This window comes from Nyctibius grandis, chromosome 8 (assembly GCF_013368605.1).
Source record: "Nyctibius grandis isolate bNycGra1 chromosome 8, bNycGra1.pri, whole genome shotgun sequence".
Taxonomy (NCBI): Eukaryota; Metazoa; Chordata; class Aves; order Nyctibiiformes; family Nyctibiidae; genus Nyctibius; species Nyctibius grandis.
In genome coordinates this window covers 15,982,444-16,126,622 of record NC_090665.1, presented here as the reverse complement: position 1 = coordinate 16,126,622, position 144,179 = coordinate 15,982,444, and positions in this window count along the sequence as shown.

Here is a 144,179-nt window from a genome sequence, read left to right as displayed (position 1 = left end):
TATTATTCCCCTATTTCTTAGCTAGTGCTGAACCCAAAAGCATCTTCCTTTGCTTCCTGACAGAGTCAGGCTGTAAGCTGGACTGTTCCAGGCTTTTTGGTTTCTTCTCCAGCTTACACCTCCATTCAAACAACCCCGAAGTGTGGGCCCCAGCTGAAAAGGTCATGGCTCTTGGTGACCTATGCTTTGTTTTAGAAATTGGTTGAACTTGTATCCTCCTGCTCTTCTTGGGAGATGTTTTTTTTTCTGAATAAGTGTCCAGCGGTGTGAATATACTCAGAGCCCGTGTGGTGGGTTGACCTTGGGCTGCAGCCAGACCCCAACCAGCTCACACTGTTTTTCCCCGCAGTCCTCACTGGTGTTTCACCCTTCCTTATGTACGCTTCCCCAGAGGTGCCAGGTCCCCCACCACCACCCCGTGGTGGCAGGGCAGGGCCACCCCACCCCAACGTTCCCAGTGCTCACCACTCAGTAGTCAGTCTTTATTGATAAAGTGCTATCGTATATTTGAATATCAAAGTTATCCCAGCAACAGCTTCTTCCTCGTTGCTGTTGGTGTCTTGCTGACTGGCAAGCCCCAGAGCTGAATAATGGGGGTGGGCAGAGTGGGACATGGCTCCCCATTGCTGGTGGTGCTGCACAGGTGCTCCAGGACTCAGGAGAGGTGGCGACAAACCACTGTCCAGCAGAGAAAGGAGTTGGAAGGAGATGGGAAATCTACAGGTAGAGCCAGTTTATGCTTTTTGGAGAGTAGGCCTCAGCCCTGCATAGCAGTAAATAGTTGTAACATGAGGGAACGTGGGCCTTATCTCAAAATACTGTGAAAGAAGGAACAAACAACACTCTGTACAGCAGCAAGGCTGATGTTTAGCTTATCAGGGGCTTTTGTCTCCTGGCTGATGGTTTCTAGAATTGTTCTTTTTCATGCACGGCATCCTTTTGAACCTGAAGTTTTAAACTTTTATTTAGATAATGGATATAGAATCATAGAATCATAGAATGGTTTGGGTTGGAAGGGACCTTAAAGATCATATAGTTCCAACCCCCCTGCCACGGGCAGGGACACCTTTCCTCTAGACCAGGTTGCTCAAAGCCTCGTCCAACCTGGCATTAAACACTCTCAGGGAGGGGGCAGCCACAACTTCTCTGGGCAACCTGTTCCAGTGTCTCACCACCCTTACTAGCCAGGTGCTGTCTATTACATCTCTTGGATATCATTAGCTCTTCTCTTTTCAGTAGGAGGGTTTTAAATCCTCCAGGATAAAAAAGAAAGTGTTTGGCAGGAAAAGTTTTCCAAGGCTTCTGAAGACTCTCCGGGTCAGAGACCACATGGGGATTGGGCCTCGTTCTGGTTAGTTTGGGGTTTAGTATTTAATCTTTTAAAAGTCTTTGATAGTTGCTGATGTTCAAGCTGGTGGCTATGTATGGAATGTATACCAAAGCACTACTCTGTATAAGGTGGTGTTGAATTGTTTGTCATGTACTTCTAAAATAAACGTCCATTTAGAGTGACCTATTTCTGACATGCTTCATCTGACATAAGGAGCACCTTCTTTCTTTCCAGTAAGCAGGTCACTTTGAGGTGTTCCTAATGATAGGAATAAATAATTTTTGAATATAAAGCAGTTTCTTTTTCATCTGGGGCTTTGATCTAGAAATACATGGAGACAGTGGACTGGTTCAGATTCCAGGATAAATGCTTCTTATGCCTCCCAGGAACTGGTTTACTTTTGACCTCCCCAAAACACTTCAGGTTTTGGCTTCTGACAGACATTCTGTCATAGGTAAGGAAGACTCCTTGATACAAATACCCTAGGCATTGTACTGAATGATAAACCAGTAATAATTTGTCACACAATGTGCATAATGACTGGCTATTTGCTTCTGAAGGACCACTATAGGTGGTAGTCAGTGGGTCAGCCCCTGCGTGCTGACCTCGGAGGCTTCCATATCTGGCAATATGTGTTAAAATGTGTACTCTGGTTTATTAAGCAGGGAGAATGACCTAAGTACAGTCAGTTCCACATAACTGACATGACTTAACTGGTGAAAACTGATTGCTCCCTCTTGTTATAAAATAGAAATATACTAAGTAAAGCAATAGGAATGTTGCCAGTGTTTGGTGGTGAATGATTCAGCATCATTATCTTCGTAATAATGTGTCTGGAATAGCTTGGATTATATCAAATGTGTTTACATTATTACTTTGGCATTTAATGATCAAAATTTGTGCTTTATTTGCTGCTAGTTTGCTAGAGCTTCTTGATATAAAATGGGATACAAGGGCTCTTGGCTGCAGGTCGTCAAGCAAGTGACTTGCAGCGTAGGCCCTCTGAACAGTGTGCTCAAAGGGAATGTGTGGTAGCACGAGGCATCTCCAACTCATCCCAACCCCCCTTGACTCTTCTAGCTGTGAACAGGTCATGTCTTCCAGACTGAGAAATGCTCCAAGTTAGTGCCTGGGTCTACCCTAAAAGGTCTGAGAGATCTCAAAGTTCATCATCAGTAGACTGAATTGGTCTGAAACTTTGATTCAGTTTTTTGTAGTCAGCATTTAGGTATATGTTTTTACTTATCCGAGTTGCTTTAACCTAGAAAGTATGCTTATGCTTTGTCATGTTTGGCCATCCTGAGGTTTTATTTGGTGGTCTCATACATGCGATAGTGCACCTCTGTTGTAATCAAACAGTGCAACTCAGGCATGCAGTTTTCTGCTCAGTATTTTCTTATTCAGTGAAAAGGTTTGTGCAATGGTCCCCCACTCAAACCTGAGCAAATCTGTTAATCAGTTGGAAAACTTCAGATACTACTGTGAGAGCTGTAGTGTGCCTCTGAGGTTTGGATCAGACCTCTGATCCAAATGATGTGATGTGGCATCCAGAGCTGGAGCTGCTGCGTTTGCACCCTGTGGCTACGAGAATCCTGTGGAGGCATAGATTTGTTGTTGTTTTTGTTTTTTTTTTTTTTCCTGTTTGGAAGTTGATGGGAGCTGGGTCCAGAAAAAGCTCCCCTCTTTCAAAGGCTCCTGCTGACTTCTGTCTCAGTAGGTTCCCTATAGTTGCAGTAGTAAAGCTTTTTCTCCTTAGGCATCAAGAATTGCGTGCCCTCTTGATTCAGCTTTAATTTGCAGTAAGAGAAACATTGGGCACAGGCTTGATATTCTTGTTCCCATACTAAGACAAAAAGTGGTGGGTTTTTTGCAGTTGCTATACTTGGGAAATGATTTTATTCAGTTCTTCTTTAAACAACTCCATTTACCCTTTCTTTTTACTACCACTTGACTCAGAGTTACATTTCCAAACACTGCAAATGCTTGACAATTAGTGTCTAATTAGCACAATCTAAGAAGTTCTGCAGTTTTGGATCTCTTCTAGACTTGTTCTACTATCCAGTCCAAAAGCTTATTGAAATGCTTGTGGTGAGATGATATTGCAGTGAGCATCAGAGGCATAGTCCTTGACCCTGCTTTCACTCGTCAACAGTTCTTAATACTGTTCAATATTCTGTATGAATGAGAATAAGCTTGTGAAGTTTTGCAGGGTGGATGGGTTAATGGATCAATATTGACCTTTGCCATTATAACTGCAATTAAAGCTGCATATGAGCTGAAATGAGGGTAGCAGTTTCAGCACAAATGGAGAGGGTGGGGGGAGTTGCAGGAAGATGTTTTAATCTAACAGTATTTTATGCCATTTTGGATGTCTCTGAAAATGTCACAGAACTGGGAATAAAGATGTATGGAGAATGCAATGAGGACGTGAATTGTTTGAAATCAAATCATTGGTGTTTGTTTTGTGTTTTTCCTTGTCAGTGCAAAACCTCTTAGCAGTGAGTTTGAGCTATCTTCATTAAAAAACAGCTATGAATTCATCTGATGTTTGTTTTTACTCGATTTCTCTCACTGCACTTGCTGTGTGGTTTGGATGGAGAAAGGATATTTAGCTCAAGGAGATCTTGCAAACAGCAGGCAGACTGGGCTAACAGCATAGCACTGTTTGTTGTGGGCCACAGCAGTGTAGCCAAAATGTGCTCAGTCCCTGCCAGCACGCATCCTTCAGGAGCAGGCTTCACCTGCCAGCGTGACAGCCTTTGAACACCCTTTGGCTGTGCTTTCACATCTTGTGTGACCGCTGTTAAAAGTGGCCTGGCACTTCTGAGTCATGAGGAGGGAATCTTTGTCTTCAGCAGGTAGGAAATGTAGTTATTAAAATATGACCTCTTGGGCAGCTGGAAAGTGGAGGCTCCCAGCATCATCAGAGGCTTCTGATTTTTTTTGTTGTGTTTACTATTCTGATTTAAGCTCATATCTATGCCATCTATTGTTTTGGTGGTGGGTTTTTTTTTTTAGGAGACAAGGGCAGCAGTATGTAAAGGAGGGGAAAAAAATCAGTTTCACATAGCTTGTATTAATACAGCGTGAACATGAGAACCAAGAACAAGAGGGGGGGGAAAAAAAGGGGGTCTGTGGGAAGGGCTCAAGGACAGTCAATCCACTTCAGAATACCTTGTTTTCAAAAAAAAACAAAATTAAAAAAAAGGCTTTTTTACTGTTTACCAAATCCCCAACCCTGCATTCAAACAGGAATGTACATTTGCAGGTGGCTTTAACCCTAGTCCTCTTTACCTGCTGTTCTCACAGCTATGTTTTGTTATGAAATACAGAAATATTTGAGGGTCTACTTTAAGAAGCAAGAGGAGACACCAAATAGCTGAAGTCTCCTATAATTTTGGCCAGCTTTGGTTGTAAACTCAAGAATGTTATGTTTACAGCTGAAGAAAGGGAAAGGGAAAGACTCATTAATTCCCACATCTTGTCCTGACAAAGTATTAGTGGTAGAAAGGATTAAGTGAAATGGGAAAGTGAGAATGAAAAACTTTAAAGGAAATTTAAAAGTAGCCAGGAGGCATTAAGTGAATGGATTGAGAACAGCACAATTTTCTCATTCAATAGTGCCAGATTTTGCTACCCTTACTATATTAGTATTTTAACTCTGCAAAGAGTTAAAAGCCCTCTCAAAGCTCTCCCCTACTCATGATGGGAGAACTACTTCCAGCACTGAAGTATGAGTTTTTAATTTGTCCACAGATGTTTGTATGTGTGGAAACAAAGCAAACGTACTTTCCAGGTCGGGCTACATAGTATTCCCTTCTACAGAAAAAAATTCCTTTTTGACCAAGACTGGAAATGAATGGGATGCTACAGATACATGTCTTGTCTCTGGCACTCCTGCCAGCTGGATGGCCAACGCCATGCTGCATAACAGTGAGAAGAAATCCGAAAGGGCCACCCCAACGTATCTGGGAGAAACAAGTAGTATTGATCTGTTCTGTGGGAACGCTAAACTTGCACTGAACAGAAAAATCTCATTAAAGCTCCCCAAGATGACCTTTGCTGCTATTGTTGGGGTTTTTTAAAACATTTTCTATACAACTATTTTCTTTAGATTAAATGGCTTCAATTGTAGCAGGATCAATGCAGCTATCTGGAGACTTACTTTTCGTAAATAAAATAATTGTAATACAGCAAACAAAACCTACTTGCCATGCTATCTAGTGAAAAGCAGGGCAGAATCTTTAATTTGTTCTGAAGTGTTGAAAATCTATAACGTTAGCTCTTTGGGTGATTCTTCTCTCCCTCCTGTGCTGGAGCACGTTCTCAATGTGGCAAATAATCTTGCCAAAGATGCTTTACATTTTTTTAAAAAAGCTAATTCGTATGTTTGAAAGTGACTGTAGTAGAAGTGGTACTGCAGCCATTACTACATGTCACCTCGATTTAAACTAATCTGGATTAGACCCTTTCTCTTTCATTCTCTTGAGTTGTTATAGAGGTTATATAAATCATGTATACTTTATGACGTCTTTAGGCTGCTGCAAGTAACATTAAAACAAATACAATAGTTATTGTCTCCTTCCCTTTTTAGATTCCATATATAGATGTTTATCTGTCTCTCAGTAGATATCCAACTGTGATTTAGTCTTAGGTGTTGGTTAATGGTTTGGTCCTAAACTGTTTCTGAAAATGAAAGTTTGGGTTGAGTTTGATAATATATCACAGGAGTAATAACTTCTGGTTGCACTGCTTTTTACCTGAAGAGCTTAAAGTACTTTGGAAATGTATTGTAGTATTGTGTAGGGAACTTTATGAAACTCATGGCCTTTAAAACCATGTATACAGGCAAGTCCTGTTGTGGAAGACTATTCAGAAAGGAGACCCTCTCCACTCCTGTACTTAAGCTGTGGGAGTGAAGCTCCCTCAGGGCAGAAGCTGTCTTTGGACCAAGTTTAACAGTGATAAGCAGTGCCAAGCAACTTGCATCACTTCAATTTATCTTTTTGTTCCTCAGTTTGCCTGGTATGCAGACATACCTGTACAAATGCAATCTGCCAGGTTTTGCTTCTTGAGTTAAAGAAAGCATTAGTAGTGATTCAGCATCCAGAAGAAGGGTGGTTTGATTCCAGAGCTAGCATAACAGAGGACCTGTTCTCTTCTGAACCATCACATCTGAAAAAAAAGAAAGGAATAAGGAAAGATCAAGGCTTTCTTGTTTCATCTGGTTTCATATTTCTGTGAATACAGCAAGCTTCTGGTAGTATAATCCCTTAGACCATCACTTCTACTTGACAGCAGCTAATTGCTCACATTTTTGTCAACTTTCTGACCTTTAAATGGTGCCACTTTTGACAGCTCATGAAAATGGTGACTGCTTTTAGAGGAACTAAGAAGAAACAAGGCATGCATTTCCACTTTAATTAGCATCTGTAGTGCATTAATGACAATCATGTTGTCAGAAAACTTTTACACACTTGTAAGGCTGTCATGATGGGCAGTTGTTGTTCCTTGTCATCTCCCTTTCTTTTTCCTATCCGTAAAAGTGAAGTGCCCCCACGGGTAATGTGACTTGGTGCACAATGCAGATGTGTTTTCAATAGAATGCTGCTAGTGAGGGGAAAATCACTGTGTAATGTACTGCTAGAGTGCATGTGGAGAGAAAGCAATGGGGACAGAAGGCTGTGTGACAATCCCTATGTTGTGGTAACCTCCGTAGGTTGCATGGTGTGTCTGAGCATCTCCTGCTCCGCATGGGTAGTGACTGACTTGCTAGATAACCTGGAAAAACAACTTCTGAAGGCAGGAGAGAGCCACGTGTTTCAGGTTTCTGTGCTAGATTCCATCTGAAAGACCTGAGCACGCACAGTAGGGCCAACTCTGACCCGTGCTGTAGGTCTGGCCTTACCGCAGAGTGACAGCTCGTGGAGTTGAGATGTGGGTCTTGCATCCTGCCCCGTCCCAAACAAGGAAGCAGGTTGGAGCCAATGATTGCTGACAGAACTGTTTGCTTGTGTTGTTTCACAGACCTCCTCAAATGTCAGGGCTCAGTTTCTGTTGTGTGACTACATGGGTACTTGTCACATCTTCGGGGGCGGGTGGCGGGAGGGAGAGGAGGGGGAAACTGCAGGGGGAAATGGTGGTGAGGATGTATGTGCCACCAGAATAATTCACCGAGCTTGTAAGTTAACTCTTTGGTGTTGCCACTGGCAAAAGACAGCTTCTGGGAGCAGGCTGTGAAGCATGTTAAATCACCTGTTTTCCCCTTATTTAGTGTAATGCTTGCCTGTAAATTTAGATTTAAACTTATACACACACCTTTCATGTCTGCCTTTTCTAGTTCATGGATTGAAGCCCCAGCACCCAGTAAAGTGCTCTTACAGGGTTCTCTCTACTATATTTGTACAATTCTTCTGAGACCAGTCATTGTTTCTCTCAAAGAAGCTTTATTTAAAGTTAAGATCACTGAGGAAAAAGGAAATACACGGGAAAGTGTAAGTGTGTATTTCAAGATATCATAAGCTTGACTTTGCTCTAAGACTCTTACTAGCAGGTTATTGAAAAAATAGAATATAAAGAATAAATGTTGGCTGTATTTTTGGGATTTTTTTTTTTTAGCAAAGATTCTTTTCTGACCCACTTTAGATGCAGTTTGTCCTGTGTCTGTCTTATACTCTCTTTTAATATTTAGTTGTGGTCATGTTACATGAAGCTATACAGAATAGCTAGCAGAATCGCAACCCTGGACTTCAGGAGGGCCAACTTTGGCCTTTTCAAGCAATTGCTAGGGGAAATCCCATGGGACAGGGTACTAGAAGGTAAGGGGGCCCAAGATAGTTGATTAGCATTCAAGGACTGCTTCTTCCGAGCTCAAGACCAGAGCATCCCAACAAGTAGGAAGTCAAGGAAGGGTACCAGGAGACCTGCATGGTTAAACAGGGAACTGCTGGGCAAACTCAAGTGGAAGAAGAGGGTGTACAGATCATGGAAGGAGGGGCTGGCCACTTGGGAGGAATATAAGTCTGTTGTCAGAGGATGTAGGCAGGCAACTAGGAAAGCTAAGGCCTCCTTGGAATTAAACCTTGCAAGAGAGGTCAAGGACAACAGAAAGGGCTTCTTCAAATACATTGCAGGTAAAGCCAACACTAGAGGCAATGTAGGCCCACTGATGAATGAGGTGGGGGCCCTGGAGACAGAGGATAAAAAGAAGGCGGAGTTACTGAATGCCTTCTTTGCCTCTGTCTATACTGTTGGAGGCTGTCCTGAGGAGCCCCGGACCCCTGAGGCCTCAGAAGAAGTCAGGATAGAGGAGGAATCTGTCTTGGTTGATGAGGGCTGGGTCAGGGACCAATTAAGCAATCTGGACGTCCATAAATCCATGGGGCCTGATGGGATGCACCCGTGGGTGCTGAGGGAGCTGGCGGAAGTCATCGCTAGGCCACTCTCCATCATCTTTACTAAGTCGTGGGCAATGGGAGAGGTGCCTGAGGACTGGAGGAAAGCGAATGTCACTCCAGTCTTCAAAAAGGGCAAGAAGGAGGACCTGGGTAACTATAGACCGGTCAGCCTCACCTCCATCCCCGGAAAGGTGATGGAACAATTTGTCCTTGGTGCTGTCTTTAGACACATCAAGGATAGGGGGATCATTAGGGGCACTCAGCATGGCTTCACCAAGGGGAAGTCATGCTCAACCAACTTGATAGCCTTTTATGAGGATGTTACCCGGTGGATAGATGATGGTAAAGCTGTGGATGTGGTCTATCTCGATTTCAGTAAAGCGTTTGACACGGTCTCCCACAGCATCCTCGCAGCTAAACTGGGGAAGTGTGATCTGGATGATCGGGTAGTGAGGTGGATTGTGAACTGGCTGAAGGAAAGAAGCCAGAGAGTGGTGGTCAATGGGACAGAGTCCAGTTGGAGGCCTGTGTCTAGCGGAGTCCCGCAAGGGTCGGTTCTGGGACCAGTACTATTCAATATATTCATTAATGACTTGGATGAGGGATTAGAGTGCACTGTCAGCAAGTTCGCTGATGACACAAAACTGGGAGGAGTGGCTGACGCACCGGAAGGCTGCGCAGCCATTCAGAGAGACCTGGACAGGCTGGAGAGTTGGGCGGGGAGAAATTTAATGAAATATAACAAGGGCAAGTGTAGAGTCCTGCATCTGGGCAAGAACAACCCCATGTACCAGTACAAGTTGGGGACAGAGCTGTTGGAGACCAGCGTAGGGGAAAGGGACCTGGGGGTCCTAGTGGACAACAGGATGACCATGAGCCAGCAGTGTGCCCTTGTGGCCAAGAAGGCCAGTGACATCTTGGGGTGTATTAGAAGGGGTGTGGTCAGCAGGTCGAGAGAGGTTCTCCTCCCCCTCTACTCTGCCCTGGTGAGGCCGCATCTGGAGTATTGTGTCCAGTTCTGGGCCCCTCAGTTCAAGAAGGACAGGGAACTGCTCGAGAGAGTCCAGCGCAGAGCCACGAAGATGATTAAGGGAGTGGAACATCTCCCTTATGAGGAGAGGCTGAGGGAGCTGGGTCTCTTTAGCTTGGAGGAGACTGAGGGGTGACCTCATTAATGTTTATAAATATGTAAAGGGCAAGAGTCAAGAGGATGGAGCCAGGCTCTTCTCAGTGACATCCCTTGACAGGACAAGGGGCAATGGGTGCAAGCTGGAACATAGGAGGTTCCACTTAAATATGAGGAAAAACTTCTTTACGGTGAGGGTGACTGAACACTGGAACAGGCTGCCCAGAGAGGTTGTGGAATCTCCTTCTCTGGAGACATTCAAAACCCGCCTGGACGCGTTCCTGTGTGATATGGTCTAGGCAATCCTGCCCCGGCAGGGGGATTGGACTAGATGATCTTTCGAGGTCCCTTCCAATCCCTAACATTCTGTGATTCTGTGAAGCAGACTTCTTGCAGTTCCTAGGGGAACTACTATTTACTGTCCTTATCCTATATATATATATATATATATATATATATATATATATATATATATATATATGTTTGTTTCAAAAGTTATTATTAGCTGAACTCTTTACTGTCAAAGTAGGTCAATCAAGTCACTGAGCTCTCGTATTATATTCATAAAACCTTTGTACTAGATGAGTAACCTTGAATTGGTGAGTGCATGACTTGAACTGCTCAGAAAGGTTTACTTTCTTAAAATTTCATTCATTCTCTGTTTTCATTGACTTAAGCATATAAATACTAATATTTGTAGACCTTTGAATAGTCAATACATAGTGATAAACTTAACAGTACAGAGAAGTAGTAAAATGACACAGCTAATGTCACAAACATTCAACCTTTGTAACAGCAAAACCAAGACCCTTCTAGGAGAGAGGGGTCGGACGGTGCTGCTTTAGGCATGCTTTTGGTACAAGTAACATGGGTTCTTCTAGCCACCTTCTGAGTTTCTCCTGTCTGTCTTTTATAGAAAGCAAAGGTCTGACCCTTCAATTACAGATAAGTGCACCCTTTCCACTTTTCAGAGACATGTAAAAGAAAGAAATGTGCCATATTTGATCTTGGGTTTTGCTGGGTTTTGTTGTTTAAGTATCTAAAATATTTTGAAGTTAAAAATACATTTACATAAATGAAAGACCTCCAAATAAAAAGTGTCAGGATTTCATTGATTTGTTATAAATCCTGAAAATAAGTTCTTTAGTTACAAACCATGAATATCTTTAGAGCAGTTCACATGTTCATAATACCTCTCCTAGTAAAATATTGACTGTAATTGGAGCATGAAATTTTAAGAAATTGTCTTTTTCACCCTGTTCTGCACCTTCTGATACAATTCTCTGAGAAGCACCCTGTAGCTGGATGGCTTATTCTGTAACCTACTTGACCAAGATCTCACAAAGGCACGATTTCCTACCTCTCGGCTCTGTACCTTAGAGTTCAGACCTGCAAGGGGGGCACGCAGAACTTAACCTTGAAGATACAACATTGAAATTTTATTTGTTAATGCATTCTAATAGTCCAATCTAAGTACTTGTACAACCTGAATAGGATGAGTTGGTTGCTTCATTTTGATGAACATTTAGGGAAAAATGCATTGCCCCCTCCCCTGCCCACAGCTCTGTAGGGTTTTACTGCTTATTTTCCTTTGCTCATTATGTATGTGGCCTTTAATGTAAGTGAAAAGAATGAGACCACTTATTACAAAGAATAGCCTGATAAGTTTACATACAATTTTAAAAGGCTAAAAAACCTTTTCTTTAAAAAAATATGCTGAGCACTACATGCAAGTAGTAATTCTTACCTTTCATGCAGAATTCTGTATAAGGCTGTTAACAACATCACATGTTTGTAGGCAAATACTTTTTTTGTTTTTCATGGGAGGCAAAAGAAATATTGAAAATACTGAGCTGAATGTGATGTATTTTTTTAGGAAAAGTGTGTTGACCTGTTGGCACTGCCATGGTCTGCTCTGGCAAGTGTGACCGTGTTGTGGAGCTGCAAGCTGTTTATGCTGGGCTCGATGTGCCTTTTGAGAGTGTGGACAGCAGTTCTCCTTTCTGTAAAAGAAGCATGCCCAGCTTGAATTATAGGGAAAATGGCTTGCTTTAAAAATGATAATGTCCAGAATTATGTCTGAAGACTCTAGAAGAAGAAAACATTTAGCTACCTCTGACAGTATAGTTTACTGAGGTTTAGACACATGTTTAAATACTACTGAATCAGGCCCTCAATTATTTTTCAGGCTGGTAAGTATTTTTTTTTAATTTATTTTTTAAGTGGATTTCAGAAATGTATTCTCAATGAAAGAAGATAGCAATAGGGCACACCACGACAAAACCAGACTTCAGCTCTGTTTTTGAGATGCTTTCACCAGTTCCAGTCTGTCTCTGCATGGGGCCAGAATCCTGCAGTGTAGATGTTTGCCCAATCTGTTGCTTGCATCTTTTTTTAGATGCTGCTTTCCAGGATACAGTCCCCTATTCTGAATTCCTTTACCAAATGTCTGATCTTGTGCTTGTCTGTGAATAGCTTTGACTTGCCAGCTAAGCTGGTTTGCTTTTATGGCTATCCCACCCCTCTCAGTATTTAGGACTGCTCCAGCTGCTCAGTCATTACAAGTTTTATTAGCAGTGACTTTCTATTTATTTCCAGCTCATTGTTGTTTGTTACTTTTTGATTTTTTTATACTCTAAAAAAAAAAACTGGTCTGGTTAAAGAATGGCTTAAAATTTGCAGATTATGTGTCTTGGAGACACAATAACAAACATTGAAGATGGAGCACCTGTGCAGATCAATCTAGCTAGATTTGGGGTTTACATCAAGGAAAAAGCTTATCTTCTGACTGTAGTAATTTCTCTCTCTGTGAACTCTACTCTCAATGGTGGTGGGAGGGGATGAAACCCCCATTTATGTGCAAGAGAAATAGTTTAGTTTATCCCTGAGCACATGATTCCTTGTAGTCTCCTGCTGTAGTCCAGCAAAATCACAGCATGTGAGCCAAAGGACGCTCCCTGAATATTTACCAAAGGTTATCTGCATCTGGGAGATACCAGATGTGTGCTTTCTTATCTTAGAGGGTCATGGACTTGAAAGTTTCTTGTTCTGGGGTTTGCAATGCAAGGGGAATGAGTTCCTGTATATAATGACAGGATTGAAAGGTTCTTAAAACCTTAACTGCTTCAGTGCCTTAAGGATGTAAAGAATGCGCCCAATAAAAGTTACCCCACCGTGACCCCTTAGTTTCACTGGATTTTCTCGCTCTCTTCTGGAATGTTTCTTGCTTAATAATATGTCTCTACACACAAGGGATCACTCTGCAAAGGCGCATGCTACAGGCACTGAAATACAGAATAAAGGTTTTATTTTTCATTCTCTTCTGCAAGGAGAGAGTGGAAAACATGATATTTTTCTCTTGCAAGAGTAATCCTTTGGTACCCAGTGAATCATCCTTTGCATTTTTCTCCCTCTTTCCTTTCTTGATTCTAGGAAAAATTCCCATAATTGCGAAATCCTTGGTGGCTGTAATCAATATATCATCTTCAGTAGGCAGTGCTTGGTTAGTAGGAATTCTAGACCATAATTAAAGTCAGTAGAGAGCATTGATAGGTGCGAGACATCCATTGTTTGTCTTGTCTCAGGATGGTGCGTTTTAAAAATTGAATTGTGAGCTCTTCTCAGGGAGGCTGAGCCTCCAGGCAGGGGTATATGATTGCAAGAAATGATTTACAGATCTACCAAATACTTGTGCACAGCCAAGTGCAATTATCAAGATGGTTCATGTTACTCTAAATCTGCTAGTATTTTGACATGTCTCTACAAATATTTGTGTGAGCAATGGATAAACATAGTAAGTCTGTTACTTTGTTGCACTTTGAAGCTTGTCTAGCTCCATTCATTTAAAAGATTGCCCTTTCTTTGCATTTTATATATGTCTGTATCTGCAAATGTTAATTAACATTCTAGTTTGTGGATTTCAGAAACTTGACTTTAAATCTCTGTTTTTTGCCTGGATGGGACAAATCCTTTTAGTTTTACGTCTTATATTCATGTGCGAATGGGATAAGGCCCTCTATATGGTGTGTTTTTTTCTTTTCCTCTGATTGCCAGAGCAGTATCTGTTTAGAAGGACATAATAGAAGTAATTCTTACTGAAGTGGCTTGGTGGGCAAATGGTGTGTAAGTAGGCCAAGGTGACAGTATAAAAATGTGCAGTTCAAAAACTGCTTGCAAACTAAAAATTCTTTTGTGTTCTGAGATTACAACTGCATGTTGTCTCTGTGTGGTCTTTTTATTTCAAAATATTGGAGAATTCTTTCCATTACAGTGTGCACCCAGAGATAAGCAGAGTTACCTTTCAAAAGGCCAACAGGTACCTCACTGTGACTAGAGGCAATGGACTTATTTCCAGTTCTGAATTTGTAGAGGTAACAGATATCTAATAACCATCTCTTAACAATGGCGGCTCTGTGGTTGTAAGAAACTTGGCGGACAATTAATGATGAATTAACTCTGCTGCTTTTATTTCTCTCTTTGATAAATAACTATGGGCAGATAACGATTCCTTCAAATGGATTTGCTGTTCATTTTCTCTTAAAGCCTTTTCTTCACTGTGGCTATATTAAGCTTTGCCTCTGTTGTTGCCATATCCCTATTAGCAAAAGCTCTAGTAGAGAAGAGCATTGTATTTGCAAGAACAATTACTGCTTAGCCCAATAACGTTAGTTCACAGGCTTTGTAGACTGATGTACGTTGTAGTGGCAAAAGCGTTGCCATGGCAGTGTAGGTTGTGTTTGGAGGCTTTGCATTCTTACAATTATACCAGAAAATTGTTGTGCCTTAACACCATGTCCTATGGCTCCCTTCTCATTTAGGGACTCCTGTAGTCCCTTCCTTCATATTTGCGGTCTTCCACCCATCTCCCCTTTTCTCTCTTGGCAAGCTTTCCCAGACTCCTCTATATCAGTAAATATAGCTTTGATTTCACTCTGTCACACAGCATAATATTGTGCATGCAGATTGTGCTAGCTGAAATGGTTGCAACTATTTCTCATCCTGGTGGTATATTGCTCCTGTTTGGCTGCATCTGAACTTGCAATATGACAGATGCAAAACTCAAAAATAATTTCTGTTTTAAATCTGCTAGCCTAAATACAAATGAAGAATCCTGTGGACCACTAAAATTAGGAGATTTTCAGATATATTCTAGTATTTTTCCTCCTTTAGGGGAAAAAAAAATGAAAACAGAGCAGGGAGAAAAGCAAATTCTGCCTTTCTATTTGATATGATTCTATCATGTTAACTGGGAACAGCTGTAATGGATCAGAGTCCCATTGCTCTACTACTGTGCAGGCAGAAAGAAGTAGAAATGTGTAGAAGAGGATTTATTTCAAGGAAGCTCCTCTGAAAAAGGCATACAGTAGATAGACTGCATCTGAAAATGGGTCACCACTGTTGCCTTAAATGACAGGGGTATATCTCTTATTTTTATTCATTCAGACCAGTCACTGAATTCCTTTTGTTTAAAGCTGACAGACATTGGCTTTGCCATTTATTGTCATGAGCCAATAGGACAGAGCACCAATCCCCAAAAGTGTCCCTCCTCGAGCTCACCAAACTTCTGTTGTAGTAGACGTGTGGCAGTGCCCAGAGAAGGCTCTTTAACTGTATGATAGGAACTAATGACACGGAGAGATATTAAATGTCTGCTAGTGCCTTGACATGGAGTAAATTGGAGTGAAGGTGGTGAAATTAGAGGGTTAATCTGTAATATACATCCTCTGGCAATGTTGTATGTGCCTGTAATTCAGGTTTCTGTGCTGTCCCTAATAGTAGATGCAGAATTGTAAAAGATTACTTTTTCTTTCTTTGTGCCAGGGAGTCCAGCCTGTTTTCATGAAGGGATCTGCAATTGCTTTTGGCTGTGTTAAGAAACTGAATTGCAGATAGTGGAAAGGTTTTTGTCTGTCTCTTAAAAGACAAATGTACTGACATGGCAGAACGGCTTCATCTGAGCATCTTGTGCATAAGATTAATGACAAAACCAAAACAGAGTCATGTGATATGGGCAGAATTGATCTCCCATTCAGAGGAAAACAGTCATATGAACACAAGACAAAGTACAGGGCATCATTAGGCAGTTGTGTTGGTTGAAATAGTATTTAATTTAGTACCATGGAAATCTTAAGCAGCTTTTGCCTTTCCCACTGTAAAGGCCTACAGAAATCGCGGTGCGGCTGTGACAAGTGTTACTGATTATGCATCATTTGTTAATAAGAAAATAGGATCTAGACGCATATCTAGATTTGGTTGGATTTTGGAAAAGTTAATGGTCTGCAAAGAGCTAGACAATAATTTCTGTGCTAATTAACAAGGTTAATGGCAGAGGATATGGAATACATAGAGGTGACTGAAAACAAGCTTAGACTTCCAGGCATCACTAAGGAAGAGAGAACATTGAAGTATGGGAGAAAAGTCAGAAAAGGGAATGTTGACAGAAGGGCTGAGGATGGGGGAATAGGGCAGAAAAAAAATTTTTTCTGAGGAGGAGAGTGAGCTTTGGGAGGCTTTGTTAGATCACCACACATTTCTTGTTCCTCCTGACTCTTCTTTTTTTTTATTTGTTTGCTTTTGTGATTGTTTTTTTTTTTTGTTGATTTACCTTCACAAAGCTATTGCTTTTGGTTCCAAATCAGAAATTCAAGCTGAGCTTTAACAAATGTACCCAAAATATTTTGGTGCATAACTATACAAACTGAAGCATATAATGTGATTGTTGGTCTCTGTAGTTCCGTGATCAAATGTGGATATAAATCCTTCTGCATTTTTTTAACAGTTGATGCCAATGGTATAACTTTTTTGTTTGCTTTACTTACCTCTGTTCTTGTGCAATTACTTTATAGAATGTGAAGGAAAATGCAGAATACAAAGTAGTTCTGACTTTTTTTTTTTAATGAGCTGCATCTAACTACATTTAACTAACTGCATTCAGATCTGGAAACTTAAAAGTTTATCTCTAATTCTACTCCATATTTCCCAATGGCAGAGAATTGTATCAACACTGTACAAACTGTGTTGTTATAATTAGCACTGGAGTGTACCAGTGTGTTTAAACAGTGGTGTGGAAGGACCACTTTACAGAAGATACCCCAATTAGTACTCTTCCTTAAAAGTTAATGTTGAGAAATGAACGAAGATGATAAATCAGCAAGCGATCTTCAGAGCGGTAATGACACTTGTAGTAGTTTTCAGCTTTATGGAATATGAATCAGCAGCCTGCAGGCAAATATCTCGAGGTAGGCCCACCACCAATCACCTCGGCTAAACAAACTGCCAATATCCACTCTGCACAAATATGTTTTTCAGGCAAAGAATCTATTGCTTTTTTCCTTATTCATGTAGCTCCCATTAATGTCAAAGGGAACTATGTGTTTGCGAGAAGAAAATGGGTCCCCCGAGGGTGTCAAGTATTGTAGGGTAATGTTCTTCTGTTACGTTTTATGCACTGCTTATTTTTATGAGTTGTTGTAATTGTTTAGTGTATATGATTGCTTTAGGGCCTGCTGTCAGGTGTGGAATCACTGCATAAAAAGGGCTTGTGAATGAAATATTGAGAATACAGAAAAGCAACCTCATCCTTTTAATGTCAACAAAGCAAATATACAATATTCGGAATAGGAACTTACATAAGGAGCAGCAGAAGCTAAGAGCCACTTGAGAACTGTGGAAATGCATGGTCCTAACTGACCAATTAACGCCTCCAGTTATTGACATTTCAGTAATTCATTAAGGTCTGTATCTGTTCTGAAACAACTGGTCTGCTGGGAGGAGAGCTTATGAAGGCAGCATTGATTAAATACACTGAACCTGAGAGACCAGATTAGTGGTCATATTTCTAATTTGTAAATCAAATACGTTTACAATGTAAACAACTTCTTTATTCTTGTTTTTGAGGAAACCTTTTGACATGAACTTGCAAGTGCTGTTACCTGAGCTAACACGAGTGTTCCAAAGTAATTGTGAACCTTTTGTCTTGGTTTATACCATCAGTCAGTGAAACTTAGATATTCCTTGGCAATGATCAAATGACTTTTTTTTTTTTTTTAGCTGTAATAATCGGGCCTTTTCTTGATACAAGCAATTTGTGTTACTACCACTACCACTATTTCAAAACTGATGGATGGATTTCTTTGATGCTGTTGGCTGAGTAGAGCCACTGTAAACAGTGAAAACACAACTTGAGTAAGAGTTGTTCTGAAGGTGAATTAAGGATGGATAAAGTTGACAACTCTTAACTTTTATTAAGAAAGCTTTCTATAAACCCAGAAATTCAGAGAATTTTTACATGAGTGAAAGGATAGTTTAAGCTTCACAGGGTAGGGGTCCCTTGTTTCCTGGAACTTCAGTGCTTTTCTACATTTCTGTTCACCATCAAGATTAAAAGTTGTTACCAGGACTGAAATCCTCTTCCAACGTTGTTTCACAGAGCTGTAGCAATGGCTATGGTTGTTCTCTGCATGAGGATTTTTGTTAAGTAGAAGAATAATAATTGCCTTGTCTCCTGTGCTTCTGCTTGATAGCAGTTATCTTTGGTGCAAACCTGCTCATTTGGAGTTTAGTCCACTCAAGTGAGTGGTTCTACTGGGTAAATAATGCATTAGCAGAAAAACCCTAAATAATGGAAGTAACTCTTTTTATTAACATAAAATTTTCTAGCCAGTGCTTGGCTATGGGAGTTAACTTAGCATCACCATGTCTGATTAGGGTCAAGTGAGGAATGATAAACTAAGTCTGAAGACAAGTTCAGTCTGTGGATCAGATTTGTGGTTCATGATTGATGTGGATTATTGCCAGAGTATGGGGACAACCTGTTTGTTACATGCTTACTTATATACCCAGTTTTGGACTCTTTTCTGATATGTAACCTGTGTTACAGCTCTAAATAAAATTCAACCCTCTGACATATTCCTGAAGCAGCTTTTTCAGAACTTTCTTCCACATTGGGAAAGCATAAACCATACTGTGGTGATGCTTTTTATCTACTTCTGATATGTTCTTCACAAAAGCCGGCACTGGTTACTTCAATACTGCTGTTTTTAATCATAAAATCAGTTCTTTTTCCCTGGAAAATGCATTATTTCCCTTTGTCTTTCAAGTGGATCTCTGATACCGTAACTAGGTTACCAAATTGGCACAATAGGCAAGACAGCTGGCTGGCTGAGTCTGTGTATCTGGCAAGACAGTACTGCAGGTGCAGGAATAAAATACTTGTTTGCAAGAACAATTTTCTGTGGCTGACTTCATGTCCTTGAACTTCTTGCAAACAGCAGATATTTTTCTTCTCATTGCACAGCTGAAGACTAGAATTATATTAATCCACTTATCCCTAACTTTCTACTACAGAAATTGATTCTATCAGAAGTCATTTTTCTTATGTTCCCTTTCATACCAAACTGCTTTCCTATTTCTCCTCAGTAATGCAGGAAATGCTTGGATTGCAGGTGATCTTGTGAATTAGTTTTAGATCAGTTTATTACTTCAGTGACCTCTGGAGTTCGTCACAATGGTGCTTTCCAATGTTTCATTCAAAATAGTATTCCGTAAAAATCAAATTATGTTCAAGCCTAGCTTTGGAGAACAGGAATAGAAAATGCAAAAGGGGTACGTGAGAGTAATTTTTTCAGCAGAAACTTCAAAACAAGTTTCCAGCTTGAGAGAAATGCATTTTAAATATTTTTAAATGCATTGGCTTGTTTTTTAATTTGAGTATTCCATATTCAGGTATACTAATTTCTTGTATTGCCATTGACCTGGCCTTAGCGTGTGAAAGCTGATCTTTCTAATTTTGAATTAATGCAAACACTTGAGGCTTAGGTTTACTAGCACAGCTGTTACCTGTACAGGAGGAAGGAGGGTCACTGTACTGTGGGGTGGTTCTGGCAGTCTCAGGAGAGCATGTGGCCCTGGAGCTCCAGGAAAAGCAGCGTCTCCTTGAACGGTGAGCGTGGGCTGTGGTGTGAGCCTGGGCTGAGCTGTCCTGGAGAAGGCTGAGAGGACACTGGTCACACTGCCAAAGGGCACTGGCCTTGTTCAGCCTTGCTCTGCAAAGTCTTCCAAGGCTGATGACTAGGCACAAGCAAAAATACAGCAAGAGGTGGATTAAGGTGGAAAAAGTAGAGACAGTTTACCAACTATATTTCAGTGTGTCAGCTTGTCTTATGGTACTTAGTTTGACTTTGTCATTTTTAAAGTCCAAGACTGGAAAGTTTTGGCCTACCTCTTCCTCCTGGCCACAGGATTTTTTTACTAAATTTTAAGAGGATTTGAGTTAGCTTGGTCCAAAGCAGTTCTGAAACTGTTACTCAGTGGTACTTCTTAAGAATCAGACTTCTGTCATTTTGGGGTACAGGTTAACATATTTCTGGCATTTGCAGAAAATCATTAGTTCATTTTTCTAGTATGTTTGCTGGGACATCTTTCCTTTGTACGTTGTTTACCAAAAGAATCAACCTATTCTAGCAGTTTGTTTGGAAATGTGCTTTTGTCTTGAAACGCAAGAGGAACTTTAATTTTTGAATGTCTTTAGCATGGTGTGTACTTATGGTGGATAAGACATTCTAAAAATGCAGGGTGAAAATGGTTACAAGATCCAGGTTTCACTTCTGGGCTGGTGCACTAAGATTTTTTCCAGTTACTTTTCAGCTCCAACCGTCAGTTGATCAGGAAAAGAAATATCTAAATAGTCCATTTGAGCTCTATGGGTTTGTATTAAAGTACATATTAAAGAAAGATGGGTATGATGGAGCAGGGAATCATTTTAAGTAAAATTATATAGAGCCAAGCAAGTATATGCACAGAAAAGCAAAGACAGCCTGACGCTGACTAATGAAGTTTGTAAGCAGTGTTTAAGTGATCTGTGTATAGTAGCTGGTCCCTAGAAGCACCCATGTAATCCCCAGATCTTAAATAAGCTGAATTTTCTAGCTCTGGTTTAGTTCTCTATACATGAACTCTGCTCTCTCTCCACTGCTTCATCCCCCTGGTGTTCTACTAAATAAATCAGGTCATCTCCCACTTTGTATCTTTCCTTGCTTTTGTTAAACATGTCCCAGAGTGAGATTTGTGGGGTTGTTTTGGTTTTTTGATTGGTTGGTTGGGTTATTTTTGGTTTTTTGTATGAGGAAGGAGGAAAGAGGACTGATGAAATATACGCTTATCAAAACTCTTAAAGCACAGAGTGAAATATTAAGGGCTGGTATGTTTGCCAATGACATGAGTTTTATGATTATGTAATTTTACTAAATTCAAAGGGAATGGAATGCAAGTCAGCAGGGTTATAACACTGTAAAACCACTGTTGGGGTACGATAATCAAAACCTAATGTCTTTCTCGGTGGATTTATTTCTCCTTTCTGTGTTGTCAAGAGAAGGAAGGATGTGACCTATATGAATCGGTGTCTTTACAGGCTTAAAAAATGGAAAGAAGAGGGGGAAGGCAAACTATGGGTGGTTGCCAGTACTTGTAAACTTTCTCTTGTTTGTGAACTTGCTATACGACAGCCTGAAACCTTGAGGACCGATTTAAATTTGTTCTTCAAGGCAATTGTAGCTAGTGATACCTGGGGGCCATTGTATTTTAAGGCAGACCAAGTCCTTGTAAAATCAAAACTTCTAAGTTATAAGTCACACATACAACTCTTGTATGCAAGCCCTTCAACAATCTTATGAAAAGCTTTTCAAGTCAACAGCTTTGACTGTGCCTCCATCAACATGTGTGTAGTACTTTAAATTCCAGGCTTGACTATTTTTTTTTATTTCAGTCTTGAAAGACTGAGCACACCAAATTCTGAGGATGCAGTTTGCCTCTGTCGCCTGCCTGCCCAGACCTGACTAAAATGACTGGACTGGCAGAAAACTGTCCAGTGAGAAAATTGCTGTTTAATGAATCAAATTGGCTTGGCAAAAGGGTTAATTCCAGAGTGAGTGCAGTGTGGCTGGAAGGAAGGAAGAGGGTACCCCTTCAGTGTCAGTGAACTATTAGATGGCCTCAACTGTCTTGTGCAACATCTCCCTTCCTGGAGAACAGCTACAGTTGAGTCTCAAGAAGTCTGCTTGAAGCCCCACTGCCCAAGTGGAGAATACAGGATCCCATGCTGCTGTGTACTCGCTCTCTTCAGGCCTGAGAGTCAGCCTTCTTTAGGAACTCAGAGTGATGAGTTTGAAATTATCTACTGAAGAGCCACAAACTTGAGCTGCTTTGGGGCAAGGGGAATGGAGTTTTAAATCCATCAGGTTCACCCCAAGTAATGTTTTATCTAGTTACTGTGTAAACAAAATGTAGTGGTCTTAAATGCTTGCCAGTGGGAATTTAATAGAGACTCTTACAGCATACAGATTACTGTAATAATGGTACTAGAACTTGATTACCCTTTGAAAAAAAAGGTACTGCAGAACTTTTCAGATCATGCTATGGAATATAGTAAAAACTGAACTATACCTGTCAAATGAGCAAATAATGTATTGCAGTGTATATTACACTTTCTTTACTTGTATTTTCTCACTTTCTACCGTATTTTGGATTTCTCTGTGGGTCTAACAACCATTAGTGCTAATTAAAACCTTGTAATAGTGGTTTTATGTAAATGAAATTGGCATTTCATGTGGTGAATTTGACTTGCAACATATGTCACTCTCTCTGCCTGTTCCCCCTTTTGGAGGAAGGCATATAAAATGTGTGATATCTTCTGTTTCAAGGCTGATGGCTTTTAAGGACCCTTTGGTTGTACAGTTTTTCTTATACTGAACGTCATTCACATAATCCTGCATAGCGTTGTGTCCGCATAGAGATAGGTTATTAAAATTCTAGTCCAAGAGTGTTTTTGTATGAACTGTGTGATTTCAAAGTGGGGTTGAATCTTAGAGGGTTTTTTTTGCCTTAGATGTTTGTGTATTGATCACATGGCTACCTAAATGCCGTTTCAATATTACGCTGTTTGAAGCTTACTCTTGCAACTTTTATGTAGAAAATAGTATTTCTCTTGGCATTTCTGAATCATCAGAAATGTTGGCTACTATTAGTGTGGCTGTAAGTGGATTTGTCTCTATTGTAGGTATCTTTGTATAGGAGGAAAATGCCATTGTTTTTAGACTGTATTTGAAACGCACCCCTTATGTAAAGAAAGGGGAGGGAGGAACCCACCCAAAGGAATCTGTTAATCTGTTCTGGTGACTTATAAAAATCCTTCCTCCCCACTTAAAAGCTACAATATAGTTACAGTCACCCAACCAAGTGGCCCCTTCATGCATGCACACTAAATTCCTTCCCAAACATGCAACAAAAAGAAAGGAAAAATACTGTTCCATGGTTTAAGCTGAACTCTATTCAAGATAGCGATACTTTCTCTGGCTTGGGAAGTCTGTAAGCTCCAGACTGCTATTATGTGAGATGGAGAAACTTGACAAGGCAATACTCTCATGAGTGTGGGTCTGAATATATTTATTGCCATTTCTATGGAACTTTTGTCTTTCAAACAGGGAGGAAGATACTGAGATTGTGGAGAATGTTGTTTTCTGAAACACTTCAAAGAGCTGGAGCTGTGTATTTCGTTGCTCAAATGTGCTGTGTGTGCATGAATCAATAGTTCAGATTGTGTCAGGCGAGTCTAATTTAGGTCTACCATTCTTGACAATGTCACTTTAACAATAACTTGGGCTTGATCTTTCTGTGAGATATTTGAAAATATAAACTGTGTGGGAACTGTAGCTGTTTTTTCTCCAGCATCTGAAAAGGGTCACAAGTTTGGAAGAATATCTTGCTCTGCTTCTGCTGGCTGTTGTCATTCATTTCTGTGACCTGAGAAAAGGAAAATTAAACAAAATTTCAGACATGGTTTCCATTATGAATGGAAGATGAAGCTAGAATTATTTCTTTAAACCTGTTTCTAGACCTATGCACTACACTTTGTTTTTTTGAGAGATGGCTGCACTGAACATGCCAGTTGAGATATCACATGTGCATTTAGGATCACCAGGATGGGTTGTGTTGTCCCTAATGTTCATGTCTATGGGGACTTAATCTGATCCCACATGTAAAAATATTTAACACCTTCTGCATTTAGAAACAGGTATTGAAAAGCAGATTTTCATTTATTGGTACACTGCTTTGATTAAGGACACTACCTCTGTGGATTTCTTCCTCCCCAGATTTTTTTATCTAAAGCTCTGAAATACATACTTTGTTTGCAAGCTGTGTCATAAATTGTGCATTTATTACTTTTGTCTCAAGTCTTATTCGTTTTATAATACAGTGATAACAGATTTCTCACTGTTTCTCTATTAGGTCCTAAGCACACAGCTGGTGCATTTATTATCACGATATCTCGGCATGCATGTTATTTAGCAAACATTTATGACTTATAAGGATGCCAGATATTCCAGTGCAATCTGTTACCGAGGCTTATCTTGTGTGTTTCGTCCTAGACTGAAGCGGGCGGAAGGGATAAGGGTGAGTGGGAAGTCCCAACACTCAAGCAGTAATTACAGGGGTGGTGCTTTGAACACCTCTAGCACTTTCTGAAGTGGTAAATGCTCAGCTTTCTCTAAGTATTAATGGAATTTAGGTAACCAAATTAATTGCTGTGCCTTGCCTGCTCTACTATTGGTCATATCCAAGGATGTATCATGCTTGGAGAATCATAGAATGGTTTGGGTTGGAAAGGACCTTAAAGATAATCTAGTTCCAACTCCCCTGCCATGGGCAGGGACACCTTCCACTAGACCAGATTGCTCAAAGCCCCATCCAGCTTGGCCTTACTTATGAATGCTTATTTTTGAATGCTTATTTATGGATTTCTCTTTGCCAGTACAATGTGTGTTCTCCTGTTTCATTGTTAAATACCCAAGACTGGAGTCTTGTTGATATTCAGCAAATATCTTATTTCCTCAGTCTGTGTATGTGTACATGGGCTAGGCTAGGCAATACATGTTCTGAGACTCTGTAAGAGGAAAAACTTTGTACAGATATTACTTATTCAGATGTGAACCACTAGTTAAAAATTTTTTGATGGCTCTGGGTTGTTACAGAAATACAAAAAATAAATATATTTACACCAAAAAATAAATGGTGGTGTAAGTAAATTCTTTACTTACAAAGAATATGTGCAAAATTGTGTTCTTTCCCTGAACATAGTGGAAGGAAAGCAACAGTAGGGCTGTCCTTCCTTGGATATCCCTGAATTTTACCTCTTCAGTGATTTTTTTTTTTTTTTTTTTTTTTTTTTTTGGTAGGAGATTGTTCTAATGCAGGTATTCTTTTGGTATATCTTAAACTTGAGGTAGGTAACTTATAGGTAGAAATAAATTGGTAGAGGTAAGCAATTAGAATAAAACTGTGTAAGTCACATGAGACCTTAATACCTGTTTGCACTTTTCAAGGCATTTGCACAGTTTAAATTAGGTATACAGTGCAACGAATGAAAAATTTTGGGGTTTTTTTTTTACACTTTTTTTTATTGATATAAAAGACTCTACACAGTGCAGGGCAAAAAGTCGCTCCAATGAATAGGAGCTCTAGCAAACTGTTTAATGCCTAGTTTTCCTCTTGCCAACAGTGAAGAAGAGATGAGGTTTTGTAAGAGTGACTGTGTACGTGTGTTTTGTCTACCGATATCAGTTAGGGAGCTGGTGATTGCTGCAGTCCAGATCCCATGTACTGTACAGTGAGGTCCCCTGCAGCTTCCCCCTTCCTCCCAGGGGCTCACTCATCCTTTCTTGCACTTTCCACCACTTTCTATGTTTTCCTTCCTCAGCTGGGGTGCAGTGAGGGAGTACCAGGAAGCTGTGCAAGTGATTCATGCTAAGCAGTCAGCGCTACAGGTGAAGCAATAGCTCAGGAATAATCTATTCATTAGCACTTTTTAAGGCTAGAGTGGAAGATGTTATATTAATGCGTCCTCGCAGTGTGTTTTTGAATGTCCTTAAAAATACTCCGTTTGTGCAAATACGTTACCTTGTCATGTTTAATCAGTTGCCTGCGATCATTGGACCAATATTATTAGGGTTTTTTGTTCTATTTGTGTTAATAATAAAATTAGCAATTAAGACTAGCTGAAAAAAATAGCAGTTGTTTCTGTTAGAATTATCATGTGATTTTTAGGAATTCTAGTGGAAAATATTGTCATGCTATAAAAGATAGTCAATAAGAGAAGCTATGCATGGTTATTGATACATTGTATGTATGCAGAGACAGAGAGCAACTTCCCTCTTATATTTTTTAATGGTCTGTGAAGTTACTATGCTCTAAATGCCTCTGTTACAACATGAATTTACGCACTTAATATAGTTACATTAGAGCACAGACCCATTTCTTGAGTTATTAAATTATAAAATAAATTCACTTGTCATGTTTCCTATTTTCATGAAGACCAGGATTACTCTCTAAAGTAGATGCTTTACAGTAAGTTACAAGAAATCTGTCTTTAACTTCCTTATTCCTTTATTGAGTTCTTTGGATAGATTGTTCCTTCTGTAGTTTGTAATAGACTAAAACATAGTTGTTATGATCCTTTACAGTGTCTGAAAATAGTTCAGTTCTGGTGAAGAGGCAGCTGAAAACAGCTTGTTGTAAGTTGTAGCTCCTTATTGGGAAGGGAGGGCTCTGATCACCTACATAAGGTGGCTGATGGGTCAAGCCTGTCTTGAGAGTTTACACTCCTCTCAGATCTGAGCTTCCTTGCTCTGCTTTCTATGAGGTATTGCAGACTACTCTGTATGAATCTAAAAATGTGTCAAATCCAGTCCAATATACTCAGTTATTAAATGTCTCTTTGGCTATTCTACATCAGCGTGGAACTGAGGTGGTGAAGTATCTCATGGACTGTTGGCATTTAGCCCATGCTTTGAAAGCAAGCTTAATGTATTGGTGTTAATTTATAAATTATCAGATATGAAGTTGCATAGGTGCTTCACCAGGCTGTTGGGAGGTAACTAGTAGTTAATGGGAAAAGGATCAGGTATTGCTTTCATTGGCCCATGCTTAGGTCCCATTTGGGCTGGTTCTCCCTAGAAAGACCAGTGATCCTTCTGTGCCAGTGCTGTTTGGGTCCTGTGCCCAAGGGACTAGAATGATCTTCCTCACCCTAATTTTCTCAGCATTGAAAATTGAATCAAAGTTTTGATGTTTGAATGAAGATTGTACAACGAATTTCAACAGGAAAAATATAAAGAATAATTAATCATTCTTTAACTCTTTAGCCAGTCTGCTGCTTCTGTAGTTATTGCCATGCAGTCTCAGATCATCTGGGGCAGCTGCTCTCTGGCTCAGCATTATAAGGCTCTGGTAATGCTTATTCATTGCTTTTCATCAGAAGCTGTGTATTGCTCTATGGTTATGTGGGAACTGATGAAGAGGCTTCTATCCTATACTGTGTCTTCCAAGGGAAGGCTGCTTTATCCACCTCCTAGCCTCCATTTGGACAAATCAAGATATACGCTCAGTATAGAGATGTATGCAAGAAAAATTAATTGCTTTTAATATATAAAGAAGAGATCTGGTTTTATTGGAACATTCTAACAGTGCCTGTAACTCTACATTGTGTGAATATATGAACCTTCATGACAAAATGAAGATGGATACAGAGGGTAATAGCTCTCAGCCTCTCTGTTTTATTATAGTTGCAGCTGTAATATCAACAAGCAAATATCTGCAAATGATAAAATAAAAATTATGATATGCTGACCAAAGTCTGAACCACACTATCGCATCTGTGATTTATCTTCTAGCAGTCTAAATCGGTTTTTGCATCTTTTCAGTGCCCTTCTTGCAATCACATTTGTGACAGTCTAATAACCTAGTCTTTATATAATTGCAGGTGAGTCCACCTGTTCTTTTCTTCCTGGTCTTCTGTATCTTACTGTCTCTCAGCAGGCAGAGCAAGAATGGAAATTCTTGCTCTTTTTAGGTCTCTAACAATATATATTCTTCTGACAAATTAGTGTGTCTGGAATTTTAAACCTTCTAAATATACAAGTACATTCACATAATTAGTAAAGAGTATTATGACTAGAAAAAACTGGAAGAAAATATTTAAATTGGATCTGTTTTTATATGAGATTATACATCAAATTTCAATAGAAAAAGCGAGAGTAATTATTCAACTGTTGTCTGACTTTTCTGTTCAAAATTGCATTATTTTTCTTACATACCAGCTATACCATTTAAAGTCTGATGATACTTAGGTCTATCAAGAAAAAAGATATTATCAAACAGCCATTCTGTATATCTTTCTACAATATTTATTCATAGCTTTGTAAAACAATAGGAAAGCTTGGCAGAAAAACAGCGTTTTCCAAGAGTCTGGCAGTTAATATTTGGCTACATCATTGAGTACCATATGAAATATTAATTACAATTGCAGTTTACTCTGTGATTGCTAATACAAGTTTAATTGTTGAAGGAGAAACCTTCCATGTGAATCTCACTTTAATAATTTTATTTAATTTTATTTCCTTTTCCAAATAGGATTTTTAAATTCTATTCTGAAAAATTGTGATGTGTCAGAAAGCTCTCTGCTCTTGTCACTAAATCTCCACAACGGTTTGTACAGAATCTCTTCATTAGCCTTGACATGGAGAGAAACAGTTTCAACCTTTTTAATAATTTAGCTGATGCTTTTTTTCCTCACAGCATTCAAAAAAAAACCCCAAATCATCTGACACTTTAAAAGCAAATTCAGTATTCCAGGGGAAGGAAGCTTGACACTTGCTGCAGAGTGAGATGTTCTCAACCCTGAAGTCAGACTGGAAATAGACAAATACAAATGCAAATTTCTTCATCTTCTCTGAATTGAGGGGGAGGAAATTCCTCTGGTCTCATTTGGCAGCAACACTTACAAAGCTGGATTGTAGTTCTCACGTGGTATAGACCCACTCTTGAGAACAATGAGATGGCAGTTGCCAGCTTTTTTTACTTGGCTGTTCTTATGATCTTGCTTTGTATTGCCTTAAGTCACCGGACTCCTTTCATGGCAGGAATTTCAGTACTGAGTGTGAGCAACTTGTTTGTTTGGTTATTTTTTTTTTCATGCTCCTCCCCTCTACTTCTGTCCTTTGTAAATCCTGATCCTGTGAGCGTGCCAGCGTGCCAGCTTCCTCAGCAGGTGGCCCTGAAGAGCTTGGTCGGCTGTGGACAACCTCATCTGTAAGTGTAATTGGGCCACAGCTGGGGTGAGGGCTGAACTGCTCGGAGGTCTCAAGGCTGGTCACAATAAGGAGCAGAACTGGGAGGACTGTAGGCTTAGAAATCCAGGAGCCTCTGCCTGGGCAAGGTTTTGAGGATCTAGTTTTGGATGTGGTGTATCTTCATGAGTAGTAGGGCTAAGGATGAGGGGTATGACTAAAGTATTTTTTGAGTGTAGCCCTTCTTGGCTACTTGTAGTGAGAAAGGTCCCTCTTACTGGGTGACTAAAAAAGTACCTTTTAAAAATCCAGAGGTAGAACCACTGTCAAAACTTGGATTCCTGGTAAAATGTTTCTAATGCTGCCTAATTCACTGATATCTGTCATACTTCTTTTTTACTATTAGGAGCTGGCTTTCAGTGGCTATGTTGTTGTATTCATTAATTGTAAAAAAGCTAGTTGAAATGCTACACTTCCTAAATTGAATTTACACTTACACCAGTCTTCTAAAATGATTTCTAATTGTTTTTAAATGGCTGTGATCTGGGTTCATTAAACAGACTGTATTTTCTGTGTCTAAAAAACATTTTGGGTATTTAGTTTTTGTGAAAACCTGCTTCTGCCACTGAGACGCATATCATACTCTCACAGATACATAATCAGTAAAACAGAAATTCTGAGCCCTATTCCAAATTTCCCTCCACGCTTTTCAATATTTATTCAGTCATTAGCCATGCCCATGCACTTATTGATCTTCAGTCTACAGCTAATTTTTTGGTGCAGTATAACTTGGCTACGCAGATGGTTTTGGTAGTTTCAAATAGGCAATTCTTTTATTGTCTTTATAAGCATGAGGGAACAGGATAGGCTTCCACTAAACAGAAGCTTTTTTCTTTTTATGACACTGGTATTTCATCATGGTCAGTAAAGTTTATCCTGGATTTCTGCCTGGCTGTTGCATTGCTTTACTACCAGCAAGCCATGGTCTTGGACGCCTGGCTTGGTGCTGCTCAGAAGAGATGTATTTCTCGCGTTCCTATCTCGCTCTACTTTTTTCCTTTATGTTTTATGATCTCTGTTGCAGAGATAGGGCGAGTAGAATTTTTATGGCCTGAAAAAGATGATTCAGCTAGAAAGTGTCTTAAACGCTGAAGAGAAGAAACTACGTGATGTCTCTTTCAAGCTGTGGGCTAGATGCATTGGGCGTATATGTGGTGTTGAGAAATTTGTTATTGCTCGGTACTATACACTGCTCTGTGCTCCTGCAGTAATGTGTTAAGGCAGAAAGACTGCTAATGAATTCTGGTAAGAGCATAGAGAAGGGTACTTTTCTGACAGGATACCTTGCTTCCTTAACAAATACTTCATGATTTCAAAGCATAGATGTTTAGAGTAAGTTGTTGATGTTTCTCAGAACATCTGGTTTCTAATAAAAGCAGGATCGTTTGTTATTTCTCTGTTTTTGATGTGCCACAGCTTTCTCTAGATTTCTGTCCCGGGCACTGGGAATTCCAGTGCCACTCCAAGCAAAGTAGTAAGCCTGCAGGTAACATGGTAATTACAACAATTGAAAGGTGTAGCATCATTTGGAAGATTACATAAAAGTTCATTATTCCTAGGCATGTACATGAGCACAGCAATGACCTCCTTTAGCCACACCTTGCTCTCAGGTGGGGTGACTTAGCCTAACCTGCTCAGGACAGTGATATAGCACAGAACAACTTTGGTCTGTGCTCCTGTGCGGGCTGGCGCTGATTCACCATCTGCTCTTGCTCAAGCCAGTTCTTTTGGCTCATGCTGATGCTGCCACAGACTAGCACAGTAAAGGAGCATTCTGGGGCGGGTTTCGTTGCATTTAGGCAAAGGCAGGTCTCTGAAATAAACCCCTGTTCTCACTATACCTAGCAATAAAAGTATTCAATGAAGGTATTTCAATCCAGATAAATGTTTCTGCTGGTCTGGTGCCAGTGTTTTCATTTTGAAGTGGCTTAGTGTATCTTGGGCAGGGCTCATTTCCCAGCTGGGTGACTAGATGTTAAAGCAATGGTGACCCTTCTCAGCAGTGGGTGCGATGGGTATTAATGTGAAATGAAGGGATGAAATGACAATTGCACGCTCATTGAGAACTGGAGTATTGGATACGTCCTTGCATGGTACGTTTTCCAGCTAATGCTGGGGTCAATTTGAAGAACTGACTAACTTTCCTATGTTGAAGATAGGAGCTTATTTATGCCTTATGGTCCTCCTATACATGCATACATGTGAGTTCTTTGTGTTCGTGTAAACTGTGTTTACGACATTGTTTTCATGTGCTCATAATATAAGCGGCTGTTGCTGTCCTGGATGTGAATTGCCTCAGAAATGGCTGAGGTAGTAATTTTGAATGCTTTATGCAACTTCTTAAAGAAAATCTAAGAAAATACTTAAGTATTTCACTTTTCAGTGCTACAAAGTTGGTACATTCTTTAATATTATTGAAAAACAATGCAGTTTTTCATGGTAAAAATGGTTCTGAAAATTAAAAGAAAATAAGAACAAAAATGGTGCACATGAGGGTGAGTTAGATGCACTGTTGGGGAGAGGATGAGGGCAATATGTGAATAGAAAGAATTTGGAAAATTTTGTAACACTAACTCATTCTCATCACACGACAGTTATTTGAGAAATCTCATCTTTATCAAACCAAGCTGATTATGAAGGGAACTGTTAGCTCTCCTTTTAGTATTTCTATTATTCCCTTGTCTCCTCGATACTTCATACCCAGTGCTCCTTCCAGGTACCTGACTTCCTATCCTACTTGCTTTGAGCCTGGACAGGTTGCTAGGGAGCTCATTAAAGCTGTGGTGGAAAAAGAGAAGGTTGTGAACACTAATCAAACTGCTCTTTCTTGTATTGTCTTTCCCCCTTTTTGCAAAGTCTTTATAAATTCAGGTTTATACAAAATTATGTGCAGTGTGATGTGGTTGGATGGAGCATATGCTGAGCAATAGGTCCCGTTCAGCTCAACAGGCTGTGCCTATAAATCAGGAGATATACTGTAATGTTTATCCTACCTGAATTGGCATCAGCTGGTCTTTGTTCTGCAACTGAGTCATAAAGTGCCATTTCAGGCATGGGCAGAACAGACTGTGAGTGCAGCATAACTTGTCGGGGGTGGGTGCAGGAGAGTTATTTTATGCTTTGAGGCTAATCACCTGGAAACAGTAGTTATTGTCAAATTGCAGCATTTTTCTTCTTAAATGCTGACATGAAATAAAATTTATAAAATATGGTTTTGTATAATCTCTGCGTACTGTCTTCAACCTACTGGGAGAGGGAGGGGTACGTTTAATTATTTCAGAGTGCAATTTCCTTTGTAAATGCATCCAAATCTGGTTCCTGCTTGGGAGGCAGATCATGGCAGAGGATTTTCTGATGCTGGTTCTGGGTGTTTTCCATTTTCACAGATTTAGCTGAATTTTACGTATGACTGTGCAGATACGCAGCCTTTGGAGTGATTGGATTCTGAGCCCAGAACGATTAATCTAACACAAACAGTCTTATGGCCAAAGATCCTTCACAGATCTGTGATTGTGCATTGAAAAAAGGAGTTACTTTGGGTGCCTGCTTTTTATTTCTCTAAAACAAAGAGATTTGAGGAAAAAAGTAGACTTGTGACTTGTGTTCAGAAAACAATGAAAGTTGGCTTCAATCTTTGATATTCTCATTACTAGAAGCTGAACTTCCATTTAATATCTGTCCTTATACACTGTATATGATGAAACTGGAAAATATATTTCAGGAGAAGTTGTGGTCGAGAGAGATGTCAGATAGTGCAATTTAAAGAAAAATTGTATTGCAAATCTATTGGAGCATTAAACAGAGCTGTTAGAATCTTTTTGCCCAAGGCTGATAATGACTGACTCATGTCAGTAACCACCAAAATTTTGGCATCTAACTGTGGCACCTAATTTAGGAGCATTTGCTAAATCAGTAGAGAATGGTAGGTGCTTTCAGAGGCTCTTCAGATCTTCTGGTAACTGAAGCACACTCTGCAGATGCTCATCTTCCTCCACTGATCATAGAGGAGGATAAGGATGTTTGTCCTTAGGGGAGTGTGCTATGGTCCCATTCTTCCCTGCTCTTCCTCTGTGTTAGCAGTGCTAGAAGGAGCAAAGCATGATATGCATAATGGCTTTCATTGCATTTGGAAGTTATGGAAAGAAGACCCAGGCTAACTTTAAATTATAAATGAAAAAGTCAGACTGTCAGTTTGGAAACATCTTTATTTGCAAAATCGTAGTTTTCTTTGCATATGTGAGTAAGAAATGAATAGAATAAGGCTAGGGTGGTTTTTTTTGTTTTTTAGGTTTTGTTTTTTTAACATGCATTTTAACATTATTTAGACTTCTCTGGAAGCCTTGTCAATACTTTTAAGACCTCTGCACTTAGTAGTCATAGCCAGGATGGATCTGATTACTGACTTGTCAAGCCAAAAATGGTACTCAGTTTATCTTGTTCTGGATGTCATACTGATAATTCCTGCTTCATTCACTCTCACATCTGCCTATTGCACACCTGATTTTTTTAACTTCTTGTAAATGCACATCTCATTGTTCATGTAAATTTGTTTGCTTTCTCATTCCTCTATTAATTCTCCGTAGCAATTAATTAAGCAAGATGGTACTATGAAGACTCCAGGATGAGCAGAGTTAGACTGTAAAATGTAGTTTTTAAGTATATTGGGAACAAATGAAATCCTAATTACTATTTTGCGGTCAAACATGATAAAACTGTTGATAGTAGTATAGGAGACAGTTTATAGAATACAAACATTTCTGATCTGAAGGAGGGGGGAAAGCACACTATATACAATTATATATTCTTAGCATATGGCAGTAACAAAGTTCACTCAAGTTAGGTGAATGACTGACTCAAGATACTGAATTGCAGCTGCTGAAGTTCAGTTCTCTTCATATTAGCAGATGCAGATAACAGGTATCCAAGGGATTTAGAGAATCACCAAAGGAGTCCTCTGGAACTGAATGTTCATGGTGGTGTGGGGTGTGTGTGGTGTTTTTTTTTCGTTGTTGGTGGGTTTTTTTGTGTGCGTGGGTTTCTTTTCCCCAGAGCTCCTGGGGCAATAGATTTTTGGAGTTCTAGAAGATTGTTGTTCCCCCAGTATTTTACAAGGGTAAACAGGATGATCTACCTGAATGTTAGAATCAGCCAGTATGGCTGTGGAAATAATGAGCTATCTAATGTGGTCCTTGATGAACACAGTTAAGAGGGATATAGATCTGAGACTATTAGCATGACTTTTTGACGGACAATAGTGTCAAACTGTAAGATATTATCACTCAATTTCAAGTTTGGTAAATTGATTAAAAATAGTATTAAAATAAGATAGAGCATAGACATAGGGGATTTTTAACACTGACTGTAACACAATTAAACAGAAGAGTAAATAATGCAAAACTAACTAGGCTTGCATTATGTGAATAAGTAGCATTTTATGGTAATCTCAAAATGTAATTTTAAGTAGGAAGTGATTATTGTACTTGACTACTTCTAGATTCTAGAAAATATTGGTCTCAGTGGTTTGGAGCAAGAGTAAAATTAGTGTTTAATCTTTACTTACATTTACAGATGATCTCTGGAAAAATTAGAGATTACTAAGTAAACAACACAGGTCCTAGCCATTCTGTATCATTTGGGCAGCTGAATTCAGGCAACCACACATCCTCATTGCAGGCTTTCAGTGTGGTCATGCTCCAATAGAAGTTAAACATTTGAGGAAGGGAACTGAGTTTTGGGAAATAAAGTTATGAAAAAAAAGCAAGAGGATGATGATGGCTAATTAACAATTTATGATCTCTCAGGGTGAAATTGCCCTGAAAACCCTAATTCCCTTAGATTTATAAAAAGGGAACTATTTAGTAGCAGCAGTTTTTGTTTGACATTGGTATGAGGGCTATTGGGATTATCTTAATCTGAGTCCTGAATGTAAGCAGGAAGCTGGAAAATTGGTCAAGATTCATAAAAAATGATTCAACAATCAAATATACATTTAGAGTGAATGAGTCCTACCTATTTATCTTAAGGGGCTGCTTAAGGTGTTTATTTAGTTTTGTGGGACAAGTGTTTTGGTCAGATTTGAAATGAAGTTACCACTCTTTTTTTTTTTTTAACGATATAATCAAGCTTCAATTTGATACTATTACTGTTCTGTAAAAATTGCTTTCAAGAGCAAAGCGACAAGCAAAAATCATGCATTTATTTCAAGTAACAAGTCTGCTTTTCTTCAGGAAAATGGGCATAGAAATTCTGGAAGAAATGGCAGCAATAGATAAACCATATCCATGTAATTTGTTGGAGCCAATAATGATGCATTATCACAAATCTACTTTTCAGCTGTGTCATTCAATACCTATGGTATTTATTGCTTCATTAATGAAGAATGAGAAGAGCACACTAAAAAAAAAATCATTCACTAAAATTAAGGCAATGAATCCAGAAAAATGGCTAAGTGATTCTTGTTATGAAACTTTACTAATTAAAATAAAAGCTTCATGATAGCTGTGTTTTGCTGAATGTAACCAATCAGTGGCAGTGTTCCCAGCTCAGATGTGAATACAGCCTACGGAAACTAATTGACTAAATTGTTTTGGCCTTGCCAGAGCCTAAATGCTGTCATGTTTGTCTAGCAGAAAAGAAAAAGCTCTTCTGTTTTGTGCAAACTGTGGCACATTATATATGATAAACAAGATGATGTAGAGTTTTCAGCTTTTTCACAGTGGTGAAGAATGTCACCACTTCAATGAACATCAAGCTGTCTTGGTTTTAGTTTTAAATAATCCATGAAAGTAAAATTTTATTACTGTTTAAATTTTCCCATTGTTGTTTGCCATTTAAGTTGATTAAATGAATAATGGCAAAATGTGTTTAACTTAAAAAAATTTCCTATTTAAACTTATGGCAGAATGTATAATCCCTGTTGTATTAGTTGTACTCTTAAACATTTTCGTGATGAAGCATCCAGTTTATTTGTAGTTACACAAATATTCGCAGTAGGGAAAATCTTTCTATAAATTATTCTGCAAACAAAATCCTATCCCACAGTTAGATGCTCATAAATGGACTGAAAATCATATTGATGCAAAGAAAAGGCACAAAGACTATGCTTCATTGGGCTCTTGCTTAAGCTTTTTACCTCCTGAGGACCACAAGCCATGAACTGGCCCTTTGAATGGAAGGATAATTTAATTTATTCTCAAGAAGTCAAAATGTAAATTAAAGACTAAATTCTGTTCCCAGTTATGGCAATAAATGTAATGCTGGTAGTGAGCCACGATCAAAATCATGTATTGAAAAAACTGTATTGTGGAAAACAGTAGTGGCATTACCCGTCCTTCTCCTGCAGGAAGAGGAGGATCTTATTGCCCATGAAAGATGGGGGGGAAATGTGTTCCATGTAAGTTGTTATTCATTGAACTTCCTTTTGAAAATCTAAAAATCATAAAAAAAAGAGTTTACCCAAGAGACTGCATAGTGAGCATAAGAAAAACTAGAACTAAGTCATTAATTTTCAGCAGGTCATTAAAAAACCAAAAATTCTGCTCCAAACAAGAGCAAAGGATGGTGAAAATGCTTTTTTTGGGGACTAGGAACATGACCATTTAAATCAGCACGAATGTACACGAATGTCCCTGCCTATGGCAGGGGGTTGGAACTAGATGATCTTTAAGGTCCCTTCCAGCCCAAACCATTCTATGATTCTACACCATTTATACAGATTCCTAAGCAACATTGTAAATGAGCTGCCAGCTTGTTTTCTGGTATGAAATTTGAAAATGTACTCTCTGTAGTTTTCAAGCTGATCAATATGAATGTGGCAATCAGTCTCTCGCCTTTGTATTCCAAAGTTATTCCTAATCAAGTTTTCATTAAAAAAAAAAAAAAGCCAAATCCAAAATAAAACTGCCTGAAGATAAAAAGCAAAGCACCTTTGTTAAACATCTTATACATCACTGCACTAGAGTTATTTTGTTAAAGAATTAAATCTGTTTCTGCCAAATGATTCAATCAGCTGAGTGGATATTTTGTATTACCATGGAAATGAAATGGTAAAGTGCAATTGTCAGGTTTAAAACATCGAATACACAATATTGATGGTTTTTTCTTTCGTTCACTTTCTCATTTCTTACTAATTAATTTCCTGATTAAAATCTGAGTGATAATCTTGATTTGTATTCAAGGTAGCATGCTAACATAAAAAGCAGAACCATAGAGGTGAAATAGATCATTGTTTAAAGTTGTACAAAGTTGGTTGTTTTCTTTGTATTTCATTATTCTGGTGAAATGGGAATCATTTATTTTACTTTGTGTTTGTCATGACTCAAAGACAGAACGCTAATTTTTCTGGGCTGCAAATATTTCATATTAAGAGCAGAAACACCAACTAACTGCTTTCAGGGCTGTAGTTACTGATAATGGAAAGAAAAAGTGTTTAGATTTGAATATTAAATCATCCTCCACATACACAGTTTCTGGCTTTCTCCACTTTTTGGCTTAGTGACTGCAATGAAATTTTAAAATATGACTACTTGCCTTTAGGCAAAGGAACATCTGCTGGGTACTTGGTGCTTTTCTAGACCAAGGCATTTAGCTATTATCTCCAGGTTTCACTGTTGGTAGTAATTATCTGCATTTAGATCTGCCTCTAAAATGAGTCAGTTCCTCTTTTCATTCCATATCCACTGCTTTATATAAAAAGTAGTGTAGCTTCACTATGGTCTCTCTTATCTGACATTCCATTTATATAGCTTTTTATTTGGTTGTTGCAGTGGCTGGCTTCCAACTGAGATTCAGTTAAATTTTATACTTGGTCTGGGTACTCTGCTTTTTTTTTTTCCCCTCTCAAGACACAGTTCATAATTCCTTACTTCTCTCATTTTATAACAAAACAAAAAAACCCCTAACTACAAGGCTAGGGGAAGTAAACAAATCAAGTCCATTTTTCATGGAGTTGAGTATAGATTTGCCTGTTGATTCTCCAACATCCCCTTTTTATCCTTCTTGAGCTTGTATTATTCTAGGCATTTGGAGCTGGTAAAGGAGAGGCTCCTAGGAATGTTGCTGTAGATCTCAGAACAGAAAGGAGGGAGGTAATCCTCCTGACTAGTCCGACAGACAATCTCACTCCTCAACACAGACAGGCTGTATTCAGTGATGGTCTCTTTAGCTTTAAACCTCTCACAGGTTAAAATATATAATGGCATACAAAAAAAGGGACATGAATCACAAATACATAAGTTATTGTTTTCCTGTCCTATAAACAAAGAGACCTTATTTCTCAAGTTGTATCACTGAAAAAAAAAGTATGAAATAAAACTATCTTTGCATCAGGAAAGGGACAGCAGTTCCAGCTCTCCCAAGAAGCTATTCAGGGTATAGCAGGGCTTTACGTGATAATATTCTGCCCACACCAGAACCAAGTAAATGACAAGATAGATGTGGTTTTATACTTTTGCAATTACAATTCTCTCAAACATCAGACAAAATATTTTCAGGCTATGGGGAATGAAATGAATTTACCAGCTGTGTAACAGGATTTTTCTTGATGTAGAATTGAACTGTACCCCACAGTCATGCAATTCACCTGTCATAGGCGTATACTACTTTCATTCCTTAAGTTCTTATTTCCTGGAATTGCTTTCACAGTGTGAATTTTACTGGAACTGTGTCATTCACTGAGCCCTTACTTTTCAACACAGTAGTTAACAAAAAAAAAAACCAAACCAAACAAAAAAACCCAATAAAACAAAGAAAACCCAAACACCCCAGAAAAAACACCAACAAAAAAAAACAAAACTGGAAGAGGAGAAGCCAAATCAATGCTGAGAAGTAGGGATACCATATCAGTCATCTTTTATGAAAGAGGCTTTCTTGTGTGCTTTAGTTTGGGGTTTTTGGGGGGTTTGTTTTTTGCTGGTTTTTTTGTTTGTTTGTTTGGGGTTTTTTTTTTAAAAAAAAAAAGGGAGGGGAGGAAATTGTTATGACTGTGTGTTCACATGGAACTTAGATCTTTAAGCCAGTTGCATCTGAACATCACTTAGTTGCTTTTGCATTTGCCTAACACGTTAGTGGTGTGTTAGTTCACAGTAGTTTGTAGCAGTTTTGAAATCTTTGTTGACCTTGAGTCAATTCCAGCTGCTGTCCGTGGTGGCTTGGGGGGCAGGGTGATGGAATCTGGTGGGTTAGAGCTGGAGTCTGTTTGTTGGCTAAATAACAGCCCAGAAGTTGAGGAGAGTGTTTCCAGTTTCAGTTCTTGTTGCAGATCAGTGTGATTTGCGTTGTTTGTACAACTGCAAATTTCTGTTTAGCAGCTTGCTTTGCAAAAAGCCTAATGTAATATTCAGTAATATAATTAACATGAGTTTCCTTTAGTTTCAGGCAATCATTCATGTGGCTAATAATTACATTAAAAAGGGGTAACTTTTCACAGCCATCTTGGCTGAAATGTAGATACTAGGAATACCTCGGCCTCCCCCACCTCTGCTGACCTAGAGGTCTGGGGAATTAACTTCGGGCAGCTCTTGGCTCTGAATTGCTTTTAGCTTATAGGCAAGTTACGTAGCCTTCCCCCTCCTCAAGCACTGTGTTTGAAATACACTGAGGTCACTGGTGTCCTGCATTGAAAAGAACTATTTTATGAGAAAAGCTAGTTAAAGTGATATTATGCAGTTTCATAGATCTAGATAAGGATTGGCATCTTTTTCAACTGACTAGTCGATTCTGAAAGCATTAGGTAAAGTCACTTATGTGACTTTTATTTAAATCCTTCTAAAGACAGCTGTCCTTAACCATGTTTTCTGTTGCAAGGAGACTGATAGTGTGGCCTTTGTATGACCTTGGGGTTTAATAAGCTGTACATTATAGCATTGTTACTTAATAAGTTAATGGTACCTTGATCAAGTTAGATAAATGGATTGGAACAATGCTGTATTCAATTAATTTTCATTTTTGACTAATTAGTATTGCTACTAATGCCTGTTATTCAAGACATGTTTTTGTGTTGTGATATCTTATTCATTTCTAACAGGAAGGCTAGATCTTTCCAGACTCAAATGCATTTATTATACTGAGTGTAACCACATTTAAACTTGTTAATTGGTGGCACTAGGCATGTATTTTTTACACACAATGCTTGTCTAATCTGTACCCTGCTAGTAGTTGCAGGGAAGATTTACATCAGCCTGGTGAGTCTGACAGTGTAGGTGTCCTGCATCAACTTCTCCGTGAGGTCAAGGGAGCTCACAGGGAACGGACTCAAGGGGATGGGAAGAAAGGAATTTCTTACGATTTGTTTGAGTTGTTGCTCTGTCTAGCTTTTCGCTATTTGCTAGACCACAAGAAATCCAGGAAAATTTCATTCCTTTTTGTCTTATCTTTGTGACCACTTTTAAGAGCATCTGATATTAATCACGTTTTACAAAACCCCAATAAGGTGCTATTGCTCTGGAGCCTCAAATCCCTGCTAGAGACAGAGTCCAGTCAAGAATCCTCTTCGTTGTTCCTATTTAATTCCATAGAGACAGGAAAAAATTGTGCCATTCTGTTAGAGATGGGTGGAGAAATCTAATTCCATTTCATAGAGAATTTCAGTGTGTCAAAATCTGGTTTCTTTCTGGTCTGGAATGAGAATCAAGCACTTTGAAATCATTTTGGCTTGGGATGGTGCATCTAACAAGCAGCAGGACAAGAAGTGAAGGAGCTTAGGTGCTAGTGTCTTCACGCTGGCACAAAGTTGGAGCCAGAAAAAGGTCTTTGGTCTGTAACAGAGCTCAGGACATGAAGAGTTTGCTGCTAAAAGGTAGTCCAAGTCCTGTGCTTCTCATTACGTTGCTGATGGACCGCTGAAGAGCAGAGAGCCGAGACAGCTCAGGCTCTGGAGAGGCTGCTGCAGCTGGCTGCTGGGCAGGCAGGCAAGCTGGCAGCAAACCCAGTGGGTTTTGAAGCCTTCCTGTCAGTCAGGCAGTTTTCACTGGAGCTCTGCCCTAGGTCTCTTCAAGATATTAAAATTATGAACTCTTAGTGAAATGTTTTATTTTCAATATAGGCACGTTATTCTTTGAGAAATTTTAAAATACAGTATCTTCTCAGATGAGGAAAACTGAAAATGACATCAATGAAATGTCAACCTGATACATAGCTTAGTGTGAATTACAGTAATTTTCTTGCTTATAAATGCAAAAATGGCAAGCGATTTCTTTGATGTGGTGTTTGATCTGATGAGTGGTCTTAGTCTCACAATAAAGCAACTTTCTCTGCCAATAAAGGATTTATTCAGTTTTTTTCATATGGTTGCTACCAGACAATGACAAGAAGTGAGTGGGAGGAACTAATAAGAAAAGACCAATTTGTACCATCTGTTCCAGAAATGTAAGCTGATGTGATACCGTAAAGGGGAAAGCCAAACACGTCTGAAATGGTGATCAATGGCTATTTTACATTCGTGTTAAAATCATCATTCTCTTTATACTAGTTCTAGTAGTAACAAATATTTTATAATAGTTAAAGAAACTATACCTTTACTAGATTTTGCATTGCCTAAATGGCTGACATGGCGGTTTGGCTCTGTATGTAGTGCAACTTATGTGGAGAACTCTAGTGTCTATTTCAAATATTTTTAATTATAGCAGTGTAGGATCGTCAGTTCCTGGTAATGTCAATTGGTACTGTGCTTGAACAATACTATTTGTATGTCGATATGCTGTGATATACCAACATAAGATCTAGGAGTGCCAGAATACTCTGAAGCATCCATAAGGTCTATTGGCAATCAGTGGTTTTTTTAGTTTGCAAAATAAGGTTACAACCTGTAATCCAATCAGTCTTTCTGGTGCTATGGACTTTTGCAAATTTTAAAGACTGTCTGGTCTGTTATGGTTAAGGCAGAGATCACGTGATTTTTATTTGCTGCGATCTTCCAGAGCATTTACAGTAGTCTTAGGAAATGCTGTCATAAATCATGCTTGAACCATGACCCTGTTCTCGGCTGTTGAGATGCATGGTCTGTGGTCTTTTCAGAGCACATTTATTACAACTGTGTAAAGAATCTTCTAAATTCTTCAGTGTGGAACGATTAGGTTGTACACAAAAGTTCAGTTAACCAAGTCTAATAACTGTAATATGGAGTTTTCATTGTGAAAATGTGGTGGTTTTAGCTGTTTTGGCATCATACAGAATATTAAAATATACAAATAATAGAAATATAGGGCTGTACTTGAAGGTTAGTAAGTCAGTTTGAGCCTCTCATCCTTATTGAAGGTAGTGTGAAATATATGGGCATTGGACCTGTTATTACATCTCAATATGAAATTTCATGAAAATGCCAGAACTTATTCTAATAGATAAAGTGCTAATTTCTGTTGAAGAAAGACTTCCTAGAGTCATATGTGAGGAATTAATTTCTACTTGTTGAACAGATGACAGTGTTGTAATTATTGAAGCTGGTCTATTAATTGTTCTTCCTCTCTGCATAGGTTAATACTGAAGTTAATTACAACTTTCATTCCAGAGGCAACTTTTCATTGTAATGAATTGAGATTTAATTTGCAAATTTAGAAATGTAAAACATTGCCTGGGCTAGAGACCAGGCAAATATGGATACGATACACTGTATTTTAAGTGCCAATTGATTTTTTAAAAATTTTTTTTTACCCTGATGAAAAGCAATTTTCCCTCATTTTACTTTTGCTGAAGACATGATTTGACTAAATGTTAATGTGCCTGAGCCTCCTTTAGATCACATCAATTTAGTTTTAATAGTTCTTGTGAAACATCTTGTGAAGTTGGATGCCCCAGTGACTCTGAGATAATTTGAACTTTTCATCATGGAGTACCTGAACTTGCTCCTTGTAGCAGGCCCATTCCTTTCTTTCTTCCTCCCTTCCCCTAAATGATTACAACAGGACTGGGTACTGGAGGAGAAGTTCTGCCATTGCCCCATTATTTGAGCACAGCTGGAGAGTGTGGAGGAAAGAGGTATAACGTGAATCAGATCTGCCTGACTCAGCGTTTCGGGCTAGTGCATAAAAGTTAGGAGGTACAACGTTGTGCCAACACAGCGCTTCTCGTAAACATCTCGAACAGACATTACCAGAGAGCTTATTACTATTTCACGGGTGGCTCTACTTAGATAATTTACACCTCTCACTGTAGGTCTTTAGATATTTGCAAAGAATGTCAGAACTACAACAGGGCCTGTCATACAGTTGACAGCATTTTTTTCTTTAAAAGAAATGCACGCTATGGCAAAACCTGAAGCAAAAAGTCACTGATGACAAGTGCTTTTTATTTTAATAATAATAAAGGTCTGACACAACAACAAAACATCTTTTACAATTCTCCTTAGAATTTTGATCTTGTCTGCTTTAAACGATGAATAGAAACTGTGACGGAGAAGATACTTGTGAGAAAAAAACAAAACACCACACCAAAAACCAGAGACTGGAGACACTGAGGGGTACTCAGCATGCCTTTTTATATTGGCATATTTTGCAACTCAGTCCTGTATGTGTTTGACATGTAGGGAACTCTGTTGGAAGTGTGAATCAGCTGGTGAGACCTATGTGGTTTTGCAGGGTGTCAAAATGGTTGAGAGAGTCTGAAGACATCAGTGTTACCCCACCACTGGATATAGCGTTCCTGCAGCAGCGCTCTGTAGGCTTTTTTGTGTAAACTCAGTCCTCAGAAACCCAGATGTTTTTAAGAGTTGAGGGCAATTAGGTAACTTCCGAAGCTGGGACTTAAGAGTGAAGACAAATATCCTCATACAGACCTAGTGGAAGGGGTTTATGAAACCATCTATAGTTAGTCTCCAGCTGTGAAGCAGTAATGGTTTCCACAGTGCATCACCTCTGGGGTCACTTAGACAAATCTGATCTCTTTTGCATGTAAACAGGTACAGGAGGGCTTAATGGTCACTCTGGCTGTGGGAAAGCAGCAATAACTCTACAATTTTGTGTTTTCTCTCTGTAGCTTTTGTCCTTATCCTCTGAAGTTTAGTTAGGTTGTACTTAAGTGCCAAGTAAATCTCTAATATTTGTAATACCATTAATTGAAAGGACAAAGATGCTAATAGTACCGGATTTTTTTTTTTATGCTGTTGCCTGGAAAAGTTTTCCGTTACTAATTGAAGCATTTCAATGTCTTGATAGGAAACAAATGGAATAATTAATTATTTTTGTAGCCCTTGGTTTGAGACTAAAATGTATAGAATCTCTATGGCTTGAATAGTAGAAGTTCTTGAAAGTAAAAGAGACCACAGACTCATGCTTATCTTTACTTTTATCTTACTTCACAAATATTTAATTGCCTTATTTGACTTTTTATATATGCTGCCTGCTTTACAACACCCATCCACGCCAACTCTAGCCTGTTTTTATTATAATGTATGCTGCTTTACTCTAATTGAAATGAACCTTTGCATTTTGAATTGTCACTTTTTCTTTTGTCAGAAATGCAAGGTATTCTCTTCACAATCTCATTAGGTAAGCAAAGTAGGTCACTCAACTAATATAGAAACTACATAGTCAACGTATTTTAAAGCTGAGTAGCTCAACCCTTGTTCCTACAAGCAATGACCTTATATCAAAACTGTCACTTCAAGCTTTTAACAAAATCTGACATATTGTAGCTGTAACATGTCAGGATGCCATAGGACAGGCTGAGGAGAGTGAATTGCTGCTGAGACCAGTAACAAACTGAAATGTGAACTGAGGTGAAGATATATTTGTCAGTCAGCAGTGCAGGTTTAAAAAAAAAAACCCCACAAACAAAAAAATCACAACAAACCCAACAAACAAACAAAACCAAAAAACCCTCCTACAACCCAGAGAGAAAAACATCTTTTGTAGATGCTTCCATTTTCATGAGTGATTAAGATTACAGTCCTGCTTTTGCTCTTGATCTGAGAGAGGGAGGAAAAAACCCCCTACCCCACAACTAGTAATGCATTAATTACAAAAAGTCATAAAAATAATCATTCTGGTTCTCTGGAGGTACATTTGCATCTAGATGAGCCTTCCTGCCATGGACAAAAAGGAATGCTTAGCAATTAAGCAAAAGCTAATGTTATGGATGTGTCCAATTTTCTTTTAATTGCAAACATTTCACCATGTAAAGCCGCTTTATCTTTAATGTTGGAGATTTCCATTATGACATTAACTTCTGAAAGATATGAATTGCAAATAGTACCTAGAACTGAAAATGCCTAGTTAATTATACAGCAAATTCTGTCAATTACTATGCAAAATCTGGAGAGAGTGGTGTAGGCCATAAACAAAAGATAGTTTAAAATTCAGTCATTCTAATGCAAAAGTAAACTGTGGCGGGTTATGATCTGGATCCATGCTAGTTTGTGGGATGATAATTATGAGTTTTGTGAATCAGAAGTCTTCTAAACAGAGTTTGTTCCAGTACCAGCTGATAGTTGTATTGACTGCATTTAAGATTATGCCAATAGTCTCCCACTATTTTGCATAAAAATGGGGAGCACTAGCATGCTAGGCGGTGTAGATCTGCTTTGTAAAGGGCTTTGGTCTCACTGTTCAGCTAGATGGTTTTTGGTCAAGAGGTGGTGACAATGCGAGTAAAAAGCAGATGAGAGCATGAAGTATCAATAGTGTGCATCAGCTCCCTGTTCAAGTGGCCATTGTGCAGTGCCACTTTAAGTGCAGCAAACACCATCAGTGCAGTGAGCATTCCAAGGCAATATATGGTAATATTTGAAAGCAGGGTGAGGTCTGTGTGTAATATGGCTTCCAGAGATGTATATATTTTTGAGCTCATAAAAATATATTGGACCTGAGAATTTCATTTCCCCACCCTTCTTCTGCAAAGTTGTTAATGTCTTAATTTCATAGATAGGCTTGGTATCTGATCTAAAGCTATCCATTGAGTTGGGTTCTTTTGGACAGGAAGATGACAGTAGTGGCCTTCCCTAGAGGCCATACCTGTAGAATGGAATACTTCCCTTCATCTGTTCCATTTTCCTACTGCTTCCCCCAGCTAATCCTGTGATGAAACTGTTAGGCGAGTTATCCATGTGCTTCCTTGTCTTACTTGTGTCAGGATTTGGTACTTTAGCTTAAGGCTTGTACCAGACTGGAGCTTCTCGATGTTGCCTGGAGAAACACAAGTCAGAGTGGCATAGTTGTGCATCCCAGGGTTGTTGCTGCAGTGATGGCAAGGTGCCTTAACTTCATGCAGCAATACACGTTTTCAAGGAAAAAGATAAAATAATTGAAACTTCTTTGTTTATATACTGCCTAAAGAAAAATTTCTTCTGAATGTATGCGTCCAGAAATTATGACCATATAGTTACTTATAATGATCCTATAGTGAGGTTTATGAGGCAATTGCTCCTTAAATACACTTGATGTGAGATAAGGCTAATTTGACTGTCATCATGGTGTGTTCTTCCTTTGATAAGAAGCTATGGGAATAATGGCTGATCATAGAAGTTTATTAGCAATTATTTTGACAATCCTTATGTCACTTGTATTTTCATTAAAATTTGTCTATAGTTCAGTGAAGTGGTAACTACTTCATTTTCTCAATGTTGTGTGGCATTTTTAATATTCCAGCTCAAAAAAATTCTGTAAAATGGCAAATTAATCATACATACATCTGTAATAATCTTAGTCACAGTAGCAGCCTGCAACATTGCAATGTGACCTTTTAGAGCACAATTCCTGGTATGTTTTGCAGGAATATTTTTTTTTCCAGAATTCTGATCTCGTTTTAAGCAGACAGATGCAACCTAAATGGGAAATACCAAGCAGACATGAATAATGTTAGGTTATTCATCTCCTTATCTTTAGGTTTTAACTGAGGAAAAGGAGGGGAAGAAAGGACACACACGCACACTTTTAAAAAAACTTTATCAGACAGCTATTATACCACAACCAAAGATGTCTCCCTGCAATTCTCCAAAGAGTAGGGCAAAGAAGATTTATAAATCTAACATAGTCAAAGTTAGTGCTATTGATATAATGTAGGTGTCCCTGTTTGAATATAATATTTATGGAGAGACCCTGAATATAAATGACTTTGTTTAACCTTGAAAATAGTCAGATTTTATTGAATACCTAAAGAAGTATGTATAGAGAAGATATACCTAATCTACAAAAAACTGATTTCTAAAGTGTGGCAATGTTCCATTGCTTGATGTGATGAGTAATTTAAAGGTAGTCAGGGAGGTTAAGGATTATCTACAACTATAAGCATGCTTTTGTTCCAATGAGGTGTCTGTACTGTGTCATACATATATATCTTCAGGGAACCTAAAATATCTGAGTTTATCCTGAGACCATTTCTACATAAAAGGATAATACTTACTCTAGGCAACCACTTCACTTTTCTTAAAAAAAACCCCACCACTATTGTGCAATCCAGTCAAGTGAGTTTGAATTACTTCCTCCTCACAACTCCACAGCTAACTATAAATTGATTTTCCATCCTCCTGTCTCCAAAACAAATTGCTACAGAAGGATACATTTAACCACCCTGTTATGAGAACAGGTCATGTTTGAGTCCGATTTTCTGAATAGGAGTTCTTGAGATGTAGGCTTTATTCATTATTATTTTTTTTCCCCTAGTAATGCTACTTTGTGCATCATAATATCTTTCTAGGATTCAAAATGCCAAGGGTTTTAAATGGCCAAGACTAAGATCCTGAGAAAATAATGCTACATACAGTAACTGAAGTTCTGATGTATAGAACAAAGAAAATTTCATGGTGTTTAAAGCTGTATATGAGATAATATATTACGTAATATAAACACTAAAAAGACTATTACGTAAATATTAAGAATTATTCTACAGTTTGGATTACTCTTAAATTGTATAATCTATCAAATCACCCACTTGATAATTAGAGTGAATTCTGGGCAAGACATTTGAAGAAGGATAGGGTGTTTATTGTTACAATCAATCCAATGTGTGAGTACATTCAGAACACTAAGTCTTAGAGAATACAACTTTAAAACTTTACACAGACCAGATTTCTTCTCTTCAGACTGTTACAGCTTTTCTTATTTAATAAGTGTGTTTAATAAAACCTGATTCTGATCTTACTTGTAAAAGTTTAGATAATTTGATTATAGAGCAGTTAATCTAATGTAAACCGAAGTAAATAAAATAAAACAGGGCTATAGACTTGAGCTGTATACAGAAAGCATGGGGTCCTCAGCTATTCTCAAGTTGGTTTATGCTGGATAAAATGTTGGGAGTTTTCTGCCCTCCCTAAAAGTGGCTGAGGTGGATTCCTCTTCCATGCGAATTTCAGCTTTTAAGGTAGTCTTAGTGATCCTCTTCTGTACTGTGCTGTCACCACTGTTAAAGAATGTATTCATCAACTTATTAAATAATGAAATATTGTTATGTGGTTAATGACAGAGGTACAACTCATTTCAAGCTCCTTTCTCAAAGAGCTTCAGGACCTTCCCCATGGGTATAGCTGGGATACACAGGTATGCTGAGGCAGGTAAGGATTTTATGCATTGAATAGGCTGATTCAATGGGTGAAAGAGAAGTTTGAGAGTGTACACTTTGACTTTGCCTAGAATGGACGTTGGATGGTAATAAAACAAGTGGCTTTTGTCTGGATGTATTCTTTAGTCTCATTATGAAAAGAGGAGAAGATTAGATTAGTTGTTAAAACAGTAGACAGGGGGAAACATCAAGAAATCTGGTTCATATGCACAGAACATCTGTTTCAAGAGTTGCAAATGAGACTTTTGCAAAATTTCAAAATGGATCACATCATGCAAGTTCTGAATGGATCCTGTAGGGTCTTTTTCCAGCAACCTGTCCTGGTTTGGCCCAAACCAGGCCAATTAGTCTTAGAGAAACCAAGGTCACTGCTAAATTCCTCACTGCTTATGAGTGAAGAGCCGAAGGGGGCTCACACCTGCAGGGAGGAGCAGACAGGGCAGGTGACCCAAGATTGACCAACAAGGTACTCCATCCCATACACGTCATTCTCACTTTCCTATTTATCACTAACCCACTGCCTCCTGGAGGTGGGGCCCAGGAGGGAGGGGCCCTCCTGTCTCCCACTGATTGGTACCGGCTTTGCCAATTCTGCAGTTAAAAGCCTGCAGGTGTGATGGCAGGGGAGCTACTGCATTTTCCCCTCTGCCTGTGCTGGGGGGAGCTACTGCATTTTCCCCTCTGCCCGTGCTGGGGGGAGCAACTCTGCCTGAGGAGGATTTCCAAGCTCTCAGTCTTGGCTTTGTATATATTTGTATATATTTGTATATATTTGATTATTTCTATTATTATTGTTATTATACCTTTTTTTTTCATTATTATAGTTTATTAAAACTGTTTTAACTTTCCAACCCATAAGTCTCTCTCCCTTTTTCCCTTTCCCTTCGGGGGGGGGGGGGGAGGGTTAACAGAGAGCGTCTGCCACCTGGTTAATAGCTGGCCCAGCTTTAAACTGTGACAGATTTATTGGCGCCCAATGTGGGGCGGGGCTCGAGAGAAACTCCAACAGGTTGCTCTGATAAGTTGAATCCTGGCTCTGGTGGGAGGAGACACAGAGAGCTCAGCTGAGAGAATATCAGATTTCTTCCTTTGAGATTTAGGAGGGGTTGGAAAGTTAAAACAGATAGTGAAGATGGTGATGTCATTTTTGAATGCTGTGTTATCTCATCTTTTTATGGAGTTTCTTTCACAATTGAGTATTGCAATGATGCCTTACCTGCCGTGGGCACTGTGTTATTGCTTGCTTCTTATGAATGTTTACATGCAGTTTAGCAGTGGGCACTGGTCGAAATGTATTGTTTTGGTATGGGGTTTGATACTGATTTATGCTGTGATAAACTGGGCAGTTACTATTCCGATCTCTTATCTCTATGACACAATGATGGGCAGCTTTAATCGTGAATCAGTAGCAGCAACTTCATCTGCACGCTCCAGGCGTCCTTTAGCTAATTCTGTTAATGATTACACTTCCAGTTTTACTTTGGGAAATAGTACCTTCTCCGTTTCTGCCAAGCTGATTCCACTAGATTTTGCGAAATTAGGATGGTGCTGTCTAGGTGGCATGTTTTTATTTTTGGTTGTCCTGAATGTGTTTCTGATGTGGGATAAGATTAAATATCGGTGCAGGGACAGTTGTAGGTGTTATGCAGCCACCTCAGATCCTACAGTGTGTACTGCCGCTACAGCCTCAGATCCTACAGTGTGTACTGCCGCTACAGCCACTAAACCTACTGAAACCTCGGCAGCCTGTACCACAGCTGCTACACCCACCAAGATGGCCACTGCAGCTACTCAGACTCTCAGCACTCCCACGACAGCCACTGCATCTACTCAGACCCCAGCATCTATCGAATCTGTACCAATTGCTCCTGTAACCAGGAAGAAATACCAAAAGAAATCAGCTCGTGAAGTGAAGGATGATGACTCGGAGCTTTCTAAGGCAGAGCCATCATATGACCCAGGTGAGGGCCCTTCTCAGGCAGAGTTAGGGCCTGACACAGAGGGGGGTTTCCTCGATCGTCCTTTTAAAGCAGACCCATCACAGAAGAAAGGTCCTTCTAAAGCAGAACTATCACAAGAGGACTCGGACGTAGAGATAACCTACCACTCCTTATCCCTGAAGGACCTGAGAAATATAAGGAAAGACTTCAGCCGTTATGACGGTGAACCTGTTATTACCTGGCTGCTCCGATGCTGGGATAATGGGGCAGATAGCATGCAATTAGATGGCAGAGAAGCCAGACAGTTGGGATCCCTGTCCAGAGATGGTGGTATTGATAAGGCGCTTGCAAGAAAGTCAAACACTGTCAGTCTCTGGAGGCGACTCTTGTCAGCTGTAAAGAGCAGGTATCCCTATAAAGATGATGTTATGAGTCACCTAAGCAAATGGACCACTATAGAAAAAGGTATTAACTACCTTAGAGAACTGGCTGTGCAAGAGATCATTTATAGACACCCACGGGACATTGTAGATCCTGTAGATCCTGATGAAGTGGAATGCAACCGATCCATGTTCCGGAAGGTTGTGAAGAATGCTCCACCGACATATACCCATACATTGTCAATATTAGTATGGGGAGAAGATGCTATGGCACGATCTAGTGTGGGCGAAATGGCTAACTGTATGCGACAGTATGAAGATAGTATTTCTTCCCCACTGCAGGCCCGTGTCTCGGCTGTGGAAAAACTGACTAAGGAGAACAAGGACTCATTTAAACAACTGTCAGACAAACTGTCCAGGATCGAGAATAAACTTGACTCTCTACCTACACAGGCGCGTGTTGCAGCTGTTAAGAGAAAACGCCCTCCTACAGGACCAGCTCAAAGGAAACGGAACACATCACGAGGTATCCTGTGGTTTACCCTGCGTGGTTATGGGGAGGACATGAGCAGATGGCATGGACAACCTACCAGTACCCTACAGGCACGAGTACGTGAGTTGCAAGCTAAAAGAAATACCAGAGAGAATTTTTCTAGGAGGATGGCTGCTCCAGTTACCAGTGAGCAGGACCCCAGTCAGGGTAGATGGGCCTCAAATTCCTTTTTCCCAAGTGTGAATAGGAGAAATGAAGGTCCAGTCCCTGTGAGCAGCATGAATCCATTTCTTAATTAGGGGGGCCCTGCCTCCAGCCAGGTGGAGGAGAGGGACAACCGGATTTATTGGACTGTGTGGATTCGATGGCCTGGCACATCAAAACCACAAAGGTATCGAGCCTTGGTAGACACTGGTGCACAGTGCACCCTAATGCCATCGGATCATAAAGGGGCAGAACCTATCAGTATTTCAGGAGTAACAGGAGGATCTCAAGTGTTATCTGTATTGGAAGCCGAAGTGAGCCTAACTAAAAATGAATGGAAAAAGCACCCCATTGTGACTGGCCCAGATGCTCCGTGCATCCTTGGCATAGACTACCTCAAGAGAGGGTATTTTAAGGACCCAAAAGGGTATAGATGGGCCTTTGGTGTAGCAGCTGTAGAGACTGAGGACATTAAACAGCTGTCTACCTTGCCTGGCCTCTCAGAAGATCCTTCTGTTGTGGGGTTGCTGAAGGTTGAAGAACAACAGGTGCCAATTGCTACTACCACGGTGCACCGACGACAATATCGCACCAATCGAGACTCCCTGATCCCCATTCATAAACTGATTAGACAATTAGAAAATCAAGGAGTGATTGGCAAGACTCGCTCACCCTTTAATAGTCCTATACGGCCAGTGCGAAAGTCTGATGGAGAATGGAGATTAACTGTGGACTATCGTGGCCTAAATGAAGTTACGCCACCGCTGAGTGCTGCTGTGCCAGACATGCTAGAACTTCAATACGAACTGGAGTCAAAGGCAGCCAAGTGGTATGCCACCATAGACATTGCTAATGCATTTTTCTCTATTCCTTTGGCACCAAAGTGCAGGCCACAGTTTGCTTTTACCTGGAGAGGTATCCAGTATACCTGGAATCGACTGCCCCAGGGGTGGAAACACAGTCCTACTATTTGCCATGGACTGATCCAGACTGCACTAGAAAAGGGTGGAGCTCCAGAACATTTGCAATACATTGATGACATCATTGTATGGGGTGATACAGCAGCAGAAGTTTTTGACAAAGGGGAGAAAATAATTCAAATTCTTCTGAAAGCTGGTTTTGCCATAAAAAGAGGCAAGGTCAAGGGACCTGCCCGGGAGATCCAGTTTTTAGGGATTAAATGGCAAGATGGGCGTCGCCAGATCCCGATAGAGGTGATCAACAAAATAACAGCTATGTCCCCACCAACTAACAAAAAGGAAACACAAGCCTTCTTAGGTGTTGTGGGTTTCTGGAGAATGCATATTCCAGATTACAGCCAGATTGTACGCCCTCTTTATCAAGTGACCAGAAAGAAGAATGATTTTCAGTGGGGCCCTGAACAACGACAGGCTTTTGAACAGATTAAACAAGAGATTGTGCATGCAGTAGCCCTTGGACCAGTCCGTACAGGACAAGATGTTAAAAATGTGCTCTACACCGCAGCTGGGGACAATGGTCCTACCTGGAGCCTCTGGCAGAAAGTGCCAGGGGAGACTCGAGGTCGACCCCTAGGATTTTGGAGTCGAGGATACAAGGGTTCCGAGGCCAATTACACTCCAACTGAAAAAGAGATACTGGCAGCATATGAAGGAGTTAGAGCTGCTTCAGAGGTAATTGGTACTGAAGCACAACTTCTCCTGGCACCTCGATTACCAGTACTAGGCTGGATGTTCAAGGGTAAGGTTCCCACTACCCATCATGCAACTGATGCGACGTGGAGTAAATGGATTGCATTAATTACACAGAGGGCTCGAATAGGAAACCCTAATCGCCCAGGAATCTTAGAAGTGATCATGGACTGGCCAGACGGCAAAGACTTCGGAATGCCACCAGAAAAGGAGGTGACACGTGCTGAAGAAGCCCCACCATATAATGAACTACCAGAGGATGAGAAGCAGTATGCCCTGTTCACCGATGGATCCTGCCGTCTTGTAGGAAAGCATCGGAAGTGGAAAGCTGCTGTATGGAGTCCCATACGACGAGTCACAGAAGCCACAGAAGGACAAGGTGAATCAAGTCAATTTGCAGAAGTAAAAGCCATCCAGCTGGCTTTAGACATTGCTAAACGAGAAAAGTGGCCAAGGCTGTATCTTTATACTGACTCATGGATGGTTGCAAATGCCTTGTGGGGGTGGTTAAAGCAGTGGAAGCGAAGCAACTGGCAGCGCAAAGGTAAACCTATTTGGGCTGCTGAATTGTGGCAAGATATTGCTGCTCAGCTAGAGGAACTAGTCGTGAAGGTACGTCATGTAGATGCTCACGTACCTAAAAGTCGGGCAACTGAGGAACATCGAAACAACCAACAAGCGGATCAAGCTGCTAAAGTGTTCCAAATAGATTTGGACTGGGAACATAAAGGTGAACTATTTTTAGCTCGGTGGGCTCATGACACTTCAGGTCATCAAGGGAGAGATGCAACATACAGATGGGCTCGTGACCGAGGGGTGGACTTAACTATGGACTCTATTGCACAGGTTATCCATGATTGTGAAACATGCGCCGCAATTAAGCAAGCCAAACGGTTAAAACCTCTGTGGTATGGGGGGGCGGTGGTTGAAATATAAATATGGGGAGGCCTGGCAAATTGACTATATCACACTCCCTCAAACCCGCCAGGGTAAACGCTATGTGCTTACCATGGTGGAGGCGACCACTGGATGGTTGGAAACATACTCTGTGCCCCATGCCACTGCCCGGAACACTATTCTGGGCCTCGAAAAGCAAATCTTGTGGCGACACGGCACGCCAGAGAGAATTGAGTCGGACAATGGGACTCATTTCAAAAACAGTCTCATAGATAACTGGGCCAAAGAGCATGGCATCGAATGGGTATATCACATCCCCTATCATGCACCAGCCTCTGGGAAAATTGAACGGTATAATGGGCTGTTAAAAACTACCCTGAAAGCAATGGGGGGTGGAACCTTTAAAAACTGGGATAAACATCTGGCACAAGCTACCTGGTTAGTTAACACCAGGGGATCTATCAATCGAGCTGGCCCTGCTCAGTCAGACCTTCTACATACAGTAGAAGGAGATAAAGTCCCGGTGGTGCATGAAAGGAATCTATTGGGAAAAACTGTCTGGGTTCTTCCTGTAACGGGCAAAGGTAAACCCATTCGTGGGATTGCTTTTGCTCAGGGACCTGGATGTACTTGGTGGGTGATGTTGCAAGATGGTGAAGTCCAATGTGTCCCTGAAGGTGATCTGATTCTGGGTGAGACTACTTAATTCTGAACTGTATGTCGTTGCTGCATAAGTGTCTTTCAGGTTAAGACAGTGGTGATGAGACCGGAACTAGCTTCATCAAGTGGCGTCCAGTAACCTCCTCGAGTCTGACATCTTTAACCTGCAACCCGTGGGCACGAACCATGATGAAAGAGAGACTGCTAGCCAGAGAGACTGCTGAGAGACTGCTAGCCAGATGGAAACCCACAATCCTGAACCAAATGAACTTAATGAACTTTTTGTATAGAGAAGAATCATAAACTAGTGATATGTGTATATATATTGGAAAATGAAAAGGTAGTGGTGATCTGAGTATGACGTGAATGGTATGGAATAAGGGGTGGAATGTCCTGGTTTGGCCCAAACCAGGCCAATTAGTCTTAGAGAAACCAAGGTCACTGCTAAATTCCTCACTGCTTATGAGTGAAGAGCCGAAGGGGGCTCACACCTGCAGGGAGGAGCAGACAGGGCAGGTGACCCAAGATTGACCAACAAGGTACTCCATCCCATACACGTCATTCTCACTTTCCTATTTATCACTAACCCACTGCCTCCTGGAGGTGGGGCCCAGGAGGGAGGGGCCCTCCTGTCTCCCACTGATTGGTACCGGCTTTGCCAATTCTGCAGTTAAAAGCCTGCAGGTGTGATGGCAGGGGAGCTACTGCATTTTCCCCTCTGCCTGTGCTGGGGGGAGCTACTGCATTTTCCCCTCTGCCCGTGCTGGGGGGAGCAACTCTGCCTGAGGAGGATTTCCAAGCTCTCAGTCTTGACTTTGTATATATTTGTATATATTTGTATATATTTGATTATTTCTATTATTATTGTTATTATACCTTTTTTTTTTCATTATTATAGTTTATTAAAACTGTTTTAACTTTCCAACCCATAAGTCTCTCTCCCTTTTTCCCTTTCCCTTTCCCTTCGGGGGGGGGGGGAGGGTTAACAGAGAGCGTCTGCCACCTGGTTAATAGCTGGCCCAGCTTTAAACCGTGACACAACCCTAATAAATATTTCTACTGTTATTGTTTATCCTGTTTAATAACCCTGAGTCACAGCTGTTTTAATCTGAAATCTAATTTAGACTGTTTAGACTCTTCCAGTGGAATAGCTGCACTGAGAGATCTCTAGAGAGATCTATTTCCTGCACGTACTATCTTAGCACTTGAACTGTTTGCCTGGCCGAGATGGTTGTAATCAAATCTGCACAGAGAGAAGAGCACTTTTCATAGACGAGTCTCTAGGCAGAGACTTTTTTTTTTTTGGATGCGTTGCTGTAAAAATTCTGTTATGTCCTGAGAATACATGGTATTGTCTGCCTTGGTAGAGTGGCCTTCATCTCCTGCTGATTTTGCTCAGCTTGTGTTGCTCATTACTTTACAGATTATAGCACAGAGCTAACTTCCTAGTAGGGCACGGCTAGGTTTCTATCGCAATAGTTTGCTTTTGAGATGTTCTGAATGACTGCAAGGCCAAACAGAATCATTATACACAATAGATATTGCACCAGTGTGCTGGTCCAGAGTGTGCAGCCCAACAACCTGTGCTGCATTTCATCAGGCTACACTAGAAGTTCAGATCTACCTTAAACTTTTGTGCTCAGCGTTTCTGATGATATGTGTTGATTGCACTTAGACACAGTTGTTTGAGAATTATTTTCTTAATGTGATTTGCTACTTGACTTTCTGTGAGATATTTCAAGTGCTTTATGGTTCTGGACTAGTCTGTATTTATCATTTTTCAGGTCTGTGTGGATGCAGACTGGATCTTGGACATGTGCCTGAGTTTGAATGGCGCTACTGTGTTAAGATGCAAGAGCTATGTGAAGTTTTAGCAAATTGCTTGTTTGCTAATGCAGATGTAATTTCAAATGTTTAGTCTTGAATATCATAATAAATAGGCTATAATGAATTTGAGAAGTTTGTTTCTGAAATGAAATCTTCCATCAAAAAAGAAAAAGAAAAAGTCATTTCCATAGTCTGTTGAACTAGGCAAGTTATTAGTGGCCATGTCATCTTTGTGAAGAAAGCATAAGGGACAGTCTTTTCAGTCTTTTTTTTTTTTTTTTTAAATCCTTCTTTCTGAGTACTGTTCTTCTCCAGCTGGCTAATATCTTCTGTAAGATTTCTTTTTAATTGAGAGTTAAGAAGTTCTTATGACACTTATTATTCAGGGGGCAACCTCTGACTTGATGTTCAGCCTGATAAATGAACATACATTATTTTTTTCCTTAAATCAGAAGGTTTTCAGGCTTTTCCAGTTTTTAAGAGGTGTAACTTCCCCAGATTAGTTTAGGTTTCTGGTACAGCCTTAGCAAAGCAAACTTGCTTAGAATTGGGATGCTTCTCCAAGCACATTTTCAGGAAAAGTAGGTGATGACATTGCATCACTGTTGCTGGACTATAAATGGTGTAATAGTGGTTTTAAGATTGACTGGATTACACTTATAATATCATGGTGGAAAGAGTTAGAAAACACCACCACAGTTCTAGGTCTCTGGGTACAACATGCAGTTCTCAGATGATTGTACCATCAAGACCAGTGTTAACCAACTTAGGTACATTGCTAGTGGGAAGAAAGAGTGGCACCTGTTGAAAGGGGGGCAGCAGCATTCAAGGGGGGACTGGACAGCCTTTACTAGCTGCTCCACTTATTCTACCTGTGTGCAAGGGGAAGCAGAAGGGAATGACTATGGGCAAGCTTGAAGTGTAGTGAGGTAGCCTAAAAGCCCAAGTTACAAACTGGTGTGGCTGAGGCATCTGTTCTATTCCTCTGCCCCAGCTACAGGGAGAGAAACTTTTAGGAGAAGCCTTGCATGAGCAGTTGGAGATGGTATCAGCTTGCTCAGTTGGTTTCATCGCAGGGGTATCGATGGCAGGCTTTGCTACTGCGTAAAGTTAGCTGCCCTCAGCAATCACTTGTAGACTTGCACCAGGCCTGCCTTTGCTAGGCATTAAAGCCCCAAGGTTGTTACATCACTTGTCTTCACAGGAAGAGAACTTGATGAAGAACATTCTGTAAGGTAGTTTATTGGAGAAGGGAATAACTTTAAGACATCTTAGAAAGTCGGGTTAGCTGTAGGTGCAGAGGGATGCACTAAGGATAAGACAATGAAGAGAAAATGAATGTTCCATACTAGTAAATACTGTATTTAGTGTTAGCTGTATCAGAGAGGCTTAGCACTTTCTTTTTGAAAAAAAAAAAAAAAATTTCGACTAAAACCCCACAAATTAACATAAAGAGGGGAGCAGTGTCTTGCAGAAGAGTTTAATAAAATAAAAAATAGTTGTTCTGAGTTTTGAAAAATTAAGGGGAAAAAAATTCCTTTGTTTTTTTCTGTTCAGATTTAGCAGCTATTTAGCAGTACGTAGTGTGCGTAACAATGAAACTTCACAAATTGCCATGTAACTTTTTATTTTTTTTATTTAGCTATTCTAAGAAAATCAATTTAGCTGAGCAACAGTGATAGGATCTCCAGCTATTATTGCCTAATCATTAATTTCTCCTGGACTCTGTTTAGTACAACAGCTGCAGAATGTTTAATAGATCATTAAAATAGCTTGGGTTTAACTGAAAAATAAATTATTTAAAACTGTAACTGCAACCCATTCTCCCACTCCCAACCCCCAAAACCCTCTTCACTTATTTGAGCATAAGTGAATTAAAGCACAATAAAATGACAAATATGGGAATCTGCAGCTTTTTTAAAAACATTATGAAGTGAGTAAATGCAGATGACTGAATTCCTAAATCTAGTCTGCTCCTGATCCATACTTGAGATACCACACGGTTGTATTTCATAAAGTGCTTACTGCCTCTAGTGTTCACACTGTCTGGTTTAGAATTAAGATATTTCTGTCCTTGTGTTTGCCGTTGCATTTTTATACCCCAAGCTTCAGAAGGACCTTCAGCACCATCAGATTTAATAGTTGGTTGGTGTTGTGCAGCTGTGGTTCCAGCCCTGGAAGACAGGTCAGGGCATGAAATGATTGGTCTGACTGCACAGCAGGCTCAACACAATGGTACCCTGAGGCACTTGAATGATGAGGACCACTAACCCACAAGTGCTTTGTACCTCCGAGTAGATTTAGTGAGAGCTGCTCATATATATAACTTTACTTTGTAAGGTGTTCTGGTTTTTGTTGTTCTTTTTACTAAATTTGGCAGCTGGTTTGCTCTTTGAACATCAGATCCGGGTGGTGTGGAAACACAAAAGGAAGAGCAGAAGAAACTTTCAGCTGGTATAAAATGAAATAGTGAACTCTTATCTCCTGCTCCATATTTTGTGGACTGGACAGATGCTCAGTCTGGAATTTTTGTTTACAGGAACTGAATAATTAAAGAAAACCAAGGCCCAGCTGAATAGCCTCATTAGGTTAAACAGGTTCCTTTTCTAGGATTAAAGGGGAAGGAGAAAGATAAAATTTGATCACCTAGTAAAATGTTTAACTTTACTGTATACATGTATTTTGATTGCTTAAATTTATACCTACTTAGAGGTCATATTTTCAGCACAGTGAATTTGAATACTAAGTGGCAATGAGAAGTGTGGGAAGGAAATCACAGGGACGTTTAGGGAGCATTAAGGAATAGTTAAGGACCATTTGCGAGTGCTCAATGCTAACAACCCTGCTTGATAGTAACTACTGCAAAACCCAGGGGTCTTGATCCAGTGTCTGTTTACCAGCCTCAGTCTTCCCAGTGGCTCTGGATTTGGCCTTTAATGATGATGATGAGTTAATGTATTTCTGAGATGAGTGGGGAAAATCTTTCTAATGCTGGGAAGCAATACCAGTGGAGGGAACCTAAGGGTGCTCTTTCCTTTCTTTCTTTTTTTTTCTTTGAGTGGGAACTGCATTGTATGTGCAGTGATTATGGAAAACAACTGAAATAAATTCTACTGAAGACAAAGATATACTGGTTAGGAATCATGAATTACTACAATAAAGTGGATGAAGTCCTTCAGACTCTGTATTATCTGACCATTTTACTCTTTTCTGTTTCAAACTTATTACAAGCCAATTTTACTTCATCAAGTAGCCTGGAAAATGTGTTCACTAAAAATCGATGTCAACCCTTTGAAATTTTGTTTGAAGGATTAATTACAGAGCTGTGTGACCAGCCTGCATAACTCTTAAGTGCCTGTCTCTATTTTAGGGTGTTTCCATCACTGTACTGAAGCTTTGGCTCATGCGCTTTAGCAGGTGATGCTGGCTTCACATTAAAAAGAACTTGAGCAACCACAGAAAAGAAAATGTGGTAATTGCAAGGAAAGATATCTGATATCAAATGTTATTGCAGTGAAAGCCACGCCCAAATGCTTATTGCATTCTGTAACAGAGAAATGATCTATCTATTTCTGTAAATAGATATAATTCTATTAAAGTAAATTACAGTTGAACACTGATTTGTATCAGGTGAAGGTCTGTCCAGCAATGTATTAATTAGTTGCTCTGGAGGCATTCAGTGGGAGAGCTGAACCAGGACATAGAAGGATAAATCAAAGTATATGAAGGAGAATCCAGCTGTGCCAGAACAGTGTTGAACCTTTGCATGAAATAGTAAATGAAAGCTGAATATTTGCAGTTGAGCAGTTCATAATTGTGGCTACTGTGGAATGCAGGCAAAATAGATACTGGTTTGGGGTGAGCAATACCTCTTAGCTGTGAAAGGCAAAACTGAAATAAAAAAAAATAAGGAAAATGCTGGGTTCCTGCTGATTTCCGAGTTCCAGCTCTGACGTGACAGACACTGCAGAGTTAAAAGAATGAGGAGGAGGGAAAGAGAATAAGTGCCAAGAGCAAACACCTGAACCCCCCTTTTGTAATTTTTTATGACAAAAAATGCTGCCTGCAACTATGGGCACACAGGTAAAAGGGTCTGACTCCGAAGAGTTCACTGTGCAGTGGAGGTGCCGGGTAAGAACATGCTTTGCTTTGGTTTAGGCCCTGTGGAAATGCAGGTGGAGACAAGGTGCAGGTAATACTTCTTTTTGGCTTTCTTTGCAAAAGTCTTGGCCTTTACAACTTTGAATGTAGGATTATACAAATCTACTTGAAATAATTCAGGAAAGATACCCCTGACTCTCCTTCTCAGCAGCCAGAAATGAGAGCAGATGTATCCCTCTCATAAGAGAAGTAACAACAACTGTGTTTCCTAGGAAGGAGAGATTTGCAGCATTTTTGCAGCTCTCCACTCTTCCTAATAAGTCCTGAATTTATAGTTCAAAGAAAACAACTGCAGTAGCTCATAAAACATTCTTAGCTACGTGCAGAAGTGAATATCGCATTTAGGGCTGATTCTGTCTAAAGACTTTAAAGATTTTATGTATAAAGCCTTATAATAAACCACTGAAGGAAATAGTAAACTTCTGATTTTAAAGAAGGGACACTTAATATTCTCAAACTCTGCACTAATATCAGCAACCTTCCAGATGAGGAAGAGCAAGCAGAAACCTCTGTGTTCCCCCTAATTCTCTCCTTCCTTTCCTGCCCTGTAGATGAGGGGTTTGCAAATTTGGAATTACAGGGGCTCTTTGGAGGGATTACTATTTCTTAAGTTTGCCAAATGCATGGAAGATACATTGTGTGGCTGTATTTCCTCCAACCAAAGGCACTGATCCAACACAATGTGCTATTGTAAAGCTGCTCAAATGCAAAAATTAGCTGTTCTGGGGTAGCCTAGCACTTTCACAGGAGGAAGGTAAGAGAACATGTCTACCAGCTTCCACCCCTGTGCTTTACATCTTGAGCACTGGGTAGAACAGAGGAAAAGGTAAAGCACAACTAATATTTTTCTGCTTCCTTGCATAGAGGTTAGAAAACAGCGTTTGTAGGCATTTTTAGCCATTATTAATCTATGCAATTGTAGCCTTTGTACTTTTCTCTCTTCAAAGAGTGGAAGACACTGAAATAACAGCCTAAGGAGGTTTGGAAATTGGGACTTGGCACTTAAAGCCTCGTCAGCTTGCATTGCATTGTGTAGTAATTGCTAGTTAATGTAATAGCAAAACCATTACGGTGACAAAATCTTAGAGTGTATTTCTCTTTTGATATGTAAATTAAGACGGTCAGAAAGCAGTCCCAATATTAAATAGGCCCCCTCATCCATTCTAGTTTGAAAACACTTTGCTTTATCACTGGCAGCATATATATACTCTTTTGCTTGTGTCTGCCATATTCGCTAGTATCATCTTTCACGCAGACCAAAGTAGGAAGGTTTATAGGGGCTGTGAAATGTTTGAGAGGTCTTCTGCCTTGAACAAGTTATCTCTTTGGGACAAAGAAGCAATGATTTTTAAGGCAAATTCTCCTAATGTTTTTGTAACAAACTATGCAAAATCCAAGCTTCTTAAGCCTGAGTATTTTGGTACATTATTTCTTTTCAAATAACAGTGCAAGATTAAAGAAGTTCAGGAAAGATAATGTGTTTCCAGGGAATCGGAGAGAGTTTTTGAGATAAGCTGCTAGCCTGTTTGTAGAAATTACAGAAGCTTCAATAAAACTCAAACAGCAACCATCTGTTTCTTCCATTCAATAAATCTTAATTGTTTTTATTATGGTATAGACATTAAAATATAGTTGTATAACATATTTTTAGCTACCACATAAAAATGGTGAAACAAACTTTCCCATATTGCTTTCTCACTTCAGCAGAATTCTTCATAGGTGTATTTATTCTACCAAAGATCTCAGATGGTTTTGTGAATTACACAGAAAAAGTTGATGTGATATTTCTTCATGGAAGAGTGAAATATTAATGAGACTATCACTGTTCCCCCTCACATGCTTGGTTGAACATCTTTGTGCTCTTACCTCCTCCACTTCTTCTGTTGCTGCCAAACTTTTAAAATAATAATAATGTTTCAGTAGCAGTGAATCTGCTGCAGGTGGTTTGAGTGTAAACTGTGTATCTTACCTTTGGTTAGGGTGTAGTGAGGACCTTGGAATGACTGGTGGTCCTGTGACCCATTTCAATGTCACTCAGCTAGCTCTTTTTCTGTCATATTTGGCTTTTTTTCATATAGCCAAATAGAGGTTGCAAACTAATTCTGGGGAGGTTTCAGTAGGCTTATGTAGTCTCCTAAACTGTTGCTTGTGAAAGCAGTGGTTTGATGGGATTCACATGCTGAACTAATGAATTGGTTCTAGGGAAAGGAGGGAAAAAAAAACCAAACACCTAACCAAACAAAACACAGCACTGCAGTACATTTACCAAAGCCAGCAAGCTTGCAGTATTAATAGCTTAATGCCATGGAGGAAATAAGCAATTAAGGAGCTAACATGGGATGTTACATCAAACGAGAGACTTCAGCTGGGATTAGCAAAGAAGATAGAAATTGCTGCTCATCCTTCTCCCACAGCACATCTCTGCTTTGCCACTCTGCTGAAGGCTGTGTTAGACGAGACCCAACACCCCTCTGCATTGAGAGCATCTCGTTATAGTGAGGCATATATCTTGCCTGTAAGATGCTGGCCAAAAGGGCCTCTGCAACTGTAGGATGAAAACTCTAGAGCTGCTCTCTAGATGCAGCGTGCCATCTCACAGACGCATGTAAACTTCCTTCATCTCAGAAGTCCAAGACACAAAATTCTTTTCCCCTAGTGGTTTCACTGCAGTGGGATCAACTGTTGTTTCCTCTGCCCTGCGCCAAGGATGAACAGGTGGTTCATCATCATTGTGTTGCTTAATAGTGAAGAATATTTCTAGTGACTCTTTGATCAATGTGTGCAAGGAAATCACTGTGAGACAATTAAAAAAAAAAGGACACTTTGAAGTTGCTGACAGAAAAAGGAATTCTTCTTCAGAAACTATTTTCTTAATACTTTATTCTGTCCAGTAGAGTAACTTAAAGTTTGCATAATAATCATTATGCTAATGTCCTGATATTTAGAAGGCCATTTCTCCTTCTACTTGCAAATAAACAGGTTATTCATGACCTGTACTTTTTAGATGCAAGAAAATATAGGATCAATAGAATCAATTTTCTTATCTGATGTTAAAAAGAAAACAAAAATAGTCTTAAACTTCCAGCAAACCTGCAGTTGTGTAACTTGTAAATTAAACAACTGTAATTCCTTGAAAGATCAAGAGAGGGAACCTCAGAAATATTCATAACAAGAATGAAAGGGGATTTTTCAGCAGTAGTGTTTTTTTTTTTTTAAAATTGTTCCTTCCTTACTTGGTTTAGGTATAGAAAAATATGCCACAGGATTTGAAGAACCATAATGAAATCTAAAAAGAACTTCATAGTGCAAAAACTTGAGTTTGTTTCTTAGACTAAGAGTCTGACATCTTAGAAGGGGAACCTAGAGCCTTCCTGATAAAGATGGGAGAAGATGGATTGGTTTTAATGTTGCTCTTGGGTGCTTTGACACCTGACTAAGGACAGCAGCTATGTACCTCCCTGTCCTGGCAATCGTAGCCAGGAACAGTGGGTAGGTATCGATAGCCTTTTATTCACAAACTCAACAATGGCTGTTTTTTATTTTCTCCCCCAAATAAAGCAGGAATAGAGGGTGATTGTTTTCATTTTAGAGATTATTTTCTTTTTTTTTGTATAATAGTGATTAAAGCACTCACCAAGGATATGGGTCTGTGGTTCAACGTCTTTTTGTGTTTTAGTAGGTAAACTGAATTTCAGTGCTTGAGAATATATTCCAGAAAAAAAGTGCCTTGTACTGTTTAAGGTGACTGTTGACTGCTGAACTCAAAGCTTGTTACAAACAATATAGAATAATCTGGTGCAAAAATCATTCCTTCTAACTTGATGAGCTGAGCAAAGCAAACAATTTATTTCATAACGTTGATTTTTCCTCTCTCCCTTCCCTAAACATTCAGAACCTTTATTAGCTTACTCAAGAAACCCACAATAATAGGAGTCGATTGCAAAGAAAAGTCTTGGTTCTGCCAGAAGAGCAAATGAGAGCACTTGAAGTGATCACACTGACTTGCTTTTCATTTCTTCTACTGCTCTAATAGATGAATTTGACAAGGTTTTATTTTGTGTTTTCTTAGCAGCTTTGTCAACCAAGTGTTGAAATCTGGTACAGGATAGGAATTAAGATGCAAGTACTTTTCAACTTTGAACTCTTTAAAAAGACCTCCCAATAATTTATCATGGTTTAAAAGGATTTGGGAAGTATCCAGGAGGCTGTGCTGCTGTTTGCTACAGCCTGTGCTAACAGTGCCCTAAATGTGTGAAGTTGCTCCCTTTCAACAGGTTACCTGACTGTCGTGTAATCCATCTACCTTACTGATTATATCTTCATTATTCCCATAGCTGTACTTTATATCATGGTACCACCTTCAGTCTCAATAATACTTAATTTTCAGCTCTTCGTCTTAAGCACAAAGCCTTTGTGTTCCCTGTCAGGGACTGGAGGGGTAACAGCATTCCTCTGCCCATGGGCGTGCTTGGTCACAAAACCTGCTCTTGGCTCAGAGCATTTTGCAAAGTTTGCTGGTGCTCCTGCAAATAAGGAGGAAGGCAATTTTTTTCCTTTCTTTTTCCAAAACAAAATGGACAACACTTTCCCCCCGCCCCAAATCCTAGACCCTTCTAACTTAGTAGCCAAGTGTCAGCAGGAAGAAGAAAATGGGAGAGATGAAAGACTTTTGATTCCGTGTTAAACTACTGCTTCAGAGATGCACATGCAGTTTCACCCCCCCTGCACCAGTACTGCTATGTATAAGCTATCTAGTTCCAAATATTTAGAAGCTGTGACACTTTTTTGGTTTCTAGATCCTATTCTATACTGTCTGTTAGTTGAACCAATCTTGACAGCCCTTCTTGCCCAGAGTACCTTACTGGAATTTAATCTGTTTAGTACCATATTTTCTAGGACAATTTAATGTGAACTATTTAACTAATACATCATTAGAAAGGGCTGTCACTTTAATTATGTATTAATGTCACAGGTAATGAAGGTGAAATGCAAGGTAAAAAATGTATTATGCAAAATATGGTGCCCTCTATGGAATAAAATTTCTGGAGGGCAGATGCATGATAATGATTTTAAAAAAACCCAAACAAACAAACAAAAACCCCCAAAAAAACAATCCAAAAACAAAACCCCAAACCAAAACCAGACAGCTCTCCAATTATTATGAAGTGTTCCTCACTGGCAGATAGGCTGATTTTACTTTACCAATTGTACAGCACATATGGAATGCAGCACTCACTATGTTTGAGTGTCATAAATAAGGCAAGAGGGGTGTTATTATAATAGGGTACTTTTTAAAACACAACTTTTTTTTTCCTGTTGGATTTTAGCCAGGTTCACTAGAATAAGTCTGCGGGCTATGACTGGATAGGCAAACATCTTGATGTTGTTCTGCCTGCTAGTACATTATTATTTTAGTGTGGGAGACAGGCTGCTTCTGCATATCAGTTTTCCCTTGCAGCCAATATGTTCCTTATCCGAAACCAGAGGAAATACAGTGTTTTTTGAAGGGTTTCCATTCCTGTGTGTTTTCTGCCAGAGGGCTCTGCAGTCCCTGTACTTCATGAACTCATACCAAAGCTAGCCTGTGAGATTGAGAGCCAAGCCAGAGCCACTAGCAGCACCTTCCTAGAGGCCTGCAGCGATGATTGCGGGCACTGTGAATGAGCACTTCAGTGATTTGATATCTCAGACTTTTAGTTGCTCTTGAATGGGTCATGCCTATGTTTTGTGCTTCTGTTTCCTGCAATGGGGAGTAGAAAATTTTAGTGCCAGACGTTCTGGAATAACATGATTGCTGGTTGTTGCTCACTGGGGAATGTCCAGCTGGTGCGAAGGGTTTTGTTCAGCCCTGTGCTTTTGCAGATTTTATTTCACATCAATTAAAGACACATGACTATAAGGTTTGGATTTCTAGAACACTACTAGGCTTTTGGTTCAAGTGCTGCTGCTCCTGTCGCCCCTGTCACTTTTCTTTGGGTGTTTCCTGAAGTGCGAGAAGCAATGATGTTGGAAGGATGTATATGTATTGTGTGGTGGTGGTTGGTGGTTCGTTAAATGGGGAACATTATTCCTGAGATCTTGAAAGTGTTTTAGAAGCTTGGGGAGTGGGAGCTGGCTTTGGTTTGGGTTTTTTTTTTTTTTATTCCTCTGTCTTTATAATAGAAGATGTCAGTCTGTCTTTCCATAGATGAAACCCACCTGCTGGGAGGGCTATATCAGAATCTTGTATATTTTTTGTGTGATGTGACAATTGCTTCAGCAATTTTGTTTCCATATGGCCTCTAGAGGATTGTGTGCCTTGCTATTGTGGTTTTTCTATTGACACCGTTCGAGCATTAGACTGCAGAATATATTGGTCTAACAAAATATGGTGAAAAGATAAAGTTTTGCTGAAGTTTAAAAAAAAATCTGATTTCACTTAATAGTTTGACCCTTCCTCTATAGCTAATAGTGACTGTGATATGTTATGCTTGTAATATACACCTAGTCACTAGACCTATGTGTGATTTTAAGCATTGCATTCAGCCATGTTGCTGGCAGCTCTTCTTGTGCTTTTCATCTTGTTTATCCCTTGTACAGTAAAAGGATGTACGAGCTCCCTGTGGCTGCTTGCAAACCAGTGCTTTAATCCAGATAGTTACACCCTGACATAACTAACCCTGTAACTGTTGAATAACATCCACTCTTTTCCCTGCTCAGACCTGTGAAAGTGGAGAAGAGCTGTCCTTAACCACAGCCCAGCTGCTGGGGTAGTGAGTGATGGCCATTAACAGATGTGTATGCTAACAGACATAAATAAGCGATTATAAGTGATTAATAGGAATAAGGATTATAAGTGTGCGATTTAGGAAGAAGGTTTGAGGGAAGATGAGCCAGTTCTAATAGGATAACTTAAAATGACTATTGTTTTATAAAACAAAGAATCCAAGTAGTATCAAGTAATGAAGCAAATATGTACAATTAAAACATTTAGAAATTTAGAATTGTTAAAAATTATTTTTATTATGTTGTTTGTAATGGTCCTCCCTCCCCTTTAGCTTTAGAAAGACAGACTGATTGTTACTCACAAGGGAAGAAGAAAAGAAAAAGGAAGTAAGAATATATAATTGTGCTTAGAAGAAATAGTCAGGAACTGATTAGTGTGGGAGGAATTAATTATTAAATCTACCCACAGTCTCTGTTTTTTAATTTTTTGCTATTCAATTATGCATCAGTAAATGTTATCATGCAATCACTGGCAAGGTGCTAATTAGTATTTATAAATTGCTGCTTTTTATGTCTGACCTTTTGATAATTTCCATTTGTGGAGATGGTTTTAGGTATGCAGTGATCTTGGAGAATTGTCTTTTTTTTATTTATTTTTCCTCCCCTCAGTTCTGAATTTTTGATACTGTTGCAGTAGCAGTGACTTACAATCCCCTTTTATTTTTGCTAATAAAAATGGAAGCTTTAATGCACAGAAATGTGCCCCTGTAAATCACTGAATTAAAATAAAACAATTCTTAAAGTTAAGTAAGGAAATGTATGTAAATGAGTGATCAGTGAAAAGTACTGTGAAAGGTAGCAAACAGATGCCCTTTAAAATCAAGCTTCTTATCTAGGTGCCTAAATCAGGTTTAGATGCCTATGTTTAACAAGACACTAAGATTTTTTTTTTTTAATTATTTATGCACCCTTGAACATAGCAGAGGTAGCTGGTGTTATCTTTACTAGCTAATTGTACCCATCAGTATGACTTCATTCTGAAAATAACCATTTTTACCCCTTCTGAAACAGAAATCTAGTGTTCCTAATCTCCCAAGCACCAATTTTGTAAATGTCCTGAGGTGATTAAAGCGGATTTTGGGAGTGAGGGGGATCATAGCTAATCAAACTGACCGAGGGGATTGCGGTCAGTCCTGCTCAACCACTTGTCCAAATGAAAGCTTCCTCCGTGGAAGAAAAGCGCATTATTGCTTTGATTTCCATGCTGTCCTGCCGACGCGCTTTGTGCTTCTGCTAGAATGGCCGTCTCTGTGCGTGCAGCTGTGCCAGAATCTATTCAAAGGTTCTTCCCTTAAAAAAAAACAGTGAATGAGGAAATGCTGTTTGGTTTAACCAAGAAAACTGAAAAGAGGACTCTCATTTAATTTATATGTATACAAAATTCTATATTTGTGTGTATCTTAGATTTGTATAAAGTGTTTGTTTTTAATATTAAAACACCCTTTCTTGATGCTGAGGATTTGTTGCTAATTGTAGCACTCCACTGTGCCTCATGGGCAGGATTTCAAGGCACTTGTTCTCTTGAGGAAACAAGCTTGTCTGGATAAGAATTGCAGAATCTTAAAGTTGAATTACCACGACTGACGCCTTTTACATTTTGAGTTATATTGCTTGCCTACGGGTGGAGGGTTACTTTGTAGTAGACTGATTTAAAGCCTGTTTAGGCACTAAAAGTATATATTTTTTTTTTTTTTTTGGCAAAGCTAAGAACAGTTTTGATATCAGAAAATGCTATTTGATCAAAAAGGGTTCAGTCTCTTTGGTCACACAGTATGACATAACGCTCTGTCAGACTGTGCGGTCGCCTTGTGTGCTAGGAGTGGTATGGCTCCTTCATGATGTCATCTGTTCTCAAGGAGCAGCCTATAAGTGGGATAAATAAGCCACAGCTAGGTTTATTTTTGTAGTTTTGTGTTTGTGGTTTTGTGTGTGGGGTTTTTTTTTGTGAGCTTTTATGACTGAGTTAATTTGGATACATACATATAGTCTTGTGCCATCCAATGCAAACATGCCCTTGTCCCCCTTTCTTCCCCACTTGAACAGTATAAAGTAATTTGAGCAGTCGACTTGATAAATATTAAATATTCCATTATGTTCTAGATGTAAAATTAAACTCAAGGACAAGTTATTTTTACAATACTATTTTTCTGTGTTCTGAAAGTGGTTTTAAAAGGTATTGAATCATAAAAGTGCTCCAGCCAGGCAATAACTCTGCTACTGAAACTGGATATGGAGAAGAAAATACACTGAATTCTTTTGCCTTTTTGGATTCACTATTGTTATGATTTTTTTAGACATCTCTTCCTTTAAAAATATAGAAGTCTGACATGAACATTTTGTATCAGTGTTATACTAATGTGATTTGACTAAATACAACAACAATTCTTTCAACAGCAACATAAATAAAGACTATAATTTTACTTAAATAAAAAGTATCCATGGGTAAAATAGGAAATTTTATGTCTCCAAGGAAAGAATTGATCTCATGTTGTTTCTGATAAGCAAGTACTGTTTCCGTTGCTAGTATACTGCATTAATGAATAGCTATTGTTCAGCAAAACAAATGCAGAGATTCATTAAAGCAGCAGTGAAAAGAGCAACATCTTAGAACGGTTGTTTTCTTTTGGAACTGATCCCTTCTGACTAAATTCAAGTTTATCTTTGGGTTTTCCATTTTTTGCCACCTTAGTCTGTGGTGCTTGTATCTTTTATATACTGCCCAAAATACAGCTACTCAGTTGAAGGATAAAATGTATTTTGGCATTTGTGAGATGAGATTTTTATAGCTAGTTTAATGTTGTGATCATAAGCAGGAAAACCACAGTCATCTTCAAAACTTTTTTTTTTTTTAGTTTATCTTCAGGTCAGGCTGCATTGATTTGAGCTGCTTCTACTTTCATAAGAATTTGAATGTAAAACTGCTCTGGGAAAAGCTCTATTAAAACCAAAGCCCTGTGTGCACACACAAAGCCAAAGATACCTTTTTACTGAGTTTTTTTTCCCATTTAACTAGAATATAACACTTGTATAATTTCAGAATGTTTGGTCCCTAATATAATTGAGCCAGCGTAGCTGGGAGCTCAACTGAGATCCTTAATGAGCAGAGACTTTAGCTGAAGTCAATCCTTCTTACATCTGGAAAAAACCCTAAGTAATACTAAGGAGTTGTGGGAAGAGATGTAAAGGTGCCCTTTATTAATGATTTATGCGAGTTCATGCTTTTTCAAACACCAAAATGGATTAATTCTAATGATCTACACTTTGATCTTCAGAACTTTAGCAATAGTATTGTCTTACTAAATGCTGTATTTAATAAGTGGAAATCTGTGGTGTTAAACTACTTATAAGAAATTTTTGTCTATATTAGGGGAAAAATCTGTTTGAGTAGGAGACGTTGTATCCATTACCATTTTTTGATTTCTGTACTCTATTTAAAATCCTAGTATGGCGTTCATACTACTTGTAGAGCATTTAAGTCTCTTGACCAGCATTTTTCTTTATTTGCCTTTTGCAAGCCACCATAGGATGATCTTCAGGAATTCAGTTATAAAAGATAGTAGGAGAAATGCCTTTTGGCATTCTGGAAGGCAAGTGCTTTTGCATGAACTGCTCACTGAAGTTCATATTGATAGGTAGACTAAAACTGCCTTGTTTTGCCTTCAACCCCACTATCTTCCACACAAATCTTAAACTGTAATAATAGTCTCACTAACTAATGTTGATTATGTAATAATTAGAGGCATCCCATTGTTGGTAAATTTCACTGAAACACTAAAACCAGATATGACAGTTATTGATATTGAATAATTTTTCAATTTATTTTCCAGATGCTGTGTAATAGTTCTGCTACTCTGTGATGCTTCATAAAGCTGTAAATCTGAGATGTGCCCATGCTGATTCGCATGATCTGGAGTCAGTATCTATCAACAAGGAACTGCTAGTTGCAGCTTCATCTGGAGGAAACCCAGAGCAGTCAAAAGGAAATGCTTCTCAGAGGTAAGGGAGCTTACATTTTTTTTTCATTCTCTCCTCTATGGTGATGAATTCTGCTCATTTGGATCTGTGTAGTTGCGTGGACTGAAATCTGTTGCAGGAAAGCAGCAAAAATAAAGGGGAAAGGAAAGCAGCTATTCAGCCCTGGGTTTTTAATTTTTCCTCTAAGGTTTATTTTCGGTTTTCAAAGAAAGTTTTTGCTGTAGTTAGGGTATCTATTTCTGTTTGCTAGAGAATTTGTATGGGGTTCTTCCTCTTATACTCAGAAAACGGAAAGATAGGATCTGAGAGCTGAAAGGCTTCTCATGTGACTTCTGATCTGCTACAGAAGTCCAATTAGCAAATTAATATACGTTTCTGGGTTATGCCCCTTTCCAGTTTATGGAAGTTAGCCACTTTCACATCCTTGTATGATAAAGTGGGAAGGTAAGCAGTTGAGAGAGTAATACAATACATCTTGAACGCATGCCTATTGGGACAAGCCTGATTTAAAGCTCTTCCACAGGAAATCTGAGAATAGGCTTTGTTGTGGACACTTTGGGGATGGCTCTTATTGCTCTTGCTGTGCAAAGTCCTTGTTACAGCCATTTCTATTAAGCTGCACCCTGGAGTGATTAGCCTTCTGTAGACAGGCAAGAGGGAGATGACTGTCATGTATGGCTGTAGTAAAAAGACAATGTTTGGAGGACATTTCATGGATTGCATTTGACCTCTGCAGCAAATGAGCTGTGGAAATCCTTGAAACTCTCACCCAGAAAACCAGAAAGCATGCATTTTCCTCATCAAATGGCCTTCAGCAGTTTAACTTATTTTTCTGTTGCTATGAGGGCAAAAGCCTTTCTATATCCGTACCTCTCGATCTTGCTTTTTATTATTTCCTAATAGTTTTAGCTGAGGCAAGATACACTTGTCATGCTGGGCTTTATAAGTTTCTTCTTGAGTGTGATTATAGTGAAAAATATTAGACAAAGGAGTAGGAGGGGAGGGAAAATCTTTTGGAATTGTGCATGTGGGTTGTAGCTAGAACCCCATAGGTGAGTTAATTAGCATGGTGAGAGCCTGCCTGCCCAGCTTATTAGTACTTAACATTATGTTATTGGTGCTTTGAAAATGCTCTTGAAATGAAGACTGCTCACAGAGCAGGAAGATGATCTATTGTGTTATTGTCTATACCTTTTGTTGCAGCATTTCATACTTCTAGGAGACTGCTGGCAATGTTATATGAGTTCATGCTGTTGCTGTGATATTTTTTTTTTTAAAACATAATTATTTCAAAAACTACAAGCGAAAATCTGAAAAGTTAGGAAGCTGAAGGCAAGAAGGGGTTATATTTGTTTCATTCATGATTGAAACCTTTTTTAAACCTGTGTTTCAATTCACACTTGGACTCTTAGAAATCTCTGAGGCAATTTGTAGAAGTTGGAGTCTTTGCTGATCAGCTTCCAGTACATTTTGAGACTTATCAGTAACTTACCATTTCTCTAAAACTTAATGGCACCGTAGGCACAGGGCAAAAGGGTCTGTCTTTCAGTTTCTGCCTCATAAGTCTGTAATGGTTTGAGATGTGTGCTTTGCCTCTCTACTGCGGGAGAGGGCATCCTACAAGAAAAGCAGCAAAAATAGCATGTAATTGACTCCGTAACAGCATATTGGCTTGTACCCCACCAGCAAAATCCACACATGACTGTGTTGCTGAAAGCTTTTTTCCCTTTCTCGGTGAGCAGTATAAAGTGGAAAATAATATAAAATAAGTGCATAGCTTGCCTGCAGATGTCAGATACCAAAGTCACTGAAACCTGTTATTTAGATGATCTGACAAAGATTTCAAATTCTGGGAAGGTCTTTTGGGATCTTTCTACGATCTCGGCTTTTTCCAAAGTATCTGTAACCGTTGTGCAGAGAACAGTCAAGTTCTCAGTTTTTCTTCCTTAGTTTCTCTATGCGGATGCTTAACCACTTGCTTTATGTGCTGTGGTTCTTCATTTAACTAGATGAGAATCTAGTATTAGATTCGCTTCTGTCTTGATTGTCTGAATCTCACTTCCTGCTGTTAGATTAGGACAACAGGTCATAATACTCTATTAATAAACATTTGATACCTTCATTCATAATTGTGTTCTCTCCCTATCCCTCTGTGTATGGATTTGTAGTGTAATGTTAAGCTAATGTATGGAGTCTCTGTAATACAAATTCAGCTATCCAAATCGCCAATTTTGGATGAGTATATTGGAAGAAATGTGCTCATTCATAGCAAATACCGAGAGCCATGTCAAAGGAAAGCAAAAAGATCTTGCCACGGGCAGAGTTGTAATTTTTTCTCTTATACAAGTAAGATAGAGGTGATGTTGAAAATAATCAAAAGAGTGAGGGGAAAGAATAATAAAAAACATCAGAAAAGAATATTGTGAGCTCTAAGAACTTCTGGAAAAGCAAGAAGTTTTACCCAATGTTCTTTAGCTAGCTTTTAATACAGACTTTAGATACTTTGGATATTTACACATAAACAAAAAGCATTAGCTGTTAATATTCAGGCAGTCAGATACTGAAGTATTTTGTCCCTTTGCAGGAATTTAAAATGCTAATGAATGATTAGGCTTCACTAACAAGCTGCCTAATTTCACTTGCAATGACTTAACAAAAGTGTTTTCCATCTGGGAGATACTAGAAACAAACAACTCTTAATTTTTGGCAACAGATTTGTTAATTTATTGTTCTTTCTGAGGTTGCATTATGATGGAGCCCTATAAAGGGAGTTGTTGGTTGTTTCTGGACCCTGTCAGAAAAATACACATGGCTATATTATCATGTTACAAGAGGAAAAATTTATCCAGAAGACTATATCAATGCATTCTCTACAGGTTTTTCTTTAGAAGCATAGATTGAGTATCATAGTCTTCAAAGAAAAGAACCAGAACTTTATTTCAAGATGGGAAGCTTTGAGGCTTATTTCTTGAGTAGCAATTAGGTAGTTCTGGGAGCATGTTGCAAAACTCCTATAAATGCATTGTTATGTGTTATAGCAAAATCTAAAAGGAAATCCATTATGGATTTCATATTGAAAATACTTTCTAACTAACTAAAAGCATGGTTATGATATATTTCTGTAGTTTCTTAGGGCACATAATTCTCATAATGCAATGTAATAAAACTTTTGAGTTGTGGCAGGTGTCGAGAACCAGGCAGAAGGTAGGCACTTCTTTGCATTCAGTATGGACTTTATTTAAAGAGAATGTTGTGTGATGTTGGCTGGCGTTTTCCGCATGTCTTAAAAGCTATATTCCTTCTTCATCCCTTTTCTCTCTGTTCCAAACAACTTTTTTTCACTTAATTTCCATTAGTGTTGTGTAAAACTTGCCCTTTCCTGAGTTAGCTGTTGTGGAGATGAGAAAAAAGAGACTGCTGTTTGGTCCGGTGCAAATGCAAACTGTTTTTGTGAAGGTTTTTTTTTCTTGTTGCATTATGTGAACTGGATGTAGAATGGAAATGTACAACTCGGGCATCCTAGGCGATGAAGAAAAACATGAATATTTTTGCTACCAGTACCTCTGTTAACTGCTCAGGGAGAAAGGGATACCTTACCTGTTGTGATGTTTTCATCCCTTTTGAATAAACAAGATTCCATGCTTGAACTTGCCCTTATAAAGTGCTTAATGGTGTGCTGTCTAGCCAGCAAGGCACCAGAATGTGGATGTAAGGGTTTACACAGGAAATTCCATTAATCTTGACTGTGGCTATGCATGCATTTAGAGCTACATGTGTCCTTGGACCGCAGTCAGTCTACTCAGCACCTTGCAGTCTTTGAAACACATAATTTAAATGTGTATCAGTGCAGTTCTGCCATGTGCATGGGCACACTGAAAGTAACACGAGGCAATTAATTGTGTGTATGAATGTGTTTAATAAGAACAAGGGGTGCTTGCTAGAAATTACAAAACATTCAGGAGGGAGAAGTGTTTCTACATCATGATGTGTCATTGTGGTGAGTATCACTTATAAAACTAAAGGGAGGGGCTTTTTTCACAATTGGATTGTTAATATAGACATATTGCAGATTTTTTTTTGTCATGTGTTGTAGAATTGTTCTGCTTATTTGCTACCTATATTGGTAGGTCTCCTAACTTTTCCTAAGCGAAAGTTTAAAAACACAAAATAATTAGAGGCCAGTAGTGCTGCTGCTGCTGTGGGAAGCTATGAAGTGAAAATACTTATGGTCAATAAATTCCTATTGACTTCAGTATACCCAGGATCAGACAGTAAATTACTTCTTTCTCACTGCTTTTTTAGCCTTATTGAACTTGAGTAATGACCCTCCTATTTTATTTCTCTTCTTTGAAATCTTAAAGGGGCAAGGGGAAGAAAAAAAAAGGAGGTGGGGAAAGAAAAAAAGATTAATCTCCCTGACAGTAACTGAGCTGCAGTAACTTTGGTTTTTTTACAGCCTTGTTGTTCTGCACTGTGGTGCAGTAAGTGACTTAGATCTGAATCATCTTGTTGTGCAAGGTCTAAATGCTAATTTTCTGCTCTCCCATGCTCGAGAGAGAAACCCTAGCATGTTCATGTCATTTGCCAGTCTAACTGAGCCTCGTGTGGAAAAAAAAGCTTATTAAAGTTAATTCAAATACAGGGTGAATATTAGTAAGCATGAACTGCTATCATAAAGTTGGTTTGCAGTTATTTCTTGAAGGGGTGGGTCTTGGTTTTATTTATTTTTATTTTATACAACTTTATTAGGTACTTTTGCACGCTTTTTATCCGATGTAAGGACTGGTTTATTTTGGTAATGTAACAACTCTAATTTGGAAATTGTGCACTGAAAAAAACACACCATTAAAGAAAATACTATTCCTTTAAAGATTCTACATGCTGGATGTAAGTTAATGCTGTTTTCATTAAAAGTTTTTATTGAGTGTCATCTGTTTGAATGTACAACAATGATGAATTGTTAACATGCAGTGCTGTAAGAGAATAGTCCTTTGCTGACAGAAAACAGCATTTGGTTTGATACAGGAAATTAAATCACTTTATGCTTGTGAGACTTATTAATTATATCTGAAGTAAAGGATTTTAATTGATCTCAGTACTTGCTGTACAAAATAATTTTCTTCACTTGGATGTGAAAGACTGCATATCCATTTTTATCCTGTTTTCATCTTTAATGCTGGTTTAAGCTTTTCTTTAAAAAAAAAAATCCAAACAATAGTTTTCAACAGCTAATAACAATTTGGTACAAACATAACTTACCATCTATTCAACTTTCCAGTAATGGGGAAAAAAAAACCCCAAAACAATCCTTAACTCTAACATATTGGCTTGCATGAGAAAATGGTTGTTCATTAGTCTTTAGGTAGCCTTCATGCAAACTCGCGCAGTCTTAGTTTTGCAGCCTCTGTGTGAGGCTTGGACAATGGGCTTCTCTCTCTGCCCCGGAGAATACTTGGAAGAGTGTCCTGGGCAGCAGAGTGCCTGAACACTTACCTCTTCACAGTGCTGGCTAGTGATGTTGCTGAAGACATAGGTGCGTGTTACTGGGGGCAGTGGCTAGAAGAGGACAGTCTCTCCCCTGTGGAGTGGCACTCCTTGGTCCTCGATGGCCCTTGTTGACAGGGCAGCAGCAGGTTTCATGCTTGCACAGGTAAAACCAGCTTTCTGATAGCTCTGCATAGAGACCCCTGAGGATTTTTGTGGCTGCTGCTGGAGAGAAGAGAGACTTCTATGTGTGAGGGCAGAAGAACAAGTCCTGGCTTAACTTCCAAGTGGTTTAGTGTTTTTTATATAAATAAATAATTTACAAAAGAAAAAAGACACTGATGGTTTTAAATGTGATATATTGCAATTTCTTTCACACTGAGCAAATCAGGCAAGTTTTAAGAGTTTGTTCACTTGCATTAACACACAAGGTAGAGAAAAGTGTCAAAGGATTAGGAAATCTTCAAATATGAAATTCATTTGGAGCTGGTTCAGAAGCAACTTCTGTGCAATTCCTTACGTTGGCTGCAATTTTGAAAGTGTTTCCTCTGGTTTAGACCTGGGGGTGTAGGTGCATGTGATACCTCAGGTTTCTGAGGATTTCAGTGACTAGATTTCAGTTCAGCTGTTCTAACAGAGATTTTACTGGAAAGAAGAGATATGAACTTGAGATAATGACTAGGTAATGACTTAATATAGTAATAACCCAAATTGTCCACTTAACCTATTTCGTTTCAGTTCCCTCGGTGAGGTGGCTGACTGACTGTGGTGGGAGCAGGGAGAGAGGCCGAGCAGAGAACTTCTTAGTAATACTCTGTCTTCGGTTTCAGTCCAAAATATGAAACTTACTGCACATGTCTTCTGTTCATCACATCTACTGACCAGGCAGTACCTACATTTGATTCTTGTCCCTTGAATCTGTTAATGCATCTTATTATTTCCTCCCCCCCGCCCAATGTGACTACAATATTTTTAAGCTTTAAACTACCTCACTGAGCCAAATAGTTAGGGAAATGTACACCTTTGCCTCTTTAACCAGCATAGTGCAGACAGTGGTTTCTTTTTGTCACAGGTTTGTATCTGTTAATACACCTAATGACCAGATTGTATAGGCTTTTAAAGTTTAGTATTGCCATATGGCATATGTGATATTTACTGAGATAGCTTAGGAAGGTTGAATATTTAAATCCAAATAGCAGGTTTGGCTATAAAATGAAAAAAGAAAAGAAATAAAATTAATTTGTGACTTGAGGATGATGCCCAGGATGGAAATAGAAAGCATAGTAGAATGAAATAATAAGTATTACCTCTGCCAGTTTCTTATCTGCTTGGGTCCAGAGTGTTCAGAGAGCAGAGGACATTTCAAGGCAATTGAGTTCTGGAAGCATTCACTCCTACTGTGCCCTCCTTATCCATTTCTATAGCCCAGATGAAACCTTGTTTACCAATGAAAAGCAGGGATGAAGGAATTGAGGGAGCTCAATTTGTGAGGATTAAAAGATGTACAGTCAGTTTCAAATGCTGTTGAAAAAAAAGAAAGGAAGTGTGGTTAAACTACTTTCATTTCAAAAAGTTCAATCAGCTTTGTATTTCAAGTTCTTTTATCAACCACTTTCATATATTTTGCATTCGTCAAAACTCAAGTTTTTTCCCTAAAAGATACCAACAGGAAATTTCCATCCGGTGTAGGCATGAGTCTGTCTGCTGGTTTGTGGTTATTGAAGATTAAGTCCAGGGGCACTGGAATATGACAGTTTCCTATCATGTGTGTCTCCTTACTCCTATCCTTTTCCACACTCAGGATCAGTTCACCCAGGCTGTACAAGTATAACATAGGTGACAGAATTTTTTTGTTCCATTGTGTGAATGTTTTGAAGCGTTTCTGATCTGGATTGTTACTGGCTAAATCCAGCTAAATATTTCTTAGATGTATGTTCTATCTTGGCCCAGCCTTCCTATGATACCAGCTTCTGTGGTCTGGTAGAAAAAGAAAGCTGAAGTATTTAGCAGGAGCCTGAACCTCTCGAAAGAGCCAAGCGAGAATTTCTTGCCAAACCGGGTGATTTATTACTCTGACAGTAATCTGAGAAACTTCTAGAGATATTGGACATCTGGTTTCCCACCACGACAAAAAAGAGTGGACAGCTGCAAAAAGGGAACAACCAAAAAATAATTGTAGTGAACGACTCCTGGAAGGAAAGGGGGGAACCAGAGGGTTTATTCTTCCGCTGAATCTGCCATAGGTCATATAAGGAAAATTTAAGTCTCTGCTGAGAGGTTAGTAAGCTGTTCTCCAGCACTTGAATAGACATATTTTATAAGAAGGGAAGAAATCAGCAAAAGCTACACGGAATGATTGCCCCAACAAATCCTTTGCTTTGTTCTATAGGATTCCCCAAACGCTTAGTGTGTGGCTTTGATTTAAAAAAAATTTATAAAGCTCAGTTTAATGACACTAATAAGATGTAATATTTTATGTAACTAATGAAATCTCTTATAAAAATGCAAAGTTCTGGGTTTGTGTTATAAGCTTGTGATAAAAGGAAAATACCCATATTGTGTTCTCCCAGCAGAAATGACTCGATAGTAATTGACCAACTTAACTCCAATTTTAAAGACCTGTTGTTGCAGTAGGGAATTTGATGGTTTAGGTCTTCAGCACACTACAGTTTTGGGCACAGGCAGCAATTCCCCTAAAAAGTATATTGCAATGTTTGCCTTTAAAGTTTTTTAACTTGTAGTAAGTAGAATTATATCCTGCTATCTGCAAAGACAGCTTCCTGAAGCATGTGATGGTGAGAACTGTGATGGACTAACACCCCACCCCAGTTATTTAAGGAAATTATTTATACAAATATTTAAGAATTACTGTAAAAGAGGGGAATGTGTGCAAACGCTTAAGATACACATAGGAACAAAATTTAAATACATAGGGATAAGGCATAGTGTGAGGGATGCAAAAGCAGGAACAGTGTAGACAAATGGGGGAAATGGCTCTTGGAATGGATCGTTCTTCTGAAATCTTTCAGCTGTTTAATCTGTGTGACTGAACACTTCACCATCACCCTGTTTATTTGACCTCCCTAGATGAAGTATCTGAGATCTTTCATCTTCTGTTACAGCAAAAAACCAAAAAGGTAGTAGTTAGCAGAAGAGTATTGATTGATTGGTGATGAAGGTCTGAAACAGTGGATGGAAAAATGATGGTAATGTGAGGTTGCATATACTCATGGAAGCAAAGTATAAATACAGTTGTAAGCAGTGAAATGAAAGCTTAGGGTTAGGTGGTAAACCGGCAGGTACTTGTGATGATCTCTAAATGTAAAACTTAGGATATCTTGTCTTTTTTTCTTGAAAGAAATCGTATCTGGAGGCAGAGAAGTGATTTAGGATTCTAGCTTGCAATGGAGGACAGATGAGGGTTGGATTTTTTTTTTTTGTGGGCTTTTTTTGTTTGCTTGCTGTGGGGTTTTTTTTCCCCTCGCTTGTCAGCTGTCTGAAATGACAGCTCTATGTCCTAAATGGAGAAATTCTGAGTCAATGAAATAATTTTTGTTTTCAATGCTCATATTTACTCTCACATTTGTTTAGTCTTCCAACTTGCTTTCTACTCTCTTTTCCCAAAAGGATGTATGTACCACTCGTTTCACAGTAGTTGTTATTCAGCATCAGAAAGGTAGTACAGCAGACTTGATCTATAAAATAAAAAATCATTATGGTTTTGAGGGGGTTTATTTTTCTGTTTGTTTGGTTGTTTTTTTCCTGGCAAAATGTCATTCGGATGGTTTTTAATGTTACCTTGAATGAAACAGGGGACGTGTAATATTAATAGGAACTGTGTGGTTGAGAATCAGCATTTAACACACTTATCCCATCAATTCCCTAGCACAAATGCTACATTTAGGTTTTTATTCTTGGAAAAAAGAAATAAAGCATTATCCAGAATTGACAGGTAAAAGCTACCTTCCAGTGATATTTAGTATACTCGTGTGTCCTAAGATCCTAAGTTGTTCCAGGCACACACCGTACATCGAGTTGAAGCCAGTCTTTGCTGAGAAAAAGGCAAAGTATAATTAAAAAAAAGTATGAAGCCCTCTGCACTTAGTTCCATGTTGAACAGTCATTTGACTCTGAGAGGGCCCTGCAGAATTTCACTGTTGAGCTTGAGGTTGGTGACAAAGCCAGTTTGTCCAGCTGTAACCCTGAGAGCGTCCTGTAGCAATTAGACTGTCACCTGTGAGTTGGACTTTCAGATAGAATTATGGCATTGAACAAACTGATGAGTGGTTATCAGTTTCTGTTTTTTCTCATTGCGATTTCACATAACTATGCTTTAAAATCTTCACATGGAAAGAACATTTCCCAGCGGAAAATGTCCTTGAAGTATCATTCTCAAATACCTGTTTAAGATCAGCCATTTCAACTCTTTTTAGTGTGATAATGACTTGCAAAATCATGCAATTTTCTATGCCAGTGAATGTTTAGAAGGTGATATCCAAACTGCTAATTTAACAACCAAGAAGAAAATAGTAATAGCTGATAACATTTTAAAATATTAATGTGTATCATTTTTGACAGCTGTCAAAAACTTAAAGGCAGACAGCAGTTGTTTCAGTCTCGGATATTTGTCATCCATTACTCTATCACAGACCAGAATAAGCAATCAAAACAAATGTTTGAAGGAGGTATTTATGTTTTATAGTGATTTTGTCTAGACTGAAGGCATATGCCTTCTGTACTTTCTTATTATGGTAGGTCCTGTGCGATATTTGTTGGTATGAAAGAATGCAATAAGTGAATCTTTGTCTCATAAATTCAAATATTTATGATTAATTTAGTTTAAGTTCCTATTCCAGCTAGCTGGCCCATGCCAGTGAGCTCTTCAAAGCCTGTGGAGGTCATATGAGATAGACTGGCAGATGAAACGTTTTCTGTAAGCTGGTTTGGGGAGAAAAAAATAAAGCATGCCTCCCTGTATTTTCTGGAATCTTCTACAGGGGACACACAGCAACTGTCGCTAGTCACAAGACCAGCATCATATTTTGTCTTTTAAATTTTTGGTGAGCTGACAAACCTCCTAATCTGAAGAACTGGTACCAAAGACTGTAATAATTGCTTATAATGCCTCTTCCCAAAGTATTAAATCCCTTTCAAACAGTTTTGCCATCAGCTATTTAAAGATTGCTGCAAATCCTTCAGTACCTTGACACCTATATGCTATGCGTCTTTGGTATATGTACAGTTTTCAAACTACACTTCTGACTTGTCATGTATTAATTTTACAGTATACCTTAAATTAGAAAAATAAATTGTTAGTCTTGAACCTTTATAAAAACATGCTTGCCAGAGTTTTGTTTTAAATGATCACGTTACGGCAACCAAGTCAAGTGTTTTGGCATCAACTTTTAAAGCCATAGTTTTGAAATAACAAAAAATTCTACTAATTATTTCTGTTGCAATAAAGTTTGGTTTATCAAAGCTATGAAGAAATCCTACAAACCTGTTGTTTTTGCAACTAAAGGAGCATCACTAGAGAAATTCGGTTTATTACAATTACAAAAACAGATACCGTGCGAAGCAGCTGTTTTGAGAAAGCTGAAAAATGGAGCTAAGTTTTAATGAGAGCGATTGTTGTGGTTAAATAATGCATACCTCCAGCTACATAGATGCTTACATTTAGAGGTTCTAAAATCTTATGTTCTCGTGTGGGTACAATTAAAATGTCTTTTTATCACCCATTTAAGTAATGCTTGAAAACTGAGAACTTCAAGTGTCTTCCCTGGAGCAAAAAACTATTCAATAATGATGACAATGGCTTATTCCCTATTGTATTGCGTGAGCTGCATTATGCAGCAATAGCTTGTTGAAAAGAGCTAACCTTCGGCGACCTGGATTGCTGAATTGTATACTGTTCAAACAGTAGTCTTTCATACAGTATTTTATGTTCCATGTTTGTTTTATTAACATCATTTGCATTTGCACTTCTCCCAATCAACTTTTCCTTTTAGTTTTCACATGATTTATAAGATATTCAAGAAATTTAATTTCTGGAAGGTTTGGTTTAAGTGAATTCTGGATTCTCAGGAAATCCCTTCTGGAGAAAGGGTAAAAAGGGTTGTGAGCCAGGCTGATGTGTAGGGAGTGTGGTGCAGTGAGATGTATTTCTGCCTCCTCTTTCAGGCACGGGCCATTCTGCCCTATTCCACTGACATGTGCTAAACTTGTTCTTTTTCACTCTTCAAACCCCAGCCCAGGGCAGCTTCTTTACCGGGCAAGTCCCAGGCTTCTCAGTTTTCTTGTATCACGCCAAGACTAGTTTTCCTGCAGTTCTGAATTTTGGTACACACCTTAGTCTTTCACTGAATAGTTTCTTCCTTTGCCCTGACTCTGGAGAGGGCCCTTGCTCTTTGTGCCAGAGGGGCGGAGGGGGAGTCGTCGTTCCCAAACCATCGCTAGAAAGCAAGCCTGTCCCACCACGGGCAAATGCATGTCCAGTGCAGAGCAAATCTTTGCTGTCTTCCGAGAAAACCCAAGTGTAATGGATATCAAGTTTCACAATAGTATGTCTGCATTGAAGCCTTTCAAATAAAGGATTTTTATTTTTTTGTTTTAATTTAAGCAAAAGTGTGCAATTAGTGTAGGTCTCCAAAACAGCCAAATGTGTATGAAAATATCCGATAAAATAGCAGATGTATCAGACTGTCTTAATTATGGGCAAATCTGCAAGCTGTACTTCAGCATACTAAATTCATTCAGATTATAGATTTATGCAGAATGAGTCAGGAAATAACTCAAACATCCTTGTTAGTAATTATATTTTAAAATACTTTAATAAATGCAGTTATACCTCTTAACGAACAGTAAGTTTACTGTAAGCAATATGTAAAGATGGGATGAGTATCTGAAATATGGTACTTGCTTATGTAATAAACGGGTTAACTTTGTTCATAAAATCGTATGTGGGTGTAGAGGGCTTCACTGTAACTTAGCTAAGAGAAGCCACAAACATAATGATAAGTAAACATCTGCTCTATAACACTTAGAGTTCTGTGTGAAGAAGTTAAAAGTAGTTATCTGAATAATGTAATATTTTAACCTTCTTTTTGGAATATACAAGGCATGTCACTGTGCTCTGTTGCATTGTAGGTACTGTCGTTTTTTTGGATGTCTCTGCTCTGTCCTTTTCTATTACCTGTTGCAGAAGTCTTGATGGAAAAAGGCCATAATAAAGCTCATATTTTTGTATACAGCTAATCATAAGGAAAAAATGCAGAACTTCTTAATTGTCTGGTAAAGCCAGCAATTCTTCAGGGACCACACAGTTAATTTCCTTTCTTTGTATTTTGTATGCATATTGCTATTAATCATGGAGATCATAAGCTCAACATTCCTGAAAATGTGGTAGTTAAATAAATGCAACTGACTTCATGATATACCTCATAAGAAATCTTCGGGGAGCCAAGTTTTTTGCCTTGCTTAACAAATTGTTTGTGCTCTTTCTGAATAGGCTGTTGAAATGGAGTAAAGGCTTGGAGCATGCAGTCGGACCTTTGTAGGGTCCTGAACGAACTAGATGCCAGTTCTCATTCCTCAGTACGAATTTTATTTATTAAGATATCTTAAAATCTGTCTTAACATATTGTTGGTGACTTGGTTACTGCTGAAACATTATAGCTTCATTGCTGGCTGTGGATTTGGGAGTTAGGCGATTCTTGGTCAGCTCATGTCTGGATGTTTGATTCTGATCTAGAGTGAGTGTAAAGCATGTCGGTACTGGACCAGCACTGCAGGTAGCGGTTTTTTCAAAAAAAGCAAACTAGGCAATGATCATTGGTCTGTTTGTTGACATAAGTTGATTATGTAACTTGGCATTTTCCAAGTCTGAAGAATCCTAAAATCAGATTCAATAATTGAATTGAATTAGTAGATGTAACAGTTTGTATGTGAATGATTTTTACCACCCCATATGCCTGTCTTAATACTTTATTTTGCAATGCTGTCCTCTGAATTAATTCATCAGTCCAATTGTGTGACTGAAAAGGTCACGGAAGTGTACTGCAAGTCCTGAAGGGCTAAGCTGTATTGCAGCTCATAATTTATGAGTACCCATAAGAAAAGAAAGACAGAAAATGTGACAGATAACTTTTCCAAATGAAAATAAGAAACAAAGTGGTTTCTCCAGCACAAGCACTTATGACAGACCTTGACAATGTAATTGCTTTCAGTCTGCTAACATTAGATGTACCTGAGCGTTTTGACCAACATCCAGCTGTTCTTTCCCCTATGTAAGTAATTATTCGTGTTCTCAAAATTAGCATTTGTATCTTATTTTAACCTTAGTTTATTAATAAACTATATTCAAGCTAGAAAGTAAACACCAGTCTGATTACCTACTTCTATGTGCCTGCAAACCTTGAATGGATGCTTACTTAGGTCAAATGATTCCCTTGGCGAAAAAAAAAAGGAAGGTTGTGACAAGCTCTCTCATCAGTTGCAGAAGAGAACAAGATACACTTGTGTAGTCAGAGGAAGACTTTTTTTAAAAAAAATTCATAATAATCATCCAATCAGTTAGTATAGCCATGCAATACTCATTTTGTGCTACGTCACACCAGATATAGTTAACTTGGTGACAATGTGAGCTGGTTGGCATTCTGGTTTCATTTTTTAAGGGGCTGTCAGTCAAAAGGTCTTTGGGGTGAATCTGAGACTTTCACAGTGAATTTCCTGAAGAAGACCAAACAAAGATAATTAACACTGTAAAAAATTCAAGTGACTAGAAAAGCAGAGTGATATGCAAACTTTTTGAGCCGAACTAAAACAGTGAAGAGAAAATGATGACAATCATACTTACTTTCCATAAGATCCTGCTGGTTAAAATACTGGTGTAGACCTGGGAGTGCTCAACTTTAGTCTCTCAGAAGATCATGGCTTGAAATACCAGTTCGTTATTTCTGCCCACTTGGGTGTAGTTGGATGGTCTTTGCTGTGAAAAGGTCGCGTAAAATTTTAATTAGGACAGGAAAAAAAGGCATGGGAAACACTCTGCAGCCTGACAGTGTACCTGCTGCGCATTCCCTTGTGCCTTTCCAGAACAGTATGGCTTTAGCAGAGTCACCTTTGTCCCTCCGAACACCCGCAAGCCAGGTGGTTGAGGCTCTTGGTGGGAAATGCACCTTCAGGACTCCACGCTGGAGGAGGGATTTGAACACTTATCGCCATTGTCCTGCACAAGTTCTCAGGTCATAGAAATGCTATTCCCCCACTAAGAAGGTGGGAAATTATTGCTCTGAGTTCAGTAAGCAGCACTCAAATGGTGCCTTCTGATTTACTTTGTGAGACTGAAAAAGAAATGAAGCAATTTGTTTAAAGCAGAGTAGAAAGCTTTGCTCAACTGGAAAAGACAGCTTTTCACTCTGCCTGTCAAAGAAAAGTGGGGAAAAAAAGTAGTTGTGGTTGCTCTGAAGTATGTGTCTTTGTTTTGGTTGTTTTTTTTGTTGGGTTTTTTTTTTTGGGGGGGGGGGTGGTGTTTTTTCTTTTTTTATTTTTAAGATTTTTCTGTTCTTTTTCAGCCCCTGCTTGGAGGTTCACGTTTTATAAACCATTACCTGTACTGAGGACTGTGCCTTGAATACAACAGGGCTAGTAGGGACCATGTATTTGCTCTTATTTGAGGTACTAAAGGTGATGAAAGGCTTTGAAAAGCCAGAGCTTTCCCTTAGTTTAGCTTCCTTTAAAAACTAAATTTTTTAAACCTACTTATCCTAACTGTTCCTTTTGGTTCATGTGGTTTTGGGTCAGAACTTGTCCTCTTTGTTAAAAATAGATCTGTCTTGTGTAACTGTGTCATGCATGGCTTCATGCTGTGTTTGTTTATATGTATATAAAAAAGGCTTGAGGAAAGAGAGAGAAGGATGATAACACTGATTCTGACTTTTTAATTTTTTAATTATGGCTGCAATTTCCTTTTGTATTTGAAATGGAATATTTTAACTACTATACGTTTTGATAAAACAAAAAAACCCCCACCCTATTGTTATGAAGTCCTTAAAAATCAATAGAAAGCTCCAAAAATTTAGATTGTTAATAAAAACTTTTCCATTTTAATGTCATTTTGGCTGTTGACATTAAATATTTAATAGAAACTTTTAATTTTCACTGTACAGAAGTCGTTGGTGTTGTCAGCCCTATTTTCAGTGATGCGGTAGGACTTCTTGACTGTACCTCAGTACACTAAAGGCCGTATAAATCTTGCTGTGTTGTCTCCAAGGGTAGTTCTGAGAGGAAACCAGTGACGGTATAAATAAACACTAATTGTATGTGAACTTAGCTAAGAAGGTGGTTCATGTATTCTCTTAACTGAGCTGGGCAGTGCCTCGCAGGACTGGCTTTAAAATATTCAGAACTGCATTTTAAGACACAGAAATAAATGGATGTATTGTCAATGGCAAGTTTCATCGAAAAGGAAGATATTAATTCTGGAATACTAACTTTCACTTTACATCAAAGATGCTTGGCCATTTATACTATTAACACAGAATAATACTTTCTCTCTTACTGAACTTTCTGTGACTGTTATAGAAAAGGAAGCTTTCTTTATTATACAACACTAGAAAAATACTTGAGAATGTGTGGCTTAAAATAACTGCTAACCTTAGGGACCTGAAGAAGAGAAAGTAGCAAGATATTGTTCTTCAGTAAAAAGCGGGGGGTGGGGGGAAAGGAAAGACTTAAGACTGGAAATTAGTACTGAAAAGCATTAGATGACTGAAAAAGGCAAACTTCACGTGTTCTAAATCAACAAAAGATAATTCTTATTGACTAAACAACCACCTTATGAGTGTGGTCTGAACTCCTGAGGTGATCCTTTGCATTCTCAATTGAAACTTGGATTTTTTTTGTTTAGGTGGTTTGTTTTGTTTTGTTTTTAAAAAACCCCCTGCATAGTATTCTGGAGAAAAATGGAAGGTTTTCTTATTGGCCAGAAAAGCAACATGCTAGAGGTCATCTTTTCTACTGTAACTCTTTCTTCAGCAGCAGTTACTAGATACAGTGGCGAGTGCTATTTTGTGAAAAGGAAGTGATACATATATTAAACTGTGATCATATGATATTTAAATACGGTTTCTATGTTGTAAATGCCTTTAAGAATCTAGGAATTAAATTCAATGGATTTTAGTGGAACTGAGCATCTAAATAATTGTATGTATCAAGGCTTCATTACTGTTTTGATACAGTTATGATAGATAAGGTATTTGTTCAGAATTACTAGTTCAAATTGTTGTAAAATAAAGGGGAAAGTTTGTATTCAGTTTAAAAACTTGACTCTTCTTTCCCAAAGAATAATTGGTGAAAAGCCTGAAGGGTTTGATGTACAGTATGGACTGAGGTGTCAGTTTGCATTTCGATCTGCTGCTAGAAGTTTATATGTTGTTGTCACCTAATGTGGCATTACAGAGCATTTCATTTAACTTGTTGGTTTTGTGAAACTGGTGTGTATGCAACTGTATTACATAGGTTGTTTCCTTTACTGCTGAATTGTAGTTTTCTTGATGAGAAACACGGAGAATGCCAGAGAATGTGCAGTGCTGCCAAAAACCAGTTTAGGACCACAAAGAATATTTTGTTATGTAGAGGAGTTTTGTTTGATCGGATCTCTAATATTTTAGTTTTTACTTCATGTGGGGACGACCCCATAATCTGTTTTTTTCCATCAGATCAGTATGGGATGTATCCTAAATATTGATTGAGTTAGGAAATAATGAAGAGACTGTAACATGGGTTACGCTTTGGGGGAATACTTGCGTTTGGCTGGCCTAAGCTAATTCAGATGTTTGGATGTGGTTGTCAGTCACCCAGACTATGTCGTGGAGACATACTGATGCTGACATAGTCCTGGCACTATATTGTTTATGAGATCTGATGAGATAACAGCATGAATTAGTATGGCTGCAGTATGTAGATGACACATGATATTAATCAAACTGAAGTTTACAGGTTTTGAGTTGTTCACTTAAAATTTAACCATCTTTTAAAAAACAGAAGGTAAATAATACCGTGATCTGTCTCTAAGATTTATTTATACTAAATCCAGCAATTTTTGCCTTTATAGGAAGTCACAATTCAACTGTGACATCCTTCATTGCAAAAATGCTATTCCAGACATCACAAATGACATTTCCCTTTGAGCTAGGCTGCAGATGAAGAAGCACCAGTACCTGTTCAGAAGCTGATTTAGAGTTAACAGGGGGGCAATTTTACTGTGCTACAGTACATAAACATTCTGCACTGTCAACGTTTTATAGCTGGTCACAATGCTGATAAATATATTTTATGGAATATCTGCTTGTAATGTGCAGATACAGGCAGGAGAATTCTCCATTTTATTTTGGTGTATTTTATTTTGTCATTTTAATATGATTTAGAATAAGCCTGATAGGCCATTAAGAACTAGCAAATATACTTATCTCTTAGTTACACTGATGTAAATTACAGTTTGCTGTCTTTGGTAAAGTTATTCCACACTTATAGAACAATTTGCAGATTGTAGCTATGCCTCATGGCATTAGAGAGATGTAAAAACAGAGCAAATGAAATAAGCATCAAACCTTTCCTGGAAATTATTATTGTTTTTTTAATGCTGTGTTTGAAAAAACAAAGCAAAACCACGACAAAACAACAACAAAAACACCTTACACAAGATCTTTGTACTACGTTTTTACATCCTGGAATAACAAAAATATCTTCTGATTAAAAGCTAATTATAATGTTTGCCTTTGGCTCTTTGTGTCTAAAGAGTCTACTGCTGACATTCAAATAGTGGGGTCAGTGCCTGGGGAGGGCTGGCTTCCTAAATCTTAAGCTCCTTAACTGGTCATTCTGGTTTAAAATGTCGTAAACCTTGTGATCCTCCACTAATTATTTTTTGACATCTTTTACTGCGCACATTAAAACGGGGAAATACGAGACTATGAAACTCTAATCCTGCTCTTAAAGGCAGTGTGAAAAGTCCCATGAGCCCCAGTTTTTATCTTGTGTTTTGTTGTTTTTACCTGAATAGTTCAAGAATCTGTGAGTTAAAGTCGCTGAATGTTATTCTTCAGCACTGTCAGGGCACCCAAGAGGAGCTTCAAATCTGCCTAAATCCTGCAAGACCTCCCTAGTCTCAGAGGGTTTTGCCGTCATGCCCAGGAAGCACCGGGGTAGGATGGGACTCAGTTGTGAAGCTACTTTTTCCAACTCTGCCCTCTGTGCAGAGGACAAGGAAGGAACCTAGTAGAAATGAGAGCTGTTCTTTGAGATTTCTTACTGTTCCTGTTATAGATCTTTCACTACAAGTTATCTTCTTAACAGCTGGCTTGATTTGTTTAAGGGTCCTTTAAACTGGGGAAGGGAAAATCTTGTTTGCAGCGTAGGTATATGATTTATCCTTTGTGACTTCTGAAGGAGCAGGAACAGATTTGCAAATATCAGACCCGCCTTCCTGTGGAGCTCTAGCTGGGACTGTGCTGAGGGCAAACACCTTGTAAATCCTCATTAGTGTTAACAGGAAGCTATTGACACAGGTCTCAGAATTACCATGCTACAAAGTTTATGATTTCCTATTTCTAGATCATATATGGAGATTATGGAGATTTGCTGCTTTGTGTGAGATCTACAGTGTGGATACTTATAGTCTACTGAAGTATTTTTAAGGCGTGATGAGCTAGGGAAAGTGCTGTCCCAGGAATCACAGTATCACCAGTCCCAGTGTGCCAGTATCCCCTGCAGGGTGTCTTTGTTCAGCTTTGATGTCATGCCCTAAGGACCATGTTCTCCTTTTGCAAGGGAGCTATCCTGGCTGAGCAAGGCCTTAGCCGAGTTAGGAGGAAAAACATAATACAATACTAATTGTCTTGATTCTTCTCTCCCAATGCATTACAACGTAGGGAAGCTGGTAGTGGTTACAGCGATACTTGCAACTTAAGTTTTAGCATTGAATTTATAGGATTTGTTTTACTTCTGTCTGTTTGCTTCTCCCTCAGAGTGCACCCCAAGATGATCAGTCTTAGAGAAGAATGTTGCAGTTCTTCCTTTTGCTGCCTCAAACAACTATGAGCCATCAATTTACCTGGACACTCACCAGACACAGGTTTACTGAAGAGGGAACCAGTATACTATCCCAGTATAGTAGTGGTATTGTGTGCATGGGGATTTTAGAAGCAACAGAAAACAAAGTGCAGATTTAACATCAGCTAAGCTGCATCTGTGCTACAAGTAAAAATGCATGTTTCTTCCTCTGAAATAAGCCTGTTTTGCCTTAACATTTTCCTATCTCTTTTGTGTACATCTGTCTAGCCCCACAGTCTAATATCTTATGTTTAAAGAAGATTCAGAACGTGCCAACAAGGTTAAAATGTATTAATAGGAATTCATGAATTTGAACCACACTCTGAATCCCACCCCAGGGTCTTTCTTACTCAGCACTGCTGTAAACGGGTGCTAAGGTGGATGTATGTAAATTCAATCATATATATTTGAGTGGAGTTGTGCTTTATTATGCTAGTGTGATAGACCACATCAGTTAGAAATCTTTGCTGATTGCAGAGCAAGAAATAGACACAACTGAGACATCTGGCTTTGGCATTGTCCCTTAAGAGCCCTTAAACATGAGCTTGTAGAGTGTTAGTTTGACTTATGTGGTAGCTGGAACCTCTGCCTTGTTACTTCAGCTAACAGTTATGTTTTATACACCCTCATAGATGTGTCTCTGCTGTGATGATGGTTTTCCAGACCTGACTGTTAACAAGGTCTCTGTATTGATAAGCACACGGTGAAGCTGTGCCCTTTTAAACAGTGTTATCACCAGTTTTGCCTTTTTCTGCCTGGCTGGGATTTACAGGGATGCCTTATATAGGCTTTTGTTTTTGTTTTCTTCTGAAAAAAGCTGAGCCATACAGATTTTCACACTGTAAATTGTGGGAGAAGTCATCCCTCCTCCTAGCAGTGGTAGAAAAATTATGGGCAGCTGATGAGGTGTACAAACGTTTTACCTTCCTGCAGACAGAACTGGCTAGCTGTCCAAACTGGAGGCGTTACCTAGGCCAGGCAGTTGAGTTAAAAGCATCATTGATTTCAGGCCAAACAGTTCTGTATATTAGTAGGGAAGAGGTCAGGAACGTGGCTGTGGAAGAGCCTGGATTAACTGTGGTGTGAATACAAATATTAGTCAGTAATAACACAATGGCAGACAGGTGCTTTAAGTGGGCAAATGCCAACAAGGCCTGCAACTTGACAAAGATTTTGCTAGTTTTGCACTGGTATTCAGTTTGTATTGATTTGTATTTCACAAGTTATGTTACATTAATCTTGTATTTATTTGTATTGCAAACCTTAGTAGAAGAAAAAGCAAAGTCCTCATCAATGTAAAAACCAGGCTTTGTGACCGGGTGTGTTTGTGCTGATTGGAAAGTGATGCCACTGCAGTTAACCCCACGGAATTTCAGGAACTGTAATTACTGCTATTTGTTGACATCTTTGTTGCTTAGAGTACAAAGATGACTGCAGTACCCACTCTTGCTGTTTACCTGTCTCTGTTGTGCTTTCCTTAGAGTTCTTTTTCCTTTTGAGATACTTGCAGAATTTTTTGAAAAGAGCAGTCAGTTCAGCTCTGAACACTTAAAACCTTATAATGCTGCTTCTGTTAGGGACCTTGCATCTGACATCATCTCTGTCATCAGGAAGAAACAAAAATTAAATCATTGGAGAATAATAAAATAACTTGGTTTGCTTTCTTCAGTGATCAGTTATACATGGAGAAAGATATGGTAAAGCAAAAAATACTAAGACATACATGTATAAGCACACTCTTAAAGCTATGGCATTTGAGAACCTTTATGGTACACATGAACATGAAGACTTTTCCTGATGTGATCTGAAGAAACTCTTTTAATGCCTCTTACAAACCAGGCATCATATTTCAAAAATGTTCCTTTAAACAGAACTGATATTTCACTGTAGGTTTTTCTACTAGAAATATTCCTATAGTTGCTGGGTAATGATGCAAAAATTCACCCAGGAGCTTGTTACAGTTAATAACCTGTAAAGGGCAAAGGTATTTGGACAATGCACATTAAATTAGACCTGTATCAATTACTAATAGTGTAAGTTATTTCCTCTTTTGTCCTTCAAAGAATTGTCATTTTGTGGGAAAAAATAGAGATAATCTTATTTTCTATATGTTTAATTTTTTACAGCCAGTGACTTCTTTGTGAATAAATAATATGCCTTGTTCAGAAGACAAGCATCAACTCCGAACAATTATAAAACACATTAGGATACAGTGATAATGTATTTCACGCTTCAAAAGCTACAGCTGCCAAAAATTCATAGCAATCAATCAACATTTTTTTTTTTTGCTGTTTTTCATATATTAGCAATGCACCAAGGGTAATAATTATGACCCTGGCTGCCCCAACTCTTTCAGATAGATTTACTGGTTATATTGATTCACTTAATGTTCCTCTGTGGCTATTTCATAAGCAGGTACCATTTCAGAAGACAAGCAACCTCTTATTTCCTTTTCTCTATAGAATGCTTAATTTTTTTCTCAGACAATTTAACACCTTTCTTTGTGTTTGAATAGAATTACCTTTTCTACCACTGTAATCTGTAAATTAGAAAGCTGAACAATAGAGCTGCAATAGATAAAGGCTTTTTCATAGCCTGTCAAGTCATTCTTCGATTCTTTAATAAACTAAGTCTGGTGTTCACAGTGCAAGCCCTAGTGTAAAGTACTCTATAAGAGAGAACTATCTCCATTATAGGAACAAATGTTTGTGTGGCTGAGGTCAGAAAGGTCTTTGGTAAATTCTTGCATATAGAGTGAATTATTTCAAAACCTGGAAGGCCAAAGTTGCAGGGCTCTTCTAGGTCAAGGCTTATACTGCAAGCAGAAGAACTTGTATTAAAGGCATTTGCATTATGTGCTGTCTCCATTTAAAAGACTTAAGTTTCCAATCCTGTCTCTCCCGCTTGACCTTCACCCAGAATAGACTGTAATAAAAACTATTTTTATAAGTGACAAAAGGCACTGCAGCCATGACAATGTAAGATTGCCTGTGGATTTATGAGTAGGGGATGTTGCTTCTTTGGTTATAGCAATGAATCTCACTTGTGTTAATAAGCAGTATTGTCTCTGCCCTGCCACTGCTGGGGCAAAGTCAATGTGATGCTCTCAGCCAGAGCTAGCTGTGCACTGTGGCCATGAGCTCTGCTTTCTGTCTTTCACACTAGATAAAAAAGGAATCTATCTCAAAGAGAAAATGGAAATTACAAAATGCTTATTTGTAACTTTGCCTTGTTTTTTTTTTTTCTCTGCCCTAAATTACTGTATCTACAAGTAATTTCAAAATTAGTTTCTTGGAAAAGGAGCCCTCGTCTTTCATGGTAAAAGAAAGCAACAAGAAGTGTAGACCTTGTGAATCTCCTGCTATTCCTCGCTGTTATTCAGACAGCTAAGGAGTAGCAGACTGAATAGCTGTTCCCCTTCAGATGAAACTGGCTGCACAAAGCTGCCTTCTTGCATCTCGTCTTGTTTTATGTGAAATTTGAGTTAAGAAGTGCCCTCTGGTATCTCCTCTTTATGAAAGGAGGATGAGAGGAATGGAAGACTATCTGGATGAGACAGTGTGATACCTCTCCTCTTGGCTTTATGCTCTGTGAAATGAAGGAATGATAGATGAGGAAGAAATGTGTGTAGAGAAATTAAAATAGCTTATTGCAAGTAGAAATTATGTTAAAGTTATGCTTTGAAATGCAATATTATTTATGTGATATTATATGCTATCCTAATTTTGTGGTTATTGCTGTAGCAATTGCAGGCAAGATATACTTGTACGTACGTTTGTAGATTTTAAAAATACTTCAAAGGTATTTTAACAGTTGACTACTTTTGTGAGATCAGTAAAATTTTAGTATAGATTTTGAAAGTTGGCCTATGATGTTGATATGTGATTGAAAGTTAGGGTTTTTCTGATGCTGCAGAAGAGGGGAAAAAAGCTGGTTCACAGTGCTTTACTACTGCAGGAGTACACAGAGTGGAGTAATTTTAATTTTTATATAAAATCAGAGGATCTTGCTTTGAATACGCATACACAGAGTTTGTAATTTGCAACTGTGGTGAAGAATACAAATTTAAGAGACTAGTTTTGCTGTTAGACAGTTGCTCGTGGTTTTTAATGTGTCTCTATGTATGTATTTATAACTATTTTCCTACAAAGACCAGTGTCTGAAACACCTGTTTTGGTTTTAAGGTACCTCAGGGGTTTGCTTGTAGAAATACAACAATTATATTCTAGGTAGATCTGTTGGATACGTGCACAGAGCTACATTCAGCAGGTTTGACTTCATGTGCCTGGTTCCTTAGGTATTAAGTTAATAGCATTTTCCAGAAAGATATTTAAACTTTCTTTTACATGGTGCTTGGTGAATAATTTATTTCCAATTTACTACAGCATTGCTGTCTGTGATGGCTGGTGAGTGATGCACCAGCTGTGCCCTCACTCAGGAAATGTGAAATGTCTCCATGTGCTCTGATGAGGAATGATCTCTGTTTATTTGCTTGTATGAAAGAACAACTCTGTGTTAAAAGATAATGGAAATAAAACCCCTTAACAACTGTATTGAGATAGTTAACTACAATTTAAAAAAAAACCCCAAGCACCAACCAAAATCACAACAGATTCAGTTTAATATAAAACTAATGAAGATGGAAGAGTTCTTGACTTCCATTTCATAACTGCCTTGAAGGTCATGCTTCCTCAGGGATAAGGTATGTAAACAACAGTATCCATTAATCTTTATAAAGTATCAAGGAAAGTGGGATGAAACAAAAGAAAGTTCTAAATATTTTTATTGTGCCTGAAAGAAAACAGCATGCTTTCTTAAATGCTTAGGAGGCTGCACTGAGACCTGTTGTCCTTGACAATGAAAGAGAGATTCTGTTTCCCTTCTGCACACAAGATGATGAAATAGATGTTATATTATTTTGTAGCATCATCTTCTCAAGTTAAAGGTTCAGCAACAGACAACATGCAAGGATGATTACAAAGCATGCGTTGATCTATCTTTTATTTATAAGAAAAGGGGGATAATTGCAATTGATGTAAATTACTAGTGTTGTCTTTGAGATTGCAGCGTTATGCCTGTGTGCAGGTCCACTCATGTAAAGTTGAAAACAAGTAGTTTTTCCAAGGCTTTTCCCTCTTTGAATTTGAGTTTCTGGCAGATGCGCCTTCCCCAGGACTAGAGTTGAATGATAACGTTTAAAAATCTACCAACCTCCATTCAATTACTTGGTCACATTCTAAGTCTTAGCTCTTTAAAAAGGGTGAGAGGTTTGGACTTCCAAAAGGTTTGAGGGCTGAGCAGTGCATAGCATTTGAGTACACCAGCCTGCCTTAACCCTATTTATTTTGTCTTAATTTGCAGAGTAAAAGCTTTTTGTTTATCTGTTTATCTCTTTGTTTATTTTATGCATGAGTGGGTCTGCAATGGATTGTGAGTTCATTGAAAAGAAAAGCGATATTTGATCTGGGTGTCGTCCCCCCCCTTTATTTTTAAATTTTTATTTACTTATCCCTATAAAGTATCTCGGGACAGGGAGCAGTAATTTCTAATGGTAAATTGTGGATGCATGTTAGAATCATGGAAAATGAAATATACATTCCTCTTGGATATGTGTACAAATAGGACTGATAGCTGTGACATGAGCAAAGGCAATTCTTTCACCTGAGTGTTGGTAAGGCTTTCAGCTGCAGTACTACTCATTTTGGCACTGCATTTCAGGAAAGACATGGACCAAAGGCAGCAGGAGAGATGCAGGAATAATTTCCAGTCTGAAAGTTTGCTGAAAAGATGTAATTTAATAAAAAAGGTTAAGGGAGAGGCATGACAAGTCTCTGCTATTTTCAAAAGAAAACAAACCAAAAAACATTCCCCGCTCCCCACTTACCCCCAACCCAAAATTCACAAAAAGAAAAGAACACACCACAACCCCCAGTAAAAAACACTCCAAAACCCCCCCAAAACCCTTCAGTGTGTAGGCTGGGACAGTAATCTGTGATGTTAGATTTCAACAGCAAGAAATTCAGTCTTGGTCAAGGATCCATTTACTTGCGCAGACTGTAGCAACTAGTACTAAGATTGTGAAGCTTTTGGGCTCAGGACTGGGCTGTGTTGTACTTTGAAATGGCTTGTTGTGCCACTTGTGTTGTCTGTAATGTAGTTTGGACTACTTGGGCCAGACATGAAAGGCATTTTCTTTCTACAAGGATAATCATTGCTGTACAGACAGGAAAGTGAGGGTTATCCATCATACGTGGCTTGTGGAACAAGGTAGGAAAGCATATGTCAAATGTTTCAATATCTGATGTGTTTTGAGGTGGGTGATGGACCAGATGATCTCTCAAGATGCTGTATAGCTATGATTTCTAAATGCTAGATATTTTTTCAGTCCTTTAAGCCTGAGGTTGGTCATACTTAAAAGTGTTGTGATCTTGGTATAGCTGGTTTACAATTTATCTCACAGGCTTGTAGATTTCTTCTGTTATGGTTCAGATTTTCTATCTGAAAAAAAATCTTAATGAGAAGCTTAATGGCTGCCAGTCGTGGGTTGAAAGAGAGTACAGTGAGTTTTCAGCAGGTAGGAATACTAAAAACAAACAAGCCAGTATTTGGAGGAGTGCTTACAGCTTTTTATTTTTTTTTTTTGTATTGCAACATGATTATGTCAAAACTTCTGGTTTTTATTTTTACTGAAACTTTTTTATCTCTTTGCCAAAGCATTAGTAGTATTCTTTGTTCTGTGCTCTTTCTTCTTTGTATGTGCCTCTTACCTTTGGCAGGTTGTTTTTTCCACTAGTTGGAAGAAGCAGAATAAAGTGAAAAAATAACCAAAGAGGAGGTGAAGAAAGGTAAAATAAAATAGAGACAGTTCAGCTGTGAATTTAAGAAGGAAAAAAACCCTTGCCCATCTAGTAAAAATAAACTCACTCCAAAGAAATGTGACAGAGGGCAGAGAACAAAGACAGACGTATAGTCAAATACAGAAGATGCAGTCTGTAATTTTTGTCTGATTCCACACTCTCCCATTCCTTTCATATGGTGACAGTGAAGCAATATAGGCTTTTAAACAAAAAGCACACCTCTCGTAGAGTCCTAGAGTTCTGTGTACTTAATGATAAATGCACTTTTATCTAAAAAGTACAAAGGGCAGTACTGAAGCCTTCCAGTCCATCTAAGAAAGTTTGTAGCTGCTTTGTCTTCAGAGCACAGCTGGGGTTGAGCAACCTGATTTCCCTTGTTCTGTGGAGAAGAGTGTTTAATGGCTGATTTCTCTGCATGGGTATAGCCAGCCTGGCCATGGTGGTGGTGGAGAAGGTGGATTCTGAAGGTTTATCCCCAAGATCTTTCTTGAATCCCATCTTTCTGTAGTTGGGGAGATGTAAGCACTAGCTGGATGCCACCTGCATGGTCAGAAGATGACATACGCTCCCCTGTGGCTGTCTGTGGGGTATTTCTGTGGGACCCAGCCCTGCTTTTTTCCATCTTCTAATAACCAGTTTGCTAGGGATAACCTACCCAGCAGTCCAGGTTGGTGTGCCGGTGTTTCTAGTTCACGGTTTAAAGGGCATAAAGAAGTGAATTTCTTTTCTGGTGGAGTCCCTCTCCTGCCTGCCCATGGGTTGGGTTTTTTGCGGGAGGGCTTGAGGGGTGGTCAGTTGGGAATGTTATTTTTCTGTTATCTTCCTTGTGTGTTTTTTGATAAAATGAACCCCAAACTTGTCAAAGACCCATTTGCTGTGCTTTCTGAAATAATTCCTTGAAATTATCACTGTAAGAAGTTCAGTAGTTGCTGTTCTGCAGTTGCTTAAGTTAAAGCTCCTCCTTGCAGCATGATAATATAGAAGGGGAGGAAACATAACTCTCTGCAAACCTCTAGAAACCAAACAACTCCACCTCCCACACACTAGCAAAGTCCTTACAGTGAAGAAGCAACATTTTATTCCTACACTATGCTGCTATTATTTAAATTTATGACCAATTCTTTCAGTTTGTTTAAGTAATATTGACACAAATGTCTAGAAGTGTAAATGAGACATAAAAGGAATATAATGGCTGCCACCTTACTTAGAGGGCAGGATAGAGCTCTAAAGGTGGTCTTTCAGAAAATGTCATTCTTGGAAGCAAAACACAAAATACAGAGTTTTTTCCCCAAACTGTACTTATTATCAGTCAAAACCCACTGCGTTTATTCTCTCAGTATTATCACTATTATTATATGTAATTATTATGCAATTTAATAATGCAGTGCAAGTTGTACAGGTTTATACATGTTATATTATACAGTATTATTACCATTAATCCAGTAGCTTTCTTCTGATCTTACATCAGAATCTTTTATCTTGGGCAGTTCTTCTTTTCTTCCCATTTTATCCGATGGTGCCCCACCACTGTTTTCTGTTAAGTCGCACCTAATAGTGGGCTCTCAGGTATGTATTATTTCAGTAAGTTCTGTACAACACATTTTTGTGTGTATGTATGCGTTTTAAAATAATATACTTGATGGAAGCATACCTTATCTCTGGAGCTACAGTATACAGTGATTCAGGCTTTAGTACACAGCCTGAACAGCTAACCCTTGCTTTCAGTTACTGAATTTCAATTTAGGATTAGTTATGTCCTATTTTTTTATACAAAAAAAGCAAGCCTCTCCCCCCAAGACCAAACCAAACTAAACAAAAACCCCCCTAAAACTTACATAAACAATTGGACTAAGATACTGCCAGGCATGCACATATGATTATAATAGTGTTCATTCTGCTTCAATTTTTCAAGCCAACAGAAATGTTGAAGGAATTGTAATTTTTTTGAGGGATTAATGAGATTCTAATTTTTCTCCACTAATTGTTGAAATTAATATATTTCTAGTCATATATTATTAATTTATGTAACTTGTCTTCAGTTAAGATGACTCCTAGGCTTTATTATTTACAGTAATGTATTCTTCATAAAAGAAATAGACTTCTATGCTGATATATAAGGCTTTGGATTCCAAAGTAGTTTTGCTTTCAAAGCTTCTGAGTGGTGACAAGTATTGTTTCTTTTATGGACTAGAATGTTCATAAATTCTCCAGCCACTTGGAAGAAAAGGGAATTATTTGGATGGGAGAAAAAAAGTGTCCAACGTAGAGCTAAAATGAGCGAAGCAGTTGAAAGACATGTGAATTACTGCCCTAATGTTGTCAGTCTTAAAAATTTCAAGGTGGAAATGGGTATCTTAATTATGAGTCTTCATAAAACTAATAGCTTGCAACTGGTTGTGCAGCAGCTTTTTTTGCCTACAAGTGTATTTAAGACTAAAACTTAACACAATTGACATATACCCAATTAAAAAAATATGCAGAAGTTAGCTTTCCCTGTTAAAGTCTTTCTTGTAATGAAGCATGTGACAGGAGTTGTACATACAAGTATTAAGAGGAAATTTAGAAAAGAAACTGAAAGGAATTAAATACTTGAATTTCTCTGGAGAGGAATGACATTTTTACCTTTTTTGGGTGCTTACAGAGTTTTACCTAATCTCCCAAGCTACTAGCTGTGTGAATGAAGACTTTCTTTGAGAAAGAACTTTTCTAGAACTTTTTGTACTTTTCTGAAAATACCACTGTTAAATTATAGCAGTCTAATAAATCTTTGAGTTGTGAAATACAACTTAGTCCTGAGTGACTCTCTTTATAGGGGAACGCTGTATTTGGATATGCTCAGAGTACCTGTGTGTGCATCAAAAATGCTCTGCTGTCAAAAACAAATGATGCCAGAAACAAACAGGGAATGATGGGAAATAATTTTAAAAAGCATTAATAGCATTGTTCTAACTGCAAGTACCATTTGCTGATATTTTAAATATGGATTAATTGGTGGAACAATAAAGACAAAAAAAAAAAGAAACAATGAACATGAAGAAATCTGTGCTAGTAATAAAAAATAATTTTGAGTGTAATGTTATATTTTATATGCCATCTGAACCATCTCACTGTATTTATATGCTTGTAATTTAGCCTAACCTGTACTTTCTGCATTCATCAATATAAGAAGAACCTAGTGAATGAGCACCTGTTACATGCAAGATCTATGGCCTAGGGACAATTTTATTTTACTCATAAATTTTAATATCCATTCTCTAGTACAGTGAAAATAATGAGCCTGTAGTGGTTTTGTCCATCATTACAGAGAACTTCTTTTAAAGCCATAAAAAGGAGTTATGACTGATTGGAATTGACCCACAAATCCGAGGCTTTTTCTCAATTTTTTCGTCAAATGCCAAACAGCCTTTGGACAGCATTAGCTTCTATCTGGCCATGAGAATGATCTTGCTTTTTTCCATTTATCATAATTTCTTGATACTTTGTTATAAAATGAAGGGATTAAATCAGGTTTTTTCCTTTGAACAGCAAAGTATGGCTTTGGTTTTGCTCTTAAATGAAATGTTGGAATTTTTAGCTTATCTTTGATAATGAATTCCATTAAAAAACATATTCTTAGGATCATTAGCAATCAAGCTGAGTAATTCTTGGTAGATTTTGGTGTAGTTTTGTTGCCAAATCACCTTAGACTTCCCTAAAATCTAAACCATAATTTTTTAATGGTCACTTGTAGAAGATAATTGTGTCTTTAAGGTTTATCCAGTCCACATAAATCCGCATATGGAAGATCCAGTGGGAGTCCACCATCACAAAAATCTCAGTAGTTCAGACTCTCTGTTAAGTCTGCAGGATCCTCTGCCAATATTGTGTGAATATGTATTTACTAGATAAACACAGGAAAGTAAACATGTCTGAAAGTAAAAGTAAACATGAGTGGAAGACATCTACTGATCTAGATGAAACCAGTCAATGAGCTGGGTTCTTAGGCCTCCAAAACTCGTGTCATTTGTATAAATACTGACAATTTGGCTCCCAAGTTTTGGAACACTGATCATGTTATATTTCATGTTTAGAAAGTTAAGCTCAAGCTATAATGAACTTAATGCTCAGGTTGCGGATGTGTATGATTATTTTAATTACACAAATAATTTTTTATGTGTGGGTATTTCAAACAATGTATTAAAAAAAGGATTGGATAGTAGAAGACAGGACAGGAAAAGCACTAGTAGACATTCTCAAAACTAAGTGTGAATTTTCTTATAAAACTGCATAGAATAAATCCCTATATTGAATGTTACATACATTTAACTTGCAGAAGGATAGTATTGATAGTATCTAATTGATAGTACTCATAACCAGCAGCTGCTGATGCTTTCCTTTCTTTATAATTTTTGTGAAGGTCACTATATGTGGAAAGACATGCCTGCATCTGCTCTCTCAGTGCCCCCAGTTTGGTGTTCAGACACCTATTCCTGTCTTGTTTCGTCAACAATTTCTTTTGTGTGAGAGGAAAATAATAAAGAGAATCCTAATATAATAAGTGTTGATTCTAGCTCTTAAAGTATCAGTCAGGATTGAAAGAAACAATTATCTCTTTGAGTGATAAGGGCCACTGGTTTAACGTCTGTAATTATTCATTTTAATAACTAAGATGATTAGTTAATGTTATATAGGTCACATTGCTTGGTATATTACATTAAATTGCAAAAATACCACAACTGGCATGTGATCCCCAAATGATACTAAATTATTCTGTTTGCACCCTCCCCTAATCTAGCTCATATTTACCAAAATATCACAGCAGTTTAGATCTTAATTCTTATTATTTCCCAATTACAGGCAGCATATGAATCTGTTTTTTGAAGGGAATTTTAATTTAGGCCAAGTTCTTAAACTTTGTTACAGATTACAGTCAGTCATTTGAAGTTTGATGTTTAAATTAGTGGCCAGATTTCTTTGATCTCTGCACTTTCATTTTTAAGCAGAACTTCTCTTGCCAGTGGGGATGCTTAAGTTTAAAACAATCAAAAACACCCCTCTCAATTTCAAATGCGAAAATTGGAAAAAGATTAATGAACCTTGTCAAAAAATTATCTTAAAATTTGATATTTTTTACTGTTATGTTTATTGCAATATGCCTTATGTTTGAAAATAGAGTCAAATTAAAACATATAAAATTTCCATTTGTAAAGTTGGAGCTGAAAACCACCCAAAATGTTACAACTTTTTAGGAAATATTTTGAAAATTAAAAGGGTATATTTTTATAAACTCCATGAGTATTTGTTTCACTAAATTAATTGTTTTCATGAATTATGTTAATAATAAAAAAGCTACTAAGTTTTCAGCTGAAGTTCACAGGGGTGGTTTTTAATGTGGGTCTTTCTTACGGTTAAAGCTTCCTAATTGTTGGCCATTTAGTGGGTGCAATGACTCTTTTTGGGACATTTATTTATGCTGTTTCTTCATTGAGGGGGGAAAAAACCCAACCAAAACAAAACAGAAAAAAGCCAGTCATTGTGTCGGCTGAAGGTGAGCAGTAATGAGTGCATCTGTGTTTGAGGTTGGAACAGTACAGACCACTGGAGCAGTCAGTATTAGCAGGCAGCTCAGAGGCCCCAGCAGCAGCTGTGCTGTTTTTAAGTGTGTACTGTATTATCTCCAGAGCAATCTGTTATTTCTTACAACTAGCTGGAGATATTGTAAATTTTTTCTTTTGTGCCCTCTCAAAAATCTCTAAACCAGATATTACAGAAGTTGTGGATGGATATTGTTAAATAGCATTCATTATATGGAGTCTGTTATATGTGTTATTTCTGCCTTCATACTACAATACTTTAGATTCTAGTTACAATATTAATTTCTAGTGAAAGTCATATGATAGGTGGTAATGCATAGAAGCATATAGGGGAGCTAAATTGAAGAGCTTGAGGAATACAATCACATCTTCCTTTTAATCTTGTTCCCTAATAATTATGAGAAAGAGAATGTGGCCAGACATTGCTGCTTTCCGATGCCCTGCACTTTCTAGGGGGGAGGAAAAACAGGCACAGTGGGCAGTAAGTGGCAGAAGAAATGATGGCTGAAGAAATAATGCTCTTCTGCTCACCATGTGTTCCTCTTCTCTTCCTTCCTTTGAGGCAAGAGAAATACTGGATTTTGAAGTAGGTGACCAACAGCTGGTGAGCGTCAGCTTGGAGTGGGGGGGGACTGTGTGGACTCCCAGCTCTCTGAAGACTGGGGTATGACTTTGTGCTCTTTGTGGCTCAGATGGTAGAGGGTCACAGGTGATTGAAGGACTGCCATGCAAGTCCTGGCCTTGGGATAACACCGTGCTCCCTGGCAGCCCTTGGGACCCGGTCACTTTGGTGGTTTAATTCCAGGTCTTTGTTTTGGTGCAGTGGTTTTTGTGGGGTGGACTGTAGCTGAGTACAGGAAACTCACGGTGGGCAGAAAAGTGGTTTTATAACCGGATTATGCGTGGTCTTAGATTTAGGCAGAAATTTGATTACTTTATTGATTTGGGAAATTATTTATAAACTTGAAGATATTTTCTGTTTCAAATAGCCATTCTGTTTCCAGAAGGGAGTGTAATAGGTCCAATGCTCAGCAACAGAAAAATTTCTCATAACATTTACAACACACCAATTTTTCTCTTTGCTGCTGTTGGCTACAGACACAGCTGAGTGATCATTGTGCTCTTTTGAGAGGATGTTAATGCTACGTTTGAATTACGTTGTATAACCTTCAATGCAAAACTGCAATGAAAGGCAATGTTTTTATCTGCTGAATATTTCTCCCTAATGGCTGCTTTTAGAGAGAAGTTGGCTTCTTTCTGACAGAGGTGCGCCATGCTGCTGCTGCTGTTTATGCTTTTGGACTGGAAGTATTTTTATGTTAAATTAATGAAAGCAAGTAGGAGTTTACTATCTGGTTGTAGTAGGGCTAGGATTCCTCTCTTGGGATTGTAATTTTATCCCAACCAGTCTTATTAGTCCTTCGAGAATATTGGCTCTTTTCTGATTTCCCTCCTAAGGACAATTCTGTCACTGAGGTAACTGGAATTCTAAACAGCATTCCGGGTATTACTTATATCTATAAATTGTACAAATAATGCAAGTCAAGTCAGATTGTTCTTGCAGACTGTTGTAGTGGTTTTATTCTTTTATCTTTTAGTTTGTTTCCCCTTTTACTTCGTTATATTATGCTACTGGCAAAGATAAGCAAACATGCATTTTAAACAGTCTAAGATCAGAAAAAATACTCCAATACGCCAGAAGTGGATCAATATAAGCTTTTAGTGGCTATATACAAACCAGATGTTTGGAAGGAAAACCTCTCACTTCTATTCAGTCTCTAGCAGTGTAGTAAATCAGGCTTATGTCTTTCAGGTTAATATGAATTATGCTCAGACAAAATAGGTAAAAGAATATTAAAAATATGTAGGTCCAAGTTAGCAGACATGTTTTTCCACTGTCTATTTAGTGCTATCTGAAGCTTCCAAAGAGCACCATTAAAAGCACCTCAGAATTGCTCTCAAGCAGTTAAATAACCTTTCATTGCAAACATTTTTGTAACTGAACCTGTGCGATTACAAAGACTTTTAATAACAGTGTTTAAGACCTCTTCATTGATTTAAATACTTTTGCTTTACGCAGCCTGAATAATGCACCTGCTCTAGCCTTTTACAACTGCTGTAATGAAAATCTGTAGTATTTTATGGTTTTTTTTCACTTTCTCCTCACTTTAACTTTTTCAAGCACTTTTTTTAGTGTCTCCTTTTCCTATCTTCTGGTATTTTAGTACACCTTTCATAAAGTGGTCATAAGACCATTTATTTTCCTGGGTCTTCAGGGAAAACAAGCAGTAGCAGATCTGTCTCCCTGAGATTAACTCCATCTTTTTTTTAATTCCACTAGTCCTGGAAATGCACTAATTAAGTAGTTCAGAATGCTTTTTTTTTTCCATCTATACCCTGCAGCTTTGAGATATGTTTAAAAAATGGTATTCCAGTGTCAAGATCAACGTATCGTATTTGAAATCTTTTTGGGAAAGCAAAAGAATGATAACTCATTTATCCATCCTCCAGGGGATATTAAACACCTTGCCAATTACTGTTGAGGGAGACCTGAACCCAGATCCTTTTGTCGAATGGGTTTTCAGCTAGCCACAGTCTGGAAGTGGAAGGGCTGTCCTGTCAGCGTTGCAGATGTACCTGACCAGCTTCCTAAGTTAATTCAAATTCCCCTTGAGAGCAAAGGCTGAATTACCTGTTTCACACTTCCTTTGGAAGACTACAATCAATCAATTCCTCATGAATTTTTTGGCTGCAAAGTCATGCTCCCCCACCCACACCCTTCTCATAGTTTAGTGTAGCAGAATAAACATGTAAGGAAGAGGTTTCTCTGAGATTTCTCCTGTGACTAAAGTATTTTACTGATAAGTTGATACTGTGACACACAAGGTCTGTGGAATTATGGAGTATATCAACAGCATAAGTTAATTGCATTTTAAAGGAAAAAAAAAAAAGCAGAGCTATGCAGTGGGGGCTGGGTGAGCTGTGAATATCTATGAGTTTCTGAAGGAAATGGGTTATTGTCAGGGAGTTAGAAGAAAAATTAATCTACGCGAGAAGATATACAGAATCATAGTAAGGGTGAGCTGAAACTTTGTACCTTAAGAATTGGAGAAAAGGGATAAATGGATGCAGTAAGAGGTCTGGAGGAGATGTTCTGTTATCTGTAGGAAAACCCACTGATTGATGCTGATCCTTTGATATGCTGAACTTGGGTATTCTTCCTGCAGTACATAGCAGTGGCAGGTTTTTTTTCTGACCACACATCCTACTTCTGCCAGGGTAAATGCTTGGTGTACAAAGCAAGATAAATTTGCACCTGATTGAGTGGGGAATAATTGAAATGGATGTTGAAATAATTTGAATATGCAAATTAACAATATAAAATTGTCATTTGCTCTTTTCATTGTTCAGCTCATCGCTTGAGATCAGAGTTATCTGTCACTTTCTGGAAACAAACCCCCACCAACAAACCTGTGGCATTTTTCTTGGTGGTTCTGCAGGTCCACCCTGACTTTTGCCAGTCCATAGGGTGGATGATGAGGCACAGGCTAAGAAAGGCTTCATATTGAGCTCTTCGGTCGCATCTCTCTACTGCTCTTTACTCAAATATGCCTAATTGGTTGCAAAGGCATTATTGTTTCTTGCACAAGTTGCTCTAATTTGAACCAATTAGAATATAATTACACTATTTTATGCTTAATTAGACTCTCAAGTAACTTCTTCAGACTAAGGTTATCCATTGGCTCTGTATTTTGAGATCTCTCTTGGCTCCACTGGAAGACTCAAGTAAAATAAGAGGGCCTCTAAACTCAAGAAATGCTGCTACTTTTAAGTTCACTAATTTACTGTTCAGGAACACTGCTATTCCATAGCATATTCATTTCTTCCAGAGCATTGGAACAAGAACCATATGGTGGCAATTCACTGCACTTTCATTTCTCAGGTTGCTCTATTTCCTTTGTAAAGTGTTCAATCTCTGTTAAGGCCACACAGTGAATTCTTATAAGAAGTGCCCTTGGAATAGAAATTTGCTCATTATCCCTTATGATAAAGGCTTGTGCCAAAAAATAATTTAATTTCACTGCTGTCTTGGCATTATTTTTAATTCCTTACAGATCCCTAATCCAAAAAGGGCTTGAAATTGCTCACACATTCACCTTGATAAAGCATTTGGATACTTCCATGCATACAGAAATTTCAAACCCATAATATGTTGCTGACTCTTAAATATTAATGGTTGTGAGTTACCTGTGGACTACTTCCTTATCTTTTTAAAGGTATTTTTTTCTCCGTGAAGAATTCTGAAAAAGGAAGTAATTCCAAAAATATTTTGACTATGAAAAATGAGGGGAAAAGAACAAAGTATATAACTAAGAAATACTGAGGTTTAAGCACTTCTCCATGGTAATTCCGGTGGAATTACATCAACAATTCATTTGCCCCAGTGCAATCAGTCTGGATTTGTGTGGCTTTGATGTTAGACACAGATGTAACCTGTGAAGACAGTTACTAGTAAGATAGTTTTCTTTGATGTTTACTCATAAAAATGACATACTTAATCATCTTCGTATTAGTCATTTACTCATAAAAGGCTTACTAAGACTATATATTCAATGTGCTGAATTAAATGGAAGAGTGATATATATTTTGATGGCAGCTAAAATCAGACACTTAATGTACTTTGGACTTCTGCGTAGTGATTAGATGTATAAAGAAAAAGAATTATAACTATTATATTTCTCAATGAATACTGAGTAGATATTTGAGATAATTTTCAGTATATATCACTGCTATTGTAGTAATTTTGCGGGGAAGAAACGCAACAGTGTGTAAAATTATTCCTGGTGGTACATTAATTTTAAACAGCCTTGTTGTCTGTATGTGGCAAGCTGAGGAAGAGATTAAAAGTCTGATATATTTATGTAACATTGCTATTAGCTAATCACTGATATCTCACCTTTTTATCCATCTTTTTAAGGTGCGGGGCAAATACTTGGTTGTATTTTCATCCTGTGTCATTCAGGAGTGACATCTGCAGTGATGAAGAGTCCGTCTAGCTTTATGACTAGGATTTGCTAGGTTTTCCCTGAAATTACACATATAGTAAACCAAGCAACAACATACATTGTTATACTACAAAGTACAAAAAAAAAATTATTAAAAAATAAGAGTGTGGTTACTTTAGAAGCAATAAAGAATTTTAGTTAATAGATATGTTCACCTACATTTAAAAAGAAAAAATTAAGAAATTGAGTCCAGACATAATGTCTTACAACAGATTAAGGTCCTAGACTTTTACCAGTGTTACACTCAAGAACATTGTATAAAAGAATAATAAGGACATATCTTTCACGAGTAAGACCTCTAGATATCTTATTTATACAACACAAACAACAGTGCAAACATCAGAGTTATGGCAGAACTTCTGTTCTCTCTGAACAGTGCAAACATCAGAGTTATGGCAGAACTTCTGTTCTCTCTGAACAGTGCAAACATCAGAGTTATGGCAGAACTTCTGTTCTCTCTGAACAGTGCAAACATCAGAGTTATGGCAGAACTTCTGTTCTCTCTGATGTTAAATAAAACTTCTATTATAGGAGTTCGGTGATGCTAACATTGATGTGGTAGTAGCTTTGTGCCTAGGACACTTGGTTGACACGAGGGTGAATGGCAGGTAAATGACTGCTTGTTTAGGTGAGGAGAGTGACCCAGCTGGTTGGATCTCTACATACAGAGAGAAGGGATCCTGGGTTTGTTCTGAAATATGTTTTGAAATCTCAGCGTTTTTCAGATGAGAGTATAGTTTTTTGTTCAGTGCTGTTGTGAACAGATCCTAACCTTGTCAGGGCCAGTGGTGTGGTACTGAACTGCCAGAGGCTATTGTGTTTTCTCAGAGAAGCATAATTTCTTCTCTTCTGTCAACTTTATTCTACAGGCCTAGTAATTAGCTTGAACCAGTGTCACTTAAAGGTTTTTTGTTGTACAGATTTAACTGACATCAATGCTCTTCTCATTGCACATATCCATGTGCTCTTAGATATCACACTTTTTTTTCCAGTGGTGATGTGTGTACCAGCACTGCTTCTCTGTATCTGCACCAGGGGAGCTGTGAGAGGTAGGCAGTGGATTATTTTATATTCTTCTCTGGCAAATCCCTATTCAGTAGATAGTTCTTAATGTTCAGAGAGGGGACAGAAACTTTCACCTCCTAATGATAAATGCATACATCAAGTATTAGTATTAAAATGGAATACTTGAACTTTTGAAGAGCTCACATCGTGTAGAGGAAAAAGGCTTGCTCTGCCTCACTGAGAACTTTTTTATCAGTGGCAAAATCACCATCTTATGATTAACTGAATTGGAGATTTAAATGTACAGACACTTCAATAGGTGCCTGAGGTTCACCCAGATGCGCTGACACATAAAGTAGCAGGAAATTACACCAATTCAAGACTGCCCATACTCTAATTACATCTGCTGTACGTTATTTAGTGTTACAAATCTCAAATCCCTGACAGAATAACACTTTCAGAACCAGCTTTTCACTGCCACATAGTGCAACGTGTAATTCCACCTGTCTGGGATCTATTCTTCAGGGTTTATATCCCCTGCAGGTGGTGGAGAGATGCTGCAATACTGCAGAAGTCTAAAAATCCGTGCAGATCCTTGTGAGCTTATTGTCTAGCAGCTGTTGATGGAGACTAATGGCACCCAACTATTTATATATCCAGCTATTATATTTTCTAATTCACTGATTCTAGCAGCAAACTGATCTCTCTGGCTGCCTGGGGCTTTGAAACCTTGAAACTTGCTCACCAGTGTTGCAATTCTTGACCTAATCAGCAGTGCTAGAAATTACAGCAACGCCTTGGAATGAAACAGTTTGTAACCTGCTGTACTAATCTTTTATCCTGAAGTTGCTTTACAGACATAAAAGAAGAATTCTTGTTGCAAATACTAGAATGACATCTATGAAACTGTTGATATAAAATTGGATCTGTAGGGTTAGTTTTTTCTTCTTTCTTTTTCAGAAGTCCCCAAACTAGTATCAGTGTACATAGTATCCCTGTGTGGCATTAATTCCATATGTAAGATGTGGGAATATTTTTTTTATATCCCTTCAAAAAATCCTGAACTGTTGGAAACCTTGTCAGTTTTAAACTCCACAAATTATAATATTAGTTAGAGCCTTGTTTAGCATGAGGTTGAGCTAATGCAGGTTTTGTTAGCTTTTCTACTGGAAAAACACTAAATAAACAAGCAACCTTCAATGAAATATAGCAGATACTTTTGTTTAAATCAGAAGTAATCGAACATTCACAACCATTTTTTATGTGCATCGAGTAGTCTGGGTAAATGGAGAAGAACAAAGGAGAGCTTAAGTTGGCACTGTTCTCTGCTCCCCTACTTTCAGCCATTCACCATTCATATGTCTCATGGATGTTCAGCAATCCATTCCTAATCCCATCAGATGAGAACAAACTGTATGTAACACTTATTTGTCACCTGTTTTTTCCTTGAACAGATGTTTTATCCACAATGCATGCATACATCTGATTTTTTCAGAAAGCTTCTGTAATTTGGTTGTGTGGTTTGAGTATTTTTTCCTTTAGGGGATATGTGTGTGCACTAATAAGCAAACAGCTTGCATTAGAAATAATGTAGCATAGCATTATTTCAGTAAATGTCATGGTATTAAAATGAATTAGGAGTCGTCAGAAAAATGTGTAATGTAGAAAGAGGAGCATCTCTGAAGATCTGGAGAGTGTTTATACAATAGAGAGTGTCACTAGGGTAAGGTTTGTGGCTAATGTTCAGCTATTCTAATTTCTTCTACCATCCTTTGAAACTTCTTTCTGCGTGTTGGGGAATAGTGTTAGCTAATATTTTCAAACAGGCTGTGTTTTGCATTCTGCGTTTTTCCCTGTATTGTGTGAGTTTTTGCAGAAAACTTAGCTCAGATAATCCAAAAGTGACATGGGAATTAATAAGGTTGAATTTCTATGAAGAATTGTGCTAACCAGCTCTGGGCTTGTGCATAGCACAAGAAGGTAAGGCAGACTCTTGGGGCTGTGTTCAGCATCTTACTGCTGGCTAATGGCATTGCGAGGACTTGCATCTTCCCTCCAGTCATTCCTGGAGCCCACTGAAAAGACAGACTGGCCGGCAAGTAGCAGTGTGTCACAAAAATAAGCAGCCTCCTTCTGTTCTGTCTCTATTGCTTCATAACCAAGCAAATGGTTAGACAGGAAGCTTGCTGAGGTTGCTTTGATGCTATGGAATTTGAAATTTAAGTAGTTTTAAGTTCCCAAATCTGACATTTACATTTCAGATATGATTTTGTATTGCTTTTGCTTTCCCCAGGGTATTAAACTAGTGCATTTGAATGCTATAGTTCAAAAGCAGAATGAAACACACTTAGCAGTTGTGAAGTTAGGTGTTTGATTTGAGTAGATAGATGTAAGGTCCCGGTGGATGAAGTCAGGGTGCACAGTGGGGTACATACTGCATTTTGCACCCAGGCAGACAGGATATGAAAACATGCCCTTTTCCTGCATGCTATGTTGGGATTTTTTTTTAATTCCCTCAAAAAGAATCAATAAATGTCCATTGCATTTTTTTATGGTCAAGAGTCCATGTGGAGGTGGTGCCCCGTTCACACCACACTGAATTACAGTGTTGCTCAGTGTCCTGAGAAATATTATACCTCTTCATCATGGGATCGGAGAAACTGGGAGTAGTCAGACTACTACCCAGGACCCAAGTACTCCAAATTTCTCTGATCCCCACAAATCAGAATTAAACTCAATTATTAGTGGCAAATCTTTACGCACACTTTTTTCGCCTCATCCAACTAAAATTAAAACTGTTGCTCTTGTCTTTGTGTCGCTTCTACTATGCACGTGTCATCCTTGAGCCTTGGCTGAATGTGGCTTTTCCTTTGGATTGTAAGAGAGCATATTTCCAACCTACTGTTGGGTGGTATTTTGGGCCTTATCAATGCATCAGAATTTTAATTCAGGAGCTGTCACTTTTTCAGCCGCTAGATAAAAGAAAGGGATTCATCGTAAAGGCTAATGGGGCAAGCATAACTGTGAACTGTGTGATACCTGCCTCTTGGGTGGCATCCAAAACTGTAACTGTAAGAAATTTAGATTAGGATTCTGCATACAAAGCAAGCATTTGGAGTATATTGGGTGAGCTCTTCACTGAAGATTAAACTCTGTGTGGATACATTTGGAGTGGTGATAGACTGCTGGGCTGAGTAACAAAGGTCAGAACTGGGCCATGAGGGTTTGGAAAAATGCAGTTTATGTCAGCTTTTACTTTCATAGTTGTCTTGATATCTTTAATATTATTGATCACTGATCAGTGAAGAAGTAATATAGCTTCCCCTGGGGCATGTTACAATGCTGATATATCAGCATTATTTACAAACCATTTGAAGCATCTCTGCCAGAAATGTATGGAATATTAAATGACATTAAGTCACAATAGGATGCACATTAGTTTTCTTCTCTCTAGTGGTTTACAAGGCTTTAATAATTTGTGAATTATGAAAATTAAATTTCACTCAGGGTCACAGAAACTAGATGTTCATCTATTAACAGCAAGTACAGTTTCAAGGGCAATGTGCTACTGAAACAATTTTTTGTTTTATCAGAAATTCATGCTTGAGAGTTCTACATTATTTCAACCAACTAGCACTTCTGAATGTAAGTTCCTTTCTTTGATGGCTGCTTAGGTAATATTTCTTTTTGTATAATTTCTTGAGTGAAAAACTTACATAGGTCTAACAATCTAGTGAAATCAAGGCTGTTATATTCTCAGTGTTCCAACCAGAAATTGGAAGCATTCATTTAGCAGTAGGAGTAATGGTTCTTAAGGTTTTAAGCATAGTATTTATTACCTTAGTGAAATGCAGTGATAGTAGAATTTGTTTCATGAAATCACAGGTGTTTTGCCATGGGAAACCCAAAGACCCATGAGCATGCAGAATGCTAAGCATTTGAGACTCATCACCTTAATCATCCACAACTGAAATGCTTGTACAGAAGATAAGTTAATCTCTTTGGGATGAGTCTCTCTGATCTGACCATGCTCGAAGTCCTTGCCAAGCATTCGCACAGGGAGTGTGCCAGAGCTCAGTCTAGTTACAAACCCTAGGAAAGTTGCTTAGGCAAGCATTCCTATCTGCCTCCTTACTGAGACCTGGGATCTGATTTCATGAGCACTTTTATATCATTTTAGAGTTAAATAGCTTCACTGATGAAGTGCTGAAGATGATTTTTGAGTCAGACTGTTGGCCTCCACTCTGAGACAGACTAGAAATACTCTTGTGCTTACCTGTATTTGAGAATCATAGAATTATTTAGGTTAGAAAAGACCCTTAAGATCATAGAGTCCAACTGTTAACCTAACACTGCCAAGTCCACCGCTAAACCATGTCTCTAAGCGCCATGTCTACACATCTTTTAAATACCTCCAGGGATGGTGAATCAATCACTTCTCTGGGCAGCCTGTTCCAATGCTTGACAACCCTTTCAATGAAGAAATTTTTCCTGATATCCAATCTAAACGTCCCCTGGTGCAACTTGAGGACATTTCCTCTTGTCCTATCCGTTGTTACTTGGGAGAAGAGACCAACACCTGCCTCACTACAAACTCCTTTCAGGTAGTTGCAGAGAGCAATAAAGTGTCCCCTCAGTCTCCTTTTCTCCAGGCTAAACAACCCAGTTCCCTCAGCAACAAATGTACAAAATGTTCGTATCAGTAATTATGCTGTGAATGAATTCAGGCTTCAGAACTCCACTGCATAGCGATGTGTCCCTGTCCTCTGACTGGTGCTGAAGGTGGCGAGGTAAATTCTGTTTTACCTGGCTGCAAGATAAACTCACATGTTTTGTTTTTTTTTTTCTTTTCTTTCACTGGATGTATCAGTCTGGTTTGCTGCGGCTGTTCAGAAGTCATCTTCAGCTCTGATGCATTATTTTACAGTATTGCCATCTTCTGCCATATGTTCATAGATAACTCTTTTGTGCTGCTATGAGAGGGCTGTTTGGGGGCACGCTGAACAGCATTAATGTCCATTCCAGTAGATAATGCTTAAAGCATAAACTTCAAGCAAGAAAGGTAGTGCCAGAAGTAGGATGCTGGAACCTTGTTCCTTTGTTTCTTCCACATACAACAGCACAGAGTTTGTGACAGTAGTGTTGATAATTGAGGTATTCTCCTTATTTCTTTTGTGCAACAGTGAATGTGAAAAAATCTAATTATAAAACTTTTAAAAACTATTTTGAATATTTGCTATATGATCAAGTTTTCATATGGAATGCTTGTCACATGCTATTTTCAATACATTTTATCTGGCTTGCAATACAGACTTATAAGTTTTCCACTAAACTTCTTTGATGCAAGTGTTTTCAGTGCCAAACACCACTACTGTTGAAGGCTTGCATTACTTTACAGCTTCAGTTAGAGCATTTTCTGTGCTGATATAATATTGTTGGAATCATGTGGAACTGCAGAAGTGAACATTAAGACAGGAGTGTTTAATAATAAAAGAGTATACTGAACAAGGCAAAACCACTTAACAGTAAAATACGACAAATTGCTTAAATCAATGCTCTGTATTTAATCTGTTGCTGCAAAATAGGCTAGAGCATTAGCCAAAACTGTTATCTTAGTAGAAGGCTAAAATGAGGACTACAGTAGAGTACTCCAAACACCACTGACAGGGCCTTTTGAGAGGCTGCTGCTTGCTTTCCTCAATACTCTGGAAAGGCATTTGCCACTCTGAAACCTGAGATTACTGAGCAGGGATATACCTAGAGAAGAATTTTCTCAGGCATAAATATTTGGAGTCTGTATAGTGGGACTCAAGGAAGTAGTATTTTATTAATATTCTTTGCATATGGGTAACTATGGGAAAACTGTTTCCCATCGTGTCTGAAGGCTCTCTAGCTATATAGAATGAAGTATTTATAAAACACTGAATACTGACAGAAAAGGGTATAACAGCTAGGGATGTTATTCTCTTGTGCTACATAATCTATATCATGCTGATACAATATCACTTACCTGTCTAAATGTTGTGTTTAGGCTTCTAGGATTTATGATCCTTCCTTTTTGGCACTGTTTTTTGTTTGTTGGTGGTTTTTTTTTTTGCTTCTGCTCATAATTTGAAGAAAGCATAAGGGAGTGAGGGGCTTAAAAATGATGGATTCTCTATCGCTTTAGAAAAGTTTTTCTTCTAGAGGCTTGCTCTAGACTAGATTGACTTCCACTTTGTTAGGTTTGACACAGGAATTGCTGGATAAAACTTTTTTGATATCATTGAAGAAATCATTGCAGAAAACTGTAATGGAACCAGTGCAGCCTCTGGTTAAAAATCTGTGATTCAATCACTGCAAAATATGCACTGATGAAAACATGTAAGTCTTTTCAGATGAAGTCTGAGAAATACTCTTAATGCCTGATGCTTTATTTCACTTTCAGGGAAGAATTGGCAAGTGCCTGAGGATGGGGGTAGGAGTGAGTTAAGACTTTCTTATTTGAATTTGTAGTATTTAAAACTTTAAATAACTCTAAATGGATCAGAGGAGTTAATTTCAGGAGGTACATCTCCATACTAGAAAAGTATGTGCCTCCAAGAAATCTCACTGAAAGTGATATTATGTTGAGGTCACATCAGTGCATGGGCAGTAACTACATACATAAATTCCAGAGGATTGGGTTGGGGCCCTGGGCCAAGTGAGGTGGCACTAAACCACCTTTCCTACTGAACTTCTGGATTAGCTGTTGGATTCCATGCAGACACAGGTCTGTTATCAGCCATGTCTCGTAGCCCTGGGATGGGAGCTGCGCACTGGCCAAGAGCCACGGCCTGTCTGCTGCTGTTCTACAAGAAGCTGCTGCCTTCTGTCTCTGAGAAGGGGTGGCCCCTCTTCCCTCGAAAAAAAACCCCCAGATTTTCTTTCTTTTGTTCTTTGTAAGGAAGGAAATCAGATCAGTAACTATAGAAACAGACAGGATGGGCAGCCTAAGGATGAAGAAGAGAGCAGAAGTAAATATTGTATTACTAATAAACAAATCAGATACTCTAATTATGAATCACATGTAATAGAAACTAACATGGAAAGTTTAGTATTCTGAATGCTTAGCAGGCAAATATCCTTCCCATGTGGGGTACTTCATCTCTGTAATCAATAACATGAACAAACAGTTGTTTGACAGCATTTTACCTCTGTAATCATCAACTGTTGGATCGATAAAGAGCATTGAACAGTTTCCAAAAAGAAAATAACACATCTGTTAATGTTAATACCTCTGAATAGGCCTATATACTTGTTTGATTCAGTAGCCTACTAAGAGATAACACAATGAAAATATCAGGGGCTGATTTTTTTTTGTTTTCCTGTAATACAAAATTTATATTTTTACATGAAACACAAGGCCCGGTGAATGAAGTATTTAACACCGATATCTGACTATTTTCTTGTGGTATGGAACATAACATTTATTTTATGCTTTTATGAATGATTTGCTACTGATTATTTAAAGACTGGAACAACAGTCTGAGTCTAAATAGGCAGATGTCCGTTTCAGTAGGCTATATTGAAAAGATACCTTGAGATTGGAGGAGGCAACTATTAACTTATACGAGAGACAGTTTAAAATGTGTCACCAGATTAAAGATGAACAATTAATGGGAAAGAGGTTGTACCTCTCTAGAAAGGGTCAGTTCTTTTGATTGGTTTTAGAGCCCCACAGGAAGCAAAGGTTCCCAGATTCAGATCCTCTTCTGTAAATGCAGTGTGAGGGTAGAGAGTTGCAGAACTGACAGCAGTTTCTAAGAGCATTGTGGTTAGATATAGGAAGAAAAAGAGAGATCTAACAGATTCAGTTTTGGGAGAAGTTATACACAGTTTTGTTATAGTCACCTTTCTCATGTCTGGTTTGCATATCTGTAAATAAACTTCTTTTAGTCTGATTTGAATTAAAGTTGGTTTCAAGGTAACTGGCCAAGAAGGGAACTCCATCCTTGCTATTGCAGTGGCCCTTACATTTGATTTCAGGGACTAGCAGTAGCTGCCTTTGCTGAGCTGTTCTGGCTGCTCTGGGAACTTCTCTTGCAGATGTATGGGTGGAGATAATATTTTCCAGTGGTCAGTGTTGACAAAGGTGCCAAGTACTGTGGCTGCTGGAAGCTAGGGAGAGGATGCCTTGCTACGATAATCAAGAGGGGAGTTATGAAGTCTTTGGCATTAATTTAATTAAAAAGATGTAAAAGTCTAGTAAGAAGTGCAGATGTTGAGGTTGTCTGTATATACTTGAAAACAAAAAAATAAACAAGCCCTCTGATTTTCTTCCTGAAATAGTGATATAAGCTAAAATAAGCTCCTGCTGAACTGGCAATAAAGGCAGAGTAATAGGTGTGCACATGTTTGGATTTATGCTAAATTTTGTATTGCTTTGACTCTTAGAATATTATTTCAAGATGCTTTTGGTGGCCTGGGATGTTTTGCAGCTGTGATTTGATGTTAGTTCCTTGGCATACATCCATCCCTTTGAAACCAGTTAAAAGACAACATAAATGGTGGTAAAGTCCTAAAATCATATTGTACTGATAAAACATCCCATAAAGCTACATGACATTTTACTTTGGAAAGCAGAAAATTCAAGCAGAAATGAAACAGGCTTACTTGGATTCAAGGTAAAATCATTGTAGGCTGCTGTTACCCTTTCCAGTGTGTGAAGCCAGGAGATTTCAGGATGCTAGATTAGCAGTGGTTCATTAGCCGCAAGGCCCAAATTTTGTAAGTGGAAAATGGGACTAATATTAGATCTGGCAGCTAAAGTAAAACATTTAGGTTCTAGGTTATCAGTTCCAGTGCTTTTATTAAGATTGATAACATGGGAGCACTTCACAACTCTCTTCAGTGAAGACTGGAAAAAGCCTAAAATCGTTAGTGTTGCCATAAATAACAGAATAGGACTCTCTGTGGTCAGTTGTTTGTATAGATAGCTTAAATAGCTCTTTGAATCTAGCTTTGAGACTGCTGAAGTGACTATCAGGTTCGTTAGCAGCATGTGGCCCTTTAGTACTACAGCAGGAACTTGGATGTAGCGAACACAAACCAATTTTTACTCCCAGGTCAGAGATCCTCTGGACGGTATTTTTCCAGTGTTTCCAGTTCTTCTTAAAAACCAAAGAGCTGGGCTGGTTGAGGTTGCTACTCCTTCACAATGCAGGAGGTAGCATGGCTTCATGCTCCTCTCAGAAGCGAGATGGTGTGACTGAGACCCTGGGGAGAGAGCAGATTGTGTTTCCTACCTTCTCTCTTTGGTCATATGCAGTGGTGCCTTTGTCCCAGAGATGGAGCTTCTAATGGACCTTGAAGGTCTGTCAGCTTGGAAAGGATCCCTCTCAACTGCATTAACATGGATGTCTTTCAGTAGCTATAATGAAGCTAAGCAACTATCAACCTTACTGTCTGCAATGGGTGCAGTTACTGTTACTTAGTAGTCTGGGTTGCAAAAGTCCTCTCCAGTTGCTATAAGTCAAAGATAGATGTCTGGAGTTTTATTCCCTCATATGTGCAGGAAAAAAAAGGGGCGGGGGGGGGGGAACATTTGAAAACTGGCAGAACATTTCAGTTGGATGTTTTCCAAATGAAACTTCTTTTTCATTCAAGGTGGCAAGGTTTGTTGTAGGTATAGAGAAGTATTAGAAAAATCCTGTTTTGATTGGACCAGAATTGATTTATTTTTTTTTTTTCCCCTCAATATTTTCCACTTTGGTCCTTTACCTGGCAAAAATTCTGTGTAAAATGAAATGGGGCTTGACTACTGCCTCAGAATTTAATTCTAACATATACTAGCAAATTTGATAGATGTGGCCAGATTCATGTGTTTATTGAGGCAAGCTTGACTGTAAATTCCTAGTGGCTAAAAAATAAAGTCATCTGACAGAGCAAACATCTGACATCTGGTATATCGTTAAAGCTACAGAATTGTTTCTATGGATCCAGCTTAGTAATGAATATAGTTTAATGAGCCATAGAATACTGCATTGTACGATATTAAAATGCATCTGTTTACATTTTATTTTACTATGTTACATAATAATATTTCAATTTGTCCTGTTGAAGTACATAAATATTTGCAGGTTTTCAGGAAAGTAAGCAAATAGTTTCAGAAGAAAGGATGAGAAATTCCTTATAATAGTAAAACCTGTATGCAGTGTGAACAACGGAGAAATTAGCCTCAGCCAGAATTCTTCCTCGGCTTCTACCAAAACATTAACTATACAATTTTTTTTTGTGTGTAGAATGTAACAGAATACAAGTCATGAGTTTTTATAAGAATACAAGGCACAAGTTGTTCTAAGCCTTTTGTGTTATGTGAGTAAAGTGATTTTAAACATGCAGCATGGAAATCAGTGCAGTCTTTTTTTATTTAAAAAAACTGGATCTTGCCACACAGTATTTCATTAATGTATTACAATTGCATAGCTTGTTCCTGTGGAAGCAAGAAAATGCTACGTGTTTTGAAATGTGCTAGATACCCACCAGCGCCTCATCGATGTAATCACCGAGAAGCATGTAATGAAAAACTCTAGAAACGTTCACTACAGTAGATGGTGAAAATTTACTTCTTTGATACATATATGTTGTTGTATTTGTTGATAAAACACCTCTGTCAGAGCGCTGTTTTGACATCTTGGATTGATCTAGTTGAATAGCAAAAACCAAACAAACCTGAAGGCAATTTAACTTGTTACATGCTTGTATGTGGAAATGTTCTTTCACTGTTGTGAATGTGCATGTTTAACATACAGTTATGTCCCCAAATAATGCCTAGAACACACCACTAATCAATCTCATAATCGGCAGTAATGTACAAACATTATTCAACAGAATTTCACTCTATATTTCAGTACTTTGGATTATTTCAAGTTTCTACTGGGAGATTGACGTATAGTGTAGGTGCATTTTTTCGGAGACCTACGACTCTACTGATCCCAAGCTGATATAGAAATAATCTGAGACTGCTTTTATTATGATTTAAATTTTTACATCAATTTTAGAAAGAGATTTTCTGCTTCTGTTGCCACATGTCCCCTTGGAATGCTATTGCCTCTAGAAAATATTTTAAGTTAGATTTTACTGTTTGCTGAATGAAATTTTTCACCTGTAAAATCTATAATCTCATTTTATTATTTTTCTTGAGAACATAAAACCTTTACAGGCTCAGATCAAAGTACTGCGTAGCTTGAAGTGTATACCTAGGGGAAGGTACAGGAGCAGAACGTATCTGTAGTGATACTTTAATAATCTTTCTGTAAACAATTTACTGCTGAGGGATTTCCTGAGCCAAAGGTGATCCCTTTAAGTTTAGTAACAATTTGCATTTTTATTTACCCATGAACGTGTCAGTCTCCTCTTTTACCATCTCTGGCACTTCAGAACAAGGAGTTCCACAGCTTATCCATGGGCTCTGTGAAGAGCCATTTTTTTCAGTTTATCCTGAAACTTCACCTTGCAGGCTTACAGTGATGCTTCCAGCCCAGCTCCCTGTGATCTGTAATTCAGGCACCGCATGACACTTCTGCATCGAAACAACCTTGACTGATTTCTTTTAAGTAAATTTGCATAACCACTTTTCTTAATCAAAGTTTCGAAATTCTCCTTTACTGCACTTTCAATTCAATATTTACAAGCAAGATTTGTGATCCTGAAATTAATAGTCTCATCTAAACCATTTTGGCTTTTTACTGCCTTGCTGTTCAATTACACTGCGATCTGATCCATTTGCTCTGAAACTGCCAGCTGCTGGGGAACTCTGATGCTTCTGGGATTCCCTGCTGAGTGACAGTGAGGTCTTATTCCTATCCACTTGCAGCTGAAGCATCTGGAGTGTTAAGCAGTAAGTACAGCATCCAATTCCTCCCATTCCTTGCTGTAAAACAGATAATACTCCCCATAGAATGGTTCTTTTTCATTTTACCAAATGGAAGCAATACTCAGAACAACACAATCCTTGGTGGAAATCACAGATGGAGTTAGTAGACATAAAATATTAACATAAGCAATAATGTACCCCAGGCTTATATAGCCATTATGACCATGTTGTTTTTTAAGGCAATGGTGTCAACTTCATGGTGCAGCTTTCTGTGCTTTCCTAAAGCTGGCCATGGAGGGAAACCAGCCAAATCTGGCAGTTTGCAATGGTGGGACTCACAAAGTATATTAGAGCACTGTAAAGAAGGATTGCTCCCTGCACGTATTGGTAGCTCTGCTTTGGGAATTCCACTGCAAGAAATTATTGCATAAATTATCTGAACTTGTAAGACTGAGAGAGTGTGAATTTCTTTCAAGAGAAGCTGTGGCAAGGGGTTACTTGTATGGGCGTATGTTTGTATTTATATGTGTGTATTTATGTACATATTTTAATTCTGAGTCATATGGTTATAAAAGATTCAGTTCTGTAGCGTGATCAGAAGTACATGAGGTCCCTTCAAATTAGAAAAGTCATTTCTCTCATCCTGTTGTCACTGTAGTATTTATAATTGAATTTTTGCTCGTACATCTCTGATACTCAGCCTACACGCTCTAGTTTATAACTTTAATCCATTTTTGCTATTTAGTACAGTAGCACAATTGCATCCTTGAAGGTTGACTTTAGGCAATGCGTGCTTTTATCAGCTTCTCATACCTCCTTCTTTCCAATCATATATGTCTGTCTCTGAGGTCAGAATCTTGACAGTATGGCACAAAACTGAAATTTGCATTAGTTCCTTGTTGTGTTACTGCGTCCGATAAAGGCTCAGTTATTCTGAAATTGTTTGGTTCTTGCATGAGAATTCTGGGTCTTTGTATCTGCTTGGTTGTTTGGGGAGCAGGAGTAGCTGTACTGCGTAGAGCCGTGTGATGCAGGATTTTTAAACCTCACCTGCACTCTGACCCCATCTCTGTTGCTTTTAAGGAAACAAAGTTCGAGGATTTAGTTTCTTCTCTCCTTTGCCTCCATTTCCTGTATTATTTTGGTATGAACTTTGGGCCAGATGATGTTCAGTCAAGCACTAATGACAGCGTGAGAATGAGCTGAGATTTTAGGAGGAGGCTGGGTGCCGACTTCCATTCATAACTTACTTCCATCCCAAACAACTGTAGATATGCCAGGAAGGGGATAAACCTAAGTTGCTGTTTTTCTCAGTAAGTACTGACCAGAAGAAGAACAAAACCCTTCAGATTTATGCCAGTGGTGAAGAAGTGGCCAATATGTGTCTGGAATTTGTAGAAAATAGCTCACAAAATCTTACTTGTTGCTACCCCAGGCTGGTTACACAAGAGCAGATGTTAAAACTGCAATAATGTGGTTATGGAAAGTAAAGCTACATTAGGTAACTTTTAAAAGGTTCTAAAGTTTTATTATGTATGATTTTTTTTCTCCTTTTTTCTTCTGCAAAATGTATACCACAAGAATCACAGTGCTGCAGAAACCTATTTTGCAGGGAAAAGTATATGAAAAATAGGACCAGTAAAATTCAAAACTCCATAGTAAAAAATAAACTTCGAAAAATCATTTTTCTATAAAATATGTAGTATGTGTAGAAGTCTGGGTGCTGTGGTTATATAATGTTATACAGGAACTTAGGAATAATGCTGTCATTCTCACCCATACCTATAATGCCTTTATATTGCGTCACACCACCATGTATTTTATACATGCTTTATGCACATATATATTTTTATTAATAGTTCTGGTCAGTTACAGGTTATATGTACCTCTCTTCTACATCACATGGCAAAATCACTGTTTCTCTTGACATATGTTCTCTTCTTACCTTGCTCATAGACGATCCTCGCAAGCCACCCCTTTGGCCAGGTTAGACGTAAAGAAATGAGGCAAGGGTTTTGGTTTACAATTGTAAAAATGTGACTGGAAGATGATTGCCTGTGTGGATTGATAGGTATATGCTTTAGTGTAGTTTAGTTCTTCTCTGAAACACTGTTGCATTTTAAGGGAATTTTTGGGGGCCTGAATTTGTTCATTTGTTTGGGAATTCTGTGCTCTAAAGGGTAAAGAAAAGTAAAGTTTGGTCAAGATATTAGGGAAGTGTCAAGTACATTATATACCAACAGTACAAACAAAATAATATCTGTAGTTAACTAGCCGAGAGCATTCTTTTAAATCATGTTATGTATTTAGGGCAGCAGGAATTTACGTTGGCTTTCCAATATGTACCATGTGCTGTGAAAGGGTCTAAAGCTTAGAACAGGAATATTCCCTGTTGATCTCAGTAAATGATGCTGGCAAACACAGACAGTGAGAGAAGAAAAAGTTGTCAGGAGAGACGGGGGAAAAAGAACAACAACAAAACCAGTTTCTGTTCTTTTTTGAACATAGAGTTTGGACTAACTCCATTTACTAAGTCTTATCCCAAAGGACTTCCTACTGTAAAAAATTCAGAACTGATTGTGTTCAGAGCAATCCATGCTGAGACACCCTCGAAGTATTTCTGTAGTATTTTGTTGTATTAAAGGAAAGGTAGGATGTTATTTTCTTGCTTTTTACTGTCCCTCTACAATTCTGTGCATCATTTTCTCTGCTGGGAATTCTCCCAATACACATGAAATTATACCAGAGTAAAGACTACTAGAAAGCTGTGTGCATTTACTGCCTTCTTCACAATGTGATCATGTCACATGAAGGGAAAAACCAAGTGTGTTAGTGCAGTTCTGACTTGTTTGCTGGCATATGTTTGGGAATTACCGCAATGGGAATAATTACAGACCGCTTCATGTCTTAAACCCCAGTGGTTTGGCTTTTTTTCCTCCAACTTGCCTGCTGACGAAAGTGAGCAAAGAAATAGAAGGACTGAAAAATGGTAATTGACACACAGTGATACTGCAAGAGAAAGGAGTAATTGCATGTATAAACTCCACATGCCTAGCAGAACCCAGAAAAGTCAATAGTAACAGGTTTCAAATGGATACAAAGGCAAAGGAAAATCCAGTGGATTGCACTTCAAAAAGTGCTTGAGGGAAGAATAATACAATCTCAGCCCCTTCACAACAAATTTCAAATCCTAGCCAGTCATCTGTCCTCGCTTGGTCTTTTTGGTAGTTCATGAAGAGTTTTAATGGACTCCTTTCTGCTTTAGTCACCATGTCACTGCAGAGAAAACACAGCCCTGCTTGAAATGAGCTGTGCAAATCAAAACTACTGTGCTGTTTCATAACCATCATGGCACTTTTTAAAAGTTAAACTTGAGAATGTGCATGGTATAAATTCTTGATTCATATTAAAGCCACTGGGCTAGTTAGAGCAATGCATATGCAAATGTAATTAGAGGGGACATGCATGCAAATAACTTAAAATTCATCTTGATAAATATTTCACTAATTCCATAACAGGGATGATGTTTGATCAGGAAGAAATTGCTTGGAGCTGTTTTTAATTGAAATGCCACAAACATTTGAAGAGTAATGTCTTGGTCGTGTGTAAGTTCTGCTCTCAAGGAAAAGAAAATGAGTGCTAAGTTAGTCGTTCTTTAAAAATAGAACTGATTAGAAATTAGTTTTAAATGTGCACAGTTTGACAGTTGTTTTGAAGACTTCAACTGCTACCCAGTTGCCAGGAATTTTAAAGGACAGACTGTGTGCAGCCTCTGCGTGACCGGACAGTGAGCAGAGCGCTGTGTGTGATACAACAATAGTAAAATCAACAGGAGTCTAATTATGACAGCCTGAAGCTGTTTTTAATTATAATGTTTAATTAGATGAGACACAAACAAGGAGAGAGTTCATTTGGTCAACATTCTCTACAGTACTGTGTTCTGCTGGGAGATAAAATCTCTATACTGACCAAGTAATCAAAACAGTTTTAAATTGTTCATATCCTTTGGCAAAGTTAAACTTTGTAATTGTGACATATTATGAAAAGTTTTGACAAAATTTTACCCTTTTTAAAATGAAAATCTACCTGTAAAGTGCAACTCTTCCTGAGAACAGTCAGATACACTCCTTCCCAAGCCATGCTTTTTCTGTTTGAAATCTGAAATGTGTTGCTATAGAAAAGCTGCCTGAGTATCTACTCAGTTGGATGTGGTATATTGTAATTGTAATCTCTTGGTTAGGCAAGGTATTTCATAGCACTGCAGTCTTCCCTACTCGCGAGAGCAGGCAGTTGCAATGCAGGTATCCCAGTTGTATCTAATTACTCTTGACGTATTTTTCAATCTTTTACCTATTTTCCTCTCTCAGCTGCATCCTTTGTCCTGTCCCAGTGGCACCCCAACAACATGATTCTCTATTTTTGTAGTGGAAGCCACTATTTTATCTTGAGATGCTCTCAGTAAAGGGCAGTTTTGATAGGAGACTTTCACGTACTCCTACCAAAGGATCGGACTCCCAAACACAATGCAGTTCTATTGACACGACGTGAGCTCCATACGCTTTATACACATTGCATATTTCATACACACTACATTTTTCATCATGGTGACAAAAAGCAAGAGTTGAAATGAGACATTAACACGTATGTTTTGGGTGCAGAGGAAGATAAAACTATATACTGCAAGGTTTTATTTTTTGGTTTGTGGTTTTGTTTTTTTTTTTTTTTATGGGGGAGATCACTTAATTGTTACTGAGAGAAAAAGGTGCCTTTTTTTTGATCAAAATGTTTTTGCCAGAAATACAGTGATTTACATAATTTTTCTGCAAACTTTTATCAAGTTGCTTTTTTTTTTTTTTTTAAAAAAAGGGAACATGTGAAAATTCCACAAAACTTCTGAAGGCAATTGTCACTTAAAAATATCTGAGGTTAAAAAATGAATGCTAGTGCACTCAAAACCAAGGAAATATTTTGCTGGACCTGACATTTCTTCAGCTATAGAGGGAAAACCCCACAGTTTCATTGGTTTTCTGTTGTAATGGTCACTGCTCACTGATACCTGTACTGAAAGCACAACAGTGGGTGGTACATAAAGCAGAAGTTGTAAAAGCACTGCAAAAAAATACTGGAAAATTGTGGTATTTTCTCGTTCTGAGTTTCAGTCTGTCAGACTGAAGTAACAAAATATTTCACTAAGCTAAGAATTCATTTGATCATTTATTTTAAGTCTCAGAGAATAGTTTGTTATTTGTAATTGTGCGGCCACTACAACTGTAGAGTAAGTTAATAAAAATGACTTGCAGTGCTGAATATTAATTTTGACTAACAAGTTGTAATGCTTGCTTCTATGCTTCGGGGATTGTTTCTTCTTTAATGCAATTAGCATTTTTATGCTGAAGGAGGCACGTTCTTACTCAAGCCATAAATTATTAAGCAACACTAAATAAAAAATCTGAAGTACGCATGTATGCATTTCTGTATGTTTCTTCAGGCGATTAATTTTTCATTTAACAATGTCATATATTGGCAGTAACTTTTAGCACAGTAAGGTTATTTTATCCATTTTATTGTCATTTAACAAATCAACTGTGGGCTATATACACAAGCAAGTGCTTTTCAAGCCAGGGTGTTGAATTGAATTTTTATATTTCTGTATGCTTTCCAGAAAATGCATGAAATGGAGTGATAAACCTGACTCAGAATAAATTACGTTAAAATGAGGAAGCAGTATATATTGAAAGACTATTTAATAGAGTTCCTGAGCATCAGTCTTGGAACCAATATTGTTTAATATTTTCAGTAATAGCTTTGGCACAAAAAGTGGTGTACTGTGTTGAAATTTACTAAAGATTCAAAGTTACGTGGCATTGTCAACGGAGGAGATGGATTGAACAGAGGAGACGGACCAAAGATATTCCACATTAGTCTAACTGACCATCCCTTTGGGGAAAGAAGTAGTCTGAAGTGTAAATTGACCCAAGTATGACTGTAAGTTGCTGATGTGATGTAACTGTGGGGAAAAAGGGAAATACAGTTTCAGATTGCATCATTCAAGATGTTACCAGTAAAACTACTGGAGTGTTAGACCCCTGTGCAAAACTCTGTTACTCTACAGGGGGTTATATACACTCTACTCTGTAGGGGTTTATATACGCTTGATTAAGAAACATGAATTGCTACAGATGAGGACTGAATTCAACACTGATTTTGAACATTTTATATCACAGTATTTGCAATTTCTTTTTTCTATGTTATGTATCATGTTATATGCTAGTGGAGCACTAAAATTTAATAGTTAAATCCTTAGAATTCATACTTACATGTGAGAAACAGAACTGACCGGGAGTGCTTTGACTTTGGGATGAATAGTTTTTGATGTTTTCTTTGATTATTTTTCTTTCTGAAAATTACTTAACATTTCATGAATTCAGAATACATAAATTGAAGAAGTATAAAATCATAAATCATGTCACTTCTGAAAATTTGTACTTAAGAACAATTAGTCTATTCTTTTTCTATTGGATGATTAATATACTTCATTCCTTTGCCTTTGAGAATGATGTCTTACTAATATTAATTTTACTATTATAGATAATTTTCATTATATATATTTCTATAACATTATATAACAGCTTTCCTTTTATTTAAAAAGGACTAAAAGTACTCATTGTAAATGGAAACACATCTTATTTTGGTTACCTCAGAAAGGAATAAAGCTATTCACTGTAAATACAAACATAATTTTCAATATATTGTATTTTTAGCTATAGAAAACTGGGGCATTAAGCAGTGGAATAGTCACAAGTGGGAATTTACAGACGTTAACATCTGCTGTGTTATTTGAATGCTATGGAAATGTACCGCAGAGTGCAAATAGAAATAATTGCACATTAATGGAAGAGATCCAGATTGAGTCTGTTTATTAATATATACCAACGCTATGGTTTGTACAATAGTGTGCTGAAAAGTCATTATACATCACCTTTTCCATACCAGTGAAAGCAGCTGCAGCACATGTTGACCTTATTCACTCTTCCTCGAGCCCTGTCATAGATAGCTTGAAGGAATGATTGAATTTTTGCAGCTTGACTCGGCAGTCATGAAACATAGGAGTTAGTGAACATGGTGCGTGTCCAGAGGGAGGGCAATGACAAGGGGAAAGGTGAAAGTCTTCTAGAGACCACAGACATGTCCAAGCATATTCTACTTCAAAAAAAAAAGGAAGAGGAGACTTGCTAGGCTTAGGATCTATCCCACCACTAAGCCAGTTTCTGTCACTTAAGGCAGAAGCCACACTGTCCAAGTCTTTCCTGAGCTTCTTTCTTGTTCAGTGCCACACTATTTCCTTCTCTGCATAAGGATTTAAATAGAGATTTTGTTTGGGGTTTTTTCTTTCTTTTTAATGCTTTTTTATTCATGATAGGCTCACCATGGGTAGAGAGGTGACTTAGTTTCATAAGTAACAAACTGAAGCGCTACTGCCATATCATCTTATTTATTTTGAACTCTTGACCTATCCAACAAATATTTATGTGTTTATAAATGTACTGCTTTAATATATAGGATTTTAAGAAGATTTTTAATCTCCAAGACCCTTGGGCATGTGTTTCTATTTTTGCATTTCCAGCTTGCTAAAATGGAAACATTTTAGTTTAAACCACATGATTTTTGTAAATAAATAAGATGTGGTCAGTGGGTGAGTTGATGAGTTAGTCATGTTTCCTTTGGACTTGCTGGAGATCTAGTCTATAAACTCAGTGAAAACTAGGATTTAATTAGCATCACTCTAAAGGAGATGTTTCCATATTATCAGCTACATAATGTTCTAACAAAGCCTGTTTTTCTTCCTTGACTACAAAGCAAGCTAGGGACATCCACATGAACTAATTCATTCATTTTTCCTAGTTTACCACAAAATGCATAAAATCATAGGGAACGGTTTAAATTATCTTGCCTTGTCGTACTTATAGCTTTCATAACAAATATTTCTGTTGGTGGGAATGGGATCAGGAATTTGCTCCAAATGTGTTTATATTATTGCTACTGTTTTGTTAAAGGGGCTCTGGGTAAAAATAAATGCCAAATGTTTGTCATGGGCTGTGAGAGATTATTTAATGAGCTCATAAGGATAAATACTGCCAATCCAAGGAACATGACTTCATCATTCATAATACAGGAAAAACTAAAGGAAGTTACTTTTTTCCCAACTTACCTCAGTTGGCCTAAGAGTCTACTTTCCTTGCAAACCTTGTCCTCCTGAGTACCAGTACCTCAGGTTTTGTCTATTACCAGTCTTGTGATCTGTGAGTTCAGGAAAGCTTATCTGAAATAAAAGTATAAACTGTTTCTACTGTCGTGTGGGAATGATTCAGAGCTGCGCCAGGGGAGGTTTAGACTGGAGATTAAGAAGCATTTCTTTACCAAGAGGGGGGGCAGATACTACAACAGGCTTCTTAGAGAGGTGGCCGGTGCCCCAAGTCTGTCAGTGTTTAAGAGGCATTTGGACAATGCCCTTAATAACATGCCTTAACTTTTGGTCAGCCCTGAGTTGGTCAGGAACTTGGACTGGATGATCATTGTAGGTCCCTTCTTTTTCAATATTATCAATTCCGTGTCCAATACAGCCAACCAGAAGAATCCAATGGTAAGAATACTGTTTTAACTCAGTCTTGTTCCCCCAATAACAGTTTTTTAAAAAAGAAAAAGTATTATCAGTAGGGCATCAGAGAGAACTCAAATTTTTTGCTACCTCAGAGATATGCAGCACATCAGCTTCATTCCTAATACAATGTGTGCTTAGTGAGATCCTTCTATAGTGAAAGGGTTTTTTCCAACATCTGTAAAGCTTCTTTCTGCCAACGAGGATCTTTGCAACTCTAAACCACAACTCTTTAGCAGCAATCTGAAAATGCACTTGAAGCATATGGATGTTGAAATAGAGTATGGGCCACCTGGTCATCATATGTCTGCTTTGCCTGCTTGGATTTGTCTGTCAAGGGTCTCAGAACTGTTTCCAAAGGATTGTTAAACAAGGCAAACCCAGAAAATTACTGCAAAGCAGTGAAAGGTCTTGGGCCGTTGTGTCACGTTTTTCTTTAGTCTTAAGCTGTAACGTAAAATGAATATGCTTACCAAATATGTTTACTGTCCCCTGCTGGATGGGTTCAGAACCATGTCCTCCTGTTTTGTTGGCTCTGATGTTCCTCAAATGGGCCTGACCTGCAGGACTTATCTGCGGGTGTGTGTCGGTGCTCCTGGTGGGTAGTTGTGCTTGCACAACTGTGGCCCTGCCGGCACAGACACGGGGAGAACACTACAGCTTGGACTCTGAGTGAGACAGCGAGCAGTGCCTGCTGCATCTCCTCTGGCCCTACCTCCACATTTTGAGGCCTGTTTATTTGCTGCACTCAGACAAGTCATGTAACTGTTCATGCAGTTCTTCCCTGCTCTATATACCCAGTGACAATTTCATTTCTGCGGCAGTGGTATTCAATTTACTACGGCTTTTTTGTGGTCAAAGTACTTAAAATGGGAAGAAAAAATTACCCCTTTGTCTGCCTCAGGTAGGCAAAATTCTACCTCTTGGCATTTAACATGACATTTAAAACCTCCAACAATTGTTTTTAACTGTGATGAGAGGAGGTTTAGGCTTAGAGTTGTCTGTTCTTTCTTTCTTTTCATTCCTTATTTTTCCCTGTATGGAAGGGAGTTTCAAACCATATATAGTTTGATATTTCAGGTACTGTACAGTAGACATCTTCTAGAAAAAAAAAGGTTTTTCTTCCTATGCTTTACTGAAATTGTTAGTGGTATAACAAATTGCACACAGTATTATAGATCATTGAAGTCTTTGTGAAGAATGCTGTCTTAACAGAAGGCATGTACCTGTCAAGATCCATGTAATCATCCACATTTTCTGGTATTTATTAAATTGGAAAGTTGATCAACAAGCAGAAAATTGCTTGGAACATTAATGAGAACAGCAGAAATATGCTGCATTCACATTGAAAGGTTTTAAATATTTTCCAGTCAAAGCTCCATGACCAGCACACAGGCAGTGATGTATAATTAATCAGGAAAACACTTTACCCATATTGATATGTGTCAGTAATACAATTGTGCTTTTTTCAAACCGGCTAACAGGAACTATGGTGATGAAAAAATGTGTAAATTATTATTGAGTAATACTATTCAGTATTTTATATAACTTTCTGTGTGTGTGCCTTTTTCTTGCATGAGTGGCTTCCTTTTTACCAAGAATATGTTCTGCCAATTTTTGCATTAAAAAAGAGCAAAGTTAAACTCTCATTGTTTTCGGGTTTGGTATAACTCTGTGTATATATGTATATATTTCTGTATCTTTATGCTTCTGAACAACATAGACATGGTGAAGGAAAAAACCTGAGTGTAGCTGCAGGATGAATTCTGTTTCCTCTCAAGCTTGAGTATTACTCAGGGCTCTTTGTATTTGCACGGGTATTGGTCTGCTATCTGCCATGGTGAAGGAGCTGCTGTTACAGGAGGGGAGGTGGGTGTTAGACATTGGTGTGACCTAGTCTCCTGTGCCACCATGCTGATGTGGTTTCTGAAGTGAGGGCAGTCTTTCCCTATGAGAATATTTATATGCATTCATGTGAAATAGACTACTTAATTTATTAAGTGTTCTCTCGTATTCAGATTAGTTTTTTCAAATACTTGTTATTTTTCTCTGAAATCTAAGATGACTCTGCTGATTTAGATGAAGAACAATGTTCCTTATTGTAAGAGCCAATATAAAATACATGGATGGCTTCACATAAATATTTATCTGTTGCTCGTGTAGCTGAACATAATTACTTCATGTATGTATCTGAAAACTAATAGCTCTGTGTACATTGGATGATTTATTGAAAATAGAGACTAGAGAACTTTTAAAACTGAATTACTTTAATATCAGAGTGATCTGAAGGAACAAGGAAGACCAAGTCATTTTGGAAACCGTTAGATTATTTTATTTTTAATATTTTAGGCAATCCTCATTATTCAAGTGCATTCTCAACAAAAAGCTGTTCACTGATGTTGTTTCCTATGAAAAAAGCACAAGATTTTTATTCCTTTCTAGTCTTTTTCAAATCACATTACCCACAGAGTAAGGAGTGGTGGAGGAGAAGCCAATGGCTGTTTCCTTTACTTGTATGGAAAGAACATGAGTTCTTATGAGAGTCTCTTGGGAAAGGTTTACTACGTTCAAATGTTAAATGAAATCACTTCAGAAGTGTTTAGCCTTTTTTTTTTTTTTTTAATCTCACAAATTCAAGTTGTATTTCATTGTTTAGTTTCATACTGTATGCTTTTTTTTTTTAACAAAAGGAATATGACATACTGCAGTGGAATTAATAATTGATTTTTTACTGATGTTTTTATCACTGATGTATATAGTATAGTTTTTGATAAGCCACTATTCATAAGTTCTACTTGAATTACTTTATAGTTGATTACAATTAGGGACTGCTGATTTTTTGGTGCTGTTGTTACAACAAAACACTGCATTTTGTGGAGAAACGATTTTTTTTGCAGCAAATTCAACTGAACAATGGGTTTGAGAACACATTTCTAATTCCTGAAAATACCTATTTTAATAGAAATCTGAATTTCACTTTTCCTGTAGTATTTAAAATACTTATTTGAAATCTTATTGAATTCAAATTAAAAATGCAGTACTGCTACTTTATGGTATTACAGTTAAGCATAGTAAGCCTGGGATTCTTAGGTATTACTATATTTTTAATTTTTTATTCATCAAGTTAGTAGCAACAAATACGAGGTAAGATTTATTTTCTTTTGTTATGTTAAACTAATGCTTCATAGTACGCAGTGTGGGAACATCTTAAATTCATAGTTTAACAGCTAGTATACAAAAACTAATTTATAATCTGACCAAAGAAAAAGAGAAAGTTTTTGATTGTGAGATGTTTGAGATGTGATAGCCTTTCCTGTGATTACAAACAGTCCTTGAAAATGTCCTGGCAAACTGTGAAGACCTTTGTAATCATGTTGAAAGTGAACAGAATAGTTTGTTAGGCATGAAGTTCTAGTTATATTCTTAAAGTTCAGTTCTGCAGCATTTCTTCTCATCTTCTCTGTTAAAGGCCATACTTGTTAATACGTGGCAAAGCAAAAAGAGATAGAATTGCATGCAAATTATTTTCTTTCCTCTTTCACAGCACCTTATTGCCTGTGCCTTTTTCATAAGCGAACACTACCCCGAACACCAAACACTTCAAGGAATGCAGATTACAGTTGTGCTTTATGTGGTCTTGTCCCCATTCCCTGTGTTCAGACTTAAATTACTAAAACTTTGGAGGTTTACATTTAGAGCATTTCCACAAACAACACAAACATCGTAATATTTTCTTCTTTCTAATATTTAAGTGCTTTTCAAAGGGATACGTAAGCATGAGTGCAGTGAGATGATAATAGCAACAACCGGTCAGCTGAAATACTGCTTTCTTGTCTCCTTTCAGCTTTTTGCTGAATATAGATTCCCCCCCGCCCCGCCCCCTATAATTTCACTTTATAACTAAAGTTTATCCAGTGGAGTGAAATGTGATGCTGATTGCTGAAGTGTCTTAGCCCCCAAGCATGTTGTCAGTATTAACCTTGCACCTTTAATAACTTAAGATAGTTCTGCTTGTAAGACTGCTTGCTCTCATGATGCTGTACTGCCCCAGGCTAACAGCTGCACTTAGCGGAGGCATGGATCTGAAATCCTCTTCAGCGAGTCCAGAGGCAACACAAACATTTTCCATGAAGAGATTTAATTTGCCCATCTGTTCCCCCCTGAAAATTCCTGGTAGCTTGTATTTCTTCCCTTGCTTCGAGGAAGAGAATCCCCATTTGTCCATGCAGAAAAATCAGTTCTCTCCTTCTCTGATTTGACCACTTCTCAAGGCTGTGCCTCCTCTTTGTCCTGGGCTGCATTAGTTGTGGATGAGTGATCTCTTAACCTTTTGCTGTGCTGACGTCCTTGCAGGGTAGCCAGCTGCATGTTCCTCACCCTGCTGCTTCTCTTCTGTATACCCAACCAAGAAATTAATGAAAGGATGCTTCTAGAAGCAGTAGAAAAGTAAATACTTTTAGAAGACAACCTGCCGCCTTTTATAATATTCTCCCACTCTTGGCAGTAAGCTTTAATATTGACATTACTAGCCTCTTTATGGCTCACACTTCCAGCTAAAAATGGTTTAAGTTCAAGGCTAATGGATAGTGATAATGCAATGGCTTTTCCAAGTTCTGCTGCAATATGAAACTTCTTATGTACCTTGAGGTATAATGCTACCACTTAATGATAGTGGAGTGAGAAGCCAACTAGTTTCCCTGAAAAGGTTGGAAGCATCCTAGATATTGGAAGGGTTGCATAGAGACATAAATATTCTATTTCCTATTATTTTCTTGTACATTTCTATGTATGTATTAAAAGTTTGTGGGAGCTGGAAGTTGCTGGAGTAATGGGGAAGCAGAGATTATTTGACAAGTGTTCATGATCAAGGACTGCTCTCGTATTGCAGGTGGTTTCTTGTTTACAGTTATCAGCCCCACAAAGTATTAGATTTTAAAAAAGAAAAGAAGAAAGGAGGAACTAACTCTAAATTGCAAAAAAGAACCATTTAAATTCCATTAGTGACATCAGATCAGATGCACTATGCTGCCTGATTACTTTTCAAAATATAAATATCTTAAAAGCAGGAACATAAAGAGATACTAAACCACATCTATAACCAGAAAATTAAGACTGAAGATGGGTATTATTTCAAGTGCTTTAAGTGGTTAAAAAAAAAATTCAAACCATGGAGTAAATAGATAAATCGTTACTGCATGGCCACCTCCCCCATGGGGCAAAATCTTCCCCACTTTAAATGTTAGGCCACAGGAATGTCTTAAAATATATGGGAGAAGAAAAACAAAGAACATGGAATATGTACTTTTCTCCTTTATTTTGTAATGTAATTGTATCTTGAAAGGAAAAATAATTTTTCCTATGATACTAGAACTCATCTGTCTTATAGCACAGCAGTTACATTATTAATAGATTGTAGTACAATCTTTTTTTAGAAAAAGTTTCATATGCTTGCAAAAGGTTGTTTGGAAAGATACTATTACGAAGAAATAGAAAATAAGTTAATTCACTTCACAGTAGCTGTTACCTGTATATGACTGCTTGAGGGACACTATTTTTTTTCAAGGCCTGTAAGTTGTATATAGCAATAGGAAACTAAATGCAAATGTAATAAAAATATTTTTAAAAAAATTTTTAGATTTTTATCTTGATAGGTGTAAGATAATAGCAGGAAGTTACTTTATTTCTGAGACAAGCAGGAAGTACATTTATAGAGAAGTAAAAATTTAAAGTAATCGTAATTGTTTATATAATTTTGTTTCCACTGGGCCATAAAAGTACTGTTTTGAGCATTGGAGTTTCATTTTAAATGGGTTTGAAAATTTTCTCATTCATCTGTGTAATACCATAAGTTTTATCCAGGAATTTTTGGAATGATGCTTAGTGCTTTTTCCTGATCACATGGCTTGAGGCACTTCTCTTGTTTAAAATGCCTTATAATTGGAAAAGCTTTAGTATCCACCAGTTTGGTCAGCTAGATTTAGAAATGTGAAACTTAAAAATAATTGATGAGAGAACAATATTCCTCCCAAATTTGTCTAATCCATCAGTTGCAGAAGCTTCATTCAGATGTCCAGCTCTGTAAAACAGAGAACACTTCAGGTTTCCCAACTAACATATGCAACGGGTTTGATGAGGTTTTTACTTTGGTGTTTTTTTTCTTTAAGTCCTTTTTCTCCTATATAGTTCTGTTTTGAGTAGGTTTTGTAAGGTTTTTGAGTGACAGGGAAAAGGAAGAGTGAGGTAAAGAGAGGGGAAATACTTAGGGAGTGACACTGTGTTAGTTTCTGTAGGCTGGTTACTGTAGAAAAATCTTTTCCTGGTAAATCAGGATCCTTAATTCAAGCTTGTAGCCTGACATCCAGGCATGGACTGTCTGATAGAGTGGGGGAGAGAGGGAGAAGGAGAAGGTATGGCACAGATATTGCCTGGTTATTAGTTTGTAGGTTATCACTTGCTCAATGACAAAAGAAACATTGTTCCTAACTGTCTGGGTGAATCTAAAGCAATCTAAGAACATAAGTGGGTGGTAGTATGTAATTAAATGCCCAAGTATCTTCGGAACGCCTGATGTGTCCTGAAACCTCAATTTGATTTGTTGTTGCTGCATCTTGCTTGTCAAGCTTATGAACTGAGAGCAAGGAAACCAATACATGTGTCTATTGTTTAGTGAAGTGTGATATTGTAAACACTCTCTTATCTCCGTAGAGACCTAATAATATTAAAAGGATGATTGATACCTCTGGCATACAAATATAGAAATCAGAGATGATAAGAGTTGTCTTTACAAAGATTTCATCGGTTGTTGGAAGGGTTTTTTTGTTTGGTTGTGGGGTTTTTTTGTTCTAAATGGACACTTCTCTTGGGAAATTAACACATTAGTAAAGTTCCTCAAGAGAGAGAGGCACGTTTGTATAGCAAGTACTTTAATCATTACAGTGACCCCCCCGCCTTTTCATTGTAGGAGACTGAAGTTCAAGTCCCTTCTCACATAACTTAAACCTGGGATTTGCATTTGGGCCCTTGGACTGCCTTTTCTAGCTTCTGTCATTTTTCTACATGTTGTTCCATCTGGGAGTTCCTGAGGTTGAATGAAATCTTCAAAAGCTTTCACAAAAATAATTCTTGTTTTCTGCTCAACTTAATATTAAGGAGTCCCTGGGCTGAGTGATGTGTGTGTAAAATTCACCTGTGTACTGAAATAAACTTCCTCTGCAAACAAGCTCCTGTTGAGAAGCAATACCCGCAAACGGATTTTCTCTCTTGTAGCTAGTCATCTCTGCATGGCTTAATCTAAGATATTTGAATTTTGTCAGACATGATGTAATTAATTTTCATGTTTGTTTTTTGTTTTTTTTTCATATTTTCATATTGCTTTTTGTTACAAGTCTTGCAACACATTTCATATGACATAAGATAGTAAGTCTTGTGGAACAATACTGGTATATAGCATGTACTCTTTAATAAATGAGGTGCGTTCAGAAAATCATCACAATTGTTTTCCCTGATTATTGCTAAATCTAAAAGAAAAGCCGTATGAGAGTGAAATTTAACATCATCTGTATCAGTTTGCTTCCCTGTTACAAAAGCCAGTTATGAATAAGTATATTTTAACCAAAACCAGTGTTAAGGTAATATATTGGAAAATTGTGTTTATAAACACATTCAGTCAAAAATGAATAGAAAATTATTGATGTTTCACAGAAGACTTCTGTTCATCATCAAATAGAAATTACTTTTCTAGCTGTAATGATTTAATCTATTACAGATTACAACTTTAAATATGGTTTCCATTATGGGCAAAATTCACTCTGCACTCGTAAGAAAGGGAAAGTGTTGACCTGATGAGTGGATTGGCCTCTACAGTTCCTCACTCAGGTGCATGCTGAACCTACAACAGGATTTCCAAACTGAGTAGGAAGGAGTCCTGTCTATGATCGGCCATTTGGGTCCTCATGGAACGGGGAGCTAATATTGCAAAGTGATTCTAAGATTAGGTATGTTGTGTACTGCTACATCTTGTGGGAAATGGAAATTTCGTTATCTGAACTCCACAAGGCTTTGGGGTTTTGAGGGTTTTTTGTTTTGTTATTTATTTTATTTTTATTGTCATTGGTTCATGTAGGTTTAGTCATGACATTATGGCAAACTTATGAGAAAGGGATTTGGTGCATTGTAAGACATTCCCTTGGGACTCTGTGGAACAGAGGTAATATAGCAGTGCAAATAAAAGGCAGGCCTCCTACAAACAAGACAAGTATAAAAAAATGAGTCTGTTTTGTTGGATTAATTATATGCTGTGCATTCAAGGTGATAGAGTGTACACAGCTGTGTAAGAAGATAGATGTTAGGCTGGAATTACAATAGAATGGTTGAAAAAATTGGGCAGTCACTATCTGTTAGGTAGGGGCAGCTTGTACATGTTTATAATCATTTGGTCTGCAAAAAATTTCCTGAGTTTTGGGTTAATAGACCTCTGTTTCTATTCTGTTTTTTGGGGTTTGTTTTTTGTTTTTTTTTGTTTTGTTTTGTTTGTTTGTTTGTTTTTTTATTCATGGTAATAGCTCTCCTTTTCAGGGCTGCCACAGTTCCCGTACTGTGGTTTTATCGTTTGTGTTTGGAAGGTGCGTCAGACCCTGGATGGCTCCTTCAAGTGGGCAAATTGCAAGTTAGAATCCAAAGCAGGACTGGTCCATCTGTCCTGGATTTAATTTCAAATATTGTCAGATTTGTGTTAGATTGCTGACTTGTAGAGAGAACCTGGGAAAGGATATGTCTGTCTTCGTGAGGGGGGAAAAAAACAACCAAACCCAAAACATGCCCATGAAATATGTGTGTGTGCATGTGTGCGTAAAACCTGTTCATCTCAGAGAATGAGATACAAAAGACTTGATAATATTATCCTACTCCTTGTGTCAGTTTTATGCATTAATTATGCCCTATTCATACCTTGTTGAGTGTGCACAGTCACAGCCAGTCAGCCCAGGCCAGTACCTACTCCTGCTTTATTGCTAGTGCTTGGGAAAGAAGGGAAGATGATGGCCCTAACTAGGCCATCATCACCTATGCATCTTTTGAGGCCCCAAAAACCACTGTGGGAAATGTTTATTTGCTTCCCTGAATTCAGCAGTAGAACTTCATTTGCTGCATATGTCTACACACGCTGCATAAAATCAGAATCTGACCCTGAAAAATCTTTTTGGAGACCTGCAGAATAAAGGTTGGTTTTGACTTGCTTGCTTTGTTTGTTTCAAAGAAGTATTCATCAACTAACAGGTTAGCAAGGATATGCCTAAAACTGGATTTTTGCTTTTCAGTTGCTGAATATCACCCAGCTTATATTTCTGTAATTATGAATTCAATTACTTGCATTTTTATTTCTGTTTCTTGTACCATAACTCTGTTTATTGTGCTGCCTTTATAATTTACTACTTCTCATAGAACAATTGAAAAGTACATTGAATATCTTATAAATCAAGATTTGGTTGAAGACATATTTTCCTTTTAATTCTCAACTGTGTTTTGGACAGGACTTCATGCATTAAATAATAAATAGAATGAACAAGGATGACTTTATCCAGTTAATTTTCTGTTGTCTTAGTAAATTACAGGATTATTTGAATGATATTTGAATGCACTCAAGACAAACCAATGAACACATACTAAAAGTGAATGAAATGTTTATGTTGTTAGAATTAAAGGGGAGATAAGGACAATCTTCCTTGGAAAAAATTTTATTGTTACTGATGGAGGATATCTGCATATATTAGGAGATGCTCTGTTAGCTGGTCTCATCTTTCATTTCTATTTCACAATCTGTGAATGACAGTGTGTAAATAAAACTGTCATAATATATAAATAACTGTCATATATAAATATGTATAAAACTGGAACTTGATCTATATTCAAGCAAACCCCCCAGTTAAACTACCATATTAATTATGCTGTTGTTATTCCACAGCAGTTCCACTGAAGTGGGCTAAAGCCTGCAGATTTACTGAGGTACATTGGAGCATACATTTTATCTATATCATTTTTTTTCATAAAATAAGCTCTCTCCAGGTCCATAAAATCCGCATGAGTTTTATTAATCTTGAACCAACTGTGAATAAAAGCAAGTGCTATTGTTTCTGGCATTCCTGTATGTGAACAGAAACAATGCTAGGTAATCTAGCTTTTTGTTGTTGTTACATTTATTGTTATATTTTCCTCCAGAGAAATGTATTGTATGTGAGTCACAATGTCAGGTTCATGTTATGGTCCCCACAACTGCATTTTATCAATTTATAACTACTAGTCTTGTAGGATAAGGCTCCAGAATATTAGCATGGGGAGGGGGGAGTTGAAGGCTCTTGTACCAGTACATCCAACCTGCAGATGGGAGACTATGACCCTGTTACCCCTCCTGTGATGCTGAGATGGGTGCCTGCCCAGTGTCTCGGGCTCTGTAAGATCTTGTTGCTGAAGAGCGCTTCCACCGAGGGACTGGTCCTGCAATCTCTGATTCTGCCACTAGATACGCATTGCTTCCAGAGTTTACAGCGAAGTCAGAAAAACAGAGTAGATCCTGATAAAAGCGTGGTCTCCTTTGCTAAAGGAAAGCGGAATTTATTTCCATGTTCCCTGTCCTGCACCCTTTTTGTGACCGTTCTTTGAAATGCTGGCAAATTCGGGTCTGGCAGTGCTTTTGAGACATGCAGACTTCTCAATGAGAAATTCCAAAATTATTTGCTCCTGCAAAATATAGTTTCTATCTTTCTTCTTTGCATGTTTTCCCATAATGAGAGTACCTCGAACATAGTACCTACCTATAAACTGGTGTTTAAGGTTATAGTCACCTCAGACAAGTGATAAAGTGTTAATGTTTTACAGATTTAAGAGTCATAAAAATCATTGGGGTTTTGCAATGGAAGAAGGTAGATAAAGTACTATTACTGAAATAATTCCTTCAGGCAGTATAAATTGTTTTGGTTGAACCATAATCATTCTTGTCAATCATTAGTTGAAAAAAGATGAGCAGAGGACACCTGACATCTGCTTTCACACCTATCCCACTGTGGAAATAATTCACTAATTAATATAAACTGAGATATTTGCAGCGAGGATGCTTCTTCCATTTCAAATCAGTGTAGTTACATTCGTATTGTAAATGTGAATGAGGTGATAAGATCGGACTTTTTCTTTGCTGTTCTATTTTTTTCTTTAATTTACAACAGCTTCATTGAAATTGAGACTGTTGGACTTATTTTATTCAGGCACTGTTTGCCTAAAACTACATAAAAATGACTGAAGGTATTACATACTCTTCCCTGAGAACAGTAGTCACTAAACATTTAAGCCCAATTTTTAAACACATTTTAGTAAATATTGTGAATGTCAAGGGTGATAGTGTCTCACTGATCCTTACAGGCTGTGAAAAAAGCTGTCACTTCTCATGATGGGCACAGTTCAGTATCCAGGAAGATAGTCGTTTTCCAGACTTTCCCTGATCCTTGGTAGTTTTCCCTGGTCCAAGGGCTGTGAGATGTAAATCTTTGTATATTGTGACATTTATGGGTGGCCTTTCTGCATAAACATGCAGCTGAGCGTAAAAAAAAAAAAAAAAAAAAAAAGAGGCAAGCCCACATCTTTTTGGGATGCAAGTACCATCACCATGGCTTGACTACATCAGAAGTCCAAAATGGCATGAGAATACATCAAACATGCTGTTGACACTACCCAAGTTGGTAGTCAGGCATAAAGCTCCAATTTGTTCATCTTTTCATTCAGTAGGATTCACAAGTGTGTAAATTCTGCATTGATGTCTAGGAGTGTGGTAGCCTGAGTGTGATGACTATCGCATTTGATTTGAGTGGGAAGAGTCTGCATCTAGGAGAACTGCTGTCTTTGACACGTGTTTCATCTGTGTGTGTCTGCAGCACAAAACCTCCTTTCTGTTACTGACACTTTTCCCACAGTGTTACGGATGACTGTGATTGTGCTCACTACATAAGGAAAAATGCAGACCATCTTGAGTGACGATTGAGAGCCTGCATAGGTGTACATAAAGTGGAGCTTTTTTAGCCAGGAGCCAGTGCTATTCCTGGAATTAAAACAGTAATGTTCAAAGAGGTTTAACTCTGCCAACTTCAGAAGCTATCTAATATGAATTAAATCAATAAAGTGATTATTAAATCACTTTAATAAAGATGATGAGTCTGATTAAAGCTGCAATCACTTTGGGTCACACCAGAACAGATTACGTTCAGCTTCCATTAAATAAAAACTGGCTTTAAAATTTTTAGCAATTACTGGGGCTTTGGAGGAGAAACCCTAGCTGTGGATGAATAAATAATGGAAATATGATGTTGTATGTACTATTCTGGAGTAAAATTCTGGGTGATGCTGAATAAGTCTTGAATTCAAGGACACACTTTTAATTGAAGGTTTCAGGAGGATTATTTTGGAAAAAAGGAAGGGAGGAAATGTCCTCCTGAGGGAACTCCTGAGTTAGAAGTGAAGAGAAGCACACACATAACAAACTGAAGATGGAAACCAGGTTCTTGCACACTACACAATTATCTTGATTAAATCCTTGCAACAAATTACCCTGGGTTTTACAGTTCTCCAGGGATCTAACCTATAGATAATGCAGCCATTTGCAGTAGATAAAATTGGAAGTTTAGCAGTAATTTAAACATGAAAATATTAAACAAAAAAAATAGCACCCCATTGTACTTATTTTTATTTTACATTTGATTAATTGTTTTACACTTTTATTTGTTTAGTGTTAAGATTCAATGTGCGGTAGAATTTAAAGAGGAAAAATATTGAACACTCTCAAGGAAAACCTGTCATTTTGGGCCAAATGACAATGAGGGTTTTTGGTCCCATGTTAAGCCTGGGAATTATCTGGGATTTACTACAGAGGCAAAGGCTGATAGTTTGATCACTAGGGAAATAATTCATTGACATTTGTATGATTATATTTCAGCTAAATCAAAGCTACTATTTCAGGCTGTCTGCAAACTTGGAATGATGTTGATGCATTGTGTTGCATTTGTTTCCCTTTGGAAACATATTTTTAGCAATTAATAAGCCTTTGAAATCTCATTTTTCCCAACCCTAAATACTGTGGCAGAAATTGTGCTGCTTCAGTGAGCATCGAATATAGTCATCTGGGGAAAGTAAACTTAGAAGTTGTGTTTCCGAAGTGACACGTGGAATGAGTTTTCAAAAGAAAACTTCACAAAGTTGCCAACAGTTCCCAACTTCTGGATAGCCGAAGATATTTGAATTAGCTACTTGTTAGAACTGATGCTTATTTATACAAAATGCATGTTTATGTGAAGTGATTGCAGAATTCTGACTGATTCTTCAAATGCCTAAACATTATACTCTGTTTGAGTGTAGGTGGTCAGTAATGCTACTTGCTCTGTGAAATGGCTGGGGCTGATTGTCCTGTATATGATATCTTTTAGTGATTACAAAAGAGTCTGAGATAACAAAGAAGGAAAGGGAGTCTTTCTGCATGGCCACAGTTGTGCCATAAGTCTAGAAGGCCCTGCTAAGAATTTGACAGAATTTTTTTTTCTCCACTTAAATGGGTGATTACATTCTTCTGAGACTGAAATTAAGACCAGATGGGCATTCTCATCAGTTGTTTTTTCCTAGAGTAAAGGAGTATGTAGTCAATGCAATTGTTGAATTACGCTTTTCTTCCTCATTTTTAAGCAGTTTCAATAGGGTGAAAGCTCTATTAATATTTGGCTTACATACTTCTTTCTTCCTTTTCCTATGGACAAAATCAGACAATTATTATTTATTTTAAATTTTATCTCCTCAGCTTTTTTTTTTTACCGTTGAAACAACAAGGGGTCTGTTATGGCTTCTAAAATCTCCTAGAGGGACTCCACAGCTGGAGAGGCTTTGAGCACATGCACAGCTCAGCTCACAGAAGGCATCCCCATGACATGAAAGTGCCACTGAAGGCTTCAGAGCAGCTTTTTGCTTACAGCAGCTTTGTTCCAGATGTATAGCACACAAGTCTCAATGTGCTGCCTGTTAAGACCGTGTCAGGAACAGATGAAGAGTGACAGAATGAGTGGCTGTATAAAACTTATAGATTGTGGAAC